This window comes from Erpetoichthys calabaricus, chromosome 1, assembly GCF_900747795.2.
Source record: "Erpetoichthys calabaricus chromosome 1, fErpCal1.3, whole genome shotgun sequence".
Taxonomy (NCBI): Eukaryota; Metazoa; Chordata; class Cladistia; order Polypteriformes; family Polypteridae; genus Erpetoichthys; species Erpetoichthys calabaricus.
In genome coordinates, this window is record NC_041394.2 from 40,271,636 (window position 1) to 40,402,038 (window position 130,403).

At 39.5% G+C, this 130,403-nt stretch overlaps 2 protein-coding genes across 5 annotated transcripts; both read left to right on the plus strand.

Moving 5' to 3' along the window:
* Nucleotides 1-1,117: 1,117 nt before the first annotated feature.
* Nucleotides 1,118-6,161, plus strand: pgam2 (phosphoglycerate mutase 2 (muscle)). The gene is made up of 3 exons (XM_028798293.2): nucleotides 1,118-1,709; nucleotides 2,242-2,422; nucleotides 5,496-6,161. The coding sequence occupies exons 1-3, from the start codon at nucleotides 1,293-1,295 to the stop codon at nucleotides 5,663-5,665; spliced, it is 768 nt and encodes a 255-aa protein (XP_028654126.1). The 5' UTR covers nucleotides 1,118-1,292; the 3' UTR covers nucleotides 5,666-6,161.
* A 4,100-nt stretch (nucleotides 6,162-10,261) lies between these two features.
* gmcl1 (germ cell-less, spermatogenesis associated) lies at nucleotides 10,262-91,316 on the plus strand. 4 transcript variants are annotated; one of them, XM_028798310.2, is made up of 17 exons: nucleotides 10,262-10,345; nucleotides 14,667-14,754; nucleotides 20,827-20,997; nucleotides 33,839-33,962; nucleotides 36,762-36,858; nucleotides 44,043-44,140; nucleotides 53,143-53,255; nucleotides 74,172-74,237; nucleotides 78,773-78,857; nucleotides 79,904-79,994; nucleotides 80,158-80,301; nucleotides 80,423-80,492; nucleotides 80,755-80,799; nucleotides 83,165-83,240; nucleotides 85,776-85,921; nucleotides 90,303-90,390; nucleotides 90,686-91,316. In XM_028798310.2, the coding sequence occupies exons 3-17, from the start codon at nucleotides 20,837-20,839 to the stop codon at nucleotides 90,818-90,820; spliced, it is 1,539 nt and encodes a 512-aa protein (XP_028654143.1). In that variant the 5' UTR covers nucleotides 10,262-10,345; nucleotides 14,667-14,754; nucleotides 20,827-20,836; the 3' UTR covers nucleotides 90,821-91,316. The 4 variants fall into 4 exon arrangements, with proteins under 4 accessions (XP_028654143.1, XP_028654161.1, XP_051784779.1 ...); XM_051928819.1 differs by lacking the exon at nucleotides 10,262-10,345 and adding an exon at nucleotides 10,358-10,381; XM_028798320.2 differs by lacking the exon at nucleotides 10,262-10,345 and adding an exon at nucleotides 10,401-10,615.
* Nucleotides 91,317-130,403: the final 39,087 nt, after the last annotated feature.

Below are 130,403 nucleotides of genomic sequence, written 5' to 3' on the forward strand. Positions count from 1 at the left end.
TCCTTGTGCTCTTCTCATTGTATTCTCAGGTATTGAATAATGATGTTTTTCACTTTTGTAGACCAGATTAACCAGACTGGCATAAGGATCATGTTGACAATTTTCTGCAGGAAGGTGAGACGATATGAGACATTGATGTCTTCAGCTGTTCCCAACACACTGCTCTGCCTTGACAGAGGGGTGTTCTCTCCAATCCTGACAACAGTAATAAGCTGTGGTTTCTTGTCAGTATTCCTGAATTTTAGTGCCACTTCCTCCATCAATGTTGACAATGTTGTTAGTACCTTGTCGAGCCTCCAGGTGTATCTCATCTCTATCAGTTCTGTATTTCAAGAGGAGAACTGTGATCCAGAATTGCTGGCTTTCCACACTGCTTGAAACCCAGGTCTTCTCTTAGCTTAAGGATGACCAGATATGTGGGGCTTGGAAGGACAGTGTACGTTGCTTAACTTGTGATGTTGGGTCATGTTATAGGTAGCTCCTAAGCTTCCAAGTTAAATTCCTGTACATTAACTACTGGCAAATTAAAGTGATTCCTTCCAGTGCCTAGGATCTGGCCACATGAATTAGATAAGCAGATAAAGAAAACGGCTTGATGGATGAATTGAACACTCAAAATTATTTTTATAAGCATTTTGCAATAGTGAATCACATTAAGCATGATTGAGTGGACATAAATATCCATTTTTACTTTCAAGTGCTACTTTGTATTTTGGGGTCAATTAACACATGACAATAATTATACATTGCCCACAAATACATATACAACATTTTATTCCCTACCTGCCACACACTTTACCCATTAAGCCAACATTGCTGGAAAAACAGCCTGATTCTAATTGAAACACAGCCATTGCTTCTGATGGGAGGTTGTAGCTTACTGAGTAGGCCCTTCATGTTTAATCTCCATCTGAGGTTACAGTTTCCCTCAATGCTAAAAGTCAAGTTGCTATTTTTGCACTTGCACACGACCCCTGCCCTTCACAGCTGAAGGAAGGCACGTCCACTGTATGAATATTGCTTTTGATTGACAGTCTCGCGCTTCCAATCTGAGTAGAAGGACTTGTGGTTGGCTGGGAGCTGGTGACAGTATTTACCATATAAAACAGAGAAACCCTACAAGCTCTGACAGCTCAGGAGACACCAAGGAGACAATAGCAGCTGTTTCTGCCATTGGTTGGTTACAGTAAAAGAGGACAGTAGAATCCCATCCTTGTGCTGTGCACAAATCATACTAGTCATTATAAGAAAACCATATCTGAAAGATTCAAGACAACACTAAATAAGACAACATGGCAGCTGCACATCGCTTAGTGATTGTACGTCATGGAGAAAGCAGCTGGAATCAGGAAAACCGTTTCTGTGGGTGGTTTGACGCTGACTTGAGTGAAAAAGGCTTACAGGAAGCAAAGAATGGAGCCAAAGCACTCAAAGATGCCGGCTTCCAGTTTGATGTGTGCTACACCTCCGTCTTGAAGAGGGCTATTAAAACTCTCTGGACTATTATGGAAGGAACTGATCAGATGTGGCTGCCCGTTATTCGGACCTGGCGCCTCAATGAACGCCACTACGGTGGGCTCACCGGACTCAACAAGGCAGAGACAGCTGCTAAACATGGAGAGGAACAAGTCAAAATCTGGAGACGATCCTTTGATATTCCACCACCTCCAATGGACAAGGACCATCCTTTCCACCAGATTATTAGCATGGTGAGATCAAATGGCATAGGAATTTGAGTGAGTGTGAATGAATGAATAAGTTCTGCTAAAGTATGATTCAAACCAAGGTACTGACAAGTCAGAATGTAGTCAGTTGACACATGTAATCTTTTCAATCAATACATGTAGATAAGTGTAATGAATAAAAGAAATTGTTTAGCACCACAGTAAAATGATTCCCTCAGTCAGTCTATCACTTTAATGAATACACTGCATTACACACACAGTATTATACTATATGTTTAGATTTAATAAATTTTGTTTTCTGATTTCACTATTCTGCATTTTCTCCATTACAAACATCATAGAATCAAAGTGTATTACTTACTGGAAATATGATATTCTGTTCCAAAGCAATTGATATCCAGATGATGCTAAACCAAATAAAAACAAATAAATGTGATCATAAATGTCATCTTTTAAAAAAAGATAAGTAAAGACTTTGGACTGTAATGTCCATGAAAGTGTCAGCACTTTGACTTCTTTATAATGCTTACATCTTCTGCTTCCTTTTCATTTTCAGGAAAGACGTTACGCAGGATTAAAGGCTGGAGAGTTACCTACTTGTGAAAGCCTCAAGGACACCATTGCCCGTGCCCTGCCTTTCTGGAATGAGGAAATTGTACCTCAAATCAAGGCTGGCAAGAGGGTTCTGATTGCTGCCCATGGAAACAGCTTGAGGGGCATTGTCAAGCATCTTGAGAGTAAGTGCCTGAAGATGAAATTGATTTAGCTAAATCTTCCATCTATCCTACTCTAGCTGATATATCTAGTTCATGCTTGCAGAGAACCAAAGCCTAACCCAGGAACCACCTCGGATAGGCAGTCTGAAACATCTACACATATGTAGATAGTGCCAAATCCTGCATTGATTAGCTTTGACATTAATTTGTCACTTCTAAACAGAGTATTCATTTATATACATGTCAGGATGGTGCAGTGGTTACTGGTGCTAGCCCATGGATTCAGCTTCATGAGTTTCAATGCCATGTCTGGCCACTGAGTGTGTGAAGTTTGCATGTTCACAATATGTTTGCATGGGTTTTTCATTCTGGTACTTCAGTTTACCTCTCATATTCCAAAGATGTGCATGGTAGGTCGACTTGCAATGCTATGTAGGCCCCAGTGTGACTGTGATTGCAGCATGTGTGGCCATTCATAGACGTGCAACCAGTATTATTTGGTTAGACTATGACCTTGGTGACCCTGAATTGGACTGAGAGGATTTAGGAATGTTATTTACAGTAGAAAGCTTTATATACTTCCATCTTCTAAGTGACTTATCCTGATCTGGGTCATGGGGAACTGGTACCTATCCACGAAGGACTAGTTGAAAGGTGAAAACCAAACCTGAATATGTGCCTATCCATCAGTAGGAAACACTCATGCAGGCCCATGTGCATTAACTGTGGGTCAATATGGAGTCATCAAATAACCTATTATACACATCTATGGGATATCCTGGGTGTGCCAGGATAAAATGCCATGTAAACATGTGAAGAACATGCAAACTCCATACAGGCACTATGCATATGTTTTTCTATGTAAATATTGCAAGGTGAATGTGTATTTAGCAATGGACTGGTGCCTTGCCAGCGATTGTTCCTGCCTTGCATCTTACACTTACTTTGAATGGGCTCCAGCTTCTGTGCAACCTTGCCATGGATAAATGAGAAAGGAAAATGGATTGATGGAATTTGTGTTTAGCATGTGCGCTTTTTTTTACATTTTACCTATACTTTATTTGTAATCCACACAACACTATATTAGGTAAAGCTGGTTTAAGAATGTTTAACAAACATATCTGGGCTTGGCACCATGTTCAGGGTTGGTTTTTGTCTTCTGGCTGCCACTAAACCTAGAATGGTTTCATCAAATCAGAAAATGATGGATGGATATGTAGCTAATAGCATATGACTCACAATGCTCACAATACTTACACAGGTTCATTTTATAAGAACAAAGGGAGTTGAATGAATTACTTTTTCAGATAATCTTACTTCAAAATAAATTTAAACCCATACCACTAGAGCTGTGAAACCACAAACAAATGACATGCAAAGCCTTTGTGTGCAAAATTGCTTACACTGTGCATTTTTCTAACTGGAACCCAAATATAATTAAATGATTTGTCTTGTGTCACCCAGTAGGCAAATGGCAGTAAAATCACCTCCAATCGTATGTTTTATACAGCACATTTGTAGCCACTATTCCACATGGTCCATCTACATTAAAAACCAATATTTGCCACTGTTCTCCTGTACATGGAGCAGATAAAGTTTTACAGTATTAGGAAACCCCCCTTCAACTCTGCTGGCACTCTGTGCAGTGTCTAAGTTATCCAGTATATGGCGATACTAGCAGCTTACATTCTTTCATTCTTTTTCTAGACAGCTCACTCTATAAATACCATTAGCCCCGTAGATAAGTGAATGGCAAAGGCATCAGATTACCTCTGCCACCTTTTTCAAGAAAGGTCAGACATTCTGAAGTCAGAAGCACTGTAGCAGAGATGTGACTTTAGAAACAGCCATACACAGATTGCACTTTGTGCTTTTCCAAAACCTGTGTTATTCTGGTAATTTGGAAGTCTTGGTTCAACCATTAGAGTTAAATATGTACTCAAAAAAAGCAGAGAGTTTTATTAATTAATAATATTTAGGATAAAAACACACTATTGGTTTACAGTAAGTCTATGTCATCAAACAGCTGCCATGGAGTCTGCTTAACACATTGTTACTCAGGCTACTGTTTTCAATCAGCAGTTGTCTGGAAAGGTTTTGCTTTGTACCAAACTCACTGATCTATTGATAGATAGATAGATAGATAGATAGATAGATAGATAGATAGATAGATAGATAGATAGATAGATAGATAGATAGATAGATAGATAGATAGATAGATAGGATTAATAAAGTATCTATCTATCTAAGGGGAAATTCACATACTCCAGCAGCAGCATACTGATACAAAAAACAATATTAAATTAAAGAGTAATAAAAATGCTGGTAAAAATGGGTGGAATTGAAGAGTCACATAGTTTGGGGGAGGAATGATCTTTTTTATAAAATGGTTTACACATGTATGCATACTGAATCTCAAAAAAACAAAAAGCAATTACTTAGACTGAGTGCTCAACAAAACTTTAACCCTTGACAAGAAAATACACAGAGGTGAATATCAAAGACTCTGGAAGAAACTAGCATTACATATTGTGCAAAATTGTACAGAGAAAAAAATGAAAAAGCATAGAAACAGAAAAAGAGCAGGCATCACAGTCTTTTCTTCCTTCATGTGAATTATGTATGTAAATATTGCTTTTGTGTGATTTAGGTGTTGTGACTGAATTCTCTTTCCTATTTTAATGGAGGACCTCTGCAATCAGACCATCTACCTTGTTTTGTACTGGTGTTAGTCTAAAACCAGCATTTGCTGATGAACTTTTATTCCTGACTCAAAGACATTGATAAAGCAGATCCAGTAGAATTCTTAATGTTAAATCACATACTTGAGGACACCAGTGGAAATTAAGAACAAGTGTACTTCTTTATGCAAAGAATTGTTGGGAATGTTGATCAAACTACAGCGACATGTAGTTCAAGCAGAAACCTTGACAACTTTTAAGAAGTATCTGGATGAGATATTGGGAAAACATAGCTATTAGCTAAACAAAGAGGCCTGCTGGACTGAATGGTCTCCTCTTGTTTGTCAAATTTCTTATGTATATTCTTAAGTATATGTGTATGAGATAGAGTAATCTTAATTTTTCTTGTGTAGGCATGTCCGATGCGGCCATCATGGACCTGAATCTGCCCACTGGAATTCCCATTGTGTATGAGCTGGACAGCAATCTCAAACCCATAAAACCCATGCAATTCCTTGGGGATGAGGAAACGGTGCGCAAAGCTATGGAAGCTGTGGCAGCTCAAGGAAAAGTTAAGAAATAAATAAGATGAAGCTGTGCACTGACAACTTAAGAATAAAAAAGCCCCAGACAAACCATGTTCCAGAACTGAAATTATATTTCCTTTTGAGAAGATAATCCCACCAAACATATTATGATGCAGTAAGAAAACCTCTGCAAGAATTAAACCCTTGTGAACCTGAAGCTTCAGCACATTAGCCCAATGTCTTCTGTTTATAGAACATTGTGACCACAGCCAGCAAGGAATTTCAACATCCGTTACTGACAGATGACCATTTTAATGTCCAAGGAAAACATCCTGTTTGAATATAATAATTGTTTGTAGCTGTCTGAATGTATATACAGTATAGTGAAACTAAGCCAACATCACTCTGATACTTTTTCTGTGCCATCTATAGCAAAACATATTTAGGCAAAATCAAATATGGAATTTTCCCCCCTCATAATCTTCATCTGTTATAATAAACCAAATTACATTTTTTTAAATAAATATTAATAAACCAACTGGGGTAACATTTGTTGGTCTCAAAATGTTTCCAGTCATTATCTCGTAGTGCCATTGTGGCCGAATCAAAGCCAGAGTTATCTGTCAGAACATAACACATTTTCTGTTCTCTTTTAAGAACTTTGCCATGCTAAATTTGTGGCTCTCTTAGTATAGAATGAAAAATTAAAGTTAAGATGACACCAGGAAAGTATATCACAAACACAAGCATTTTTCTTTGTTCCAATATGAAGATAAGAAGTTAAATTGCAAACTTTAACCTCTGCAAATTAACCAGTTACTCATAATAGATTACAAGGTTAAAGTCCTTTTTACAATATGACCTAACATTTTATTTGCCTTTATAATTGCTTCTGTACATTGCCTACATCAACAGGTCTACAACCGCCAATTGTCTAATCCCAAATCAGGCTCTGATTTTGATGCAGAAATCCAGCGTAATCTGTCAGTGACTTTAGATTAAAACCCAGGGTTTAATAATAAGATCTGGATTTCTATCTGAAGGTACAGATCACTTCTAATGGCCGAATAAACACGCACCTTGATGTGGTTAATGATCACTCAAAATCTGTGCAAAGTCTATGATCCTAAAACTGTTTTGTGCTGATAAATTTACTCTGCCAGGTTATATAGGTAAAAATAATTAGAAGTAAGGTCAAAAAATGCCTCAGTTCAAGACAAAGTTGGATTGGCCTGAAGGAAAAAAGTAACATCATTGGAAAGAAAATAAATAAATGAACCCACTACAGTAACGGTACATGCCTGTGTCAGCTAGGTCACCTTGTCATTGACAAACTGGATATGGTGCCAGTTGTGACTGGTCAAAAAAGCAAAGAGTTATGGTGCCAAATACAAAAAAGAATCTAAATAATGGAATATTGACTTCTAGCAGTGTCTATTGAATGGTGAAGCACGGTGGCGACAGCATCATATTGTGGTGATGCGCAGGCCTTGGAAAGCTCGTGAGGGTAGAGGGGGGAAATGAATGTAGCAAAATAAAGGGAAATCTTGGAGGAAATCTGGTGCCACCTGCAAGAAACCTTGTGCATTTGGAGAAGACTTGTCTTCCAGAAAGACAGTAACCCCAAGCATAAAACCAAAGCTACACAGTTATGGCTTAGAAACAACAATGCTAATGTCCTGGGGTGGCCAAGTCAGAGTCCAGATCTGAATTCAGTTGATAATTTGTGGCTGGACTTGACAAAGGCTGTTCATTCATAATTTCTGTGTAACATGACGGAGCTTAAGCAGTTTATTTTAAGGAGAATGGGAAAACTGCAGTGACCAGGTGTGCAAAGCTTATAAAGAGAGACCTGGACACACAGTCTCAAGGCTGACATGGCTGCCAAAGGTACATCTACTTAATACTGACTTAGAAGGGGTGTATCAGTTATTTTTTTTAAAAGATTTAGACTATTTTGCAGAGATCTACTTCCACAATGACATTAAAGTGTGTTTTTTTGCTGATTAATTAAAAAAAATTAATTTGCTATGATTTAATGTTGTATAATAACAAAACTTCCAAGGGGCAAGAATACTTTTTATAGGCTCTGCAGTCTTACATTTTCTTAATATGCCTACAAATGTGTTGCTTTGTTTATTAATCTACTAGCAAAAATCATACCCAGGAATTTAAAGTAATTATACTCCATCCAATAGGTGAACTATAAAATAATAAAGTTTAATTTTTGAAACATTATTTAAGGGAAAGAAAATATAAACTTATTTTGAAGTAGATGGTTTAAGTCCACAACAGTTTACCCATTGTTAAAACTCTGACAGTAGACTGCATTATAGTTAGAACAAAATGAGAATTTCCTTCTCATTCCAAATTGCACAATCATCAGCAAATACCTACTGTATATATCAACATTCAACACAGCTAGAAGTAAATAAATTAGTGTTAGGTTAAACAGACCTGGGCTGATGCTTGGTAGTATATCATATCCACGACCATTTCAGATGAAAATATATTATCTTTTCCAGTCTTTAAAGTTCTCTACAATAGAAATCTCTTAACCACATTTGGACTCTCCCTTTCAATCCTAATTCATGTAACTTAATTAACACAACCCATCTTTCCATAGCATACTTATATGCCTTTCTAATGTGATGGTGCACTTCAAACGGAGTCGTTTCAACCAGACTTTAATTATTTATTAGCTCTTCTAAATGTTGTCTATTTTTTTTATATATTTACCCACTATAATGTATTATGTACAATTACAAAAAGATGATTTAAATTTGTAGAGTGTTTCCTCTTATAATTTTGTTATACACGTCCGTGATTATAAAAATGAATAACCAAAAGCTCTCATTCATTGCTTCTTCTCACTACTACCCTACAGCCACGCAGTACTAATTGTTTGTTTTCCATGCAGTCTATACAATTTTGCTAATTATAAAACAAAACAACCTTCTACTAATACATCTATCCCTACAAGGCAAACTGAAATTCAGCCTTTAGCTAAGACTCTCGAGTGCACATAACATCTTGTGATACAGTACTGTATATCCATTGTTAATATATAGTTCTTAAAACTATATTATCTGTACATTTAAATTTCTTGAATTTTATTAGCCTATTTTACATTATGATCCTTAACTGTAAGTGTGAATTATTGATAGTATTTGTTCAGCACACCCCCTGGTATTTTCAAATATTTGACAATCACTCAAATAATTATTTTCAGGTTTTCAATTTGCCTTCTGTCTGTGCTGAGTGATCAAAAACATCCACAATAAATGCTAAAAACATAACATTGTTTCTTTCATAAATCCAAAATTATTAAGAACTCCCTGTTTATGTGTAAGTCCAGAGAGATCATTTAAGACAACACTTTGGTCATCTGAGGCCACTGATGCTAAATTTCACTAGTAATTATTCTGCTTGCTTATGACGTTTTTGCCCACCACATTTTTTTGCTCCACTCTAATTAACTGTTCTTTATTTTCTTCATTTCCATATGCCTGTGTGGGTTTCCCACAGGGCACTTTGGTTTTCCTTCCAGATCCCCAAAGACACGTAGGTTAGGCTACCAGACGATTACAAACTGGTTTAGTGGCCGTGTACTAAGTTGAACATGCCATGGATTTAGGCCATGTGCCAGCCTGATTCTTACTTTGAGCCCAATCCTGTGCGACAGAGACTCTCGACAGTGTTAACCTGATTTGGATAATTCCGTTTATGAGAACGTGAATATGCTCTCTTTTAAAGGTAATATGCGATAAACAGCAACAGCTCTGAGTTAGCAAGTGAAACTGGTCTGTCCTGGCAGACCGTTATTCAAATGAGCAGTTTCAGTGCCAGTGTATAAAGAAGCGAAACTGCTACTGCTCAACTGTCACCATCCTACTGTGGCAGATAGCGAGTAATCCAACAAAGGAATGCAAGATGTAAAGACCAACCAAACTAATCAGTCATCGCGGGCTACAAAACGTTAAGACATCTTTCTGGAATATACAGCAAGATTCGTTTACAATTTTACCTAATCATGAAAATGGTGACAGTTTTTTTTATTTAACAAAGGTTTACCAATTGTCCCTTTACTGCTTTAAACCTTCGTTTCAAACCATGCCGAGTACCTCACGGCGTACTAACTTCATCTATTTTCCTCTTTTCATCAGCTGCTTTTTAAATTACTACAAAGTCTTCTGCCTTACCACCTGCCTCCTCAGTGAACTGCGTGACTCATCCTGCTTTCCTTGTTTCGTTTTCCTTACCCCATCTGCGAATCACCATTTTACTCAAAATTTAAATCTATTTTTCGATTTCAAAAGTAAAACTTGGCCGAAATGGAAAAGTACTGTAAATGTTTATCTGCTCAGAATTAAATTTGAACAATAGCACCCCCTCTCTTCCGTATATTTAACTTCACATTCATCTCCCACGATTATACATAGCCTTCTGGCAACTTTAATTACATACTGAATCAAGACTACGTAGTATCCGAGACATTTTGTCCCAAACATTGTTCCATACTTTTCCCTAACTAAAGATTCGCCATCTCATTGGTTAGATGTTCTTGGTAGTCAAACATGATTGGACAAGACTGAATCCAAACGAAAGAAGAATCAGTCAACTATTTGATTGGCGAATGCTTTTTTTTTTTTTTAGCTTTGCCCTATGATTGGTGCATTGCTCACGTGTAATTTGTGGTGTTGTATTGGCTGTGGTGCAGTTCAACAAGGCAGTGTGTAAGTTCAGCTTTTGTTGGTTGAACCTGTTACTAAGTAAGACAGATATTACGTTTTTTTTGTTCTCTCAAAGTATTAAAGTGAAAATGGTGAAAGAAGTATGCACGTTAGATGTGAATGGATATATGTCGGTTTCGATGTGAATTTAGAAGAGACCGTTGATCGAAGAGTATTTGTTTACGTAGATAGCGGAAGCTGTTGTTTCAACGGCAGAAACATTCAGTGACTATCCAGTTTAACTAACTTCAATGAGGAGCTGTTAAAGCCTTGGTAAGATACTCTGTACAATAAAAGTAAGGTATTCACGGTATAAAATTACCTCGTGAGATGTTCAATAAACACGTTGAAAAAAGTAAAGATTGTTGCTATCGCCTGTTTTAAAGAATGGTTTGTCAACACGGTCTTTTTTGTTCTGTTTTTTTTTTTTTTTTTTTAAGATTTCATGCTATTCTAAGTTATTGCAGTCTCAAAGTGTCCCTGAGACTTTGTCTGTGTACGGGTGGTACAGCTGGACAGGCTGTAACAGCAATAGACGCTTATGAAAATGAGCGTTTTGGGGACTTCACTGCCTTGTACAAATACTATACTATCATCATAAAAAGACATTTTGTAATGTAATCTTTATTTTGTCTTTATATTGTAAGTGAGTTTAGTGTTCTTAGAGAGACACGTATAAGTGTCCACAAGTAGATATCAAATATTTCTACATTTATTTTTTTCCGTCTTATCTTGCATATGATGATAGCTGAGTAAATGCTTGTATGACACCTTGTACATAATGCTTCTGAAAGATGATGTCATCCCATTGCAGTTCCACGTCAAGCAAACATTTACCTGTGACAGATCAGTAAATTTATACTAGCGAGGTATAGTTCAGTATGGTCTCTTTTGCGTTATTATTATTTTTTGACCCATCCTTAATATAAAAATATTAACTCACATTTATGGGGTTATCATTGCTACATTTATAAACTACGGTGAAACTTGGTAAACAACAAGCAACACCTATCACCTCTCTAGGACCATAATTAATGAGAATAACGTGTTTCTTAGAACACGTCTGCCACGTAATCAAAAAAACACAGTTGCAGACCAAATAAGCAGAAAATTTCAAAATCAACCTTAGGAGCAGGACATTTAGCAGGTCTTGTCCTCACTCAACTCAACCTCAGCTTTATTTTTCCTGTTTGTACTTTCACAGTTTCTCGCAAAGTCATTGATGTCACTGTTCTTCTTTAACATCCACAATAAGAGATTTTGGCAGTTTCCAAGTGTAGCAGTGAGAGCCTGGATATTTATTGGCCTCTTTTGCTTTCAGTCTGTTGATTACAATGTCAGAGCAGAGCCTGTTTATCTGCTTTGTCTTCACCAGATTCAAATGAGAAAAGACTCTTTCAATACACTCTGAAGAGTGTGGCAACACGAGCAGCTGACATATGAAGCTAGATACAAGTTCAAATGTTTACTTATGATTACTATCTAAGGATTCTTTAAGACCTTTCCAAAAAGACATTGGTTCAAGCCAACTAAATAAGTGGCTAGCTGTTTTTGAAGCAAAGCGGAGTGTTCTTCTAATTTATCTAAAGTCTGTTCTGGTATCAATGACAGAAAGTGCATAACCACGTAAATTGTTTGGGTCACACTTAATCCAGTCTTCAAATTCATGAGCCTTTGGCCATTATCATTGAACACTTGTTTGTAGTATGGCTTCTTTATTTTTTTGTGCTGGTCCACCCATGGACAAATCTCAAAAAATCTGAATCCGATTCAGAAGTGGTAGATGTTAGAAGCATGTGCTGATAGCCATAGGGTAACTGTATAACACAGCAAGAAGCAATAAAATGTAAAATGCCAAAATCTGAAAATATCAAGAATACTGTGACTTCCACAAACTTTGACAAAATGGTGTTTGTCAAACTAGCGTGTTCATGTGCATATTGTGTAGCGTGCACTATGTCAGATGTGACATGAAGGCACTTGTTACCCAATACCATGTTAAATATAATTTGGTGTTGCTTAGACTAGTAATTATGTCATAGTGTTGCACAGAGTTGATCATTTTCTGTTAGCACGTACAAAACAAATCGATGTACACAAGAAATTATTCAAAAATTGCAAAGAAATAAATGATTGAAATAAAAAAAAACAAATTTTGGTGATAAAAACATAGCTTTATGTGGAATAATATAGGAGTGGCACCATTGGTCATTACTAATGCAAGTTCATCCCAGCAAGTAATCAAAACATCTACAGTATATAAAATACAGCTTAAAAAAGGTACACAGCATTAGCTGGGGAGACACATCTGCTTTAATGGACCAAGAAACTGGCTTCAGATCCAGGCCTGGTCACTGCCTATATGGAGTTTGCTTCCACACCCCAGCCATGTGCATGTGCCAGGTTAATTGGTGGCATTGAATCAGCCTGTTGTGAGTGAATGCCGCTAAATGTAGACTGGCGTCATATCCAGAACTGTGGTGCAGTGGTTAGCATTGCAGGGTCAAGGATCCAGTGTCCTTGGTTTGAATGCCACAGCCCATTCTTGTCTGTATGACTTTTTTGCCTGCTGGCCAGTTTAACTGGTGATTCCTAATTTGTCCTATGTGAATGTGAGATTGCATGAGCCCTGTCATTTTCTGCTTTCTGCCTTGTGTCTAGTACTTGCTGGGTTAAGCTATAACCCAAGTTACCATGACTTAGGCAAGGCAGGTTTGAGAACAGGATGTCCATTTTAACTAATTCAGGTAAAATTTGCAGATAACACTAATTCTGTGACTGAATTTTTATTTGACCAGTTGAGCTTTCAGTATTAGTGAACCTTTGTTTTTTCTTTTGAGTACAGTTTAAGAGTTTTCAGTTCAGTTTAAGAGTCACCTTTGCAGCAGTACTCAATAGAACAGATCTGGCAACAAATCATCTATATTTTAAATCAATATTTTTCTTTAAAAGCTTCTGGTAACACACAGAATGTCCTGGTAGAAGTCATACCAATTGGTGTAATTTATAAAGGAACAACTTAAACATATAAATGTTTAGGTAAAATGAAATACAACCCCTTTACCCATTTTAAATCTAGATTTATTGTTTTGAAAAGTACTTGAATAGGAATTCACAATCTACTGTGTAGTGTGCCAAAAGTTCGGTTCTCATCAGAATGTTCTTCCTATGCTCAGGCTTCATTTATCCAATATACTTGTACCACGTGTGCCCTGAAAAATCAAGCTCAAAAGAGCTTCAAACAAGTGATAACAACAATAACTACAATGGTGGTAAATATTCAGATTTTGTAGTAAACATAAATACAGTGCACACACAAAATATGTAAAACAGCAGGCTGATCTGAAAAAAGCCTACAGCTGTCTGAACATTGTATATATAGGCTGAATTAATGCACTGTTGTTAGCAGATTAAAAGGGTGTAAGGTCTTGCCATTTAGGATGGCGTGGTACCTTAGTAAAACTGAAAGCTGCGTAATTTCAATGTCTGATGAAAAAATATTTGTGGTCGGACCACGCTGAGCCACAGAAATTGTGCATTGACACTAAACTGATTTGTCCAGTTAGGATTCTCATGTAGTATAGCAATGCAAGGTAAACAGAGTTGCACTGATATTGTTACAGTTTTCAGCACTATGTATTCTGTGGTGCTTATTGCCAAATATTGACTGGAAATTTGAACTCCCAGGAAAACAATTACATTTTTAAACATCTACATATCTTCAGACTTGATGGAGTGATTAACACTGAATTTTCTAAAGAGAAGGCTTTTTGTTTTTCCACCAGATTATCAGATTTTTATTAATTCCTTATGTACACATTAGGTCAATCCTTTATGATGGCATATGCTTCTTTAATGATACGGCAGTTACTGGTGTAGCTGGTATTAGAGTCTTATCAAAACTAAATATTCAACCTTGGGTTAAGTGGGCCTGGAGAGCACCACTGGACAAAGCTGCTATGTCTGAATTTTTATTGCCTTTTTTCATAACTTACCTCTTTTCATTTAAAATTCAGAACTCAAGTAGAACACAACATGATGCCATACATCTTAAAATTAATTTTAAGATTATATATTGTGTATATGTTTTGCATATTTACATTTTTTTACTGTAAAGACAACTTGTGGGATGATTTGTGAAAGGTACTGTATGCTAGATTTACTATCATATCTATAGCGACTGTTTTAAACATTATGTCAGCATCCATATTTGATAGCCTGCAGGTATACCTTTAAGTTGTTAACTTTGGAAGTCAACTCATGGCTTTTTGAAATTACATATTAAATGTATAACTCATTTTTCTCTCTTATGAATCTGTTTTAGTTTGAAGCTGTATGTGCCCCATGGAGCTTGTAATTATGTCGTCTTGACTGGCAGAAGAACTCTGGGCACTGTATGGGCTTTAAGAGAGGCAAGTTCAGAAGCTGCTTTCTTTTATCTGTTGCTTCAGTATTGCTAAATTTGTGTAAAACCCAGCATACTGAAAAAGATCTTTGAGCTACCAGTGCATCCATCATTTTTAATTTGCATTTATGTACTTGTTCCAGTGTTGCTTTTGCTCTACTTACTTCCTTTAATGCGAAAGTGGTGCAGCCTTATAAGTGTTTACCATAAGGATTGTGAAAAATGAAAAATATAGAGATGCATATTTTTTTTAGTATACTATATGCTTGAGGTGAACATGTAATGGGAACCTCTGATTTAAAAGAGAGCTTGATTTTAGACTTTCTCATTTGATTTCCTAGTTAGTTTCAAGGCAAGAGCTTCAACCATCTTTAGGAAGTTTATCTTTAAGGAATGAAAAAGTAAACCAGTACAGATATTAATTAGATAGTCTATACAGTGAACTGAATATCCTCCCTTAGAGACAGAATTACAGAGCCTAACCATCTGAATTTAGCAACTATTTGGGGACTGTTGTAATAAAAGATAAGCAATCGCCAGTGGAATGGAATTTTGATATGTACAGTGGATTCAGAAAGTATTCAGACTCCTTCACTTTCTGCACACTTTATTGTGTTGTATATTTAATTTTAAAAGGACAAATTTGGCAATTTTGCCCACTTATAACTAGTAATAGCAAAGTGAAAAACATGTTTGTTAAAAATCAAAACCTGGAATCTCTCATCAAATACAGTATTCAGACCCTTAATTCATTACTTTGTAGAAGCCCTTTTGGCAGCAATTCCAGCTTAAGATATTCTTGAGTAAGTCTCTGCAAGCTCTGCACACATGGATTTGAGCAGTTTATGCCATTCTTCCTGGCAGATCCTTTCAAGCACAATTAGATTGGATTAGAAGAATTCTATAGATAGATAGATACTTTATTAATCCCAATGGGAAATTCACATTCTCCAGCAGCAGCATAATGATACAATAAATAATATTAAATTAAAGAAAGATAATAATGCAGGTGAAAAACAGACAATAACTTTGTATAATGTTAAATGTTAACGTTTACACCCCCGGGTGGAATTGAAGAGTCGCATAGTTTGGGGGAGGAACGATCTCCTCAATCTGTCAGTGGAGCAGGACAGTGACAGCAGTCTGTCGCTGAAGCTGCTCTTCTGTCTGGAGATGATACTATTTAGTGGATGCAGTGGATTCTCCATAATTGATAGGAGCCTGCTTAGCGCCCTTCGGTCTGCCACAGATGTTAAACTGTCCAGCTCCATGCCAACAATAGAGCCTGCCTTCCTCACCAGTTTGTCTAGGCATGAGGCGTCTTTCCTCTTAATGCTGCCTCCCCAGCACACCACCGCATAGAAGAGGGCGCTCGCCACAACTGTCTGATAGAACATCTGCAGCATCTTATTGCAGATGTTGAAGGAAGCCAGCCTTCTAAGGACGGCACATCAGTATTGGCAGTCCAGTCTAATTTATCATCCAGCTACACTCCCAGATATTTATAGGTCTGCACCATCTGCACACAGTCACCTTTGATGATCACGGGGTCTATGAGGGGCCTGGGCCTCCTAAAATCCACCACCAACTCTTTGGTTTTGCTGGTGTTCAGTTGTAGGTGGTTTGAGTTGCACCATTTAACAAAGTCATTGATTAGGTCCCTATACTCATCCTCCAGCCCATTCCTGATGCAGCCCACGATAGCAGTGTCATCAGCGAACTTTTGCACATGGCAGGACTCCGAGTTGTATTGGAAGTCCGATGTATATAGGCTGAACAGGACCGGAGAAAGTACAGTCCCTTGTGGCGCTCCTGTGTTGCTGACCACAATGTCAGACGTGCAGTTCCCAAGACGCACATACTGAGGTCTGTCTTTAAGATAGTCCACGATCCATGCCACCAGGTATGAATCTAATCCCATCTCTGTCAGCTTGTCCCTAAGGAGCAGAGGTTGGATGGTGTTGAAGGCGCTAGAGAAGTCTAGAAACATAATTCTTACAGCACCACTGCCTTTGTCCAAGTGGGAGAGGGATCGGTGTAGCATATATGATGGCATCTTCCGCTCCCACCTTCTCCTGATATGCAAACCGCAGAGGGTCAAGGACGTGTTGAACCTGTGGCCTAGGGTGGTGAAGCAGCAGCATCTCCATGGTCTTCATCACATGTGATGTCAGAGCAACAGGCCGGAAGTCATTCAGCTCACTAGGACGTGATACCTTTTGGGACTGGGGTGATGTAAGATGTTTTCCAAAGCCTCGGGACTCTGCCCTGTTCCAGGCTCAGGTTGAAGATGCGCTGTAGAGGACCCCCCAGCTCCGATGCACAGACCTTCAGCGGTCGTGGCGATACTCCATCTGGAACCGCTGCTTTGCTGGCACGAAGTCTCCTCAGCTCTTTGCTCACTTGCGCTGTTGTAATTATGGGTGGGGATGTCTCTCCTATGCTGGTATCAGCAGAAGGATGTGTGGAGGGTGCAGTACTCCGAGGTGAGAGTGAGAGTGGGTTAGGGTGGTCAAACCTGTTGAAGAAGTTGTTCATTTGGTTTGCTCTCTTCACGTCTCTCTCGATGGTGGTACCCCACTTCGAGCTGCAGCCAGTGATGATCTTCATCCCATCCCAAACTTCCTTCATGCTGTTATTCTGCAACTTCTGCTCCAGCTTTCTCCTGTACTGCTTCTTCGCCGCCCTGAGCTGGACTCGGAGTTCCTTCTGCACGCGCTTGAGCTCATGCTGATCACCGTCTTTAAAAGCCCTTTTCTTCTGGTTCAAAATGCTCTTGATGTCACTTGTAATCCATGGCTTGTTGTTAGCATAGCAGCGTACAGTTCTTACTGGAACTACAATGTCCATACAGAAGTTGGTGTAGTCAGTAATGCAGTCAACAACTTCATCAATGTTCTCACTATGAGATCCCTGCAGGTTATCCCAGTCTGTAGTTCCAAAACATTCTCTCAGAGTATTCTCAGCCTCCGGGGTCCACTTCCTGAATGATCGTGTGGTTACAGGTAGGACTCTCACTTTTGGTTTATAGTGAGGCTGAAGCAGAACCAGGTTATGATCTGCTTTCCCAAGCGCAGGCAGCGGGGTGGCGCTGTATGCGTCTTTAACGTTTGCATACAGTAAATCAATAGTCTTATTTCCCCGGGTGTTACAGTCCACATACTGGAAGAATGCAGGTAATGTTTTGTCCAGCGTCACATGGTTAAAGTCCTCAGCGATTAGCACAAGCGCCTCAGGGTGCTGCATTTGTAACTTAGCAACAGCAGCATGGATGATGTCACTTGCTGACTCCACGTCCGCCCGAGGAGGAATGTATACAATAAAAACAATGACGTGTCCAAACTCTCTGGGCAAGTAATAGGGACGTAAACTTACGGCTAACACTTCGATGTCCCTGCAGCAAGTGGAGATTTTAACATTAACATGTCCAGAGTTGCACCATCTTGTATTGACATAGAGAGCGAGTCCTCCTCCTTTGTGCTTCCCACAGGTACTTGCATCTCTGTCCGCTCTAACTGTGCTAAACCTGGGTAGTTCCACATTAGCGTCTGGGATGGTGTTAGTTAGCCACGTTTCGCTAAAACACAACAAACTGCATTCTTTGTAGGTTCTGACATTTTTCACCAGCGCAGCCAAGTATTTAAACTCATCCATCTTCACCAAATCTACTTCCTGCATCCTTACCATTCCACTGACCTTCCTCTCTTTCACACACATGTATTCTGTCTTGTTCCTACTGACCTTCATTCCTCTCCTCTCTAGAGCATATCTCCACCTCTCCTGGGTCTCCTCAACCTGCTTCTTACTCTAGCTACAGATCACAGTGTCATCAGCAAACATCATAGTCCACGGGGACTCTTGTCTAATCTCATCTGTCAACTTGTCCATCACCATTGCAAATAAGAAAGAGCTCAGAGCCAATCCCTGATGTAATCCTACCCCCACGTTGAATGCATGTACAACTCTTATATGCTTCTCTGCCACTCCCGACTTCCTCATACAATACCACAACTCCTCTCGAGGCACCCTGTCATATGCTTTCTCCAGGTCCACAAAGACACAGTGCAACTCCTTCTGGCCTTCTCTATACTTCTCCATCAACACCCTCAGAGCAAACATTGCATCGGTTGTGCTCTTTCTTGGCATGAAACCATACTGCTGCTCAATAATCACCACCTCCCTTCTTAACCCATTAAGAAGAGAAGCTTCCACTTCTCTTTCCCATAATTTAATTCTGTGGCTCATCAGTTTTATCCCTCTGTAGTTACTACAGCTCTGCACATCCCCTTTATTCTTAAAAATTGGCACCGGTACACTTCTTCTCCACTCCTCCGGCATCCTCTCACTTTACAAGATTCCATTAAACAATTTGGTTAAAAACTCCACTGACATCTTTCCTAAACACCTCCATGCTTCCACAGGTATGTCATGTGGACCCACGGCCTTTCCATTCTTCATCCTCTTCATAGCTGTCCTTACTTTCTCCTTGCTAATCTGTTGCACTTCCTTAATCACTATCTCCACATCATCCAACCTTCTCTATCTCTCTCTCTTCATTCATCAGCCTCTCAAAGTACTCTTTCCTTCTACTCAACACACCTTCCTCACTTGTGAACATGTTTCCATCTTTATTCTTTATTACCCTAACCTGCTGCACATCTTTCCCAGCGCAGTCACTCTGTCTTAGCCAATCGGTACAGGTCCTTTTCTCCCTCCTTAGTGTCCAACCTCTCATACAACTCATCATACTCCTTTTCTTTAGCCTTTGCCACCTCTCTCTTCACTTTGTGCTTTAACTCCTTGTATTCTTGTCTACTTTCTGCATCTCTCTGACTATCCCACTTCTTCTTCACCATCCTCTTCCTCTGTATACTCTCCTGTACTTCCCCATTCCACCATTCTACATTCCAAATGGACAATAATGTGAATATAATATTTTTTAAAATAGCCATAGCTAACCTGTTGCATCTACTGAATTATTGATGTGGAATTTAGCCTTCACTGTAAGTAAGACTAAACCTCAGCAATTTACCAAGTTCATTACAATCAGCTGAACTGTTGTACCTAATAATGTGATTTTTCTTTGTCAGCCTTTTACAACCCCATTTGTTTATGCATCTTTTGAAAGGTTTTAAAGTCTAGTTATATCAAGAGTAGTATGTATGCAACATATCTTGTGTTTTGAGCTTTATTGCCTCAAGCATTCTTCCTGATAACATTTTTGGAGCACCATATAACCTGGATTTTATGATGGTTCAGCCTTATTATACAGACATTTTTTCATTAAGATCAATGCAACCATTTTATAATTATGCATATTTTTTGAGTTGATGAAATATTTGAAATGCCATATATTATAATGCCTATATTTTAAATTGGATCAATGGCAACTTGCCTATAAAATGTCTCAAAAATCATTTGAGCATTTTCTGTGTGATTGGGGAACACACACATGTAAACGACAGGATGCGACCCAGTGACTGAAATTAGGTCCTTAGTGTGTAAAATAGATTAATAACATTCAACAAAGTTGGAAAATTTAAAAAACAGACAGGGGTATTATGATTTTATTGAAGTAGCAATTTCCAATGAGCAGGTGGAAAATAGTTTTGTGTTCACTTTAAGGCAACAGCAGATATTAGATAGGACTTCAATGTGTTGATTTTACTATTTGCTAATCACTGTGTATAGGTTTTTGAATGCCACATTAATAATTGCCTGCTAGTAACTGCAGTGTTGATGACAGAGGATAACTGCCAGTAAGTAAGAAGGTTAACAATTAACTATTAAAATCAATATTAGATGTACAAATTTGGTAATGTTTCATATCCATGCAACAATTTTTTTGGGGGGTTACTCTACTAAGCAAGATTATAAGTAGTTGTGTGTGTGTGTGTGTGTGTATGTATGTATGTATGTATGTATGTGTAATATATATATATATATATATATATATATATATCACAGCTAAAGAAACAGTTTACTAAATTTAAGGTAATGACTTGTTTTAAGAACTAAGGGTATGAGTTTTGGAAATGCTATATGTTACCACTGTCCCTTATGTTTTTTACTCTTATAGGTTTGGTGGAATGGGATCTTGGAGTGCCAAATTGTGTGGAACAGAACAAGCAGACACCTCTACTGTGCAAAGAAAACCATATGAATGCAGGAAAAGGAAACGTAGGTCTACCTGCCAATGTGACAGTGAGAGTGAAGAAGATCCAGATCGTCTCCTCAACACACCCCGCAGGTAAAATGGTAATTTAGTGGCATACATCAGTTTAAACCAACTCCTACGTGGTGGAGAAAGTAAACCTGAAATGCATTGGAAATAATTAATCAGTATTTATTTTCCTCATCCGTTTTACAGTCTTGTTCACTAGTGCAGTTTTATGTCATAACCAGCACTGTTACCCAGGAAATTTCGTAAGACAGTAGGCCTCAGTTATAGTGCTGTTAATCTAGTGTATCAGAAGTACTACATATGTAAGGGCAAACTAAAAGAGAGCAGGCAATTTAGCCCAACAAAGCTCGCCAGTCCTATCCACTTAATTCTAACATCAATAACATCAAGTCCAGTTTTAAAGGTCCCTGAAATACTCCAGTTTTCCACACTGTTCGGTAGCTTATTCCATGTGTCTATGATTCTCTGTGTGAAGAGAGACTTCCTAGTATTTGTGTGAAATTTACCCCTTAACAAGTTTCCTACCATGACCAGGTGTTCTTGTTGAATTCACTTTAAGGTAACATTCTCGAACCAGTGTACTAATTCCCTTCATAACTTTAAACACTTCAATCATGTTGCTGCTTAATCTTATTTTGCTTAAACTGAAAAGGCTCATCTCTTTTAATCTTTCGTCATAAGTCATCCGTGTAGCTCTGGAATCGGTCTAGTCGCTCTTCTCGGGGCTTTTTCTAGCACTGCTGTGTCTTTTTTTGTGGCCTTCACACAGTATTCCAGATGAGGTTGTGGACACTTTTTGTGACTGAAGACAGAGAAGAAAATTAAAATTAGTAAAAACCTTTTATTGATACATACCAGGCAAGGGTAAAATGACAGAGAAATACAGTCCTAGGACACCGCACTTCATCTGCCTCGAGCGCAGATGTCCTTGCTCTTTTATAGCTTTTCTAGTCTCCTGATCGTAGACCACGTAAGCAATAAAAATAGCGTCCTGACTCATTTTGTATTATTCCAATTGGTAAAGTCTTTACCCTAAAGGTACATTTTCTTGTCACACACATCATTGAAAGAAAACTTACAGAAAGTATATCTGCTTTTTGTCACGTACACAAAACACAAACAAGTTTGATCATTCTGTCCTATTTTCTGTACTTACACACATACATTTTGTTCAATTACATCATTTTATGTTTTTACAAGGTCTAACCAGTGTGTTAAGAAGCTTAAGCCTCCTTTGACTTGTACTCTACACATTGTTCTGTATTACATATCATACTGTTAGTCTTCTTAATGCTTATGAGCAATGTCTGGAAGTTGGTAGTGACTTAGTTTATATACTATAAGTAACAAGTACATGTTCTGTTTACAATATTTATAGTTTGGTATTATTGGTAGGCATTGTGGTGGTGTAGTATTTAAGACTTTGGACCAAGGACTTCAAACCCTAAGGTTGTGGTTTCAAATCCCACTATTGACACTTTGATAATGGGCAAGTCAGTTTACCTGTCTGTGTAACTCCATACATCCATCTCAACATTCTCATTTCTACCACATCTAACTTCTTCTCCAGTGCTCCCTTTACTGGCTGTGCTTCAGCTCCATACATCATTGTACTTTCTTATAGACCTAACCTTCGCCTTACTTCTTCGATCACACAATACTTCCGATACCTTCTTCCAATTCTTGCATCTACACTGTAGCTATGGATTATCTCTGCATCTGATTTTACATCTCAGGCTACCGCTGATCCTAGATATTTAAATTTATCCACTCTTTTTAATAGCTCTTCCTGCAGGCTAACTTCTTAATCCTGATTATCATTAATCCTCATGTGTTTTGTCTTCTTTCTATTTATCTTCAACTTTCTGTCTTCCAAAGATATTCATAATTTTTCCAATTTCCTGTAAGGCAACAGTGAAATAATAAGTGAAAATAATATTATTGGGTCATTAGACCTGCTTACCCCTGAACATGCAATTTTCAGTTGTCCATGAGTAAAACATTCCTTAATTAGATCAATTTCTGCTTTTCCTAGTGACTTGGTTTTTGATGTTGGCAATTGCAACACAGAATTTTACAGAAAAGTGTATTGAAACAGGTAATTGGTAGAAGTAATGTGAAATTTGAGTATGTATTATCATTATTAGATGTTTAAGATTTTCATTTGTTTACGTTGTTCACTCAATTGTGCATGGCCGGTTGATGTTTTTTTGTGGTCCCTCTTAAATGTCTGCAGATGTAAATGTATTTGCAAAGCAGTACTTGAAGTGGATATACATACAGTAAGTGCTGGTTCCCTATGTGTTACACTGATGTACAGTGGAATAAATAAGTATCAAGAGTGTCAACATTTTTTCCAGAAATTATATTTCCAATGAGGCTATTCACATGAAATTTTCACCAGACATTAGTATAACTCAGGAAATCCACAAATATAAAGAACTCACAACATTAAAGTACATAAAGGTTTGGGTAATAAAGTGGAATAGCACTGGGGGGGAGGGGGGAAGTATTGTACACACTAAGAAAAAGCAGTATAGAAAGGCAAGGAACCAGCTGAAATCCTTAGGTAGTTAGAAAGCAATTCCACTTCCTGTCTGTGGAAATTGATATTGGCTGGGTTAAGTACATATTGATGGGCTGTAAATAGGTGTTTTGCTACCAAGATGTCACACAAGAAACATCTCATGATGGGTATAAGCAAAGAGCTCTCCCAGGGTCTTCGCAACCTGATTGTTGCAAACCGTTTCAAAACTTGTGAATCTTCCAGTAAGCACCATCCATTATCCCGCAAGTGTAAGGAATACCACTCCATCAACCAGCCATGCACAAGAGCTTCTCACAAAATTTCTGACCAGGGTGTCAGAAGGATAGTCAGAAGAGTAGACCAAGAGCCAAGGACCACATGGAAGGAAGTAGCTGCAGAAAGACTTGGAGGCAGCAGGTACAATTGTTACACAGAAAACAATTGGCAGTTCACTCTACCAGCATGGCCTCTATGCGTGCTCACCCTGGAAGACTCCATTACTGAAGAAAAGTCAAGCTTGTTTAAATTTTGCTACACAACATTTGGACAAGCCTTTGAAATACTGGAAGAATGTAGTCTGGTCAGACAAGAGTTGGACTTTTTGGCAGTCATACTACAAACATTTTTAGGAGGAGAAATTGCACTGCACAACACCCGAAAAACACTATACCAACAGTAAAGATTGGAGGTGGAAGCATCATGGTGTGGGGTTGTTTCCCATCTCATGGTACTGGCAGATTTCATGTAATTGAAGGAACGAAGAATTGGGGTCATGTACCAAGAGATTCTTGAAATGAATTTACTGCCAACCACCAGGATGATGAAGATAAGATGTGGGTGGACCTTTCAGCAGTCAACAATCCAAACCATAGAGCAAAGGAAACTCTGAATTGGTTTCAGAGAAAGAACATCAGGTTGCTAGAATGTCCCAGTCAATCACCTGACTTAAATCCAATTGAACGTTTGTGAAAAGAACTAATGGTCAGGAGTCAGAAGAGAGACCCCCAAAATCTTCAAGATTTAAAGACAGTCACTTTAAAAGAATAGGTCAAAATTACACCTGAGCACTCCAGGCGATTGGTTTCTTCATACAGGAAGCATTTTGAAGCTGTCCTTACAAACACAGGTAAGTATTAAATTAGCGTGTTCAATACTTTTTCCTTGTGTCTTTCCATATTATTACAAATATCTATTTATGGCCTTTAATATTGTTAATTCTTTATATTTGTGGATTTCTTGAGTTAATAATAATGTCTATGTGAATTTCCTCATTGGAAATATATTTCCCCTGCTGTATTAATAGGAGGAACGCATTTCCGTGGTTCCCTACTAGAAATTCAAGTGCCATGGGACATTGCAAGATTTAAGCACCATGATGGTTGGGGGGTGGGGTGGCCATGGTTTCATGGAATATCATATATATGACTCCGGCGCCGTCATGAGTGGCAGCCATTCCAGCAGCTCCAAGTATGACTTTATTTTTCTTCCTTTTTCTGTATTTCACTTTTCACTCCTACCACTTTCTTTTATGTGGACTCATTCCCTGGACACTTTTTACTTTTTACTAGGGACATGGATTTTTACACACTGAGACTCGTCTATTCAAGTAGTCAACTTCAAGCGCTGAGAACAAATGCCAGCGCCAGTGTGGTTCCCTATTTACCTGACGAGGTAAGAAGGCGGTATCGTGGCAGCAGAGCTGGTGCTAAGATAAAAGCCAAGCGTTTAGCGAGAAAGTGATGCTACAAACCTTCGGTGCCTTCTGTGATCCTGGGAAATGTGAACTCACTACCAAATAAAATCACCGAACTGGCTGCGCTGGTGAAAAATGTCAGGACCTACAGAGAATGCAGTTTGTTGTGTTTTAGTGAAATGTGCTAACAACTAACATCCCAGATGCTAACGTGGAGCTACCTGGGTTTAGCACAGTTAGAGCGGACAGAGACGCAAGTACCTGCGGGAAGCACAAAGGAGGAGGACTCGCTCTCTATGTCAATACAAGATGGTGCAACTCTGGACATGTTAATGTTAAAATCTCCACTTGCTGCAGGGACATCGAACTGTTGGCCGTAAGTCTGCGTCCCTATTACTTGCCCAGAGAGTTTGGATACATCATTGTTGCTATTGTTTACATCCCTCCTCGGGCGAATGTGGAGATAGCGGATGACGTCATCCATTCCGCAGTTGCTAAATTACAAACACAGCACCCCAAGGCGCTTGTGCTAATCGCTGAAGACTTTAACCATGTAATGCTGGACAAAACATTACCTGCCTTCTCCCAGTATGTGGATTGTAACACCCGGGGAAATAGGACTGTTGACCTACTGTATGCAAACATTAAAGACGCATACAGCTCCACCCCGCTGCCTGCGCTTGGGAAAGCAGATCATAACCTGGTTCTGCTTCAGCCTCACTACAAACCAAGAGTGAGGGAGCTACCTACAACCACACGCTCATTCAGGAAGTGGTCCCCTGAGGCAGAGCAGGCTCTGAGAGACTGCATTGGGACTACGGACTGGGATATCCTGCAGGGATCATATAGTGAGAACATTGAGGAGGTTGTTGACTGCACTACTGACTATATCAACTTCTGTATGGACATTGCAGTTCCAATAAGAACAGTACGCTGCTATGCTAACAAGCCATGGATTACAAGTGACATCAAGGGCCTTCTGAACCAGAAAAAAAGGGCTTTTAAAGGTGGTGATCAGCATGAGCTCAAGCGCGTGCAGAAGGAACTCCGAGTCCAGCTCAGGGCGGCGAAGGAGCAGGACAGGAGAAAGCTGGAGCAGAAGTTGCAGAATAACCAAATGAAGGAAGTGTGGAATGGGATGAAGATCGTCACTGGCTGCAGCTCGAAGCGGGGTGCTACCATTGAGAGAGATGTGCAGAGAGCAAACCAGATGAACAACTTTTTTAACAGGTTTGACCACCCTAACCCACTCTCACCTCAGAGTACTGCACCCTCTACTCATCCTTCTGCTGATACCAGCATAAATGAGAGTTTCCCCCAACCCACAATTACAGCAGCCCAGGTAAGCAGAGAGCTGAGGAGACTTTGTGCCAGCAAAGCAGCGGGTCCAGATGGAGTATCGCCACAACTGCTGAAGGCCTGTGCGTTGGAGCTGGGGAGTCCTCTACAGCGCATCTTCAACCTGAGCCTGGAACAGGGGAGAGTCCCGAGGCTTTGGAAAGCATCTTGCATCACCCCAGTCCCAAATGTATCATGTCCAGGTGAGCTGAATGACTTCCGGCGTGTCGATCTGACGTCACATGTAATGAAGGCCATGGAGCGGCTGCTGCTTCCCCACCTGAGGCCACAGGTCCGCCACGCCCTCGACCCCCTGCAGTTCGCATACCAGGAGAAGGTGGGAGCAGAGGATGCCATCATCTATATGCTACACCAACCCCTCTTCCACTTGGACAGAGGCAGTGGTGCTGTAAGAATTATGTTCCTGGACTTCTCTAGCGCCTGCAACACCATCCAACCTGTGCTCCTTAGGGTGAAGCTGACAGAGATGGGAGTAGATTCATACCTGGTAGCATGGATTGTGGACTATCTTAAAGACAGGCCTCAGTTTATCTCTATCTATCTTATCTATCTAGTCAGGAGTACCCTTTGGAGTTGCCAGTTCTGCGTTTAGGTTCACAAGTAAAATAAGAAGGATGAATAACCATGATGACAGTTGGTATGCTACAAAGCACTGCTGGTATGCATGCCAGTAATCAAAAGCAAAAAATTCTGAAATGCTGCCCCACTTGAGGCACTTATGCAAAAATCTTTATAAAGCAACACTGTCAGATTGGCATGTCAATGTAAACAATATTGGAGGTCAGGAGTGGGATTCTTCTTTCAAAATCAGTAGATGTGAATGTATATTACAATAGGGCATTAGGGTTTTCGATCCTTTTGTGATTGTAGCTGTAGCACATGGTCTTGCATGTATAAAAATCCAATTGCTTTTCCCTTTGGGTTTTTGCACATCTTCATATAATGGTGTAATATTGATCGGGCCTATATTGTATATGAGGAACAAAAGGATCGGGGCTTATTGCTATTGTCATATATGAAATCGTGAAAAAGATAAGGTACTGGGCGTAATTGATTGGGGGCTTAATTCTCTGAAATGCTACACTCCTTCGAGCTCCTGCCTTGGTCTGAACTGGAGGACATCACTTTCCCTATTACTTCTCTTTCACTCACTTTTTGCTTTTAGTGAAATAACACCTACTCATAGCCATGTTGCCTGGCACTGGCACTGAAGGTTTATGGTGCCCCTGGTAACCATTGAATTTTGCATCTTCCTTGAGCTTTGCCGAACTTTCTTCTTTCATTTCTTATTTGACTGTAGACATTAAACATGACCCGTCTTTTTCCTGTCTAGGACACTGCCTCTTCTTCAGTCATTCATCTACCATATTAATTAGTGCTGCCTTTTGGCAGGTCATCGCTTCTGTTCTGTCCTTTGTTTGTAAAAAGCATGCTTTTTGCGCAGCACAGAGCATACAAGTTAACATGATATTAATAAATATTGACAAATGAAATATTTGTCTAAAAATAAACTTAGCTATTTTTATTTTTTCTACAACGTCAACAAATCTCAAACATTGTCAAAATGTCCTTTTTTTATTGGATAACTACTTGCCTAAATGTACCTTTCTGCCAAATGTTAGATTTTTAAGTAAGAGAAATAGCGGATGTGTTGATGAGTGAGTGATTCAGTCAGCTTTGCATAATTAATATATGTATTAATATATATGTGTATATATATATATATATATATATATATATATATATATATATATATATATATACCGTCTTTTTCCGAAAATAAGACACTGTCTTACTTTCTTTTTTGGTCCAAAATACGCACTAGGGCTTATTTTCGGGTGAGGACAAAAATAAAAGTATATTTATATATTTTTATTTAATATTTATTTATTTTACACAGAATACAGAAATTAATATTGATTCAATTACAGTCATGTCATCTTCTTCTGGAACATCGTCATAAATCAAGATTTACACCCCTGGAGTCTTCCACAATTCCCTTTTTGTACTCGACGGAATAGCTCTTTCGTTTTGTACTCATTTTAACTGCGGTTAAAAATTATTCACTTTATAAAAAATAAAATTACGTATGAGGAAATAATCAGACTTACAAGACTGAAATGAACAAAGACTGTATCTGCACTGTCGCTCAATGTAGACTGCTGCCTTAACGAACAATTATTTATAGTGTGCGCCAACGACGCGTTCCGTCGCATTCAGCATATGCATGCCCCCCTCCACCCCCTCCCCACCTCATTCGACCATACTCTGCGATACGCGCGACGCAGTACAACACAGCAGAGCAGAGCGGACACAATATTTATGTATTCATGCTGCCTTATGTTGTATTTTTAAGATAAATTCCAAGAATTAATTTGAAACGAACTGTAGAGGTAAACAATGAATTTCTCAGAATATTTTATTTCAAACATTTCTCTGAAATACGAGTATTAGGGAAGCTAAACATACTTAATAAATCAACAGCATTTTTTAACAAATTCTTTTTTTCACATTATTTTAACTAGGGCTTATTTTCGGGGGAGGGCTTATATTACAAAAAGTTCCGAAAATCTCGATAGGGCTTATTTTCGGGGGATGTCTTAATTTCGGAAAAAGACGGTATATATATATATATATATATATATATATATATATATATATATATACAGTGCATCCGGAAAGTATTCACAGCGCATTACTTTTTCCACATTTTGTTATGTTACAGCCTTATTCCAAAATGGATTAAATTCATTTTTTTCCTCAGAATTCTACACACAACACCCCATAATGACAATGTGAAAAAAGTGTACTTGAGGTTTTTGCAAATTTTTTAAAAATAAAAAAACTGAGAAATCACATGTACATAAGTATTCACAGCCTTTGCTCAATACTTTGTCGATGCACCTTTGGCAGCAATTATAGCCTCAAGTCTTTTTGAATATGATGCCACAAGCTTGGCACACCTATCCTTGGCCAGTTTTGCCCATTCCTCTTTGCAGCACCTCTCAAGCTCCATCAGGTTGGATGGGAAGCGTCGGTGCACAGCCATTTTAAGATCTCTCCAGAGATGTTCAATCGGATTCAAGTCTGGGCTCTGGCTGGGCCACTCAAAGACATTCACAGAGTTGTCCTGAAGCTACTCCTTTGATATCTTGGCTGTGTGCTTAGGGTCGTTGTCCTGTTGAAAGATGAGCCGTCGCCCCAGTCTGAGGTCAAAAGCGCTCTGGAGCAGGTTTTCATCCAGGATGTCTCTGTACATTGCTGCAGTCATCTTTTCCTTTATCCTGACTAGTCTCCCAGTCCCTGCCGCTGAAAAACATCCCCACAGCATGAAGCTGCCACCACCATGCTTCACTGTAGTGATGGTATTGGCCTGGTAATGAGTAGTGCCTGGTTTCCTCCAAACGTGACGCCTGGCATTCACACCAAAGAGTTCAATCTTTGTCTCATCAGACCAGAGAATTTTCTTTCTCATGGTCCGAGAGTCCTTCAGGTGCCTTTTGGCAAACTCCAGGCGGGCTGCCATGTGCCTTTTTACTAAGGGGTGGCTTCCGTCTGGCCACTCTACCATACAGGCCTGATTGGTGGAAAGAGTTCAATCTTTGTCTCATCAGACCAGAGAATTTTCTTTCTCATGGTCCGAGAGTCCTTCAGGTGCCTTTTGGCAAACTCCAGGCGGGCTGCCATGTGCCTTTTTACTAAGGAGTGGCTTCCGTCTGGCCACTCTACCATACAGGCCTGATTGGTGGAAAGAGTTCAATCTTTGTCTCATCAGACCAGAGAATTTTCTTTCTCATGGTCCGAGAGTCCTTCAGGTGCCTTTTGGCAAACTCCAGGCGGGCTGCCATGTGCCTTTTTACTAAGGAGTGGCTTCCGTCTGGCCACTCTACCATACAGGCCTGATTGGTGGATTGCTGCAGAGATGGTTGTCCTTCTGGAAGGTTCTCCTCTCTCCACAGAGGACCTCTGGAGCTCTGACAGAGTGACAATCGGGTTCTTGGTCACCTCCCTGACTAAGAAGGCCCTTCTCCCCTGATCGCTCAGTTTAGATGGCCGGCCAGCTCTGGGAAGAGTCCTGGTGGTTTCAAACTTCTTCCACTTAGGGATGATGGAGGCCACTGTGCTCATTGGGACCTTCAAAGCAGCAGAAATTTTTCTGTAACCTTCCCCAGATTTGTGCTTCGAGACAATCCTGTCTCGGAAGTCTACAGACACTTCATGCTTGGTTTGTGCTCTGACATGAACTGTCAACTGTGGGACCTTATATAGACAGGTGTGTGCCTTTCCAAATCATGTCCAATCAACTGAATTTACCACAGGTGGACTCCAATTAAGCTACAGAAAGATCTCAAGGATGATCAGGGGAAACAGGATGCACCTGAGCTCAGTTTTGAGCTTCATGGCAAAGGCTGTGAATACTTATGTACATGTGCTTTCTCAATTTTTTTATTTTTAATAAATTTGCAAAAACCTCAAGTAAACTTTTTTCACGTCATTATGGGGTGTTGTGTGTAGAATTCTGAGGAAAAAAATGAATTTAATCCATTTTGGAATAAGGCTGTAACATAACAAAATGTGGAAAAAGTGATGTGCTGCGAATACTTTCCGGATGCACTGTATATATATTGTGACAGATATGGGCGCTCTCGCTCCCTTGAACCCTCGGACACCACGCCAGACACCAGGTAAAAGTCCAAAATGACTTTATTATTAATAATAAATGTGCACAAAGCACTCTCCACTCCACAATACTCTAATAAACAATACACAGTAATCAATACTCAATCCTCCACTCTCCCAGACACGTTGCCACCCTTCCACCCAGCTCCACTCTTCCGTCTGGGGTTTCCCAGAGTCCTTTATAGTCCTTGACCCGGAAGTGCTTCTGAACCCTCATCCATGTGACTTCCTAGCACCTCCGGGTCAGATCAAAAACTCTTCTTTTTCATCCCGGAAGCACGTCATTTCTTCTGTCCATGTGACTGGGGTGTACTTCCGGGGTATAGGGAAAATAGTCCTTACTCCTCCCTGCAGCATCCTCTGGCGGCCCCCATGGTATCCAGCAGGGCTGTAAATTAAAAGTCCACTGTCTGTCCATAATTCCTTGCTGGCATTCGGGGCACTTCCACGCTACAGGGAGGGCTCCACCTGGCGGCCTAGGGGTACTGGCCGGGATGAATAGATAGATACTTTATTAATCCCAAGGGAAAATTCACATACTCCAGCAGCACCTTACTGATACAAAAAACAATATTAAATTAAAGATTGATAATAATGCAGGTAAAAACAGACAATAACTTTATATAATGTTAACGTTTACCCCCCCGGGTGGAATTGAAGAATCGCATAGTTTGGGGGAGGATCGATTTCCTCAGTCTGTCGGTGGAGCAGGACAGTGACAGCAGTCTGTCGCTGAAGCTGCTCTTCTGTCTAGAGATGACACTGTTTAGTGGATGCAGTGGATTTTCCATAATTGATAGGAGCCTGGTGAGCGCCCGTCGCTCTGCCACAGATGTCAAACTGTCTAGCTCCATGCCAACAATAGAGCCTGCCTTCCTCACCAGTTTGTCCAGGCGTGAGGCGTCTTTCTTCTTAATGCTGCCTCCCCAGCCTACCACCGCGTAGAAGAGGGCGCTCACCACAACCGTATGATAGAACATCTGCAGCATCTTATTGCAGATGTTGAAGGACGCCAGCCTTCTAAGGAAGTATAACCGGCTCTGTCCTTTCTTACACAGAGCATCAGTTTTGGCAGTCCAGTCTAATTTATGATCCAGCTGCACTCCCAGGTATTTATAGGTCTGCACATAGTCACCTCTGATGATCACGGGGTCCATGAGGGGTCTGGGCCTCCTAAAATCCACCACCAGCTCCTTGGTTTTGCTGGTGCTCAGGTGTAGGTGGTTTGAGTCGCACCATTTAACAAAGTCATTGATTAGGTCCCTATACCCCTCCTCCTGCCCTCTCCTGATGCAGCCCATGATAGCAGTGTCATCAGCGAACTTTTGCATGTGGCAGGACTCCGAGTTGTGTTGGAAGTCCGATGTATATAGGCTGAACAGGATCGGAGAAAGTACAGTCCCTTGTGGCACTCCTGTGTTGCTGACCACAATGTCAGACGTTCAGTTCCCAAGACGCACATACTGAGGTCTGTCTTTAAGATAGTCCACGATCCATACCACCAGGTATGAATCTACTCCCATCTCTGTCAGCTTGTCCCTAAGGAGCAGAGGTTGGATTGTGTTGAACGCGCTAGAGAAGTCTAGAAACATAATTCTTACAGCACCACTGCCTCTGTCCAAGTGAGAGAGGGATCGATGTAGCATATAGATGATGGCATCCTCCGCTCCCACCTTCTACTGATACGCAAACTGCAGAGGGTCGAGGGCGTATTGAACCTGTGGCCTCAGGTGGTGAAGCAGCAGCCTCTCCATGGACTTCATCACATGTGATGTCAGAGCAACAGGCCGGAAGTCATTCAGCTCACTAGGACGTGATACCTTTGGGACTGGGGTGATGCAAGATGTTTTCCAAAGCCTCGGGACTCTCCCCTGTTCCAGGCTCAGGTTGAAGATGCGCTGTAGAGGACCCCCCAGCTCCGATGCACAGACCTTCAGCAGTCGTGGCGATACTCCATCTGGACCCGCTGCTTTGCTGGCACGAAGTCTCCTCAGCTCTCCGCTCACCTGCGCTGTTGTAATTATGGGTGGGGACGTCTCTCCTATGCAGGTATCAGCAGAAGGATGTGTGGAGAGTGCAGTACTCCGAGGTGAGAGTGAGAGTGGGTTAGGGTGGTCAAACCTGTTAAAGAAGTTGTTCATTTGGTTTGCTGTCTTCACGTCTCTCTCGATGGTGGTACCCCGCTTCAAGCTGCAGCCAGTGATGATCTTCATCCCATCCCACACTTCCTTCATGCTGTTATTCTGCAACTTCTGCTCCAGCTTTCTCCTGTACTGCTTCTTCGCCGCCCTGAGCTGGACTCGGAGTTCCTTCTGCATGCGCTTGAGCTCATGCTGATCACCGTCTTTAAAAGCCCTTTTCTTCTGGTTCAGAAGGCCCTTAAATTTTAATTTAATTTTAAATGGCCGGCCATATCCCACAATATAATATTTATATATATATGTGTGTGTGTGTGTATGCATATAGTGTGTGTGTGTGTATATATATGTAAATATAAATAATTGCTACTATATTGGATACTTGTAATAATGTTAAAAACAATTCAGTTTTCTTGCATACAATCTGTACCATTAGCAAAAGAGAAATTCAAATGCTGGGATGTGAATTGAATAACATACTCAAGTGTTTTTATTTTTTGCTGTTTTCAGAAAAATGCTGAAAACCACATCAACTTATATTTACCAAACCTTGTTTCTAAATGGACAAAACAGTGATATTCAAATCTGTGCTCTGGGACAGGAGTGGGACTTGCACAAGGTATACCTGTGCCAGGTATGTCTCTTGGAATTTAAGATCATGATTTAAAAGTCTTCATCTACCATAATAGTACATCTCTCTTTTTGTCTAATGAAATGCTTTGGGGAAGACAAATTCATTTACTAATGTTCAAAGAGTGTAATTTTATTTAGGTATGATATATTTTCCTTACACATTTTCCTTTCTGATGATAGTAACACTATTTCGGGGTGGCTCAAGTCAATACAACTACTACAGCACATATTTTAAAAAAAACTACGCAAGATGCATTCTCAAACTATAATTTATACCAAATCTATACCAGATTGCATGTAGGTGTAGTATATGTGTCCTTCATTTCAGTCCTAAAAGGCTGTTATATGGCATGTTAGTGCTTTCATTTTGCCAAGTTATTTCTGTTATTGTAGATTTTCTTTTCCAAGAATATTCTCTAAATTATTTATGGACAGGAGAAGATAAGCAATTTATATACACTCATCATTTTCTTTTCCATTTCTTTCCAGACATTTTATTAAAGTAAATTCTTAATAATGAAATCACAAACTTGTAGCTGGGATTAAGACTTGGTGAGATGCTGGCTCTTTGTCATTTATACTGTGTATCATTAGCAGGTGATTAAGAAAACAAGAATTTGATAAAACCAGTGAATGCAGATGTTTGACTAAATGAAATAATTAAAATTAAAGATAACTAAAATGAAGGACAAATTATTATTGAGAATTCATTTTAATTTTTCTTATTAGGAAACTGTGGAACAAAAACCTGTAGCCATTGTGGCTCTCAGTGACCTTACTTGAGAACTCTGGTGTAGTATATGAATCAGGGAACTGATTTTGATCAATTTTCATTCCACATCCTTTGCCTGGTTGGGAAAAAAGAAAACAAGAGGGGGTTAGGCATACAGAGCATGTATGTGTGTGTTTTATGATGAATGAAAAAAGTGTTTGCTAGTAGTTACTGGGAGCAGCACATGGAATTGATGACATCGGAAAGAAAATAATTTAAAAAGAGAGCAAGAGGATTTCTATAGTTCTTCGTTCTTCCTATTTTACTGTTAAAGTTTTTGTGGCTGTTTTATTTACAGTGGTGTGAAAAACTATTTGCCCCCTTCCTGATTTCTAATTCTTTTGCATGTTTGTCACACAAAATGTTTCTGATCATCAAACACATTTAACCATTAGTCAAATATAACACAAGTAAACACAAAATGCAGTTTGTAAATGGTGGTTTTTATTATTTAGGGAGAAAAAAAAATCCAAACCTACATGGCCCTGTGTGAAGAAGTAATTGCCCCCTGAACCTAATAACTGGTTGGGCCACCCTTAGCAGCAATAACTGCAATCAAGCGTTTGCGATAACTTGCAATGAGTCTTTTACAGCGCTCTGGAGGAATTTTGGCCCACTCATCTTTGCAAAATTGTTGTAATTCAGCTTTATTTGAGGGTTTTCTAGCATGAACCGCCTTTTTAAGGTCATGCCATAGCATCTCAATTGGATTCAGGTCAGGACTTTGACTAGGCCACTCCAAAGTCTTCATTTTGTTTTTCTTCAGCCATTCAGAGGTGGATTTGCTGGTGTGTTTTGGGTCATTGTCCTGTTGCAGCACCCAAGATCGCTTCAGCTTGAGTTGACGAACAGATGGCGGACATTCTCCTTCAGGATTTTTTGGTAGACAGTAGAATTCATGGTTCCATCTATCACAGCAAGCCTTCCAGGTCCTGAAGCAGCAAAACAACCCCAGACCATCACACTACCACCACCATATTTTACTGTTGGTATGATGTTCTTTTTCTGAAATGCTGTGTTCCTTTTACGCCAGATGTAACGGGACATTTGCCTTCCAAAAAGTTCAACTTTTGACTCATCAGTCCATAAGGTATTTTCCCAAAAGTCTTGGCAATCATTGAGATGTTTCTTAGCAAAATTGAGACGAGCCCTAATGTTCTTTTTGCTTAACAGTGGTTTGCGTCTTGGAAATCTGCCATGCAGGCCGTTTTTGCCCAGTCTCTTTCTTATGGTGGAGTCGTGAACACTGACCTTAATTGAGGCAAGTGAGGCCTGCAGTTCTTTAGACGTTGTCCTGGGGTCTTTTGTGACCTCTCGGATGAGTCGTCTCTGCGCTCTTGGGGTAATTTTGGTCGGCCGGCCACTCCTGGGAAGGTTCACCACTGTTCCATGTTTTTGCCATTTGTGGATAATGGCTCTCACTGTGGTTCGCTGGAGTCCCAAAGCTTTAGAAATGGCTTTATAACCTTTACCAGACTGATAGATCTCAATTACTTCTGTTCTCATTTGTTCCTGAATTTCTTTGGATCTTGGCATGATGTCTAGCTTTTGAGGTGCTTTTGGTCTACTTCTCTGTGTCAGGCAGCTCCTATTTAAGTGATTTCTTGATTGAAACAGGTGTGGCAGTGATCAGGCCTGGGGGTGGCTACGGAAATTGAACTCAGGTGTGATACACCACAGTTAGGTTATTTTTTAACAAGGGGGCAATTACTTTTTCACACAGGGCCATGTAGGTTTGGATTTTTTTTTCTCCCTAAATAATAAAAACCATCATTTAAAAACTGCATTTTGTGTTTACTTGTGTTAATTTTGACTAATTGTTAAATGTGTTTGATGATCAGAAACATTTTGTGTGACAAACATGCAAAAGAATAAGAAATCAGGAAGGGGGCAAATAGTTTTTCACACCACTGTATATGGCATGGAAATATTATGGTCAATTTGGCAACACAAAACTTATTTTAAATAAATGCCACTTATTAATTATTTATCAATGTAATATTTTGTTCTTTTTTGACATTTTGGAAGTCTGGCTACTTCTCAAGCATGTTCAGTGGTTCTTGGAAGGAATCAAGCATGGCTGTCATCCAGCTAGAAATACCTGATGAGAACATCGATGTAGAAGGTGAGTTTAGTATATTAAGAGGGCAGCAATTATCATGTTGATCCCTAACCATAATTTTATATTTTTTAGAAAAGCACTGATAAAAGACTTGTGAGCTCTTATTTTTGAAAATTAGTAGTATACATATTTAGATCTAAAGGTTGAAGCCGGCAGAGTAGTCCGGACCTAAACAGTAAAAGTACTGAAAAAAAACTTTCATCCGAACTTTTTTTCTGTAGAAGTTAAAATGCAGCAGCTATTCGCCATAACTGATCATTTTCAATTATTAGAGTTGTTGGCAATGGATCACTTTCATCGATTGGTTGATTACATCATTAGGCTGTGTACGTTGTGGTTCAGTATTGCAGTACTACTTCACTCAATTGCGAACGTAGTAAGCAAGTGACACAAAAGATGGCACAACATAAATCTTCCACAGTTTGGGAGCACTTTGCTCTGAAAACGGATAAAAAGCTTGTGAGTTGCGAAATATGTAGATCTGACCTTGTATGGCACAAGAGCACAACAGTGATGCACGTACATTTGAAAAGGAGAAATACTGTTTACAGGCTCTGTAGAAGAGGAAGACTTGCCGTCATCCCATTAAATTACAGATAATTGGATGCAGTGTTTGCTAGGCTAGGCATAATGACATTCACTGTATTCCTAGAGACGCTGAAGAATATGGGACTATTTTACTCACTCTGAAATTTATGGGGAAGAACTTTAGTTTAGACCACTGTATCAGACACTTCATCCTAGCCTCTTTTAATAGGAGAGAAAAATGTTCTTTTCCCAAACATCCTGCCCCCCTGCAGGGCTCCCCTCTCTGCAGTCGAGTCAAGGAGCTGGATGAATGAATAATCCTGATTTGTCCAGTGAGGTAGGGGATGACCCCTCGCCTGGAGGTCCTGGACAATTGGAGGACTGTTCACATCAGGCACCCACACCTTCAACCTCCACAGGTCAGACAACAGCTACAAGCCCCAGAGAAACAGTGGCTGGAGAAGAGCAAGGTGCTGCATCAGGCCCAGGGGAAGTGGGGACTGATATTACGACTGAATTTGTGTGCCTGCTACAGGCCAACACCAGCTTAGACTTTGCATTAAAACAATCACATTTTACAAATGGCTTAGTGTATGGAGCGGGAAGGCCAGAATTTCAAAACAGCACACTATCTAATTAAGGATGTTTTTTTATTTTGGGTGATTTCTGATTGCATAGGGAAACAACTGAATGAGCAGTTGATGGTCCTGAGCTTGCATAGAGAGACAGTTTTACAAATTGCTTACACCTGTGTCTTGGTGGGGTTATCTCGGCACAGAGAAGACCATGGATTAACATTTTAAAACACTTCTATTGGATGAATATGGTCTGAGATGTGGAACAGTTTTTAGTAAGTCATTTTTTAATTTGTTTCCACTAGCTCTTCCCTCTCACTGATGCCTATTTGGGGTGTCTTTTTTGAGAGGGTTGTGTTAGACATTGTTGGCCCTCTTCCCAAGAGTAAGAATGGCTATCAGTACATGCTTTTGTTGATGGATTATGCAACAAGATACCCCGAAAAGGCTGCTCTGCAGAAGGCCAATGCCCAAGCTATTGCTAAGACTTGTATGATTTTTCAGTAAATTAAATGTACTGCTTCTAAACTAATTGAAATGGTCAAAAGAATGATTAAATACAAAAATAAAAATCTATAGTATTTTTATGTATTTTAAACAAATCTTTTCAAGTAGCTTATCTCTGTGAAAGTAAAGTAAGTACAATGTGCTGCCTTTCAGACTAAACAAACTTTGAAATGCCGTCCTTAACATACTAGTGAGTTTAAGTAAATATTGCTGTCATTTACTTATTTACTGTGTTGTGATCTAGACACTAAAACGTTCAAGTTTTTTTATTTATTTATTTATTTTTTAAACACTCAATCAGTGTAATTAATTTGATATCTAGTTGTGGCTAGTAATGATTAATTTAGAATATGAAAATTAGGTATTATGTAATGTTAGCTTGAAATTTCATAAAGCTGTTTGCAACTAGTAAAGGTGTCTAGCATAGCTATTGTGTTAGCCATATTCCATGGCTAACTGATGCCATGGTGCACTTCTGAAAACAAGCAAAGCTTGAGTTTATTTTGGCATGCTAGCTATACAACAGTTAAAAGGCAAGCACTTAGAGGTGATATTTTCATAAATTGGAGATGCAGGTCATATATGCTGACATTTCTGCACGTGATACACATGGTTTTTAATTTTTGCACGTGATATAACTGTTTCTTTTCCCATTTCCTTTCTAAACATTGACTGTTTTTTAGGCCGTGGATGTTCACTTGAGTTGCTTGTCGAATTGTTCATGGCTCTGACTTTTTACCTATTGTGGATATTCCAGAAAAATGGATAGCATATTTTTAGGTGCATGAAGGGCATCTGGTGTAAAATTTTGCCAGATCAATATGCGGACAATAATATAAATTTCCATACCGGATCGGTCAAGCCCCTGGGTTACCGACGACCGCCAACAGGATTCTGGCAGAAATTGGGCTACTGTTGGCCGAAGAAGGAGAAGAAGAGGGGGGAGACGAGGCAGGAGGAGAGGAGGAAGGTAAAGAGAGTGTAACTGAGGGTAGGAATTTTGATTGTTGGCAGTATGGCTGGTAAGGGGAGAGAGTTAGCTGATATGATGGAGAGAAGGAAGGCTGCTATATTATGCATGCAAGAGACTAAATGGAAGGGGAGTAAGGCCAGGTGGATCGGAGGTGGATTCAAATTGTTCTATCATGGTGTGGACAGGAGGAGATATGGAGTAGGAGTTATTCTGAAGCAACAGTATGTCAAGAATGTTTTGGAGGTGAAAAGAGTGTCAGACAGAGTAATGATTATGAAGCTGGAAATTGGAGGTGTGATGATGAATGTTGTTAGTGCATATGCCCCACAAGTTGGGTGTGCAATGGATGAGAAAGAAGATTTTTGGAGTTAGTTGGATGAAGTGATGAACAGTGTACCCAAGGGACAGAAAGTGGTGATTGGAGCGGATTCCAATGGACATGTTGGTGAAGGGAACAGAGAAGACGAGGAGGTGATGGGTAGGTATGATGTCAAGGAGAGAAATGAGGAAGGTCAGAGGATAGTGGATTTTGCCAAAAGGATGGACATGGCTGTGGTGAATACGTATTTTAAGAAGAGGGAGGAACATAGGGTTACATACAAGAGTGGAGGAAGATGCACACAGGTAGATTACATCCTATTCAGTAGAGTCAATCTGAAGGAGATTGAGGACTGCATAGTGGTGGCAGGGGAAAGTATAGTTAAGCAGCATAGGATGGTGGTCTGTAGGATGACGTTGGAGATCAAGAAGTGGAAGAGAGTAAGGGCAGAGCCAAGGATCAAATGGTGGAAGTTGAAAAAGACTGCAAGGTCTTTATAGTACTTGTAAAAGTTGCTGGGTTTTTTTTCACTTTTATTCTCTCAGTAACAATCACGATACATACTACCGCTCCCCCAGGGATCTGACGCTGTTACTTTTTATCTGAAACTGGGAATAACTGTAGATGTGAGTGGTGTTTTGAGACAATTGAACTCGAAATTCTCTGATCTGGATGGATGAAAGCTGACACACAAACACTGGCGAATCTGGCTTATTCGTATCTCGTTGTCACTTGTTTTTTTTTTAATCAATTTTATTGGGTGTTCCTGCTTACGCTGAATTAGTATGCACCTTATGGACCGTGATGTTGAAGCCACACTGACAAAAAAACAGAGACATAGGTATATATATTTAGAATTATTCATTTTATGAACTTATAGTACATTTCGGATAACATTGTGGCACGGATGCAACATTATTCATATTCATTCATGTACTTTCTTGCGGTTGTAATCGGTTAACGCATTTTTTTTTTCTCCCCCGACCTTGCCCAGTCTGCATAGGACTCCAGGACATGCAGAGGAAAGAATGTTCCTCTGCAAGGTGAGCCATGAACGCTCTTCTTTTCTCAGTGGACCCCGTACAATCCTTGCACAGTACATGTGCTTTGATTGACTCCAGGTCAGGCTTGTTATAGCACAAGCAACCGGCCACCTGTGTGCTCCTGCTAGCACTGAATAAGCTTACGCCTTCTGCTGTCAGTGCGCAGCACTGGGGAAAAAAATGAAAGAGACAAATATATGTGACATTTTGAAGAAATCATTGTATGACCTGAATGGTACCAATCAGAAAAGATCATCGCACTAATGCAATATTATTTGAAAACGAACAGATCGGGTGTAAATTTGTTACTTGTAAAAGTTCGCTTTTTTCACTTTTATTTTCTCGGTGTCGTTCACGCTCTCCCTCCCCTCCTGATCTGACCCTAACTAACTAACAGCGCCAGCATATATTCTCGAGACGGCGGCATCACAACTCCAGGATGCTTGTGTTTCAGATGCTCATGCATCACGGTTGTGCTGCTGTGAAAAGAAAGCACCACTTAGCATAATCTGCATTCAACTTTTTTTTCTTTTTCAGTGAAGTGCACCTACACTTTAGAAAGTTTCTGTCTCAATTGTTTTCCATCTCCTTCCCCCTCTTCTATCCGACTCGCCATTGCAACCACGTTTATTTTCCTCTACATTCTTCTTCTCCTCAGACGTTCTTTCTTCATTGGTAGGACTGTGTGCAGTCTTGACAAACAAAAACAAACGATACTGCCCCCAGACATTCATGTAGTGCATTGCAGTTACAAAAACCAATGTGGTTCTCTGTGACTGGAGCCTCTATAGAAGGTTGTGTTTATGACGCGTTGACAATAAAAAATCTGTGTCGATGATTTTTTGTAGTTGTCGATTACGTTGACTAATCATTGCAGCCTTAATATCCACAGATCAAGTCATTGATAATGATGAAGCTTTGCTATGGGCTATCAGTAGTAGAGTGGAAAGTGTAACTGACAGCTGAAATGACCAATGAAATTCACGGAATAAATCAGTTTACTGGGTGAAGTTGCCACTGCTTTTTACAGTTGAAAATATTTGAGGAAGTTAAATAATTAAATGTAAAACATTCCAAAGTAATGGTAACAAGGGTCACAGAGATGTAATTGTTCTTTTGTTTGCAGTTGTACTAAAGTAAAAGTAAAAAAATTATATTTCCCTAAAACTATTTTGAAACATACTTTATTTTCAGGAATTTAATAAGTAATGGAGTACCTGTAACTCATGATTACACACCTCTAGTTAGAGCTAATTTCAAAGTCAGATTCTAGAAACAAGCAAGTATTATTTTTTACACCATATACAACAGTTTTTAAAGCTTGGTGTATTTCTTTTTTTTTTCTTTTTTTTTTTTTTATTAAAAAAAAAAAAACACCTCAATTTTGTCATCTCTGCCTGATGATGCCTTTATGGCACAGTGTGTAATGTTATGTCTTCACAGTGAACTGAGATCAAATGTTAACTCTGTCAGTGTGGAGTCTGTACTTTCTTCTGCTCTATAAATGTGTATTTTAGTATCCTAATGTTGTATACAAAGGATACTAAATATTTTTATTTCATCTTTAAATATTTTTAAACATCTAAAATTTGTGTGAAAGTTTTCTTGGTTAAAAGTACACGGGAATTGGAAATAACATGTTTTTTCTCTACAGAAAGTGTTTTTAACTATATGCATGCAATCCATTTGTGAATGTGATTTATTTTACAAAGTATGTGCAGCAATTGACTGGCACTCCATTAATTCAGCATGTATTGCACAAACACAGATCACCTTTTCATATGATACTTAGTATATTGCTGCGTGGAAGTGTGCAATGCCATGTGTAAAGAAAAAGAAACTCAGGGGTAAAACATCACAGTATATCTGTTGCAGAGAGCCACTTTCATTGTGCTTGACTTATTCAAAGATTACACCTAAAACTATTTTTGGAGAATTTCCAAAAGTGACATGACTTAGTGTTATATTTATAGTCCAGGGTTTGCAGAGTAAAGAGAAAGGAACAAGGTCTGTGCTACACTGTTTCTCGCATCTGTATCAGAGGCACAATCCTCACAAACTGTTGTTTGCTGCAAAGATAGTCTTATTATCCAGGACACCATACACTCATGCACTTTTGCATATCACTGAGCTAACACGTTAACAGAAATGACCGAATGGTTCTGAAGGCACGAGAGAATTTAAAAAACATAATCCCCAGAGTGCTGGCTTTTCCAGATGGGAATAAGCCTTATGGAGTAGATAGATATTTGCATTGTCCAATCCAGTCTTTATCTGATAGGCAATTTGCAGTGTGTCTATATGGTCTTTCACAAGGGAACTCATATTGTCTGAGACTAGCTTCTCATAGGTCTTCATATTATATGGCATAAGGGCTATTGCTCTGTAGTCATTAGGTGAAGATACTTCTTCCTAATATTCCTAACGTTTACCGCCCATTCCTTAGTACAGGTGCCCAAAATATACTCCAGTACCCCATAAATCTGTGCCCTTCTGTCCTATACTGTACCAGGATTTGAGCCATGCATTAAGTCACCTGATCTCCACACTCTTATTTGGATTTTTATATGGCACAAGAAGAACTTTACAGAAGACCACTTGATCACCTTTGCTGTTAAGCTTAGATTCTAGTTGCTTAAAGCTACACAGTAATAACTTGATTCTGTTCTGGAAGTTTTCAAAATACCCAGAGTAGTCTCCTGCCTGTGTAACAAGAAGCAGCACCCCATAGAAGACTTGCTGTTACTGCTGTATGTTTTTGTGATTCGATTTCCTAACAAATGATGTCCCTTACTATCACTCCTTCCCTTTTTCTGGGTATTAATTTAGGTGTGACCTACTTGGACTCCTCGTCCTTACCTGTCACTCCAGATTTTTTTGAGCTGCTGTCCTCATGTACCATATATTTTTATTTCTATAAATATTCAATTAGTTGCAATTTTGGTGTTTGCTTTTTTCCTTTAAACCTTATTCAGTAAGCATGTTTCCTTCACAAATGTGGTCTTAGCAGTCAAATGTAAAATTGTTGGTGCCTAAGTAAATAGAAACTTGTTCCTGCTGTTAACATACAAGCAATTTCTTTCCAGCAGTAGTTGGTGTCACATGAAATTATCATACTTGTACTGTGTTCCTAGAACATTATGTATAATGTACAGCACAGGACTTACAATAGTAAAATGTTACAAATTTTAATTGCTGTAAATTTTAAAAACTTTTTGCTTTTTTCCCTTCCTGTGTCCAAGCTCTACAGGTGGCATTTGGATCTTTGTACCGTGATGATGTCCTGATCAAGCCCAGTAAAGTAGTAGCAGTTCTAGCTGCTGCATGCATGCTTCAGTTGGTGAGTATTACAGTGTCAATACTCAACTCTCATGAACAAATGCCTCCATATAAGCACAATGAAAAAAGTTGTTTGTGTCTTCAATTTATTTTTACTTAAAGGGTATGAACATCAGGGGTGTGGAAATCAATTTCTTTTCTACTTGTCCACAGACAAGTAAACTTAGAAAATCCACTTGTCCGCCAGTTAAATTCACTTGCCCATAAACAAGTAACAAAAGTGAAAAATAGTTTATTTTTTCTGATCTCTTTCATTGATACCAAAACTGCCTTCAATTTTAAAACTGAAAAAAGTTCTTTCAGAGAGTAGCATTGTACCACCTTGCTCTAGAACATTATATAAAAGATTCCCTTATCATTTTAACTCACTAATAAACAATACCTTCATTATAGCTACACTAGTTCTGTTTCACATATTACATTTACATAACAGAACACTGTCCTGATTCATTTTCTGCCATGTTCTTCAGCTTTTGTCTTGCAACATCTTCTCCCCCAAGAATCTTTACCATCTCAGACAGCATGGGCTGAATGCTGTTCATTTCTGCTTGACCTGAACTGCATGGTTCCTGGACTGATGGTCCTGCAGAAGTGGATGCTGATGACTTTTCAGGTTTTTTATGAGTGATGTGCCTGTTGCCAGATGACAGCCAGAATTCCACAGCTGGTAGTGGGTCAAACTCTTCTAAAGGTTTGCCATCAACAACAATGCACATCTGGTTTTGAAGGTTTTCCTGAGTCAGGCAGGTTCTTAGAGAACTCTTTACTAAATTCATATTGGAGAATAGTCTCTCACAAGAAGCTGTGGAAGGAGAAACTGTAAGAAACAGTGAGATCAGCACACTAACATTCTTCAGAGACACTTCCTTCCTCTGCAGAACTGAGGTACAGACAACAAGTGGATGGTACTGCTGTTGCATTGATATCTGCACTTTTAAGCGCTTGCCATTCAGATGGTGCATGTTTAACTTCCTCACCTGCCAACAAATCACTATACTGCTGACACAAGTTCTTGATTTCATAGTTTCCATAAGTGCTCAGTTCAGACAGAGTGTGTGGCCAGATTTTGAAATCAAACACCCTCATATCTGACACAGGAGGCTTATCAGGGTCAGAGAATCTGGTAAGTAGTGTATATACTGAACCATGTTTTCCAGGAGATCATGAACATCTCTGTCTTTACAAAAATCTCTGAAACCACCAGACAGCTTTAAGTATCCATCAAATGTACTAGACTCCTTGTCAAACAGGTTATAAAACTTTTCTCCTGGCTCCTTTGTCATGGCATGCAATCTGGTGTACAAGGTGTCAATGGCCTCCTTAACTTCAAATATCAGCAAGTCTTTGTTCTGGAAAAGAATTAAGGTGACTGTAATAGCAGAAAGTACATCTATCATCAGATATAGATACTTAATAAATTTTGCTTGCTTGAGGTCATGTAGGATGGCTTTAGCCTGCCCCAGTTCATCTGCCTTGTTTGATGTGGAAAGAATCTGTTCCTTGTGGGTAACAGTTACATGTAAATCTTGGCTAACAGCTTTCAGTGCTCTGGACTTTGATGATGCCCATCTGATGGCTTTATTTCTGAATGCATAAGCAAGGTTTCATTCAAAATTGACACAAGATTTTGCAGCTCACTTCGTCTCTTTGGTGAAAAAGAATAAAACTTGCAGATGCGCTTAATGGTATCTTCAAATTTTTTCAGATAGCCTACGTGTTTTACAGCATCAAGTACACCAAACTCCAGTTTATGTGCCACACAGTGTGTAACAAGAACTTTACTTACACAATCACTGAGCTTTCTAGCAACACCATTTTTAGAAACAATGAATTTTATTAGTAATATGTAAAAGTTATCGATTATAATGAAAATTCATCGTATTACATCGTAATGTCGGCATGAAAAAAAATGACCGTATCTCCCAAGCGTGTCAATAGTAAGGTAAAATACTTGTGTAAGACGGTAAGAGTGCTTCCCCTTTGAAAAATCAGCCGTCATTTTGTAAACAATATTGAAGACGTGAAGAACATGCCTAAGTAGACTGTTTCCACACGAAGTACGTACCCAAATGTTTAAAATTTGAAAGTAGTGGTAAAAATGTGCCCTGCACAGCACATGCAATTCTTTTTTCTCCAGAAAATTGCACTTGTCCGCGGACAACTGAAACCAGAAAAACACGCTTGTCCGACGGTCAATTTACCCATGTCGGACGAGTCGGGCGTTGAATTTCCGCACCCCTGAACATATATCAGAATTGTACATAAGCATATACTTAAAGCCACCTGAGGGTCTATTCACATGTAGTAATATAGCTAACATTTTTTTTGCTAAAATAACATGACAAATAGACTGCACATTTTCTGAAAATATGGGAAAAAAAAGTGTCAATATCCATATTACTAACCGAGAATGCTAAACCGGATGATGGACGCAGGCACATCCGGCAATGGGCCGTAGCTGCAAAAAGACGTACTGCGCAGGCGCAAAAAGAGTCCGCGAGAGTCGGCTGAGGAGCCGAGAAAGGCGGACAAAAGAGGGCGAGAGAGGCGGACAAGACCACAGAAAAAAGGAGTGAGCACAGGAAAAATGGAGAAATGAGGAAACGCAGGCAAAGCACGAAACACATTGCACAGGAGACTAGACCCAAAAAAAAAAAAAAAAAAAAAGAGGCTCGCGCAGAACAGCAAGGCACCCCCCCATCCTACAGGCACCGGACGGGACACACACCAAGAGGTGGATTCAACAAGCCCATGGAACACAAAAAAAAGAACACAAAACCACCCCACAGACCCTACAAGCAAGGGACGGGACACACACAAACAGGGGGATTCAACAAGACACAGGAACACAAAAAGAAAGAAGACGCTCGCGCGACAACCCCTCAACCCCACCCACACACACACACACACACACATCCATAAGAAGTGACACCCAAAGCCACATATTCTAAAGTGAACATCAACACCTTCACACTAGACAGCATAGGTGTCAGCATTGGTGGATCTCCTTACAATAAAGCACTATTAACCGTTCAACTGCAGAAAAGGAAACATATTAACAGTGACTGCGATCCTCCTTATTACTTATCCATATTTCGCATGCTGAGAAAGAAACAAGTCATGAATACACGGTCACGGGTACAAAACGAAAAGGAAAGGATAACAGGAACAAACACACGAACACGAAAGAAGCAACAAAATAGACGGCTATGCAGCATAGGTGGATCTCATTACAATAAGGCACTATTAACTGTTCAACCGCAGAAAAGGCTCCATATTAACAGTGAGTGCAATACTCCTTATTACTTATCCATATTTCTAAAAGAAAAAATGACTCGACTCCAAAAACGCAAAGCTCAACTAAAGCTTCTAACTAACGATGTACCTAAAAGTAAAAACTTTACGAACTGCATTAGATCCTACAATAGTTCATTTAATATGCACAAATCTACATCCTAGATCCACATGACGCAAACTATCAATCAAAGTGCTGCATCGCAACAGGCACGGATTCAAAACGAAACACCTCCCGTCTCAGACATACGTTAATGGCAGCGAAGGCTACAACGGGCTTCTCACACAGCACAGGCAAATCGATTACAGCTCCAAAACAACATGTCCCAAATACTACACATGCAACAACGCGCCTCTCAAACGGCACAAGCAAAACATACACCAGGAAAATTCATTCGGATTAATGAATGTCATTTGCAGTCATTGTCATTCGGTTCACTTCCCTGAAGAAACAACTGGCAATACAAGTTATACATTTACACGTTGTTGTCAAAAGGGTCAAATTAGACTGCCTTCTTTACATTCATATACTGAATATCTACAGAAGCTTATAACTGACGATGTACCTGAAAGTGAAATCTTTGTCAACTACATTAGATCGTACAAATCGGAATCCACTATGAACATTAACGGTGGCACTGCACGTGACATCCGTCTTGAAAAAATGTTGTTTATTGATGAAAGTTCAATGGCATGAACAAACGTTTATGAATAATAATATTCGATTTGGAGGAAAGGTACTTTTATGAGGAGGAGATTTTAGACAGTAATTATCTATTCTTCCAGATGCCATGCACTCAGCTATTGTTCAGTGCACCTTAAAATACGCAGACAATTGGCATTGCTTTCAAAAGATACAGTTAGTAAAAAAGATACGATGTCCAGAACCAGATCATAACAATTGCTTATTACAACTGAGAGATGGTACACTCACCAATACAGATGTACTTCAGCCACATATTATTACAATTCCTCAAGCCTTTATCTGCGACGACTTAGTTACAGAGAGATTTGGAACAGCAATCTCATTAGACCAAATGCCCCTTTTAACACAACGCACTATATTATGTCCAAAAAATATTAATGTGGAAAACATAAATACCCAAGTCATTCCATTACTTCCTGGAAAGACACAACTCTTTCTAAGCTCTGACAAACTTGACTCTGATCACAACAATAACCATCTTAAATGACCTTACAAGTTCTGAGCTGGAATTACCTTTTACACTTAAACGGCGTGTACAAAGAAATTTTCAAATAAACCTTTACACTGTGCCACACACTTTATTGTTTGCTTTCTATTTGCATCATCTACACCGTCACACTATTCTATATCTCATTCATACATCACGCTCTTTGTCATTCCCAACACCAGGGGTTGGCGAGCGAAGCGAGCAGGGGGCGGAGCCCCCTAGTATTTTCTAAACAGAAAATGAGCTGTTGTTGGTACAGCTGTTAAATTTATGCAAGTGAAAGCGTAGTCATTATTTTTGTGTTAGCAAACAAGGGAAATTATAAGTGGCATATGGTTTTGTGTATGCAGCTATTAGCTAGAAGAAATAAACCTCTACATGCTCCAGTGACCTCTACAGCAGCTTAACAGAAATTTCAAAAGATTCCGTACACACTAGCACTGCAAATTAAAACCCATACATTTTTTCAGTTTCACACTGCATTTCACACGGGCATATTGAGGCCATTGCAGTAGTTTTGAAAGAGAAAATATGTGCAGATTGCAGTAAAGGGTGTTTAACCTTCTTTTTAAGTACATTTTAATTTTATTTCTTGTGGAAATAAAGGACACAATTTTTTGCTTTGCCTTACATATTTTCTGTTAGTTAATCCATCTGAAATTGTATATTCAGATGTAGGAAGCACTGTTGATCCACCACAGTGAGTAGTAATTGCTTAACCACACAGCCATAAACTATCTTTGACATGTGCCAAGGAACAAGTGCTGCAGATTGAAAATGCAACTTCACAAATTAGTTTTTATATATTTACTACTTATACTGACTATTAATGAATTTTGTGGCTCTGAATTGGCCCTCTGTTTGTGTACATGTTATTGTACCTTGTAGTGGACTGACACCTTAGCTGGGATTGGTTTCATACTTGTGTAGATGTAGGAAGCACTGTTGATCCACCACAGTGAGTAGCAATTGCTTAACCACACAGCCATAAACTATCTTTGACATGTGCCAAGGAACAAGTGCTGCAGATTGATAATGCAACATCACAAATTAGTTTTTTATATATTTACTACTTATACTGTTAATGAATTTGTGGCTCTGAATTGACCTTCTGTTTGTGTACATGTTATTGTGCCTTGTAATGGACTGACACCTTAGCCGGGATTGATTTCAGACTTGTGTCCAAAATTGCTTGCAGAGACTCTGGCCTCATGGCCCTGAGGAGGACAAGAAGGTTATGAAATTAAAAATAAACGAATAGTTAAAATATATTGGGTATTTGTGGCCTTTCCAAGAAGAAGCAGTGTGAACTTTAGCCAGTGCCAGGGAGCTTGAGTGGAGAACCTCTAGAGAGGCCACATAAAAACAATGAAAATCCATTTCATTGGCAGTTAATAGTATCACTGTGTGAAATTTGAAACCATGGCTTATTTTGGCAGTTAGATTGAAAAGTCTGTTAGAAACTATAAAGGAGATTACTATAGTCTAATTGTAGAGCACTAAATTGTACTTCACAATGTAAATTTGCAAAACATGCAATTAACTGGCAACCAAACACCGTGGACATTTGTTATGGTCAGGTGATTCATCCTTTATCAAATTAATGAACCTGAAGCTTAGAGTTATATCATTGTTGGGTCTATTTCTTTCAGACGTTATTCACGGTAAAATGTGAGGTTATTTCTAGTCACTACTTAGTTACTCAAAGGGATCACCTTCATCCCATTTTAATATTTCTTTTCTTCACACCAAAATACGGGTCTTAAAAGTATGGCTGTGCATCTGTCATGTAGTTGTTATTTGGTTACAATGATAAGAAGATTGTTAATGTGTCATTGCCTTCACATTTGGCAGATCTGCGCTTAGTCATGTATCTAAGGTTCTGAAGCAGTCTTTCTATCAACACAAATTTGACGGTTTTGTGGAAGAAATTTCCAAATCATCTGTGTGGAGTTCAAAATGCTGTTGGATCCTTTGTTATAGTACACAGAAGAGAAGAATAATACATTGTATGCAGCAAACAAGACTGGAAAGTAGAAGTAAAACATTTAGTCTGTATGGCAGAAGGTAGTGTCAGGGGAGTAGTATTTGAAATGCTAGATTGATGTACTTGTGACTGAAGAATGGATGGACATCGTGTTTAAGATTGAGGTAAGATGTAGTCTGCAAATGAGTTACGAAAACACTCCAAGTATATACTCAAAACTTTGGTAGGGAAAACAGACAGATGGATTTTGTATGTATATACAGTTTATACAGTGCATCCGGAAAGTATTCACAGCGCATCACTTTTTCCACATTTTGTTATGTTACAGCCTTATTCCAAAGTGGATTAAATTCATTTTTTTCCTCAGAATTCTACACACAACACCCCATAATGACAACATGAAAAAAGTTTACTTGAGATTTTTGCAAATTTATTAAAAATAAAAAAATTGAGAAAGCACATGTACATAAGTATTCACAGCCATTGCCATGAAGCTCAAAATTGAGCTCAGGTGCATCCTGTTTCCCCTGATCATCCTTGAGATGTTTCTGCAGCTTAATTGGAGTCCACCTGTGGTAAATTCAGTTGATTGGACATGATTTGGAAAGGCACACACCTGTCTATATAAGGTCCCACAGTTGACAGTTCATGTCAGAGCACAAACCAAGCATGAAGTCAAAGGAATTGTCTGTAGATCTCCGAGACAGGATTGTCTCGAGGCACAAATCTGGGGAAGGTTAGAGAAAAATTTCTGCAGCTTTGAAGGTCCCAATGAGCACAGTGGCGTCCATCATCCGCAAGTGGAGAAGTTCGAAACCACCAGGACTCTTCCTAGAGCTGGCCGACCATCTAAACTGAGCGATCGGGGGAGAAGGGCCTTAGTCAGGGAGGTGACCAAGAACCCGATGGTCACTCTGTCAGAGCTCCAGAGGTCCTCTGTGGAGAGAGGAGAACCTTCCAGAAGGACAACCATCTCTGCAGCAATCCACCAATCAGGCCTGTATGGTAGAGTGGCCAGACGGAAGCCACTCCTTAGTAAAAGGCACATGGCAGCCCGCCTAGAGTTTGCCAAAAGGCACCTGAAGGACTCTCGGACCATGAGAAAGAAAATTCTCTGGTCTGATGTGACAAAGATTGAAATCTTTGGCGTGAATGCCAGGCGTCATATTTGGAGGAAACCTGGCACCATCCCTACAGCGAAGCATGGTGGTGGCAGCATCATGCTGTGGGGATGTTTTTCAGCGGCAGGAACTGGGAGACTAGTCAGGATAAAGGGAAAGATGACTGCAGCAATGTACAGAGACATCCTGGATGAAAACCTGCTCCAGAGCGCTCTTGACCTCAGACTGGGGCGACGGTTCATCTTTCAGCAGGACAACGACCCTAAGCACACAGCCAAGATATCAAAGGAGTGGCTTCAGGATAACTCTGTGAATGTCCTTGAGTGGCCCAGCCAGAGCCCAGACTTAAATCCGATTGAACATCTCTGGAGATGGCTGTGCACCGACGCTTCCCATCCAACTTGATGAAGCTTGAGAGGTGCTGCAAAGAGGAATGGGCGAAACTAGCCAAGGATAGTTGTGCCATCTTGTGGCATCATATTCAAAAAGACTTGAGTGGAATTTTTAACATTTCCATCATTATGATTTTTATTCCACTTTTCCAGGTGTTCTGGTTATTTAGCCCGTTATTTACTAGTGACCACACTAGTAAATGTGGCACTGAAGTAGCTGCAGCCTTTTGGCATTCAGTGTCATTTGCCTTAGTGTCTACTCTGTTAATTGTTAGAATAAAGATACAGTTAAAGGCGCAAGTCCCACAGACAAAGGTTAATTAATAAAATAAATAATGGCAAAAATACAAATATTTCTAATTTGTTGACAGTGTACTGTAAATCATACTACTGCTCTTTTCTAAATGCAAAATAGAGGTAAAAGGACTTGCTGGTTGATAAGCTGCTTGCAAGAAACACTACAATAAGGATACCCCAGGACTGAAGTTGGAAACCACTAGTGTAAATTTACTTGTCAGCAAAGGTTTTTTTTTTTTTTTTTTTTTTTTAAAAACAAAATGGCAAGTACTGCTGCTTAGGTGATTAGGTTAAATGTAGGTCAAAGATATATACATGGCAGTGGTAGTAAGAGGCATATGCATTGAATAATTTCATGGAGATGTTCTTTGTTGTAATTTCTCTGGAATTAAAAGGAATCGGTTGCGCCTGCTATATGAACGGTATGACACTGTGTACGAGAATGAAATGTGGCTAATAAATGCAGCACATGATCCAAGTTTTGTAGGCATGAAACAAGAGATTATTGGTATGATAAATACATTCCATGGTCTTGAGCACCCTTGGTAACAGAATTTCAACATGTGGTATCCCTGGATGAATTCAGATTATTGGCTGAATGTTACTTGAGTAACATCACTATGGTTTCAAGTGCAGAAATGTATTTCTGTTACCTTTGTATTAGCTATTTCCCTGCATGTATTTTTATTCATATTGTGTACTCATGTCCCTCCAAACAGGATGGTTTGATTCAGCAATGTGGGGAGACAATGAAAGAAACAGTCAGTGATAAGACGGTCTGTTGTTATTACATATCTGCAAGCACCTATGGCCTGGACTCTGTCAAGAAAAAGTAAGATAATTTGTTTTCAGAATTTTTAGTTTTGGGAGTTTGCTGTAATTATTATAGACAAAATATTCTTCTTGGCCATTAACCACTTCTTATGTGAAAATTAAATGAAAGTTGTACAAGTACAAAAGTGAAGAAAAAGGTTTAAATATTTAAAAAGTAGAGTTTTAACCCAGAATGACTTATTTTCTTTGTAAAATTACTTCCGTGTTAATTTTTTTCCATTTTGGATAATACAGAACATTCCTGCAAAATACAGCAAAAAAAGTAATTGAGCCAGCAGTTAGTTGATCATTAAGAAACAGGATTTGATTTGAGATAGCACCAAGTAGGGCTACTGACACATTTTAAATTTGTGAATTTGTTGTATACAGTTAGGTCCATAAATATTTGGACAGAGACAACTTTTTTCTAATTTTGGTTCTGTACATTACCACAATGAATTTTAAATGAAACAACTCAGATGCAGTTGAAGTGTAGACTTTCAGCTTTAATTCAGTGGAGTGAACAAAACGATTGCCTAAAAATGTGAGGCAACTAAAGCATTTTTTGAACACAATCCCTTCATTTCAGGGGCTCAAAAGTAATTGGACAAATTATATATATGTGTTTGTGGGTATATATTCATAGGAATGGTTACATGAGATCTTTTGCTATGAGGTCAAATCGAATGGTTTGCTGTAATGGTGCCTCCACTTTTCTTAACTTACATTAGTTTCATTTTCATCCACAAGATGGAGTAGAGAGCTATGATCCAAATAAACCACGTTAATGCTTGTATTTGTGTCACGTGAGCAGGAAACTGCCCTTAACAATATGGTGTACAGTAATCCCTCCTCCATCGCGGGGGTTGCGTTCCAGAGCCACCCGCGAAATAGGAAAATCCGCGAAGTAGAAACCATATGTTTATATGGTTAATTTTATATTGTCATGCTTGGGTCACAGATTTGCGCAGAAACACAGGAGGTTGTAGAGAGACAGGAACGTTATTCAAACACTGCAAACAAACATTTGTCTCTTTTTCAAAAGTTTAAACTGTGCTCCTTGACAAGACAGAGATGACAGTTCTGTCTCACAATTAAAAGAATGCAAACATATCTTCCTTTTCAAAGGAGTGCAAAGCAAGCAGTCAAAAAAAAAATCAATAGGGCTTTTTGGCTTTTAAGTATGCGAAGCACCGCCGGTACAAAGCTGTTGAAGGCGGCAGCTCACACCCCCTCTGTCAGGAGCAGGAAGAGAGAGAGAGAGAGCCACAGAAAATCAATACGTGCCCTTTGAGCTTTTAAGTATGCGAAGCTCCGTGCAGCCTGTCCTTCAGGAAGCAGCTGCACACAGCCCCCCTGCTCACACCCCCCTACGTCAGCGCAAGAGAGGGAGAGAGAGAGAGGAAGAGAGAAAGTAAGCTGGATAGCTTCTCAGCCATCTGCCAATGAAATCAACTGGGCAAACCAACTGAGGAAGCATGTACCAGAAATTAAAAGACCTATTGTCCGCAGAAACCCGCGAAGCAGCGAAAAATCCGCGATATATATTTAAATATGCTTACATATAAAATCCGCGATGGAGTGAAGCCGTGAAAGGCGAAGCGCGATATAGCGAGGGATCACTGTATTATGAAGAATATACCTTTTCATTAATAAATTTAATATTTTCTTTATGTGAAAATTGTCTGCATTGTCAGTTTATTAATGAGCAGGATTATAATGAAAGGTGGTGTAAAACAGCCATCAGTTTAAGAAAAAGCCTAGAAGGAATATATATTTTCAGTCAGTCAACATTAAATTTACACTAAGCTACTTTATGGTTGTTGACTGTTTAATTTGTGTACTGTGTTGTAATATTTTGCCTAACATGTGAATCAACTACAACTGCTTTGTTTATTTCTTTTGCTTGCATTGGAACAACACTAAAAAGCAAGAAAAAGGTCAAATCTAATGTCATTCCACACAGAACTCCAGAAATGGACTGGACGTAATTATTGACACCCTCAACTTAATATTCGGTAGCACTTTGGTATGGCCCTTTGGAAACAGTGACTGTGACCATGAATGTGTTTCTTACAACTCTGTACTGGAATTGTGGACCACTTTTATTTTGCTAACCACTCCAGGCCTCTCAAATTTGAAGGGGTGCCTTCTCCCCATGGCCGTTTTGAAATCTTTCCACATGGATTGTCTTAAACCAATTCTAGGTACTTTTTGAAGTATGTTTTGGGTCATTTTACTGCTGGAAGATCCATGACCTCTGACAGAGACCCAGCTTTCTATCACTGGACCCTATATTGCACTCCAAAATTCATTAATAGTTTTTAGATTTCATTATTCCACATACACATCCAAAGCATTCAGTGCCAGAGGCAGCAAAGCAAGCCCAAAATATATGTGAACCTCCTACATGTTTGACTGTTGGGAATGCATTCTTTTCCTCGAAGGCCACATTTTGTTTTTCATAAATGGTACAATGATGTACTTTACATCAAGCTCAATTTTAGCATCATCTGTCCACAGGACATTCTCCCAGAAAGATGTTGGCTTCTTCAGTTAAGTTTTGCCAAACTTCAGTCTGGACTTTTTATGTCTCTGTGTTAGCAGTGGGGTCCTACTGAGTCTCCTACCACAGTGTCCTATTTCATTCAGATGGTGACAGATAGTGTAAGCTAACATTGTTGTACTATGTGGATCAGCTTGAATTTGTTTAGAAGTTGAGTTCTTTATTTACTATTCTAACAATCCTTCCTTGCAACCTTTCATCAATTTTTCTCTTCTGTTCTTGTCCAGGGAGGTTAGCTACTTTGCCATGGGCTGTAAAATTCTTAATTGTGTTACGCACATTGGATACAGAAGCTTTAAGACTTCTGGAGATGAACTGCTAGCTATGTGATTGTCCATATATTTCCACAATTTTGGTTCTCAAATTCTGTGTTTTTTTTTCTTTTCTCCATGATCAGTGTGGTACACATACAAAGGTTGAGTAAACTTTTCTATGTTTAAACGGTATGCAAGTGTGATATCTATATTGCCAGCACCTGTCACTTGCCACACGAGAGTTAAAATACAAATTAAATGAACGTTGCACGATTGAAATCCAATTATTTCTTAAAATTTTGAAAAGGTTTTAATACTTTTTTCGAGTCCGTTTCTGGGGTTCTATGTGAAATAATGTCAGATTTTACTTTTTTTTTTGTTGATCCAATGCAAACAAAAGAAATAAACATGTAAATACCAAAGCATTAATAATTGAAACATTTTTCTTGGAGAAATGGTGCATTCTTTGAAAGAAATGCAGCAGTGGCAATATTTAAGACTGTGACTGTAGCTAACATTGATGGTAATTGCACAATATGACTATCATGTAGTCCTGCAAATTCTAGCATATATATAAATTATATTTAGAACTATGAACTAAGCTCACTATCCATATTACTAACCGAGAATGCTAAACCGGATGGACGCAGGGACATCCGGCCATGGGCTGTAGCCGCAAAAAGAGTACTGCGCAGGCGCCCCAAGAAATGAGGCGTCGCGAGAGGCGGCCGCGACCACAGAAAAGCCGCGACCACAGAAAAAAGGAGTGAGCACAGAAAAAAGGAGTCAAAGAAATGAGGCGCCGCGACCACAGAAAAAAGGAGTCAAACGCAGGCGACGCACACAGTGCCGCACAAAAGCCATTGCACACGAAACTAGCACACAAAAAAAAGAAGCCGCTCGCGCCCCACAAATCCCACACCCACCTCCAAGCACCCCCACCCCACAAGCAACGGACGGGACACACACACAAAGAGGACGATTCAACAAGCCCCTGGCACACAAAAAAAAGAACCCGCAACCCACCCACCCCCCCACCCCCCCCCACAAGCAACGGATGGGACACACACAAAGAGGAGGATTCAACAAGCTCCTACCACACCAAAAAAAAGAAGCCGTGACCGCCACACCAAGCCCATTAGAGACGAAACGGGACAGACTACGGACATAGCACACGAAACGTTCACAACAACGACGATTCAGACCCACAAACACACTAACATCAATAAGAAGTTACACCCAAAACCCCATTTCTAAGGGAACCGTCCGCAGACACCTGCTAAACGATTGCGCCACTTAGCTGACAGCGCGTTCAATAATGAGTCCACTATTGAGGAAAATTCATTGGGATTAATGAATGTCATTTGCAATCATTGTCATTCACTTCCCTGAAGAAACAACTGGCAATACAAGTAATGAATTTACACGTTGTTGTCAAAAGGGTCAGATTAGACTGCCTCCTTTACATTCATATCCTGAATATCTACAGAAGCTTCTAACTAACGATGTACCTGAAAGTAAAAACTTTATGAACTGCATTAGATCCTACAATAGTTCATTTGCTTTTGCATCTACCGGAGTAAATATCAGGCCACCAAAAGGCAATGGCCCATACTGCTTTTGCATATGTGGACAAATATTGCATCGCATTGGAACAGTACACCCTGAAACAAATCAACAACGCAAATATGCACAAATCTACACACAAAGCCCCATTTCTAAATGAACCGTCCGTATTAAACATACGTCATCTCAACACGTTCACACTATGCAGCATAGGTGGATCTCATTACAATAAGGCACTATTAACCGTTCAACCGCAGAAAAGGGTCCATATTAACAGTGAGTGCGATCCTCCTTATTACTTATCCATATTTATCACGCTCAAGAACAAACAAGTCATAAATTCACGATCACGGGTACAAATCGATATGGCTCGGATAACGGGACCAAACACAATTCACACTATGCAGCATAGGTGGATCTCATTACAATGAGGCACTATTAACCGTTCAACCGCAGAAAAGGCTCCATATTAACAGTGAGTGCGATCCTCCTTATTACTTATCCATATTTCTAACGCTGAAGAACAAACAATTCATGAATTCACGATCACGGGTACAAACCGATATGGCTCGAGTAACGGGACCAAACACACGAACCCGCATGAAAAAAAACAATACACGTCGGCTCCAACGCGCTTCTGAAACTCTGGAAGAAAAAATGTCTCGGCTCCAAAAACGCAAAGCTCAACTAACACAGTTACAGAAACGAACCCAAATGGACAGACACACTGAACGTGGACGCATGCAGCGCGCGTCTCACAGTACTGCATCGAAACAGGCACGGCTTCAAAACGAAACACCTCCCGTCTCAGACATACAGAAACGGCAGCGAGGGAAGATCAAAGACAGACACCTGCTAAACGATTGCGCCAGTTAGCTGACAACGCGTTCAATAATGAGTCCACTATTCAGGAAAATTCATTGAGATTAATGAATGTCATTTGCAATCATTGTCATTCACTTAACTTCCCTGAAGAAACAACTGGCAATACAAGTAATGAATTTACACGTTGTTATCAAAACGGTCAAATTAGACTGCCTCCTTTACATTCATATCCTGAATATCTACAGAAGCTTCTAACTAACGATGTACCTGAAAGTGAAATCTTTATGAACTGCATTAGATCCTACAAATCGATATCCACTATGAACATTAACAGTGGCACTGCACATGACATCCGTCTTGCAAAACTGTTAATTATTGATGAATGTACAATGGCATCCACTCACTTACTCCACACCATTCATAAACTTCTACAAACGTTTATGAATAATGATCTTCCCCTTGGAGGAAAGGTACTTTTATTACGAAGAGATTTTAGACAGTGCGTAGCTATTGTTCCACATTCCATGCGCTCAGCTATTGTTCAGTGCACCTTACGATACGCAGACAATTGGCATTGCTTTCAAAAGATACAGTTAGTACATAACATGCGATGTCCACATCCAGATCATAACAATTGGTTATTACAACTGGGAGATGGTACACTCACTAATACAGATAGACTTCACCCAGATATTATTACAATTCCTCAAGCTTTTATCTGCGCCGACTTAGTTACAGACAGATTTGGAACAGCAATCTCATTTGCCCAAATGCCCCTTTTAACACAACGCACTATATTATGCCCAAAAAATATTAATGTGGAAAACATAACTACCCAAGTCATTACAATACTGCATCATCTACACCTTCACACTATTCTATGTCTCATTCATACATCACGCTCTTTCTCATTCCCAACACCAGGGGTTGGCGAGCGAAGCCCCCTAGTCCTAATATAATCATAACATTAATTAAAAGTAAAGTGTAATTTTTATCTTTAGATATTTAGCCATGATTTCACTTAAGTTTTAATATAAACCTGTTTGAGAGATGCTTACACTTTTCATCGCTAAAGACTGATTTAATTCAGTCAGTCTAGAATTGCTGTGTTGATTGTTTATTTTATTTTATTTATTTTTTTGACATATCTGCATCTCCTAAGCTGTGCCAGTTAGAATTATTTGTATTTTTGTTGTTGCTCAGTTATTATCTATGTTGTAACCTATAATTTTTTGCACCAATTGTGTTTATAATGAGTTGGTTCCCTTGGTATGTAGTTGTTACACACCTGGGGCCTCATGTATAAACGGTGCATACGCCTGTTTTCACGCTCACATAGCGATGTATAAAAACTAAACTTGGCGTAAAGCCACGCACATTTTCACGCCAGTTCAATCCCTTGCGTATGCAAATTCTCCGCTCAGTTTTGGAAACTGGCAGCACCCAGCGTCAAAGCAGTGCTACTGTTCCTGTGTGATTTCCCTTTATTTTTTAGATTCACATCCCTGACACGGCTTAATCAAATACCCTGAAATTAACCGCATATCATTTTTTAGTTCAAGACATCTGATTGTAATCAACCTGTAACCATATAATGGTACACTGAATGGCCAAACTATTCCAAATACCATAGCCACTTTAGTGTTGTTACTCTTACTGCACCACTCGGAGTATTTTAACCCAGTGTATCTGAGTATGGAATCACAGCTGTACAGCAGCTGATTGGAAAGCTCTACGGCAGATTGTGTGAAGAGTGGGGAGAAATATTGGGATACAGCATCTAGCACACTTTGTACAGTCTATTTGAACTTCTCCCATTTGGCAAACACTTCAGAGCCTTTCCAGTACGAACCTCGTGGTTCAGAAACAGTTTCATCCAAAGAGCTATAAACGCACTCAATCAGTCCATCAGGTTTACAGTGAGGCAATTGTACTTATGTTACAGTTATAATATTGCACAACATGAGCCACTTACACTTTAATATTGCATATTTTTCACTATATTTATCCTATTATTATTGTTGTTGTTGTTATTTTACCATTTTATAGGAAAATAAGTTTATGGAGGATCTCATTGTACCATACAATAACAATAAAGGAAGTCAATTCAATAGAAGAGAGTGCATATTTACAGATGATGATGACTGGCTTCTAAGTCGAATTAGATTTACAGGCGGTATCTTCGTGGAGCTCTTGATATCATTTTTAAGATGAAATGCAGTAAAGTATATATATATATTACATTATACAGATACATTTTTAACTTCATTTAAATAATGTATATTGTTAATGATTAAATATGCGAGGACTTGGTGGCGCAGCGTCGGCAATGAGCTGATGCCCCGTTCATGGATTGTTCCTGCCTCGCTCTGTATGCTTGCTGGGACTGGTGCAACCCTGGATAGATAGATAGATGGATGGAATATGTAAACATATACTACGGAGATATTTCAATGTTCCTTAAAAGTTTTGAAGAATCGGGGGTTAGGTGAAACAGTATTGCTGTAATAAATTATTTTATTGAGGGTCGCGCACGGCGCAGTAAGCATCTTGTGGGAGGCAGGAACAGTCTCTGGAAGGGGCGCCAGCTTGACGCTACCACTGCGCCAGTGTGCTTCAATGTTTTATACATGCTTTAATTCCTATCATCATGATAATGATATCAAGTATACATCTTGGTATTTAAATTGTTCAGAGAGCTGTAACATCATGAATGTAATGTATTCTGTGTCCTGTCGGCATAAGAGAAAGCCCGTTTAAGAAGCACCTACTGATTCACGCACATAAGAGTACATAGAAGAACACATAGAATATGAAGCATTTAACGTGCTATTTTAGTTACGAAGGGATTTGAGAAGCTATTAAATTAAACGATTTTAAGATGAAGTTTATGACGTTCTACTTTAATGACTAAATAAACTGTGATTGAAGTGGAAATTTCAACCTTTTTTTCACACTGTGACCCAGTTTTTTTTTTTTTTATTATTATTATTTCTCTGTACCCTAATACGCTTCCACATGACACTCAGACGGTGGGCTACGACTTGCCTTTTCACAGCAACTTTGATATCAGACCACTTCTTATTTATTTCGGGCAATGTGTGACTTTCTGAACTTGAACTTTCGAGTTTCTTTGCCACTCTGTCACTCAATCAACTTCCTTTTGTTGTTTATATCACTGCTTAAACCAACAAATAGTATGTTTTTCCTTGTCTCTACTTGGTATTCGCTGAAATTCTTCTTTTTCCCAGTGCTTTTGCCATTGTCTTTTCACAGAACACAAAACATAAGGGGCATATTATATTGATTTGCATATTCAAAGAGCCGTAATTCTGGGAGGAGTCGGGGTGGAGTGGCAGGTGCGTGCACGAGTGTTACTTTTCATGCTGACAGGGATTTATGGAGCAGAAGAATGTGGAAGTTAACGTACGCACAGATTTATGCATCTGGATTTTTTTGTCCGTACGCATATTTCCGCTTTTGTCCGTACGCCATGTTTTAGTGTGAATTCTATGCACGGCATTATACATGAGGCCCCTGGTTTTTCAGTTCTAACTTCACACGAAGTCACAATGTCTTCCCTTGTTTCAGTGAAGCAGCTTGTAGTGTATATGTTTTATTAGTCCACATAATCCAGTTCAGTTTGGGATGCATCAACACGTTTACATATTCACAAAGAGCTAGTTTAAAGTTAACAGACAGGTTAGCCGTCTTATCTTTTGAATGGGGGAGCAAACTGAAGAAACCCGGCAGAGAGAATGTGTAAACTCTACACAGAAGATGCATGTATGAGTAGAGATTAAAATTCATGAATGTGTATAGATGAGGCAGCATAGTGTAGAAGAAGAATGTTCTCCTCAGCACCATGTATTTTGTGTGTTTAGTAAATTAGAATTTTTATAATAACTATTTTGTAACTTGCCAGTGAGAGAAGCTTGGCTTATGAACTAACAAAAATATGTTATTCCAGGGTTCAGGAGAAATAGTGTCCACATGAATAAAATCTAAGCTGTTTCTTGTTTTCCCTTTCTCAGAGTGAATGTTTCAGGGACAAGGTCACAAGGCTGCAGAAAGTACATGTAATTTATGCAAAGGCGTCTCTCCTGTGCTTAGCTTTGAGAACACAGATAATGCTTAGCTCAACAGACATATTGTTTAACTTTACTGTTTTGATAAGAATGTTCTTTCTGTCTTATTAATCATGAAATGCTGAATTATAAAAACCCCTCCTAATTTTTTCTCGGTGTTCAATTGAGCTTTGCGGTAATAGTTATGCTCTTTTGAATCTCTACTTACTGTGACTCCGAATGAATAAAAATAAAGAGACCTGAAGAAATATTATCTGCCTGCTTTCAGTGTGCCTTTTTCGTCCACAATAGCTAATCATATCCCAAATAAGACTATGTATACAGGTTAGGTTGATCAGCAGCTTTAAATTGGTATATTTTTTCAGATCGTTTTTTTTAAACTTATTTACCTGGAAAGAGGATAAAGTACAACTGCTGTTAAAGATTACATATCATAATAAGATTGTCAAAGATGAGATCACTGAGCTCTTTTTTCCTCACCACACTTTTATGCAAGACAAAGCATTTTCAAAATTCACTTTGGAGAGCGTTTTTGAAACAATACTTTTTCTGTGATTAAAAGGCCAAAATTCATTTTTAAAACGTGCTTTCAAATGTATCCATGTTAGTTTGCCCTTGGTCTTAGTTTGTGTTTTTAGCAGCACATTACATTCTCAACATCTTCCACCTAAAGCAGAAGGAGGAAGAGATAAGTACACGTGAGAAGCCCTCTTTTCTTTTTGTAAATATTGTAATATCATAAACAGTCAGAGGACACTGAGCCCAAGCAGACGTGGCAATATGGGATATTCAACCCACATTTTTGAGTCTGTATGTCTATAGTAAAATCCACCAGACTGACATCTGTTTTGAAAAACTATGGTGTGGTACAGTGAAGAAATGCAGGGGTCAGGGATTCTCTCTCTCTCGCGCCTGTGTGTTTGTGTGTGTGTCTCTCTCTCTCTCGCGCGCCTGTGCGTGTGTGTCTCTCTCTCGTGCGCGCCTGTGTGCTATAAGTGAATGAAAACATGGAACTCTGGAGAGAGCAACATATAATTGTCCGTGACTGAAAACTGGTTTTGGCAGATAAAGGCATATCTTTTTGGAAGTTTGTCCCTGCGCCTTATTAATTGTCATTTCTGCGTGTAAAATTAAATTGCAAATTTGAATCTGATGCGGTCAGGGAAATCCGGGGAATATGGACAGTTTGTGAGGTAGGAGCTGCGATTGTTTTACACTCCAGTATATTGCGGTGAATGCTGAGAACAGTCAGTCTAGTGCCTTTACAGAGACTTCTTGATGGCATGAGGTTTCTGAGAAGCATGACGACTGAACCAATTTTAAGTTTGACTTTATACGGAGGCATGCCAGTGGGAGTAATGGTTGCCCGGTGGGTCATGGGAATAATGCCGCCAGATCGCCAGTCGGCATCATTGATGGTTGGAACTACGACGGTATGTGATCTTCTTTGAACCTCCGACTTTCGTTCTTGATTAATGATTCTTGGCAAATGCTTTCGCTCTCGCGCGAATTGTTGGCTCTGTAGTGCGTGTGCCATGGTCGGCTGCTTAGTGAATTGTTGGTGGGCGGGGCTTGGTCTTGCTTACGATGGACTTAGTGAATTATATATATAGATAATAATAATGCATTTTATTTGACAAGCAAAAGGAAACCAATTCAGTCCATAAAGTCTGCTTGTTTAGCTATTAGCTAAGCCATCCCAATATCTCATCCAGTTACTTCAGCTACATGTCTCGGTAGTTTATTCCAAATTCCCACAACTCTTTGCATAAAGAAGTGCTTCCTGGCTTCAGTCTTAATGTGTTGTTGAGTATGTGATTCACCCTTAAATTGAAAGAATTCAGCTGGATCTACTTTATTAGTGCCTTTGAAGATTTTAAATACCTGGATTAGATCACCATGCAGTCTTCTCTGCTCGAGACTTAACAGGTTTAATTCTCAGAGTTTGTTAGAGTAGGACATGCCCTTAAGACACGGGATGTAATTGGTTGTTCTCCTCTTCACAGCATCAAGTACTGTCTTTCTTGTGCTGTGGCTGAGAGAATTTACACAATAAGATTTCCATTCATTTTAAATACTTTATAGTACTTTGACTTCTAATTTTTTTTTTACCTTTTATTATCTGATATATATAAGATTGTGTGTGTGTATTTGTCTGTGATGCAAATGCACTGTTGACCATATTTCTGCCAATTTTTGCATATAGGGGAATACTTCCACCTGGGCAGCACTGGGTACACCAGCTAATAATAACATTATGCGAAAACAGGTTTTTGAAAAGTTGTATTGGCAGTACAGTAAAAGAAAAGAAAATAATTGTTGTATCCACACATTTATTTGTAAAAGTCGGTCTTATCACAGTTGTTGCACATTATTCATGAACACAAAAGTTGTGGATTAGATTTGCTATCACTTAAGTATTTTCTTCTTTTAAGTTTGGCAAACATGTTGTGCTGAATGGCCTGTTCTCTTGAAATATTTTTACAGCAGAAATATCTTGATTTAATTAAAGGGGCTAATTGAAACAAAAGTAGCTCTGTATAACAGTTAGTCTCAAAAGTCATGACATTCCTGCATAGTAGTGAAAATGTGCAGGTACTGTTCCTCCAGGAACAACAGTAAATGAAATATCATTTTTTGAGAGAATCGGTTTCCTTAATTGGATACACATGTTTATCTATAATAATAAAAGGCAAAGCCCTCACTGACTGACTGACTCACTGACTCACTCATCACTAATTCTCCAACTTCCCGTGTAGGTGGAAGGCTGAAATTTGGCAGGCTCATTCCTTACAGCTTACTTACAAAAGTTAGGCAGGTTTCATTTCGAAATTCAAAGCGTAATGGTCATAACTGGAACATATTTTTTGTCCATACACTGTAATGGAGGAGGCGGAGTCATGTATCGCGTCATCATGCCTCCTACGTAATCACGTGAACTAAAAACAAGGAAGAGATTTACAGCACGAGTCACACGCGGGAACGAAGGTAAATGACGTTAATTTTTGACTGTCTTTTAATACTGTGTAAGCATACATATTAACACATGTGCAATTAAACGTGTGCATTTACGGGGTGATTTCTCAGGCTTAAAAGCTCACCTTTTATCAAACGCGGGAACGAAGGTAACTGACGTTGTTCACTGTCTTTTAATACTGTGTAACCATACATATTAACACATGTGCAATTAAACGTGTGCATTTACGGGCTGATTTCTCAGGCTTAAAAGCTCGCCTTTTACTAAAAAGGTAAATGCAAAACTATTTTCAATCAGTTTATTGAAAAGCTCCCGTTAAGGATTGCAATAACATATTCGCGAGATAAAAGAACGAAGTAGGGGGAAATGGAGGAACAGCCGCGAACAGCTAAGAGCAAAAAATTAATTAAACAATTGAGAACGGAGCGAGTTAAGCATACAAGCATGTTCATAAGGGAAAGAAAGCACGGTGTAAAACGTAAGTTTAAATTAAGTTTATAGAAACGCTCCCGCTGCGGATTGCAATAACATATTCGCGAGATAAAAGTTTAATGAGAACACACGAGGTATAAACGAACCACACGCCGTGGCGCAACGTTAGGGGCAACAGTTTCAACCATTCTATGATCTGCTTCTCGCAACTGAAAGACGGCACATGGCGGATGTTAGCCGACTTGCTGACCGCAACGTTAGGGGCTTCAACTATGGCGCTGACGCCATATCTCAGTGCCAACACTTTGCAGACTGTACTTAAAAGACACGCCCTCCTCACTGGACAGTTAAAAACACCAATCAAACTAACGATGACATCAAGTATTACCCAATCAAAAGTAGGAAAGGAGGCATCTTCATAAAATGCGTGTGGGATGATTTGCATGAGACGCTGCTTTAAAAAAAAAATGATAAAAAAAATACGGGATAAATCCCGTCCAGTATTGATTCAAAACGGGACGCGCAATTTCATTCTCAAACGCGGCACGGTTCCGTATTTTAAAGGACGGGTGGCAACCCTACAGTGCCAGGTAACCATCCATACAATCACATTGTGATTCAGACTAGGAATGCAATGAATGTAATTACCCCGATCTACATACAAGGCGAAAGTCTTGCAACATTCAAAGATGATGGTTTGGGATAAGTACACCATACAACATAAAAGAGCTTATGAAGCCTTGAACCGAAAAAAGCAAGATCTCAGAGATCGTAAAAAAAAAAAATAGGAGGTAATGTCGTTTTGCTCGCTGTACATTTTAGTCAAACATTACCAGTTGTTCCACGAGGAAGACCAGCAGATCAACTCAACGCGTGTTTAAAATCCATGCTTCTCCCACGCTCGGTTATATGTCGCGTGTTCTCGGGTAGGTGCACCAAAAAATGTATACATTTAAGCATGTAATGGGCAAACAAAAAATGAGGTATACCCGAAGGCACTGCAGTAGTACTTAATGTAACTTTACTTCTTAAATGTTAATGTTTTACTGTTTAATAATTTATACGCTTCTTATATGTTGTTCAAATTCTTTTATCAAAATACCACTGACAGCGCAATGCACGATAACATGGAGTGAATACACCATACGCATCTGCCCATGGCTGCCCTGCTCTGCGCAGATAGGAGTTGATTCTACAATAAAATAAAATAAACATAAAAAGAGTAAAACAATCATCACCCATAAAGCGGATAGTAGACGTGACGTACTATATGTGTACCACATTTCAAGTGTATAGGTGAAACGGTTTGCGAGCTACAGGTCATTTAAAATCCTGGACAGACACACAAATTGCCACGGTAGCAAATTACAGAAGAAGATTTTACTGTTTAATAATTTATATTTATATGAAATGTGCTTCTTATATATTACTTCATATTCTCATATGATAATGATGTTAATGTTTATATTGATTTCTGTGTTATTAAAACTGCATGTATGTGTGTATATGTGTATATATATATATATATATATATACTAGCAAAATACCCGCGCTTCGCAGCGGAGAAGTAGTGTGTTAAAGAGGTTATGAAAAAAAAAGGAAACATTTTAAAAATAACGTAACATGATTGTCAATGAAAGCCCGTTTCACTCAGTAAGTCTTATGTGTGTGTTTATGTATGTGTGTATATATATGTAGATGTGTATATGTAGATATGTATATATATGTATATGTATATAAATGTTTATGTGTGTGTGTATATTATATATATATATATATATATATATATATATATATATATATAAAAGACAGCAACAGTTATAACAATGACAACACAATTACATTGACAATCATGTTACGTTATTTTTAAAATGTTTCCTTTTTTTTTCATAACCTCTTTAACACACTACTTCTCCGCTGCGAAGCGCGGGTATTTTGCTAGTGTATGTATATATGTATATATGAAGAGGATGGATGGATGGATGGATGTATATGTGTGTGTTTATGTATATGTGTATATGCATGTGTATATATATATGTTGATATGTGTGTATATATATATATATATATATATATATATATGTTGATATGTGTGTATATATATATATATATGTATATATATGTATATGTAGATATGTGTATATATGTATATGTATATATATGTTTACATAACCTCTTTAACACGCTACTTCTCCGCTGCGAAGCGCGGGTATTTTGCTAGTATATATATATATATATAAAAAAAAAACAAAAAAAAACTCTTACTTCAGAAATAAGTCCAAAGCATCCTAACCTGAAGTAGGACTGCTGGCTCCTATTTTACAGAAGAAGGTCTGGACTCAAAAGCTCACAGTACAGCTATGTTTCAGCAGAAAGTGATGCTGATATTTTTTATGAAGTAACATACTGTAATTATCTGTCAGTATTATCCTCCTCAAAATGTATGACTTGCAAAAGAAGAGTTGCTGCCTTTGTGTGTTGGTATTTCAAAGGGTCTCAAAGGCATGCAGCTTTTTGGTTTGCTTCATCTAGAGTTCGTTAAAACTTAAGTTAACTTAATTTTAGTGTTACAAAATACAATGAAAAATAACCACTGAAATAAACATATCAAATAAAGATAGATATGTGCCTATGTGGCATATCTGTTCATTTCCAAATTTCACAGTTTGCTACTCTTTTCCACCAGCACATACTAAATGAATAGTCCAAAGTTAGTTAGTTTTTAAAAAAATATGCAGATCAAGAAAACAAAAAAATTGGAAACCACACCCCCTACAGTTATCTCATGAGTGATATTTTACACCACTGAGTGAAATACAATTATGTACTAGTAGCTGTCTGCATGGCAAAATTCATATCTACAAAGCCCCAGTGTTCAATAAGAAGCAACCTTTTCGTCCTGAATGTACAATACATTCTGGAGAGCCCCTCTTTCATTTGGAAGCATATTGTATCTAAACTCCCGTAGACAGGCATGTTTGAAGGCTGAAATATTCTTCCTGCGTAGGGAAACTTAACCCCAATTTTGAATTCTTTCTGCGCACAAGCTAACATTGTCAATACAAAAGCAGAGAAGTATACACTTTGCTATTTGCATATTGTTCAGCCTACTATGTACAGTGGTGTGGCATTAATTGTCCAATAAAAAATAAAAAAAACCTTGCAGTATTGCTTGTGATTACTGAAGCACATTAAACACATTTGCATCTTTAGGTGTTGTTAGAGGCTGGAACATTTTATGTAACCCACCATTCTTTGTATTATATTAATTGCAGCAATGTCTTTCTCTTGTGTTTTTCAGAAATTGAAGGGTTCAGTAAGCTAAATGTCATGTTGTAGTGATCACTTAGTGGTTCGTCATAATTCTTTAGTAAACATCTCTATCCATCCATCCATCCATTATCCAACCCGCTGAATCCGAACACAGGGTCACGGGGGTCTGCCGGAGCCAATCCCAGCCAACACAGGGCACAAGGCAGGGAACCAATCCTGGGCAGGGTGCCAACCCACCGCAGGACACACACAAACACACCCACACACCAAGCACACACTAGGGCCAATTTAGAATCACCAATCCACCTAACCTGCATGTCTTTGGACTGTGGGAGGAAACCGGAGCGCCCGGAGGAAACCCACGCAGACACGGGGAGAACATGCAAACTCCACGCAGGGAGGACCCGGGAGGCGAACCCAGGTCCCCAGGTCTCCCTACTGCGAGGCAGCAGCGCTACCCACTGCGCCACCGTGCCGCCCTAAACATCTCTATCCAGAATAATTTGCAAAAAATATATAATGTATATAATACATTTAAATAATTATTAAGATTAAATAATTTAGAAGTAGTGCACAATAAACTTAGAACAAAGACAAGATTCTGGCTAGTGGTCTAATTAAAATATGCCAAGTTGACTGTTAATAGTGTAGCTGTAAGAGAGCAGGAGAAGAAATGCCTATAAGGTGTCAAGATGTATTGTGAAAAGATGTGTATTTAAGGACTGCAATGTTTTAACAATGTGTAAATTGTAAACACTTCGATGACTCAGGTGCCGCCACGAGTGGCAGCCTTTCCAGCAGCTCCGTGTATGACTTTATCTTTCTACCTTTTTCTCTATTTTTCTCTGTTTCACTGATCGCTCCTACCACTTTCTTTTATGTGGACTCATTCCCTGGATATTTTTTTTTACTACTTGGACATGGATTTTTACACGCCGAGATTTGTCTATTCAGGTAGTCAACTTCATATGCTGAGAACAAAGACCCGTGCCAGTGTGGTTCCCTATTTACCCGACAAGGTAAGAAGGTTGTATCGTGGCAGCAGAGGCGGCGGTAAGCTAAAAGCCAAGCGGCTAGCGAGAAAGTGGCGATACAAGCCTTCGGTGCCTTCTGTGATCCTGGGAAATGTGAACTCACTACCAAATTAGATCGACGAACTGGCTGTGCTGGTGAAAAATGTTAGGACCTACAGAGAATGCAGTGTGTTGTGTTTTTGTGAAACGTGACTTACAACTAACATCCCAGATGCTAACGTGGAGCTACCCGGGTTTAGCACAGTTGGAGCGGACAGAGACGCAAATACCTGCGAGAAGCGGAAAGGAGGAGGACTCGCTCTCTATGTGAAGATAGATAGATATATAGATACTTTATTAATACCAAGGGGAAATTCACAAGGTTGTGCAACTCTGGACATGTAGACATGAAAATCTCCACTTGCTGCTGGGACTTCGAACTGTTGGCCGTAAGTCTATATCCCTATTACTTGTCCAGAGTTTGGACATGTCATTGTTGTTATTGTTTACATCCCTCCTCAGGTGGACGTGGAGATAGCGGGTGACATCATTCATTCCGCTGTTGCTAAACTACAAACACTGCACCCCGAGGCGCTTGTGCTAATCGCTGGAGACTTTAACCATGTGACGCTGGACAAAACATTACCTGCCTTCTCCCAGTTTGTGGATTGTAACACCAGGGATTATTGACCTACTGTATGCAAACGTTAAAGACGCATACAGCGCCACCCCGCTGCCTGCGCGGAAGCAGATCATAACCTGGTTCTGCTTCAGCCTCACTACAAACCAAGAGTGAGGGAGCTACCTACAACCACACGCTCATTCAGGAAGTGGTCCCCTGAGGTAAAGCAGGCTCTGAGAGACTGCTTTGGAACTACGGACAGGGATACCCTGCAGAGATCATAGAGTGAGAACATTGAGGAGGTTGTTGACTGCACTACTGACTACATCAACTTCTGTATGGACATTGTAGTTTCAGTAAGAACAGTATGCTGCGATGCTTACAACAAGCCATGGATTACAAGTGGCATCAAGGGCCTTTTGAACCAGAACAAAAAGGCTTTTAAAGGCGGTGATCAGCATGAGCTCAAGCGCATGCAGAAGGAACTCCAAGTTCAGCGAAGCAGCAGTACAGGAGAAAAGTGGAGCAGAAGTTGCAGAATAACAGCATGAAGGAAGTGTGGGATGGGATGAAGATCATCACTGGCTGCAGCTCGAAGCAGGGTGCCACCATCGAGAGAGACGTGGAGAGAGCAAACCAGATGAACAACATCTTTAACAGGTTTGACCACCCTAACCCACTCTCACCTCGGAGTACTGCACCCTCCACCCATCCTTCTGCTGATACCAGCATAGGAGAGAGTTTCCCCCCACCCAAAATTACAGCAGCCCAGATAAGCGGAGAGCTGAGGAGACTTTGTGCCAGCAAAGCAGTCCTCTACAGCACATCTTCAGCCTGAACCTGGAACAGGGGAGTGTCCCGAGGCTTTGGAAAACATCTTGCATCACCCTAGTCCCAAAGGTCTCACGTCTTAGTGAGCTGAATGACTTCTGGCCTGTTGCTCTGACATCACATGTGATGAAGACCATGGAGTGGCTGCTGCTTCACCACCTGAGGCCACAGGTCTGCCACGCCCTCGACCCTCTGCAGTTCACATACCAGGAGAAGGTGGGAGCGGAGAATGCCATCATCTATATGCTACACCGATCCCTCTTCCATTTGGACAGAGGCAGTGGTGCTGTAAGAATTATGTTTCTGGACTTCTGTAGCGCCTTCAACACCATCCAACCTCTGCTCCTTAGGGACAAGCTGACAGAGATGGGAGTAGATTCATACCTGGTGGCATGGATCGTGGACTATCTTGCAGACAGACCTCAGTATGTGCGTCTTGGGAATTGCAGGTCTGACATTGTGGTCAGCAACACAGGAGTGCCACAGGGGACTGTACTTTCTCCAGTCCTGTTCAGCCTATATACATCGGACTTCCAATACAACTCAGAGTCCTGCCACGTGCAAAAGTTTGCTGACGACACTGCTATCGTGGGCTGCATCAGGAGTGGGCAGGAGGAGGAGTATAGAAACCTGATCATTTGTTAAATGGTGCGACTCAAACCACCTACAACTGAACATCAGCAAAACCAAGGAGCTGGGGGTGGATTTTAGGAGGACCAGGCCCCTCATGGACCCCGTGATCATCAAAGGTGACTGTGTGCAGAGGGTGCAACTGGATGATAAATTAGACTGGACTGCCAATACTGATGCTCTGTGCAAGAAAGGACAGAGCCAACTATACTTTCTTAGAAGGCTGGCGTCTTTCAACATCTTCAATAAGATGCTGCAGATGTTCTATCAGACGGGGAGGCAGCATAAAGAAGAGGGACACCTCACGCCTGGACAAACTGGTGAGGAAAGGCAGGCTGTATTGCAGGCACAGAGCTGGACAGTTTGACATCCGTGGCAGAGCAACGGGCACTGAGCAGGCTCCTGTCAATCATGGAGAATCCGCTGCATCCACTAAACAGTATCATCTCCAGACAGAGGAGCAGCTTCAACGATAGACTGCTGTCACTGACCTGCTCCACTGACAGACTGAAGATATCGTTCCTCCCCCACACTATGCGACTCTTCAATCTTTAACATTATGCAAAGTTATTGTCTGTTATACCTGCATTTTTATCACTCTTTAATTTAATATTGTTTTTATCAATATGCTGCTGCTGGAGTATGTGAATTTCCCCTTGGAATTAATAAAGTGTCTGTCTGTCTGTCTGAGCTGTTTTGATGCAGTGGGAAGCACTGCAGCTTTTTTTAAATGAAAACAATCTCTGTCACATTAGCGTTTTCACATGATTTATAAAAGTATTTCCATCCACACTAAAACGATCAAACACACAGATGATGAAGATGTTTGCCTACCTGGGACATGCACATATTGGCAGAAAATCTTTGAATGCTGCCGGCCAAGGGATTTATCACAAAGATGTAGTAATTATTTTTCATTTGCATATGTATTCAACATTCATGCTTTACAAAACACAATTTAGATGCATACAGATAACTGCTGTATATCTGCTATGTTGAAGGAGGAGGTTTGTCTTCCGTGAAGACTGACCAATCAGGAAACAAGCAGGATCTAATCAGGGAAGGGCTACATAATAAGCATGATACATGAACATATAGAAGAGCGATTAGACTTAGCGTTTTCATAAGTCTACATTTTCACCCAGTCCACATTGCAGTGCTGAGCTACTGTTCCAAAAGTATATGGCTATGAAGAGTGTTTTAAAGAGTCTCCATTTTTGGGGGTTAGAAGCACTGGGGTAGTGTGGACAAAAGGCAAAAACTGAGACTAATGTATGCATTTTTATATGAAACTGTAGTACTTTGGACAAAGCCTGAGCTACAATAAAGCTGTGCAAACAAAACAAAAAAGTGAAAAAGTACATTTCTTCTACAACCCCACCACTCCACGTGGTTAATCAATGAAGATTTTTTCAGTTCAGAGAAGCAAATGACGTTCATGAAAGTATGACATGTATCGTTTTCAAAAACATTCATGTTATCCATATTTAATAATTTGAACTAAATTTTAAGCATTTCACAACTTATTTGTCATATTTAAAGGGACATGTTTATTATTGATATTTATTTATTTTGACATATAATATTATGTTTTAAGAGACTTGTGTGGTACTTGGGTCTTCTTTCATGGTTGCTACTGAAAAAAATCATGTAAATAATTAAGACTCCTTTTCCCTTCCTGCTTCAAGAATGACATGTCCTCTTAGTTATTTAAGAATTATTAACCTCCTTGTGATACATACTGATACCATCATAAGTATATCATATTAAAATTATTATAAATGGAATCTGTGAAATTAGAGTAAGGAAACTGTTGGAGAAATGGATATTGGTTCTTTAATGTGGTTGTGTCTTGCAGGTGCTTGGAATGGCTTCTAAATAACCTTATGACTCACCCAAGTGCTGACCTACTGAAACAGCTCAGGTAATTTATACAGAAAGGTTCTTTAATGTTGACAGGTGAGCCCTGAATTACTGGATCTTTTTTGCATAATTTTCATTCCTCCAAAAATAGTTTACAATCATTTTAAACTTTTCCGTGAACTTCAGTAGCATGCTTTTCTGTTGCTGGCTACTTTAGATTGTTTAAACTGAAACTACGTATCTATAATGCTTCTCTAATGAGTATGAATATTGTCAATAGAATCAGTGCAGCATCAACTTTAATTGGTGTGTAATGTGTGCCTTGATAAGAACATGCACAAAGAGTCTAAAATGCATGTAGCTAGTAGAATGTTTTTTGGTTCATTTAAAAATTAAGAAGGTAACAGATTTTAAAGTAAATCTTCCCTTTTTGTCAAAATGTGTTTTGACAAGTTTTGTGATTTGACATAGGGAGCCATACTATTCAATTTTTAAGAAATGACTGACTATATGTAAATATAAACATCATCAAGCAAGTCTTAAACATTTTATGCCACATGATCTCTTCCACAACCTGCTTTTTCACTGAAAGAAAAATAATTACCCCCCCGGAAGAGGTGTATGTGGATAATTTTAATTACAGTCTGTGTTCAAAAGCAAATGTGAAAGGGACTTTAGGCAGTGTATAGTAAAAGAAGAGATGTGCTGAGAAGAGAGTAATGAAAACAGAAGTAAAAACTGATAGAGAGAGCTCACTAGTCAAACTGAAATTAAATATACAAGGGTGAATTTCACACAACTGCAGTAATATCGGTGGCATGATGGCGCAGTGGTAGCATTGCTGCCTCACAGTACATAGACCAGGGTTTGCTACCCAAGACCTCCCTACATGGAGTTTGCATGTTCTCCCTGTGTCTACATGGGTTTCCTCTAGGTGCTCCGGTTTCCTTCCACAGTCTGAAGACATGTAGGTTAGGGGAACTGGCGATCCATATTGGCCCTATTGTGTGTTTGGGCTGTATGTTTGTGTGAGTTCACCCTGTAATGGACTGGCACCGTGTCCAGGGTTTGTTCCTGCCTTGCACCTTACATTACCTGGGATAGGCTCCAGCAGACCTCCGCGACCCTGTTCAGGACTAAGAAAGTTAGAAAATGACTGATTAACTATAATAATGTCAAACAGGCGTTGTTTTATATTGAGCTCTGCAACTCACTCTTAACGTGCAAGATACTTGAAAATTCATTTTCTTAGCCATTCACTATTAACTACTTTACATATTCCTACCAGTGGCTTTTTTCCTTCATTTAATTCCTAGTCAAACTTTTCTTATGCATATTCTATTAAACAGACACACATTTTTAAACTTGTGATAGTCTTTGCTGTTTAATATATTTTTATAGTTTGTCTAAATGCATATACTAGGCTGCTTCATACACTACTGTAACAACTACAAAATTTATGATTGTCACCTATTATCCCCCTACATAGCTGGAATTTTCAACTTTGTGCATCTCAGCCATCATACAATATGAAAAATATAAGAAGCAACCTGTTGAGTTAACTGTATCTACGATGAATTATGATAGTAGGCTTCTGTGTTGTTAGACACATTGTAAATGTCTCACATTTCTTTTGCAGATATACATAATATATAAAGTTGTGGCCTCTCTTGGGGTCTGTTTTTTATTCAAACCGTATATATAAGAGTAGACAATGTGATGCAACTTCCTCAGACTGTATACAAGAGTAAAGAATGTGATGTGTGTAACTTCCATGAGGACTTACACCTCACACTTTTTAGAAGAGAATTTTTCTCTCCCAAATTTATCAGAAGAGAATATGGATCAGTGTCAGTTCCTCACACTTCTAATGTAAAGCACTTTGTCTGTCAATATGTTGGGTCAGTTTAGCAAATGTCAGTTTTTTAAATACAGAAGTTACTTTTGCCCATTATTGTGCCTTTAAATTTTGGAACTAATAGCTTTTCAGACATGTCAGTAAGTGCATTCCCTTTCAGTTGATCAGCAGTCACAGTTATTGAAATAATACAAACTGTGGCTTTTTTTTAAAATAACCATAAAGTCACATCTGTTTCTTTGCTGAACTGTATAAGGCTTGCAGTGTAAAATAAGCCAGTAAGCTTCAGACCTTGGTTCAGATTATATGTCACTCATAGTCGATGGTGTTACTCTTTATCAATAATTTTAAATTAACAAATATTTAAATTCCATCTTACATTTTTAAGTGTTTGTGTAATTGTTATTATTTAGCATTTAAAGCTGTCAGATCCTAGAAGACATGTTTTAATAAATTATTTGCTAAAAAGTGTTTTGATTAAGTGGAGGTTTTGCCTTTTAAGAAAGTGAGGAGTAACTGGATTTAAAAAAATAATCTGAAAGGGATTTTGCAAAGCATAAATAAAAAAAACTAGGGCTACTGTTTTATTAAAAATTTTATCAAAGTTAACTGCATATTAATCACAATTTATCGTATTTTCTTCAAGAATATTAGTATTTTTCTAAAAAACAGAAGTAACTCCGTTGTTAATTTCTGATAAAAACAGTGTTAATAATAGCTTTAAATGATTTCAGTGAGTTTATTGAGCTACTTTCTATAACAGAAACAATGACCACCAAACACAAACTCCTAGGGGTTGCTATAATATTTGGGAATACCAATCCATATGGTTTGGACTGCTATGTTGCAAGATAGCATACGAAAAGCACTGACAGTTACACAAACAAATATTAAAAAAACAGAAATATAAAATCATGGTTCAGCTTTTGTGCACCATCAGCACTACTAAAGCTCAGGTTGTGCATAAAGTTAATGCCGCAGCTTTTACCTGGACTGGGGAAGTCAACAATTAGATTAAAATATGTATAAATTAGGCTTTTAAATAGCAAGGAATAGACTAAAAAAACATTTTTAATATGTATTTTATAGAGTTATTTATTCAGATGTTTTAATTACACGTTGTCCTAGAATGTGTCATTTATGAATTACAAAATAAGTACTTCTCTTAACCTTCACCCCAAATGGATGGAAATATTGACATTATCAATTTGCACTGATTATTGCCTAGTTTTATTGGTTTCACTATAAAATAGGCTAATGCAGGATACAGTAGGTGACATACAATTAACAACAACCTACCATGTCTGCTGTAGGGTGTTCGAGTGAGTTATAAGGAATCGAGCGATTCCACTCTGTGTCATCTTCTGATGTCACTTGATGAATCAGTATGGTACACTGTATGTCGTTTCAATACATTTTGATCCCATATTACAAGGGACATGTGACGAGTATACTGGTGTGTAGATGAAGACCATTTTCAATAAGCAATACAAGAAAAAATCAAGTGCTATTGATAGACTTGGATGCATTTGCCGCGGTTTCATTAAGCAAGGTCAAATTGAAAAGATTAAATTAAATTAACACATTTAGGGTTTACATTAAAAAATTTAGAGGCAGAAATCTTAAGCATTAATGGCAATCAGCAGCTCTAAAATAAATACAGTATAGTGTAGCTGAACCTCACTCTTAAAAAGCCTAATATCACAAATTAACGAGTGAATGACTGATTAAATGCACAAGCATTGTAACTTATTTTAAGGAGATTATCATGCAGTGGTACAAATATAGAAATAGTAAACTATCGTTTATTATTGAAGTCATTCTGTAGTTGATTTAATATTCGGCTTTATTAGTGAAATACAGCCATACTTATTTATTAGTGCTTACCATCCATATCTGCACACATATATTTATCCACTAAAACAATGTGGGGAACCACTGAATGGCACATTTTCAAGATAGCCTTTTCCAAAGATCTCTGCTTTACACCTCCAGCTGAAGCCCCCTGAATGTTGTCACAGGCTTCAGTGTCAGGAACAGCCACAGAGGGGTCTGCTACTAGAGGTCTTCACTGAGTCTCTGTTGCCAAGGAGAGAAGTCAGAAGAATAACCAGTGTAACTTCAAACAGGAGTGATGCAAATTATGAAATAGTTATTAAAATTCTAGACTAAACCATCCAAGGACTGTGCCATATAGACCAACATAATTGTTACGGATGTGTACTAAAATATCACGGTAAGTGTATCAATTTTAGAGGTGAAAATAAAGCCATTTTTAAATTATTGTAATGAGGTATCATGTTACATTCATAATGGATGGGTGAAAACCCACCCATCTATTTTTAATCCCATTTAATGCAGTTCATCTCAAGAAACCATAATTTATCCAGCAGCATTAGTTGCTAGACACAATGCAACTCTGCAGAACACATATACAAACAGTTATGCAGAGGCAAGTTAAAATCACAAGTTAACTTAGTTGAGTATTAAGCAAGAGAGAGTTGCACAGAGATGGAGAATGTGGGTCTCCTGGAGCTGTGAAGAGGCAGCACTGACTGTTTTTCCCACTATGCAGGACCAAGTAAAGTATTGTGTAATTATTTTAAGGTACAAGTTGTAATTCTTTCCTGTTTTATTGAGCAGTGTGTATATTTTGTGTCTGACTGTCTGCCATTCTTTGAATTATTTGCTGTAACACTATCTTTTTTTCACTATTTCACTTTCTCTGTCATTCGCAGTGTACGTATGATGGAGCAGTTAGTGAGGTCACCAGATCTCTTTGTAATGCAGGTGGAAATGGATGTTTACACCACCCTCAAAAAGGTATAATAGTGTCATTTGAGTTTTTTAAAAAACTAGAAAGGCATCCAGTCTGATTTTGGTAATTAGTGATCTCAAAAGATATAAATTTATTGTTTGTCTCCCTCCATATTAAGTACTTCTAAAGATATATTTTAAGCAAGTGTAAACTCTTTAATTGCACTGATTATTAAAAAATAAGAAATAAAGATTTGTTTGCTTTATTTATTTATTTATTTATACATACAAAATAGCATGTAAGTTTGTCAATTTTATACACAGAAAACGCTTGTTGCCCTTGAATATTCTTTTTGGTAATGCTAATGTTTCTTTACAAGTATTCTTGTCTAAGTTTGTTTTTATTTACACCTGGATTTTCTGAGTTTTAAAATTGTGTAATAAAGATGGAATACCTTGCATCCATTTATCCAGCTGGAGCCTATCCTAGCAATCACTGGGCCAAATGCAATAACAAAAAGTTAACAGGGCATGAGTCCATCTCAGGGTGAACACACACACAGTATGTAAATCAAATTAGTAGTGACAAAAATGGGTGTTTAATAAAAGCAGTGACAAACATTCCGGTCCCACCATCCATCTGTCTTTGAAACTTGCTCATCTAGAAGCAGGAGTATGGGGCAGCTGGAGCTGATCCAAGCATGCAGTCGATGCAGTTTTCAGACTGGATCCCAACCCAACTCTTAACAGGTTGAACACATACACATACATACTTTTTAACATCACCAGTCCACTTGATCTGCAAGTCATTGGACTGTGGAAGGAAAACCATGCAAACATGAGTAAAACATGTGAACCTGGGTCTGCTTACTGTAAAGCAGCAGTTACACTGTGCCACCTAGCACACTAACATTATTACAAAAGTAAAAGACCAGTGTAGTGAATTTTTGACTGTTCTTTTAAGACAAAAGGCTGATTGATGTCTAATTAAACAAGATGTGCAAAATATAAAATTAAAATCAGCATGGACAAATAATTCTTTTCAAGACTTTTAAGTTAGTTCTAATGAGTGAAAGATCAGTTTTTAATTTTTACAATCCTGTTTGTTTCAGTGGATGTTTTTGCAGCTGGTACCTTCATGGAATGGAAATCTGAAACATCTCCTAGTTGATGCCGACAACTGGATATCAAAGCAGCAAAAAGGTGGGATTTTCCAAGGTTTTTGGGTCTATATCAATTAGTGGTTATTTAGATGAACAAACATCAGCATCAAAATATGTCCAGATTTACTTTTCAATATTCATTCTTTGTCACAGCTTCAATACTATAATTCACCCTTTACACCTTTTCTGTCATTTGTTTTCAGAGTACCATGAGGAGGGGATTTCATTCTTAGAATCTGAGCGGGGTGCCCCGTTTACCTCTGTATTCAAGCATATTCGCTTACAGTATGTCATCAATGATTTAGCATCTGCTAGGATAGCAGAGCGTGATGCCATCATTCCTTGTGGTGAGTATTAATCCATTACTATATACTTAATAGGTGTTTTTATCAGTAATGTGTTGCTTGTTCCTACTTTTCTGTTTTTTATATAGTGTAACAAGCTCTCTATACTTGTTTTATTTTGTAGAGTGGCTATTAGCAGCATACAAACAGCAGTGGTTTGCAATGTTAAGGGCAGAGCATGACAGTGACTGGGAGTAAGTATCTAGTATAGCCAGTTTTATGTACATTGTGTTGTTGAGTAAAGAAGAAAGGCACATAAAAAAAAAACTTGATTCTTTGATGCTGTTGATATGTTAATTAAATCTTTTAGCATTTAATTAACAAAATGTGCATGTCTGAGCTAAAGTTCTGCTTTTATTAGATATTGAGTGTAATTGTATTATGTAATTCTGAGTTAATAGTGCAGCTTTTGATGCTTTAAACATAACATTTTCAAACTTGCTTAATCTAATACAGTGTTATGCAGGTACTGGCATATATCCTGGCAGCTTTGGGCACAAGGTAGGTGCCAACCCCTGGACAGGGCACTGGTATAGTGTAAACACCACTCACATGCACCAATTTAGAATTACCAATTACCTAACAAGTATGTTTTTGGGATGCAGAAATAAAACTGAAATACCCAGAGAACTTGCCAGATAGAGACTGGTCTGGCATTCAAAGTTTGTGAGGCAACAATGCTAACAAGCATGCGGTCACTGACACTGCAGTCAGATGATTCATTAAAACTTTACTTTTCTTTACTACCAAACTGATTGCAATTTTGCTAAATATATTTTATTACAATTTATTGAGCAGTAGAGAAGTACTGTAATATTTGCTGAGCTTCTTTTCAAATAAGTTCATTTTTTAAATATCTATAAATGTAGTATATTTTTTTCTCAGGAATATAGTATTGTTCAACTTGTTAAAGAGAAACTATGTGGTTGATTAGCTACTGTTTTAGACTTCCTATACAGCATTAATTTTTACTGGAAAAGAATATTATAATTATTCTATGAATGCCATAGAGAACACATACAATTAAAACATTTCCTTTGTGAATCCCCAGATTAAAAGCCTTATTCTTATTTCTCAAATCCATGTAACCAAATTAACAGGAAATGCTTTGTCAGCTTTATCAATGTTTTCTTTGGTACCTGGAATCTAGAGTGTTCATCAAAGTTCATATTCATATATATAATATCCAACGTCCGTCTGTCCACTTTTCACGACATAACTACTTAAAGGATTTAGATCAGGTTTTGTTCTATAATTTGCTTGAACCTTCCGGGTGATTTTGTGACTTCTCTCATTCTCATCATGCCAAGTGTAATAGTTCTCTTGCAGTACCAATTTATTTGCTCAAATCTGAGAGAGATGCAGCGGGGCAGGGCCCTCCTCACTCATGCGCCAGCCTCGGGGTATATCTTACATCCGCTTAGCTAGTGAATGAGAGAACTACTTAATGGATTTAGATCAGGTTTTTTTTTCTAGAATTTGCTTGAACATTCCGGTTGATTTTGCGACTTCTCTCATTGCACTAAGAATCATAGTTTGCTTATAGATGCGATATATTCTCGCTAATCCGAGACAGAGGATGTGGGACGAGGGGAAGGAGACGTGTGACGTCAGGAGTGGGGAGTCGGTCTATCTCTGTGTTCTGGAGCGTAACTTGCCTCCGCTTAGCTAGCAATACCTTTTTGTTTATTGATTTTCAAAGTTTGTCCTGTTTCACTACTACATGGGTGGAGCCACGGGGAACCGCTAGTTATTTATATATTATTTTACAGAGCATTGATTGTTAGCGCAAAGAATAGCAAAGACACAATATAAAATTATAAATAAGTTTTAAAATCACCAAAATTGAAAAAAAAAATATGATAAATCTTCAAGTTGAAGTAAATGGGGGAAATAAAGCAAAAGTTGGGAAAAGTATCTTATGTACTATGTAGACATAGCGGTAATATTATATGAAAGGTTAAGTGGAGATGACAGGAATACAAAGAATGTCACTAGAAGGGAGAGTCCATTCACACTTGATTGTAGACATGTTGGAGTTGCCTGTTTTAACCGGCCATCTTAGTGGTACCCGTAATTCTTATTAGACCCTGCCTCTGCCTCAATAAACACATATAAAGAAGGTCAGAAGCCCATGCAGTGAATAAAAGATATTTCTTCCTACTCTAGCAAAACTGCTTATAAGGTGCCAGTTTTTCTAAGAAAATATATTCGTGTTGAAAAGATACCTAATCAGGCACAGTTAGGCAGAAATGTAGTTACACTCCAAATGGAAGAAGAATTGTTAGATTTATTTATTAAACTACAAGTTTCTAGAGTCAGGTATGTTCAGGTCCTGCCAAACACACGTCTGGGGCCTTCCTGCAAAGAGAGGAGGAGCCATTGAGAGTTTTAATCCTCCTATACTGTGGTCTCCCCATCTGTTCCAGCATGTTTGGTATGAGGAGACAGGGTGGGCATTACCTAAAGGAATAGGTGTTTATTTGGAATTTAAAATTTGAGCACTTGATAAGTAATTGTATTAAAATGCACTTAGTGGTAGCTAACATTATTTAAACTAGTTAGGGCTGCTGTTTTACAATTTCAGGAAACTGGTTTTAAATCTCATTCTGGTCTCATTTTCTTGAGTTTCAGTGATGGTTTTCTAAGAAAACTCTGGTTTGCCTCCTGCATCTCAAATATGTGCAGGTTAAGTTGATAGGTGACTCTAAACTGAAAAGGGTGTGGATGTGTACCCTGTGAAGGACTGGCACTCTGGTTTTCTGCCTTGCACCTGATATTGTGGTTATCGGTGAACCTAACCTGTTTTAAGTGGGCACTTAAATAGCAGAATTCTCTTTTATCCCATGTTTAATGTCTTCTACAGCCCACGAGATGTAAACAAGGAGGAGTTCGAGTTAAATAGTATGAGATGTGGCAGGAAACTGACCAGGGATGGTGATGTGAGTATGGCATACCATTCTCAATATGAAAAGAGTCCCTAAGAAAGAAGTCTGAACTGGTTTTATTTTGGTTTATTCTAACAAGAAATCAGGTTTGTGAAATAAATCAGTTTCTCTTACTCATTGACCATTGCATTCTGAGCACTGTTTTCAACAGGTATGTCTTGTCTTGTTAATGTGTTTTATATAAAATGGTGTGTATGTATGATGCAGGAAGGGGAGTAGAATCCTATTTGAATTTTCATTTTAGTATTGTGTGATTTAGTGGAAACAAATTCTGTACTTTTCCATATATACTGCTGCTCGATATGTTTATGTACAAACTTAAAATACAGACATAGAGAAGATTTCAGATCCTGATGCTTTAGCATCTGTTGTGCCAGGGTGTAAAGGTCAGCTGGTAATGGAAGAGAGAAAAAACAAAATATGCATACATATGCAAAACATAGAGAAGGGTCTCCATGTAAAAAAGACAGTTGCTATTTTGGAGTATTTGCTGTTGAACCCTCTCTTGAATATTATACATGATGAAATGAAAAAATGAGCATTCCATAAAGATGACAGCTAAAGTCTTGCTGATCACACCCCTCTAGGTTTAGCCTGACATATTCTCTACCAAAATGGTTAGAAGAACTACAGGAGTGTCTGAGCACTTTATTTTGTTGTAGATTTAATTTTAAATGAATAAATTTGATATTTTTGCCCATCAGTGTACACTCAATAACCCTTAATGAGAAAGCAAAAAGATGTTTTCGGAAAGGTTTGCAAATTTATTAAAAATCAAAAACTATGTCACTGCAGATTGTGCTCAGGTGCATCCTGTTGACTTTAAATATCCTTGTGATGTGTCTAGATCTTGATTGGAGTCCACCTATGGCAAAGTGAATTGAATAGACATAGTTTTGAAACACACACAGATGTATATATAAGGTCCACAATTTATAGTGCATGTCAGGACATAAAACAAGCCATGAAATCCAAGGAACTCTCTATAGACCTATGTGATCAGATTATGGTGAGGCATAGATTAGGGGAATGATTTAAAACCATTTCTAAAGCTTTGAGTGTTTCCTGGAGCACAGTCACCTCAATAATTATGGAATGTAAGAGTTTAGAACAACCAGAACTATTTGTAGAGTTATCCATCTGGCCAAACTGAGAAACCAGGCACGCAGGACCTTGGTTCATGAAGTGCCCTGAAACTCTGTTAGAATGACTATTGGTTTTTGAAGTCCTCTGCTAAGATGGGAGAACCTGTCAGAAGGATGACCAAATCAACAGCCCTCCAACAGTCAGGCGTTCATGGTAGAGTGGTGAGATGGAAGCAAGTTTTAAGTAGTCTTAAGACTTCCACATGGAGTTTGCCAAATGGCCCATCATGCACCTAATACCATACCACCCCTGTAAAGCATGATTGTGGCAGCGTCATGTGATGAAGATGTTTCTTAGTGCCAGGGACAGGGAGACTGGTCAGAATTAAGAGAAGGATGACTGTACCCATATACAGAGAGTTTGTTGAAGAAAATCTGTTCAGAAGTGCATATGAGACCTCAGACTAAAGCAACGGTTTATCTTTCAGTACAACAATGACCCGAAGCATACAGCCAAGACAACGTTAGAATGGCTTCAGGAGTGTCATTGAGTGTCCCAGCCAAAGCCCAGACCTAAACCCCACAGAACATGTGTGGAAAGATCTAAAGATGGGAGTTTACAGATGCTTCCCTTCCAGATCTTGAGAGGATCTGCAATGGGAATGGGATAAATTACCCAAATCCAGGTGTGCAAAGGTTGTAGAGACTTACCCAAAATGTCTTGAAGCGGTAATTGCTGCCAAAGGGGCTTCTCCTAAGTACTGAAGTACGGGTCTGAATACTTATATGAATGAGAAATTTCAGTTTTTGATTTCTAATAAATTTGCAATCTTTTCCAAAAATATTTTTCACTTTTCATTATGGGTTATTGAGTGTAGATTGATGGACAAAAATGGCAAATGTAGCCATTTCAAATTTAATCTGCACCACAACAAAGTGTGCAGAAAGTGAAGGGGTCTAAGTATTATCTGAATCTGTTTGCAAGATAAAGAACTTTTCAGTGAATAAATAGCAATAAACTTGGACATTTTAGCATTTTCACTATAAGAGGTTTAATGTCTAATACAGTAAATTTTCTCTCTTCTTCATATTAGCAAAAGTAAACCTCTGTTGTTTACTCCACATTAAATGGTTTAGTAAGCATTTGCCTAAAATAAATAAGGTCATTGTAAGAAATAGTTCATTTCAGTGATTTTATTAAGCAGTTATGAGGTATATGGTAATATAGGCCCACAAGTTGTTATTTAGCAAAGGTACCTTTAAGTATATTTTCAGTAACTAAATAAAATCATTAAAGGTCAAATGTTTGCTTTCATTTTTTACTAGAGTATTTCCTAGGATTCTAGCAGTTTTCTTTCTATTGATGGAAGTTTATCTAAACCAAAAAATGGATATGCCTTAACCTTTCAGTGTGATGCATCAATAATGTCTTCTTTCTTAACAGTACTGCTGGAGGTGGACAGGGTTTAGCTTTGGCTTTGATCTGTTAGTGACGTACACCAACAGGTTTATTGTCTTTAAAAGAAATACACTGAGCCAGCCTTGCAGTGGTTCTGTCAGTCTACAGCCCCACAGGAATATTACATACAGGTAGGTATTGTTTGTCATGCTTTTTTTTTAATAATATTTTAAGTTGTAGTTTGTATTTAAATCAGTACAAATAAATCTCATTCAAGAGGAGGAGGCTTTGGGAAAGAAAAAGATTTCTGTACTTTGAGACAGAATAGTGCTTATAGGCACTAAAGACCTTATTTTTTTTTATCACCTAATCAATTCTTTTAAAAATACATTCAAAATATGCACTCAGTGGTAACTGTTTTAGGTACACCAATCTAGGTGCGTGAATGGACCACTTTGCCTGAACTCTTTGAGGCATGTTCTCAGCAAAGTTGGGGATATTGGTCCATTATGGATGAATAGCTTTAGTTCTACTTCCTTTCATTTGGTCATGGGTTCTGCAAATGAGACAATCACATTTCATATTTTACTTTTTATTTATAACAGTGATTTGTGAAATTAACATGTATAATGTGTAAAACATAAATTACTCTTGTATTTCTTTTATATGTTTGTGATTCAAATTTAATGTACTGTAGACCATTTAGCAAATCAAATCATCTTATAAAGTGGAATTTTGTGGAATTTATTTGAACTCAGTTCTGTTTCCTGACATTCTAATTCAATTCCAATTGCCATTTACCTTCATGCAATTCTAATTCCATTTCCAGGAAGTGAATTGGAATTTACCATGCATTGTCAATTCAATTCATGAATGGGCCCAACCCTGGTTACAGTATTTCTCGATTGCTTAGACGCATTTTTTTAAATTAAGCTCCATTTCCCAAAACTCTAAACACAATTCCATATCTGCACACTCGACTCCCTCAACTTCAAACTTTCAGGTCAAGACTAAACCCTGTACTCAAAACCATGTAATCTCACATCAAAACTAAACTTTGCCTTCAGACATCACACAGCCCTCAAAAACACATACACTACAATATACACTACAACATAACTTTACACCGTGCTGAAATCAATTCAAAACACTTCTGCAATAGCCAGATACTGCAGTTAGTAATGTTACTTATGCCCCCCGTACACAATGGACACTATATACAACAAATGTCGAAATTTTCAAAAAAATGTTTAATGTATAACACAATACATTAAGAAAATTGTATGTAGCCATAGCATCCCTTCTCTGATCAGGGTCAGGCCAGAGAATCTTATCGACATTGCATGCAATATGAACCCATGCCAGGCAGTGGAAGGAAAAAACCCTTGCATGCCTTATCCATCCCTGGCAAACCTCAATTCTGATGGGTAAACAAGATTCCTCCATGGCCTGTTGGAGGTGAACACAAATCAAGGGTTCTCTGTTGTACATCTCCCACTGCCATGCTGACAAAAAATTCCTCTATAGAGTTTAGAAAAGGAGAATATGTAGGCAGAAAGATGTTGCTGAATCTGGGGTTGTTGGTGAACCAGTCAAGAACCAGAGCTCCCCGGTCAAGACTGACATTTTTCCAAATTACAACTTAGCATGACTGCTCTGGTTGTGCAGGCTTCCTCTGGTCAAGTTGGTATAAATGATCTCGGAGACCATCTAGGAAAACCAGTAGAAGCATGGTGTTACTTAGACCAAGGATGGCATGTCAGTGAAGGACCCCTCAGTGGCTAATGGCGTCACACATTGTCACATTCCCTCTTCGCTGACCCAGGGACATTCACAGTGGCCCGTTGGGTAATTGTGTTCCTCCTCCAACTCCTCATTTTAGTAAGGTTGAAGCCTGCATTTAAAAGAAAGATGAGCTCATGAGGAGTGTGTCTTGCTTCTATTTGAAAGATTCTTTTAAAAGACTAGGGGGCTCTGCCCCCTGCTCGCTTCGCTTGCCAACCCCTGTGTTTGGTTTACCGGATATACAATACAATTTATTTTTTGTATAGCCCAAAATCACACAAGAAGTGCCGCAGTGGGCTTTAACAGGCCCTGCCTCTTGACAGCCCCCCAGCCTTGACCCTCTAAGAAGACCAGAAAAAACTCCCACAAAAACACCCTTGTAGGGAAAAAATGGAAGAAACCTAGGGAAAGGCAGTTCAAAGAGAGACCCCTTTCCAGATAGCTTGGGCGTGCAGTGGGTGTCAAAAAGAAGGGGGTCAATACAATACCGTACAATACATAGAACAGAATAAATCCTCAATACAGTATCCTCAAAACATTCATCAAGCTGCCTCCCCCATTTTGCCATTCCACATCTGAAATAGCGCTAATCTGATGAAAGGACCCCTCATTCCCACATCTCCATTCATCAGGGATGACTTTACCTTAGGCAGGCAATCTACAATTTAAAGAGATTGTTATTTTCTTGAGAATTGTTACATATGCATTATTTTCACTTTTACTTTAAAAACTTTTGTAAAAACAATACTTGTTTCTTTATTTCCTGCCCCGCGTGTGGTTACATCTCTTTTTTCCCAGACATATTATACTGCTCATGTTGTGAAGGGTGTTGCTGAACGTATGCTAAGGATATTCCTTTGGATCATTTGCTGTCTTTTTGCTGCTTGCTAGCTGCCTCTTCTGCCTGTCACTTGTCGTTGTTTTAAGAGCTCGGAGCACATGATGCTTGCCTGCCAAAAGAAATCCAACTGCTAGCTTAGAGGTCTGTTGACTTGTTTTAAATGATGGCTCACTGCCTGGTCTCGCGTGACGTTGTAAAAGCAATACCTGTCTTTAATTTCTGGCCCCGGGCGTGGTTGAATTCTTTCTTGCAGGATGTATAACGCTGCTTGCGTGCGGGAGGTTTTAGCTGCTGTTGCGCTGCCCTTCGATCTTTTTAAAGCCTGTACAGCTGCTGTCCTTTTTGCTACGGCCCTGGGACAACCTGTTGGCACCAAGTCTCATGTTTACAGTCCCCGCGAGACGCACCGTGGCAAGTCTGCTTGGTCTCGTGGGTCTTTAAAATGTCTTTCAAGATGGTCACGTATCGTAGCCTTGCATTTGCTTTCCATTCCAGGATTTTCTTTTATATATAGAGAGGTAACACAAACTACTGTAAATGGCTACCCTGAATCGCATGAAAAGAAAAGGAGGCCATAAATAGTTTGTTCTACACTGTATAGTCAGTACAGTATTGTAGTACATATTGTAACTATGCTCAAATAATTTACACAGTATGAAAAAATCATGCCTGCACGTATTGTAGGCGTTGGTTTATAAAAGGATCACAATAGGCGTGCATTTGAACCTGGCACATTAGTTTGTTTTTATTAGTAAAAAACTGATAAAAATAGTGTCTGTGTGTCCTGTGTTTGAAAGCACTTAAGTGCTGGAGCTAGAGTTGGGTAAAAATGGCTGACTCCCCAGCCCTGCATTAATACACTTAAACCTGTATACATTGACTACCACATTGCTTCCAAAAATCAATTCAGTTTGCATAAAGTTCATTGTGGACATGCACTGAAGTGAAAGTGAGACTTTATTGTAGTGAACTACTGAGTGGACACAGCTTTTAATAATAAGTACATGCATGCCGTAGGATAAGAATAGTTTATTACATAGGTGGGACGCCTGAGTGGAAAGACAGATGAATTGGCTGGCAGGGCGAGAAGATAACTTTGTGTCTGGCCAGTATAAAATAATAGACTGACCAGCAGAAGTTGGGAGCAGTTCAATCCCCCCATACATTAGGTGGCAGTGATGCTCACATGGGAACCCAGTTGGGGCACCTGCTGGGGTTCTTTCGGATATGGAGTCCGGAAGTGCAGCCCTGTTGGGCTCCCTACATTCCAGTAGAGGGGGAGGACCTCTGTACTTTCATTATGACCTGGAAGTGCTTCCCAGAAGACATAGCATGGCCCCAAAAGCATTCCTGGGTCCAGCAGTATAGGAAGCCTGCTGCCACACATTGACGAGTCAAAGTTGGGTGGCAGCACTCCATGAAGGAGGATATATTGTTCATTTATTGTATTATTGTGGTTTACATATGGAGAGGATTGTGGAAAGTGCCTTGGGAGGGAATAAAAAGCCTTTATTATCTCCTAGTAGCGTGTGGTGAATTGCTGGGTCAGTGGTTTGGGGCTCTCTGAGGCCCCCTTGTGTTCACAATGCATAGGTAAATTCTGGATCTGTAAATAAGGATTCCCTGCTGGTTTGGAGAAAAAGTGAAGACTGGCATGGATGTATTTATGAATTCTGTCTTATAAAAGTGTTCTTTAATCTCAGTAGTGTTCTTTAATCTCAGTAGCCTATCACTCCTTTTTTTTTTTTTTTTTAACACTGCTTTTCCTTTCCCCACATATTGTACGTGTAATTATGACTTTGTTACTGCATTATTCTTGGGCAGTTTGTACCTTTGGTTTTCCTTGTCTTATATTAGGGGAGAGTATATTCATATTTTATAGTCTTATTTTTCTTCTTTTGGGGGGTGGTTTAAGCCCACTGTAATTGTTATGTACTTTTTGACAGGTTGCGATTGGCTTCCTTTGATGTCAATGGTAAGGTTATCTTCAGCCGCTCTACTGGGTGCCAGGTGCTCTCACTTGAGAAGGACCAGGTGAGTAATGTAACACCACTGCGTATGATCAAGGTGGGAGTTTAGTGCCGTCATTGTCTGTGTTTCTAAATCCGCAGCTAGAACAAAGGAAGCGGTATTCTGGCTGCAAAAACCTGCATATAAATATATGTTTCAGCTGTTTAACAGTCTACACATTCAAATAAGAATATATATTATCACGCAGGGTTTCTTCTTCTTGCAAGTTTGTTGGTCTTCTGTTTTTTTGTTTCTTTTTAAAAAGGCATGCAGCATCTAGCGAATTGCTTACCATTTCTTTGACTTTTCCTCTTTACAGGAGTATGTTGTGATGAACCTGGACAGCCGACTGCTGGTGTTTCCATTGTACATTTGCTGTAACTTCCTCTTCACACAGCCTCGCAGCAGAGGACAAGAGAGCACAAGACAGCGTGGTCGAAGTAACTCCTCTTGACTGCGTGTCTTTCTCCACCCTGTCTACCATGTAGTACGATACCAGTTAAAAGCCAGTATGTGACATTTCGCCACTTTAAGAACTTTTAAAAAATACCATTGCATTTTATATAATGTGTATATATATATTTTTTATGCTTTAAAATATTAAAATGCAATATGGGCATAAGAACACAGTTGTTCCATTTTCACTGATTTACATTGGCTCATCATTTGAGGATTTGTAAATTGAAGTTGTGCGACAGTGTTGAAAGTTGTCTAAGCAGTACTTTGTTAATCTAAAGAGAATGTCATCTTTTTTTTATTTTAAAACTGGATTTGGAAGTTAAGACATTCCTTTGCATCAAAGCTCTAACATTGGCTACATTTTGTTCTTCCTTCTGTATTCTCAATTTTCTGCCTTGTTTTTGTAATTTATGAAACTTTGCTAAAACAAGGAAGCACATTTATTGCTGTGTCTCCAGGTTATTCAATAAAAACCAGACCAGTTTGCCATCTGTATTGTTGTACTGTATTACAAAAAGAAGAAAAAAAGTTTTGTGTATGCAGTTCAAAATATTTTGGAGTTTATCAGTGTACTGAAAGACAAACGGCCTACAAGACCACAGTAAGTCTACCTAAATGTTGATGAAACTATCACAAAAATATGCAAAAAAGAACCCTGTGGTTGATGTTCATAATCGTAGTTGAAATAACATGACATAAGATGAAATTATAATGGCATTCTTCAGAGTATAGCTAATTTTGCTGTGAAAAGTATGTTGATACTTAATGTATGTTACACATGACCCTGCTGATTTTGGAAGAATATTCTTTGAGCAGATGACTGTAAAGTTGATCATTTAGCCAAGATAAAACAACAACTTGTCACAAAAAGCAAATACGAGAGTCATAATAAAGGTTGGGGCAGCCACCCGTATAATATTCTCTGGCTGCAAATGGGTGAATTGGTAGCACTGATGTGCTCAGAACGGAGTCCAAAACAGAGCTGATTAGGTTAGTCAATTATGGCGGCTTTAAAGGCCAGAAAAGGAAATGAAGTCATTGAGGGCAGAAGTGGAAGGGTCCATAGGTTTAGACCTGGACATGACATCATCAAAAGGGATTGAACTGGAAGTCTCTTTGGTCATGGGTTCTTCACCCGGAAGTGATGTCACTCTGTCCAGAAACCGGAAGTGATGCCATCAGGGTCAGGCAGAATTTCAGGTGAACGGTCTGCTGGAAAGCGAGAAAAAGGTCAGTGCACTCCACCACCCCCTGGTCGGGTGTGAAATTACTCTAATTTAGACCCTTTAGCTGCCTACCATGCGCACGTGTGTGACACAACTCAGTTTTATAAAAACTTGATCGTTATTCTGACAACAGAATGGTGTCCCAGCAGATCTACTAAATTTCTGCTCAAGAGGGGACATATTTTGTGTTTTGTAGCAGACAAGCCCAAAGTCCAGATCTTGGACTGATAAAATGTGTTGTTTATGTAAGACAACCAACACCACTACAGCAGTTGAAACCATTTTGTGACATATCTATTTATTTTTTATTTTTTGTAACATATATATTTTGTATCTAGATGGAACGTTTAGTTGCTGTTGGCACTGCTCTACCCGCCTGAATTAAAACTTACACTGTTGAGCATGAGCTAGTTTTTACTTAGACTTTTCTGCTACAGACATGAAGTTACCTTAGATATAAACCTTTCCATTTAGAAAAACAGGACTAGTTTTGAATGAACAAAGATCTCAATATGAAAATATAATAAAGCTAGAAAGTCTTGACTGTGGTATGTAACTTGTGTGCACATTTTTAAATGTTGGAGACTTGTGGTAAAGACAAAAGAGGGTCTTGCAGAAAAATACGTTGTAGATATGTATGGGATGTCACAAAACAAGCAAGGAACTTAGAATAATGACTCTGTGTCTTAATGTCATTTTTGAATACTAGGGGGCTCTGCCCCCTGCTCGCTTTGCTTGCCCACCCCAGGGTTTGGTTTACCACATATACAATTTAATCATGGGAATTGTTACATATGCATTATTTTCACTTTTACTTTAAAACTTTTATAAAAACAATACTGATTGTTTATTTCCAGCTCCGGACGTGGTTTCATCTCTTTCTAGCAGGACGTATAACGCTGCTCGCTTTGTTGAGGGTGTGTGCTGAATGCACGCTAAGGAGATGCCGTCGGATCATCTGCTGTCTTTCTGCTGCTGGCGAGCTGCCTGTTCTGCTTGTCTCACTGCCCGATCATTTCAAAGCCTGTTCAGCAGCCGTCCTTTTGCCACTTCATGTCTCTGCCGCTAGTGTTGTGAAGGGGGGGCGGGGGGGGGGGGGGGGGGGTTAGGGTGGCTGAACGCATGCTAGGGAGATGCCGTCGGATCTTCTGCTGGCGAGTTGCGAGTTTTGCTTGTCATTGTTTTAAGAGCTGGGGAGCAAGTTAAAGTGTCTCTCGAGGGACTTCAAATTATCTTCGGAGAAGATCACGTCCCTCTCTCTTGCCTCCCCATCCCAAAGATTTTTTTTTTTTTAATAATAGAAAGTTCAGCCAATTAGATTGCAGGGCACAGAATGAATACCCATCCATACATTTTCTAAGCCTTTCTCCATCTCAGTCATGGGATGCTGAAGTTCGGAGCACAAGGCAGCAGCCGCCCTAAATACACCAGTCAGTCCATCACATGTAACCCTCGTACCTGACTCATACTGGGCAGATGTAAAGTCTCCGGTCATCCTTTTAGCACAATATAATCCCACAGAGTCCAATTTAAGACACAGAGCACAAAGTAATGGAAATTTAAAAAAAGAAACCAATGGAAAACGTGCTACATTTTAAAGGTCCACAAAGCTGAACCAAGCTAAGTTTCCATAAGCTGTGCTCCTCGTAACCAGCTTCCAGTACCTCACTGTCGCCAGCATTTGCCGTTTCCTTTTTCAGGTGGTAAACTGGCTATGGCAGAGCTGCATCTGGTGGTGAGTGGGTTTAACAATTTCCTCCATAGTTTGAAATAAAAGTTCTCATAAATATACGAATTTAACGGGCAATTTTCAAGGACAATTTAGAAAAATAAGTTCACTTTTTTTGTTGTTCTTTTTCCTTTGCTGATGTCTGTTATGATTGTTTCACTTGCGGAAATGTCAGCGTGTCATAAAAAGCTTTATGTGCTTTCCCTGGAATCTTTTTTTTTATTAGATAGATAGATAGATAGATAGATAGATAGATAGATACTTTATTAATCCCAAGGGGAAATTCACAATTTTTTTTACACACAAATTATTATCATTATTATTTATTATTAAATCACAAATTATTATTCCCCCCACACGTAAACCAACTGGGAAGTTCCAGATGTTGGAAATTGCTGTGTCAGCTTTTCTGTGACGCTTGATCTGGCTTTGTTTATACGTGTGCTTGAACAAGAAGTTTACTTGTAAAGTTGTGGAATAATCTGCATATCTGAGAGGGGTCTGTGGCCTGCAACCCACCTCTGCACTTCTCTTGGTCCAAGCTTAGCTTTTCTCAAGACTGCAGCGACAGATGAACTCGTCATCTTATGAGTGTTCTGTTCTTGCTGAAGTTATACACTGACCGTTTTTCTTCTAGCTGCTGAAATATATGCATGATAGTTAATTGGCAATTCTGAATTTGCTTTGCATAAAGTATTTTGGGTGTAATACAGTAGTGTGCCCTGCTCAGGGCTGGTGCGGTGCCTACTGCTGCCGTGATAAGCCCCGTCTCCTTACAGCCCTGAGCTGGACTTGAGAACCGTGATGCAGGTACAATAGCAAGTGCTTACTTGTGTTGCTTGCATCTAAAGACTGCTTCAGAATAAAAGTAGAAAGGGAAATTAAAAAGAAAAGCAAAACTTGACCCTGTAGGTTTTAAAGCAGAGTGTAGCTGCTCAAGTGACTTGCAGATTTAGGTGTCTCTCCTTACTGTTTGTTTAAAGCAGGGTTCTCCAAAACGTCGATCGCGAGCTACCGGTAGGTCGCAACCCCTTTCCAAATAGCTCACCAAAGGGTTAATGAATCCTACATAAATTTGAAAACTTGATTTGTCAAATTAGGGGTGGGCGATCTTTCCAAAAAAAATCATATAACGATCCTTTTAACACAACATCACAATCCACAATCTGAATTGCAATCTATGTTTTCAATGTGGCATACACTTAAGAGTAAATCTGCACTCAAACTCATCAAGACCTAAGTAACACTTTATTTTAAATATCAAACCAAGTTGAATTTAATTTTTATCTGTTTCGCCAGCTAAGCAGAGTTAAGGAACACGTCCCGAAACTGGCGAGTGAGTGAGAATAAACATTACAAAACATGAGTAGCTCTCGGCCATTTTCATTTTATTAAAGTAGCTCTCAGGGGAAAAAAGGTTGATGACCCCTGATCTAAAGACAGCTTCAGAATAAAAGTAGAAAGAAAAGCAAAACTGGACCCTGGACTCGGATTAAATGTTTGTATAACAATAACATGAGAAAATGTCCAAGGGGACTGAATACAGCTTGTAAGCCCTGTTGTACTTTTGCCACCAGTTATTTTGCATTTTACATTTATAATTAATTTAGAGCACTTTGCAGAGATCAGTTTTCACTTTGACATTCAGAGTCTTTTTCTGTTGATCAGGGTCAGAAAAGCCAAATTAAATCTACTCGGATTAAATGTTTGTATAACAATAACATGAGAACATGTCCAGAGTACAGTCTGTAAGCCCAGCGATGGACATGGCGCCCTCTTCTGGACCGTTTGACGCCTTACACCCTGTGACGTCAGGATTGTAGCATTTTTTTCCCTCTCGTCTTTAAGGGATTTTTCCTCTCACATCCCAGAGGTGTGTCGGTTATGTTGATTGGCAAATTTACTTTTACAAGTACATCTAAGTGTGCAGTCAGAGAAAGAGTTTTGGAACCATTGTTATTGCAATAATATAATACAACCTGTTCTTGTATCGCGCTTTTCACCGAGTTCAGGCTCAGAGCGTTGTGAACAAGTCTCAGTTAAAATACAACTACAGATTATACCAAGATGGATATTCGACTTCAAATGGAATGCAGCATTTAAACAACATTGTTCAATGGAAAACGGTCCCAAAGAGTTCTAGAGTCCTACAGAATCCATTTTATGTTTTTTTTTTTTTTTTTTTTTTTTACAAATTCCGTTTTATTTTTTTTATTTTCGGTTTTTATGGTTTTATTTTTCCTTGATTCGGATTTTTGGTGTACCTGTAGTAGCAAAACAAACAATAATGAAATGGCACTTTTTTAATGAAACCCCCTGATCTAAAGACAGCTTCAGAATAAAAGAAGAAAGGGAAAAGCAAAACTGGACGCTGTAGGTTTTGAAGCAGTGTGCAGTTTTAGGTGTCTCTCCTTACTGTTTGTTTAAAATAACCAGCAATGGTTTTATTGTCATCCCTTTTTCTGGAGGTGTTGCAGTTCAATTGAATTTAGCCTCACAGTATCATTTTTCCTTGAACTCGTCACGTATTAGATAACTGTGTCGAGGGTGGTATCATGTTGTGTTTTTTCCCCACAGGTAAAATGCTTGATGTTTCCTCTTTCTAGTCCCATTTGTGGATATTCACAGTTGGATTTTTGCTTTCTGTGGCATTTATTTAGATAAAACTCGATAAAGAGGAAATGTTTGGTATTCAAACGGCACGGCCTTGTACCGCCGCCACCCGTCATGTTTTTCTTTCCTGTAAACGCTTCTGATTTTGCTGTAATGGGATGTTTAAAACATTTCTTGTAAACCAGCCACTGTTTCCTGATGTTACAGTATGCAAATATTATCTGATCACAGGATTTGTATGTATGAATGTGTATTTGTAACTGCAAACATATAATCCACCATAATATTTAGATGTTTCTGACCTACTCTTTGTGGCCTTAAATGGAATATGTTGCTACAGTAGTGCTATTGTGCTTTAAATAGAAATAAACTATTGGCAATGTTTGTGTGTCGTTCAGCTGTTTCCCTACAGTATATTGTGGGACCCTGTCATCGTGCATATACAGTATGTGGGCATGCGTGCAGCGCCTATAGAGAGTATTCACACACCCACGGCAGTTTTCACATTTTATTACTATAGTGGATTTAATTTGTCTTTTTGGACACTGATCAAAAGACAGAGACTCTGCTAATGTCAAAGTGAAAACGGATCTCTGCAAAGTCGTCTAAATTGTTTACAGATATAAAACTTAAAAATAATTACTTAAGTAATCTCCTTCTTCAAGTCCGTAGTTAGTAGCTGCACCTTTGTCAGCCATGACAGCCTTGAGTCGGTCGGTGGGCGCAGATCTTTATCAGCTTTGCACACCTGAACGTTGCCATTTTTCGACATTCTTCTTTGCAAAACTGCCCTTCTCTGTCAGGGTCAGGGTGAGTGAACAGCCAAATTCAAAATTAGACTGAGATCTGGACTGACGGCCACTCCAGGACGTTAACCTCTTTGTTTTGAATCCACTCCATTCCTGTGTAGCTTTGGCTTTATTGTTTGAGGTCTTTGTCTTGTTGGAAAACAAATTTTCTCTCGAGGTGCCAGTTTCTTGTAGACGGCATCAGCTTTTCCTCCAGGATTTCCCTGTATGTTGATGCAGTCATTTTCCCCATCACAAGCCCTCCAGGGTCTCCTCAGAGCGCGATGCTGCTACCACCATGCTTGTGTTTCTGATGATGTGCAGTGTTTAGTTTAGTCTGACGGCCATAAAATCACCAGTTTTGGTTTCATCAGACCATAGAAACCTCTCTCAGCTGACTTCTGTTCCTTCTGGCAAACACTCTACCCGAGCTGTATCCATCCATCCGTCCATTATCCAACCCACTATATCCTAAACACAGGGTCACGGGGGTCTGCTGGAGCCAATCCCAGCCAGCACAGGGCACAAGGCAGGAAACAAACCCTGGGCAAGGCGCCAGCCCACCGCAGGGCACACACACACACCGAACACACAGTAAGGACAATTTAGGATCACCAGTGCACCTAACCTGCAAGTCTCTGGACTGTGGGAGGAAACCCACGCAGACACAGGGAGAACATGCAAACTCCACGTAGGGAGGACCTGGGAAGAGAATCTGGGTCTCCTAACTGCAAGGCAGCAGCGCTACCCACTGTGCCACCGTGCCACCCTGCACATTTATTTACTTACTTAATTTTTATACAGACATCATCTGCATTTGTTACATTGGCTTTCTCTTTGCCACTCTCCCATAAAGCTGCAACTGGTGAAGCCCCCCGGCAGCAGTTTCTGTCTGCAGAGTCTCTCCAGTCTGAGTCACTGTAGCTTGTAACTCCTTGACAGTTCTCAAAGGTCTCTTGGCGGTCTTCCTCACTAGTTGCCTTCTTGCATAATTACTCAGTTTTTGTAGATGACCTCCTATGTGCAGATTTCCAGCTCTGCTGTATTCTTTCTGTTTCTTAATGGTAGACTTCTGCATTCCAATCATCTTTTCATGGAGTCACTTGGAGGTTAGGCTGCCATACTGACTCAGCACAAGCTGGACCATTCAGATAAGGTGAATTTATAATACAATCAATTGAAACCCCAGACATTGAACGAATTCTGCGATGTCTAAAGCCAATTGGCTAACCACTGATTATTTAGGTGTGTCCTAATAAAGGGGCAAATACTTTTGCCACCAGTTATTTTGCATTTTTCATTTATAATTAATTTAGAGCACTTTGCAGAGATCAGTTTTCACTTTGACATTCAGAGTCTTTTTCTGTTGGTCAGGGTCAGAAAAGCCAAATTAAATCTACTCGGATTAAATGTTTGTATAACAATAACATGAGAACACGTCCAAGGGGCTGAGTACAGTCTGTAAGCCCAGCGATGGACATGGCACCCTCTTCTGGACCGTTTGATGCCTTACACCCTGTGACGTCAGGACTGTAGCATTTTTTTCCCCCTCGTCTTTAAGGGATTTCTCCTCTCATATCCCAGAGGTGTGCCAGTTAGGTTGATTGGCAAATTTACTTTTATAAGTACATCTAAGTGTGCAGTCAGAGAAAGAGTTTTGGAACCATTGTTATCTATACTAATTAATAAAAGGCAAAGCCCTCACTGACTGACTGACTGACTGACTCACTCATCACTAATTGTCCAACTTCCCGTGTAGGTGGAAGGCTAAAATTTCGCAGGCTGATTCCTTACAGCTTACTTACAAAAGTTAGGCAGGTTTCATTTCAAAATTCAATGCGTAATGGTCATAACTGGAACCTCTTTTTTGACAATATACTGTAATGGAGGGCAGCTCGATGGCTGTGGGAGGCGGAGTTGAGTGTCACGTCATCATGCCTCCCACGTAATCACGTGAAAAGACTGAACGCAGTACGGAGAAATGAAGGAAGAGTCGCAAACAGCGAAGAACAAAAAATTCATTAAACAATTGAGAAGGGAGCGAAACAATAAGAAGCGAGCGAGTGAAGCATACAAGCATGTTCATAAGGGAAACAAAGCACGGTGTAAAACGTAACTTTAAATTAAGTTTATAGAAACGCTCCCGCTGCGGATTGCAATAACATATTCGCAAGATAAAAGTTTAATGAGAAGACACGTAGCGCAACGTTAGGGGCAACAGTTTCAACCATTCTATGATCTGCTTCTCGCAACTGAAAGACCGCACATGGCGGATGTTAGCCGACTTGCTGACCGCAACCTTAGGGGCTTCAACTCTGGCGCTGACGATAGAGATTCGATTCCCGAGAGGGGATGCAGTGAGTGTGTATGCCTGATGAACCCAGCATTAGGGAGAAACACGTGTCGCATACTCTTTGCATTATTTGAAAGTAAACTATTAAAACCATTCTATGATCAGCTTCTGGGAACAGAAAGAGGGCATGTGGCGGATGTAAGGCGACTTCCTGACCAACCACAAGCGTAACCTGGCAGGTAACCACCCATACAGTCAGATTGTGATTCAGAAAACGAATGCCATGAATGTAATTACCACGATCTACATACTGTCAAATAAACTAAACACACGCCATAGCGCGACAGCTGTGAAAAGCAAGGTTCACAAAAAAACAGATCCTTAACAAATTGTTATTGGTATATTTTCGATCCGTTTAAAAAGGTTTTCTTTTCTTCTTAAAAAATTAAAAGCAGTACTTCGCCGCAAGGAAGCGTGAGAATTTGGCTATATATATATCTGCTTCTCGCAATTAAAAGAGGGCACGTGGCGGATTTTAGACGACTTGATGACCAAACATAAGTGTTACCTGCCAGGTAGGGTTACTACTTTTAATACAAAAAAATAAGGGACTCATACTGCAGCAGGTGCCACATCCCAGTGCCAACACTTTGCAGACTCTACTTAAAAGACTCGCCCTCCTCGCTGGACAGTTAAAAAGACCAATCAAACTAACGATGACATCAAGTATTACCCAATCAAAAGTAGGAAAGGAGGCATCTTCATAAAATGCGTGTGGGATGATTTGCATGAGACGCTGCTTTAAAAAAAATGATAAAAAAAATACAGGACAAATCCCGTCCCGTATTGATTCAAAACGAGAAGCGCAATTTCATTCTCAAATACGGGACGATTCCGTATTTTAAAGGACGGGTGGCAACCCTACAGTGCCAGGTAACCACCCATACAATCAGATTGTGTTTCAGACTAGGAATGCAATGAATGTAATTACCCCGATCTACATACAAGGCGAAAGTCTTGCAACATTCAAAGATGATGGTTTGGGATAAGTACACCATAGAACATAAAAGAGCTTATGAAGCCTTGAACCAAAAAAAGCAAGATCTCAGAGATCGTAAAAAAAAAAAATAGGAGGTAATGTCGTTTTACTCGCTGTAGATTTTAGTCAAACATTACCAGTTATTCCACGAGGGAGACCAGCAGATGAACTCAACGCGTGTTTAAAATCCATGCTTCTCCCACGCTCGGTTATATGTCGCGTGTTCTCGGGTAGGTACACCAAAAAATGTATACATTTAAGCATGTAATGGGCAAACAAAAAATGAGGTATACCTGAAGGCACTGCAGTAGTACTTAATGTAACTTTACTTCTTAAATGTTAATGTTTTACTGTTTAATAATTTATACGCTTCTTATATGTTGTTCAAATTCTTTTATCAAAATACCACTGACAGCGCAATGCACGATAACATGGAGTGAATACACCATACGCATCCGCCCACGGCCGCCCTGGTGTGCGCAGATAGGAGTTGATTCTACAATAAAATAAAAATAAAGATAAAAAGAGTAATACAATCATCACCCATAAAGCGGATAGTAGACGTGACGTACTATATGTGTACCAGATTTAAAGTCAATAGGTGAAACGGTTTGCGAGCTACAGGTGATTTAAAATCCTGGACAGACAAACGAATAGCCACGGTAGCAAATTACAGAAGAAGATTTTACTGTTTAATAATTTATATTTATATGAAATGTGCTTCTTATATATTACTTCATATTCTCATATGATAATGATGTTAATGTTGTTTATATTGATTTCTATGTTATTGAAACTGCATGTATGTGTGTATATATATATATATATATATATATATATATATATATATATATATATATATATATATATATATATGCAAAATACCCGCGCTTTGCAGCGGAGAAGTAGTGTGTTAAAGAGGTTATGAAAAAGTAAAGGAAACATTTGAAAAATAACGTAACATGATTGTCAATGTAATTGTGTTGTCATTGTTATGAGTGTTGCTGTCATATATATACATATACACATATTAAAGGAAACATTTTAAAAATAACGTAACATGATTGTCAATGTAATTGTGTTGTCATTGTTATGAGTGTTGCTGTCATATATATATGTATATGTATATATATGACAGCAACACTCATAACAATGACAACACAATTACATTGACAATCATGTTACGTTATTTTTCAAATGTTTCCTTTACTTTTTCATAACCTCTTTAACACACTACTTCTCCGCTGCGAAGCGCGGGTATTTTGCTAGTTGCAATAATATAATACAACCTGTTCTTGTATCGCGCTTTTCACCGAGTTCAGGCTCAGAGCGTTGTGAACAAGTCTCAGTTAAAATACAACTACAGATTATACCAAGCTGGATATCCGATTTGAGGGGCATTCCAGTTGGAAATTCCGAATTCCCACTTCAAATGGAATGCAGTATTTAAACAACATTGTTCAATGGAAAACGGTCCCAAAGAGTTCTCGAGTCCTACAGAATCCGTTTTATTATTTTTTTTTTACAAATTCCGTTTTATAATAACAATAATAATAATTCTTTGCATTTATATAGCGCTTTTCTCACTACTCAAAGCGCTCAGCAATTGCAGGTTAAGGGCCTTGCTCAAGGGCCCAACAGAGCAGTGTCCCTATTGGCATTTACGGGATTCGAACCGGCAACATTCCGATTGTTTTATTTTTCCTTGATTCGAATTTTTTTTTTTTACTGGAAGTAGTAACAGCTACAACAAAACAAACAATAATGAAATGGCCCTTTACATTCCTTTTAATGAAACGGCACACTCGCACAACTGAACCTTATTTCGCAGTTCCATTCACCAGGTAGGAGCCCAGATCCTGTTGTATGCTGAGATTGCAGGACATCGAGTGCCCTCCAGAACTGTAAGAGCTGTTAGTTTGATTTATCCTTCTGAGATAAAGGTTGCATTATCTGTAATCCCTTTTAAAATGTCATTAAGATTCAGTTGGTTGTTGTGAAGGAACTGAAATGTTGTCTGTGAAAAGGTGGAAAAGTTGCCGCTCTCCATATAGATGTAATTGTAATTATGTAAAGCATTTTGTAATGATTCTTAAACCTTAAGTGTTTACAGACTGAAAACGTGCATCATTACATCTGTAGCTTCATCTACTGCATATCTTTAAATCATTTGCTTTTGCTTTGTAATTAATCAATCTGCAAAACGCTAAATCCGGGAATTAAATAGACAAAAAGAAAGAGAGACCCGCTTTTAAGTGCTCGTTGTATCTGAGGAGAAGCCTGCTCTTCGGCCCAGGTTTGAAGGTGCCGAGTTTATAACAGAAGAGTCGAATGTGGTCTTTGCGTGCCTCGCCAACGCGAGATAAAACATTTATTAAATCCTGAAACGTCGTTGTTAATTTTTAAAAGGGAAATTGTTAACAACCAGTGCCGTTAACTACTAACATTTTTCTATGTTGCCAGACGTCCCTTATATACTGGACATGACCCATATTTGATCATTTTGTCCCCTGTCCTGTACTGACCTTTCAGGGACACCCATCCCGTATGTAGTTCATTTTCAAATTTCGTAATAAAAATATATTTTTACTACCTTCTTATGGTACTTAGTTGTAACTTTATAAGTAATTATACTTTCTCTTCTCAGATTGTTTTGATGAAAATAACCCAAATGTAACGAGGAAACTCGTGTTTGCTGCCTGTTTGCGGCTTGTTCAGTTGCTGTGCTTGGCTGAGGACGGCGACACTCTTACCGTCTTACTCTCCAGCCGCGCGGCTGTGCAGTTCTGGATCAGCATTGATACATACAGTGTGCTGTTATTACTGACCATGGCCCATTTTTTTTCTAACTGCCTGTATTAAATAATAATAATATTTCTGTGTTGTCTGTATTAAATAAATATTTTCAAATGATTTCACTTTTACAGAATTTTTTTATCTTGTGTTAAATAATTTTCAAATGATTTTACTTTTGTTTTCCTCATAACCCATTAAAATCCTCTCTTTATGTTTTTAACTTATGTCTCTACTTTTATATAATATATTGGTCTGGGTGTGTAGGGGGTATGTATAAATTTATATATAGTAATATAGAGAGAGATTTTAAGAGTGTCCCGTATTTCTAACTTTCTAATCTGACAACCCTACATTTTTCTACGGGAAAGACTGTTAATCCCGGTAAAATAAAGTGTCATGTACAGTTAGAACTGCCTACATTAAATAATTCTGGCAGCGCGCCTCCTTGTTCACAATGCTTAATAAAGAAGGGACTCACCTTTGTCATTTTTTTCGAGCGGTACGTCTGACTCACCAAAGTATCTTTTCGTGCCCAGTCTATGCTGGCAAAATTTGAAGAAAAGTTGATATCCAGACTCGTAAAAGTCGCCGGGATATTGTCGTGCCCTCAATTTTGCAGTTAAGCTCGTGTTTCGTATTTTTTTAAATATAGTTAGGGTATCCAATCCTACTCGCCTCGACATTTGTGGCTTGTGCAGCGAGCTAATTCGCGTTCCTTTAACGAAAAAATATACAGGAAACACGCGCAAAAACAGAAGAATTGCGTTCGATTGAAAAATAACAAACTAAAAAATAGTATCTAAATGACAAAACTACAGATTATTTAATCGTTTAATTTATTGGGAAGTTTTGTAACAGTCACCCCTTCAGTCTATAAATTCCGAACATTTCCGTTTATAAATCTAAAATCCGTTTTATTCGTTAATTCCGTGATTCTGTCCGTGTTTTCTGCATCGCGGAAATCATAGGCCCCTAGAGTTCATTTTATAGATTATTACAGTCCATCTGTGCAGCTAATATAGTGCCTGTAGTTCCAAAATAATAATTTTATCTCTCCTGGACAGGGCCGGATTTATATGAAAAGAGGCCCTAGGCTATTCCACTTATGAGGCCCTTTCACCTTCCATTTTTAAGTTTGTAAATTACATGAGAGATAATAAAATACATCATTACTGTGATTAACCAATACATTTTTATGTTTGTTTATTAGTCATATGCGTAGAATTTCTCCTTATTTTCGGTTCAGTGTTTTAGTGTTCACTGTTTTTAGAATAGTGTAATTTTAATTTTGCTAACAATTTGAATGCAGGCCCCTCTTGATCTTGAGGCCCTAGGCTGAAGCCTAGTTAGCCTATAGGAAAATCCGGCCCTGCTCCTGGACAATGTATTCACATCAAAACATATCAAAACTTCAGAACTTTATTTTTTTTATCAGAAATACAATAATTCTACTAACATCTAAAGATGGCGGCACATTACATGACCTCTAGTAAGACGGGGTGTCAATCTTAACGATTGCAGCTGCTGGATTACGTCACCTTGAGGACAAGGAGTCACATGGGATGACACATAATGTGACACTGGGATGGCTCTTTTCTTTACCACAGTTTTAAATCTCCAAAGTATTGTAAGCTTGCCACATTCTGACAGTCAAATAATAACAGTAATTGTTGTTTACTTTTATTTCATTGCATCTTGCTAGACATTCAGGGACACATCAGCTTTATTAAAAGGGTGTCTGTCAGTTTGTCTATCTGGTTGTTATGTCTCTGTCATTCCTAAAGATGGCACATCACAAATCATCTTAGTAATAAAATGCATTTCATTTGTCATTCCAACAGATGGCACATCACAGACATTAACACAGCTTTTTACAAATCCCATACCAAATGGCATATAAGAGAGACATATACATTGCAAACGTTAACGCTGAGGACTATGTTGATTATATAGACTTCAACCTGACTAGTAGCAGAGTTAGTTAAGATAAAGCCAAAAAGAGAGTACAACTATCCATCCATCCATTATCCAACCCGCTATATCCTAAATACAGGGTCACAGGGGTCTGCTGGAGCCAGTCCCAGTCAACACAGGGCACAAGGCAGGAAACAAACCCCGGGCAGGGTGCCAGCCCACCGCAGAGCATACAATTAAGTAAATCTATAAAATAATACACATTTATTAAAGAAAACAATAAAACAATAAATCAGAACAATTTAGAAGGGTAAGATCTATGGCATTGAGTAGGAAATTCTGAAGAGGTGTGTTTTAAATAAAGAAAACAGAGTCCGGGTATACAGAGGGAGGCATTGAGTTTCAGACCTGATGAGCAGCAAAACAAAAAGCCTGACCTCTCATGGAAGACAAGTGGACTAAAGCAGAAAAACGCAGTGAGAGGGTTAGTTCTTTTAAAGAAGTGGGAGCCAGATCATGGAGTGCTTTGTAAGTGAGGACAATGATCCTAAAGTCAATATGATATTTAATTGGGAGCCAATGAATTTTGTACAAAATAGATGTAATGTGACTATGCACCTGAGTTTAATTAAATAAACGTGCAGCAGAATTTTTGAACCAACTGCAGCTTCTTTGCAAGTTTAACATCATAAGAGACAACAAGGCACTACAACAGTCTAGTCTTGATGTGATGAATGCGTGAATTAGGGTCTCAGCCACAGAGTAGGGCAGTGAGGGGCGAAGTCTTGAAATGTTACAAAGGTGATAAAAGGCAGCGCAGGATACAGAGTGCATGTGAGACTGAAACGGCAGTGCTGTCAAAAACAACACCAAGACTCTCGACTTGAGGGCATTAAGGAATAGGGTTGTCCAAATTTTGAGAGGGGAAGTTCAGACTTGGTACCATTAAGTATGAGCAGATGATGCATCATCCAGATGTTAATTTCATGGAAGGCAACTAACCGAAGAGGACAAAGAAGAAATGCAAGATGGTTTGGTAGAAATTTAATGCTGGTTGTTATCAGCTTAGTAATGAAATTGCATACCAAGGGAAAGAAGCTAAGTGATAAAAAGCAAGGAGCCCCGTACTTTTAGTCGTGTATTTAGTGAGTGGTGTCATCTACAGTCATATGAAAAAGTTTGGGAACCCCTCTTAATTCTTTGGATTTTTGTTTATCATTGACAGTTTTCAAAGTAGCAACTTCCTTTTAATATATGACATGCCTTATGAAAACAGTAGTATTTCAGAAGTGACATTAGGTTTATTGTATTAACAGAAAATATGCAATATGCATCATAACAAAATTAGACCGGTGCATACATTTGGACTCCCCAACAGAGATATGACATTAATACTTATATTTGCATAAGGAGGTTCAACTAACAGCCTCTAGACGCCTCCTATAGCCTTTGATGAGTGTCTGGATTCTGGCTGGAGGTATTTTTGACCATTCTTCCATGCAAAATCTCTCCAATTCAGTTAAATTTGATGGCTGCCAAGCATGGACAGCCTGCTTCAAATCATCCCACAGATTTTCAATGATATTCAAGTCAGAGGACTGTGACGGCCATTCTAGAACATTGTACTTCTCCCTCTACACGAATGCCTTTGTAGATTTTGAACTGTGTTTTGGGTCATTGTCTTGTTGGAATATCCAACCCCTGAGTAACTTCAACTTTGTGACTGATGCTTGAACATTATCCTGAAGAATTTGTTGATATTGGGTTGAATTCATCTGACCCTCGACTGTAACAAGGGCCCCAGTCCCTGAACTAGCCACACAGCCCCACAGCATGATGGAATGTCCTCCAAATTTGACAGTAGGTAGCAGGTGTTTTTCTTGGAATGCGGTGTTCTTCTTCCGCCATGCAAAGCGCTTTTTGTTATGACCAAATAACTCAATTTTTGTCTCATCAGTCCAAAGCACTTTGTTCCAAAATGAATCTGGCTTGTCTAAATGAGTATTTGCATACAACAAGCAACTCTGTTTGTGGTGTGAGTGTAGAAAGGGCTTCTTTCTCATCATCCTGCCATCCAGATGTTCTTTGTGCAAATTGTGCTGAATTGTAGAACGATGTACAGATACACAATCTGCAGCAAGATGTTGTTGCAGGTCTTTGGAGGTGATCTGTGGGTTGTCTGTAACCATTCTCACAATCCTGCACATATGCCGCTCCTATATTTTTCTTAGCCTGACAGACCTGCTGGGTTTAACAGCAACTGTGCCTGTGGCCTTCCATTTCCTGATTCCATTCCTTACAGTTGAAACTGACAGTTTAAACCTCTGAGATAGCTTTTTGTAGCCTTCCCCTAAACCATGAGACTCAACAATCTTTGTTTTCAGATCTTTTGAGAGTTGCTTTGAGGATCCCATGCTGTCACTCTTCAGAGGAGAGTCAAAGGGAAGCACAACTTACAATTGACCACCTTAAATACCTTTTCTCATGATTGGACACACCTGTCTGTGAAGTTCAAGGCTTAACGAGCTCATCCAACCAATTTGGTGTTGTTAAGTAATCAGTATTGAGCAGTGACATGCATTCAAATCAGGAAAATTACAAGGGGACCCAAATTTTTGCACAGCCAGTTTTTCACATTTGATTTCATTTCATACAACTAAATACTGCTTCACTAAAAATCTTTGTTTGGAAAACACCTCAGTACTCAGATGTTCATAGAAAATGAAAGACATACCACTGTTATCTTTTTTGTTGAAAGTTGAGTAAATTATTATGCAGGCTGAGAGGGGTTCCCAAAGTTTTTCATATGACTGTATTCTTGCATTTCGCCTTGCAGTTTCTACTGCTGAGGTGGCAGTCATTGACTGACCACTTACCTCTGTGAAGATGATTACCTCTGTTCTGTGTTGTGTATTGTATTTACCCCATTTTTTGACACCTACTCCACGTGCAACACACAGTACCTTGAAGAGGGTCTCTCATTGAATTGCCTTTCCATTTTTTACCATACAAGGGGCTATTTTTTTTTTTTTTGAGGATTTTTTTTTTTTGTCTTCTTAGGGAGTCAAGTTTGAGGGAAATAAAAAAAAAAACAGGGCCTGTTAAAGGCCACTGAGACATTCTATGATTTTGGGCTATACAAGAAGTAAATCATCGTTCTTCTTCTTGTTACTGTGGCACACCATGGGTAACAGGTGAGTTGTGAGAAATGCAGATATTCAGTTGAATGAAATGAAATTTATTAGCTAAGTAAGACTGAAACTATGAGTGGTACCAGTTAGAGGTAAAATCAGGCGTTCCAACAATAGTGTGCAAGACATAGTGTCAAATACTGACCTAAGATCAAGATGGATAAGAATCTTTAGTAATCTGGAATCAGCAGCCCAGAGAAGATAATTTGTTACGCTAGCCAGGGCCCCTTCAGTGCAATGTTTACAACAGAAAATAGAAATAGTCCTGTAGTTGGAAAGCTAAAATATGTGCCACAATTTGGGAAAGACAGGGTATATTGGAAATGGGACGATAATTGCTGAAATCGTAGGGAATACTAGCGGTATCTTTAATAAACAGGGGTGACGGCAGCAATTTAAAGACACACCAGAGGAAAGGGGGGAATTAATAATGGCAGACGAAAAGAAGAACGTGGGGAGGTAAGCAAAGCTTTGGCTGACAGAGTGGGAATAGGATCAAGCTGACATGTAGATCAGTTAGGTTTATGAATCGTTTCTGATATCAAAAATAACTAAGAGGAAAGAAAAAAGGAAGTTGTGACATGAGGCAGGATGGAAGTGAAGGCAGCTGTGTAGTGCTGAGTTCCTGATGAATGAACTCCGATGTTCTTCAATTAGAACTTTGGGCCACACATGGCAGGCTAAGAGCAAAGCTTGCAGAAGCACTAAAGGGTTTTCTTCACGCAGACAGCAGTAGATTGAAGTGCAGAGTGGCAGTGTAGAAACCTCCAGATCTCAGCTGCATGATATTTTGTAAGCAGGACGGAGAGGCCTGTTCTCATTTAACTCGTTTTAATGATCTTACACAATGATAAACACACACACACACACACACGGTTAGGGTTCCATTGGGGAAACTCTATTTAGTAACAGAATAATTTGCTTTAGTGAAGTCCTCACGCACCTGCCATCAGTAGACAGTTTGCTTTCCTTGCTGAGTTGGCTTTAAAAGGCAGCTGTAGTGACGTCACTGAGGAGGAAAGCGGAGATGACTGGCTTGTCAAAGATCTTCCTCAGTTGATCTCTGAGCTTATGGAGAAAATGACAGATCTACATATTCTCAGGTCCAATTCTCCTAATCTTGTGGGGTCACTGATGCACTTAGGTGGTATAATATGAAGTGGGCAGCTGCCTATCATATCTGCCGTTGAGGAATTATCAGGGCGAGGACATGTAGTAAACAAGGGGCTTCTCATTCGTGTCACCTTTGAAATGACTCCTTACATAGACTGAAGCGTTATTGGGGTTGGGGGGGGGGTTGGGGAATCTGGCGACCCATTCTTTGAAATGAAGCCCAATAGAAAGAGGATTTGTATGGTTAGAAGGCCGCCTGTCACATCCTATTATTGCCTGGCTAAGGTTGCTTTAGCTACTGAGAAACAACAGTGCTTTGTATGTGCTGCATTTGGGCAAAGTGGGGGGGGGGTGGGGGGGTTAGGTGTAGGGCGGTGGAGGTTTATCTAGTAATGCTTTTCTTTTTTTTTGTTGTAACCCTGAATTGCATAAATGAAAATATGTCTTTAGGGAATGTAGTCCCAAATTGTGGGACTGAAGATAAAATACAGTGCCCTTTGTAATGTTTGGTTACAATGAGACATTTTCCTTGATTTACTCTCCTCTGCTCCACACTTTAAAATTACAAATCAAAAAATTCAGTCGTGATTCAAGTGCATATTGCAGACTTTCATTTTAGGGTACTTACATACATTTTGGTCACACCATGTAGAAGTGACAACACTTTTTCCGCATGGACCCCCCTCCCATTTTAGGGCACCATAATGTTTGGAACACAGCAATGGCAGCTCGGCTGAAGCAGTCATATTTAGGACTTTGTCGCATATCCCTTGCATGCAAAGACTGCTTGTAGTCTGTGATTTATAGACATCATCAGATGCTGAGGATCTTTGCTGGTGATGCTCATCCAAACATCTAATGCAGCCATCTTCAGGTCCTGCTTGTTTTGGGGACGTGTCTTAGGTTTTCTCTTCAGCATATGGAAGGCATGCTCAATAGGATTTAAATCAGCTAACTGGCTTGGCCATTCAAGAACTTTCCATTTTGTAGCCTGTAATGGACAGCCGGGTCCCATACCCGGCAGGGACGCCTCTGCTACATCCGTTCCGGGGGAGCAGCTATGGACAGTTCAATACCTCCCCCGGGACACTTGGTGGCCGCCTCCCTGGTGGACGATGATTCCCCAACCTAGCACATGGCTCCATGGGAGATGGAGTCTTCCACAGCCTGGTTGGGGGCTCGGATGGCCGCTAGGGGGAGCTGCATGGAATCTGCAGCCCGGCTGGTCGAATCTTCAGCCCCACCCAGAAGTGCAATTAGAACCAGGTGGTCAAGCACCTGGAATGCTTCTGGGTGGGTTATAAAAAGAGCCAGCCATCACCATTCGGAGTTTTTATACGTGTCTCGGTGTCCATCTGCGTCGGGTCGGGTGACTATATAGCGCCTTTGTTACAAGCCTTATTACAACTCCTGTGTTGCCTTAGCAGCATGTTGGGATCATTATCTTCTTATAGGATGAAGCATTGTCCAGTGAGTTTGGAGGCATTTACTGCAACTTGAGCAGATCAGATGTTTCTATTCACCTCACAATTCATTGTGCCACTGTCATCAGCAGTTACATCACCAGTGAAGCGGAGTGTGTCAGGACCTGTGGCAGCCATACATGCCCAAGCCATAACACCACCATGTTTAATAGATCAGATGGTGAGCTTTGGGTTCTCGGGCAGTTCCTCTTCAGCTCCACACTTTGTTCTTGCCATCACTCTGACGCGGGTTCATCTTTGTCTTGTCTGTCCACAAGACCTTTGTCCAGAATTCTGCAGGCTCTTTTAAGTATTTTTTCGCAAACTGTAATCTGGTCACCTTGTTTTTGTGGCTACCTATTTATTTGTATCTTGCAGTGTGGCCTCTGTATTTCTGTTCATGAAGTCTTCTGCAGATAGTAGATCCACATCTGCCTCCTGAAGACTGTTTCTGATCTGTCAGATGGGCGTTTGGGGCTTTTTCTTTACCAAAATGAGGATTCTTCTGTCGTCAGCAGTGGAGGTCTTCCTTGGCCTACCAGTCCCTTTGTGATTACTGAGCTCACTGGTGTTTTATTTCTTCTTAAATATGTAGGGGGTTCCACCCCCTGCTCGATTCGCTCGCTCACCTCTGGGTTTGGTTAAATAGATATACAATTTTAAGAGATTGTTATTTTCATGGGAATTGTTACATATGCATTATTTTCACTTTTACTTTAAAACATTAGTAAAAACAATATTTGGAATTAATTTTTTTTCAAGATCGCATTGAATTTTGATTCTGTGTTTGGACTTACATCGTGACACCACAACATATAACTGCCTGTGAGTGAATATTGTTTCTTTCTCTCTAGTAAATAAAATGACTTTCTCAAATGTTTGTCCATGCTGTTTCTTCTTCACTTTGTCGCTGACGTGTCATCTAGAACGTATAAAATTATCGTCCTGATACAATTTATAAGAGCTGAGAGCGCAGGAAGTGTTTCTGGCAAAAGCATTCACACGACTGAGGTTAGATGACCGAGGTCTTGTTTGAAAATAGTTGTAAGTTGGGTGTGACTTGAAAGAATCTCATGTTAAAAATCTCCATCTCGCGGGACTTCATAGTTTTTGGAATCTTTGAATTCCCGCTGGCAACACGAATTAGATGATCTACAAGTTTCCGACTTAAAGTTTAAATCCAAACAATATATTCGATATTTAATATATTTTTGCTGTTCCGTTATTTCACCGAGTAATAATTCCTGTTTGCTTGAGCTAATGTGATCTTTCCTATCCTTTTTTTGAGACTTTCGAGTTTTCATGCTTTCATTATCTCTAAGAGTACCGCGCCAACATTTCTGGATTCTTTACGATGTTCTACTTTGTCATCTACTCTTTGTCCTTTATTTCTGGCCCCAGGTGTGGACTCATCTCTCCAAATGTCTCTCCGAGAAAATCACGTCTTGTCTTCCAAGATTTTTTTTATAATAGAGAGATATTCCACACAGTTGATTTAGGTCATCCTAAGGTTTTTCCACTGTCTCTAATGGTTTTATTCTTGTTTTTCCCCTCCTCATAATGTCTTCTTTGACATTCATTTGAACAACTCTTGTGTTCCTGTTGAACAATGTCAACTACAGACTCCAAAGGGCAGAAGGAAAGCAAGGAATGTTGTGAAGCAATGAAACCCACCTGAGGAATCACAAACACTTGTGACATCAATTGTCCCTGAAATGGGGGGACTGTGTAGAAAAAGTGTTGTCATTTCTATGTGGTGTGGCTGAAATGAATGTAAATCCCCTTAAATGAAAGTCTGCAAAAATTCTTGAATGGCCAAGCCAGTCAGCTGATTTAAATTCAATTGAGCAGGCCTTCCATATGCTGAAAAGAAAACTTAAGGGGTCAAGTGCCCGAAGCAAGCAGGAGCTGCAGATGGAAGCATTAGATGCTTGGCAGAACATCACCAGAGAAGACCCTCAGCACCTGGTGATGTCTATGAATCGCAGACTTCAAACAGACATTTAATGCAAGGGGTATGCGACAAAGTCCTAAATATGACTGCTTCAATAAACCTGCCATTGCTGTGTCCCAAACATTATGGTGCCCTGAAGTACAGAATAGGAACCATGTAGAGAAAATGTTCTACATGGTGTTACTGAAATGTATGCAAATCCCCTTAAATCCTAGTCTGCAATGGGCACTTTAATCACATCTGAATTTTTTGATTTGTCATTTTAAACTGTGGAGAGGAGGAGTAAATCAAGGAAAAATGTGTCTTTGTCCCAAACATTATGGAGGGCACCGTAGCACCAGAGTGTTCTGCTCAGGCAAATGCAAATCTGCGTCAGTTTTCAGTTCTGCATTTTAAGAGGCTCCTCTGTGAATGTGTGCTAACTCTTGTTGACCATATGCTGGACTGCTGATTTCATAATGAAGAACTGCAGCTATAAGTCAGTCTATGCATGACAAGGTGAACAGTCAGTTCCTAGGCATACTTTCATTTCTTTTGAATTTAAGCAAGTTGCAGCACTCTGCCCCATTTAATAGATAGATAGATAGATAGATAGATAGATAGATAGATAGATAGATAGATAGATAGATAGATAGATAGATAGATAGATAGATAGAAACTTTATTAATCCCAAGGGGAAATTCACATATGCCTAACTTACCTCTACATGGATGATTTTGTTTGTCTCACAGGCTTTTTTCCTCGATTATTAAACTTCTGACAGCTAACTGTGTGAAATTTTCTATTTAGGAGCTATAAAGTAAAACAACGAGTGGCACAGATTCTCAAGACAAAGTAAAGCAGATGTTATTGAGATGATTCAGATTCTCATGAAATGTGTTATGAATTCCACAAGCTGGGTGGAGAAAATGTGAATCACTTGGTCATACTTAAGCCCCCATGACACTACACGACGTTTCCAGTAAGTTCATCCATCCATTTTCCAACCCGCTGAATCCGAACACAGGATCACGGGGGTCTGCTGGAGCCAATCCCAGCCAACACAGGGCACAAGGCAGGAACCAATCCCGGGCAGGGTGCCAACCCAACGCAGGACACACACAAACACACCAAGCACACACTAGGGCCAATTTAGAATCACCAATCCACCTAACCTGCATGTCTTTGGACTGTGGGAGGAAACCAGAGCGCCCGGAGGAAACCCACGCAGACACGGAGAGAACATGCAAACTCCACGCAGGGTGGACCAGGGAAGCGAACCCAGGTCCCCCAACTGCAAGGCAGCAGCGCTACCCACTGCGCCACTGTGCCGCCTCCAGTAAGTTTCACAAGCCAATTTTATTGACATATTCTTAGTTAGTCGGGGGTAGTTACAGCGCACAGTTGTGTAGTCGGACATCTCCATCGGCTCACTGCAACTAGTCCGCCACTCGCCCCAGCAAAATCAAGTTGGTGTCATGTTGTCTTAAGTTCTAGGGACAGGCTCACCTAGACAGCAACACAATGCATACAACGTGGCCACAAGGAAATGAGGAAAGGGGGGATTTCTAGACCATGCAAACAGTAGAGAGGCCTGGCCATCCACTTTCTCATGTTTGTCATACCCTGACAGAATGGAAAAAAGAAAAAGACCATCAGAAACTGCGGCTGAGCTCGCCACACCAGGAGGCACTGCCACTGTCGGGCAGCACATTATTTGGCTGTCAGAATGCAGCAAGCTTGCAATACTTTAGAAATTTGAAACTGTGCTAAAGAAAAGAGCCATCCCAGTGTCACATAATGTGTCATCCCATGTGATTCCTAGTCGGAAGCCGACATCCTCAAGGTGACGTAATCCAGCAACTGCAGTCGTTAATATTGACACACCGTCCTACTAGAAGTCATGTAATGTGCCGCCAGCTTTAGACATTAGTAGAATTCTTCTGTTTCTGATAAAACAACATAATTGTTCATCTTATATTTCAGAATGTCTTACACCTTACACTCCAAGTCATACCTTAGATCTTCAAATGAGTGTCTGCTTACAATTCTAAGAGCTGAACTTAAATGAAGTGCTGAGGTGGCCTTCTGCTGTTATGCACCTAAAATGTGGAATAGCTTGCCAATAGAAATTCACCAGACTAATATGGTGAAGCACTTTAAAAAACTGCTAAAACCCTGATATTCTGTATATGCATTTAATTGTCATTTTTATTATGGCTCTGTAATCCGTACTCACCCCTACTTTCTCTTCTGTTCTTTTACCGGTTTTCTGTGGTGGTGATCTGCACAACCACCACCTGATCAAAGCACCGTGATGTCCCTACATTGATGGCTTGAAGGCCAGAGGTCCACATGGCCATCATCGTCTAATTCTTCCACTTGAAGACTGATTGAGATCATTTATGTTAGGTAGAATGCCTAGTTGGGTCTGGGTGGTCTCGTGATCTTGGAACCCCTGCAGATTTTGTTTTTTTCTCCAGCCCTCTGGAGTTCTTTTTTTTTTGTTTTCTCTGTCATCCATGGCCATTGGACCTTACTTTATTCTTTGTTAATTGGTATTGCCTAATCTTATTTTTATATTTTTTTCTTTTTTCTTTCTTCATCTTGTAAAGCACTTTGAGCTACATAATTTGTATGAAAACGTGCTTTACAAATAAACCTGTAACGGCGTACTGCACGATAAAGTGCAGTGAATACACTTGACTTGAGCAATTCCTAGTTTTCATCCTCTTTTTCTGTACGTTTAGCATTCGTGTGCTCAGAGGTTGATGCGCTTGCTGCTTCCTGAGCTGCTCGTCTTTTCTCCACCCTAGCAGCCCGCTTCTTCTCTTCTTTCGTTGGCATCTTTTCACGTTAAAACTGATTAAGTCAGTGTCTGCGTTGTAATTACTTAGTACATTTTTCTTAATTTTTCACTTAAGCTGGCACTTAAGTCTTCAATGTTCCTTAAGAATGATTTAAGATATGAAGAGGTAGGGGAAGTGACAGGGAAGGTGGTAGGGATGAGAACGGCGCCCATACACATGCACCGCACGGCCGCCCTGCTGGTAGCTGCTGAGAGTTGATTCTACAATAAAATAAAATAAAAATAAAAAGTGGAATAACCTTGGAGGTCAACCATCACCCTGCAAGTGGATAGTAGACGTCACGTAGTATATGTGTACCAAATTTCAGGTCGATAGGTCAAACGGTTTGAGAACTACAGGTGATTTAAAATCCTGGACAGACTAATGAACAGCCATGGTAGCGTATGATATTAGAAGATGTTATTGTTGTTGTTGTTGTTCTGAAGTTTTGATATATTCTGATATGAATACTTTGTCCTGGAGGGATAAAATTATTATTTTCGAACTACAGGCACTATCAGATGGACTGTAATGACCAATAAAATGAACTCTTTGGGACCGCTTTACACGGGACAATGTTGTTTAAATGCTGCATTCCGTTTTAAGCGGGAATTCGGAATTTCCAAGTGGAACCCCACCCACTTTGTGATTACTGAGCTCATGAGTGTTTTCTTTCTTTTCAATGATATTCCACACGTTGATTTAGGTCATCCTAAGATTTTTCCACCGTCTCTAATGGCTTTATTCTTATTTCTCAGCCTCATAATGGCTTCTTTGATTTTCATTTCCACAGCTCTTGTGTTCATGTTGAACAATGGCAACTACACACTCCGTAGGGCAGAAGGTATCTTATGAAGTAATGAAACACACCTTAGGAATCACAAGCACTTGTGCCACCAATTGTCCTAAACATTATGGTGCCCTGAAATGGAGAGGCTGTGTAGAAGAAGTGTTATCATTTTTATATGGTAAGAGGTGTGTTTCATTTTTCCTTAAGTCGGATTTCCAACTTGGTCTGTCAAGTCTGAGTTTGTCTGACTTCAGATTATGACGTCAATCCAAAATGGTGAGGTATGCTGTGGACTTTAGTGAAAGCTGCATTGTATACTGTTTATGAGCACTTCTGTCTATTTATGTATCATTATATCAGTTGTACACACAGTACTGTCCAACTATCTGTGGACATTTGCTGCGGAGTTTGGATGTAATGCTTTGTTATCACCTGCTATTTATTTCAGTGGAGCAAGCACAGCAAAGGTTATTCCAAGACATGTCTATATTGGTTTTCTGAAATATTTCACTGGAATGTGGTCAGCTCGGGTGTGACATCATTCTGTGCTCCGACATCTGACTTCCGAGGTAAATAAAATGCAGCATTACTCTGTGCTTACTTTCTTTCATTGTTGTTTTATCTTAGTTTAGAATGACAAGACAGCTAACAAGCTAATAGCAAAGGGACCTGGAGATGGCATGATAATTGCATAGCTAAAGCACCCAAGATCAAAGCTTTTAGGCAGAGCTGTCACCATCACCAAAAAAATTAGCCGGTCTTCTGTGTGTAACATCACAAGGTCTGGAACCCCATGTGGGACATCAGAGAGCAGTACATTTAAGAAGGAGAGGCGTCACAAAGAGAAACTCCACTCACCTAGACATTGAAGATGCCGTCCATGCATCAGTTTGACTGTTGAATTTAAACAGGCCACCCAGGACACTGATGTTTCCTTTACTTCTATTCTTCAGCAACCCTCCTGACCGTAAAGCAAGAATGCATTTTAATTTTGGACCTGTAAATGCCACAGGGGTTGGACGGGCATCCAGACCAGAAAAGGGGATGGTTCCTTACCTGGATGGGAGGCTCTGAGCAGGCAGATGGGCATCCCAACCAGGAGATAGGAAGGAGCCAGACCTGGAAGTGATGGCTGGAGTGGATGGATGGATAGCCCACCAAAAGATGTCACTGGGGATAAGTTATTCCCCCAGAACACAAGATGGCAGCAGCCCTCCATATCGGCACCCATTTGGGAACCAGCAGGGAATGCTGGGAAATATAGTCTGGCAACACAGCCCTCCTGGGGACCATGGGTGCCACTAGGGGGTGCTATCAGGAGATGTGCTCCCTAATAAATGGGACTTCCATATGACACAGCAGTGCTTTTATCGGGCAGTAGCACTGACCCCAGAAATACTCTCGGATCCTTACTAATAGGGACCACACTGCCTTATCCTGGTGAGATGGAGCTGGGAGGACGTGGAGCAACACTCAACTGGAGGAGGGCAGTGTGGTGGTGAGAGGAGAGAGTGTTGTGGAGAGAAAGAGAAAGAAAACATGTGTTTGTGCTTTTGCAACTTTGTGGAAGTATCATGTGAAAAAAACCTTCCTTTATTTGAACCTGGAACTCTTTGTGTGTTCTGGGTTTGGGGTTCGCTGACGGCCCAGTTCCGTCACAGACAATATATCCAGACTTTACTACTCATTTATATTTTCTATTAAATTTTCTTCTGCTGCTATTACTCTATTCTTAAGAATGAGTGACTGAAGTAATAAAGTTGTGGGGAGATCACCCACTTTCTTTCTCCCAGGTTTAGCAGGCTGAAGGCGACATTCCCAATAGAGATCAGCACAGGTGTATGTAATGCAAGTGGAATTAACCAGAAGTGCATCAACCTTCATGGGTCCAAGTTATTGTTGCAGACCAAAGTAGTCTTTAGCGATTTGGTTATGTCCAGGGACATCTGTGTCTCTGTTACGCAGAAGTTAGTGATTCCCTGTGTGGAGTACTGAGGAGTGATGGGCATTATAGTCATAATATAAAGTGTTTATATGGATAGGATCTTTGTTTGTGTGTGTTGGTTGGTTGAATTGGGAGCATAAAGTGATTTTACAGCACATCACTGCATCCACCACGTGACAAAACACCTGTGTGTGTTAAACTTAAAGTGCATAAATAGTCCAATCCTAAAACAAACTTGATAAGTTCCACTCACCCCATGATAATATACAAATGAAGATAGGTAGAAATGGTCAAGATTCAACAAACATATTACTGGATAAAACTTAGAGAGCCTGTTTGGCAAAAAGTGCATTCAAAATAATAGGAGTAGATGGACATTTATTACATCAGAAATTCTACTGAGTAGACTTCAGTGCACATGTTATTTTGAGGGAGTGCTTGGTTTGGCAAGTGGTTTCAAGGAACAAGGCCACCATTGAACTGGCCCCTCTAGAAAAGAGACATAGGGTTAGAGCAACTAGACATACCTTGTGAGAAGGCAATGTGTCACATTTATGTACTGAATGTCTTATAAGGGTGTCTGACAGGAACAGTGTTGCAGGTGAGAGAGAGTTCTGGAACAAGAAGAAATTGTATTGTTCTGCAGGACTGTAGAAGGCACAGGTCCTAGCAGGTCCCATAACTTCAGGTTGGAGGCAAGAGATGGCTGTCAGAAAGCTGAAGATGGCAAATAACTGAAATTGGAGCTCCAGGGTGAAGACTCCAGGCTATAGATAGATATACTTGGAAACAGGTCTGAACCTGAATGTACAAGTGAACCTAACAGACGTGGAGTGTAAAGTTGTTGAAAAGTATGGGACAAAGACTCAGTTGGTGATTTGAACTTAATACGTACTGCTACAGGGAGCCAATGTAGTGACCTCAAGAGATGAATGACATGTGCCCGTCTCAGCTGGTTAAGTACAGATGGGTCACTGCATTCTGGGCCATCTGCAGCAGCTTGATAGCATATGTGGGTACTCCTGCCGGAAATGAATTGCAGTAGTTCAGACGTGACAAGACCGAAGCATTGATCAGAAGATGTGCTGCATACTCTATTTAAAAAGATCTGATCTTGCAGATGTTGTATAGCACGAACCTGCATGTATGAGAAACAGTAGAAGTGTGGTCAGAAAAAGATAGCTGCTCATCAATCACCACCCCACTGACCTGCCAGGTGTTAGTGACAGTGAGCCAAGCTGAACAGAGATGGGGAGTTGAACAGACTTGTTGGCCAGGATTACAAGAAGCTTGGTTTTGACCAGGCTGAGCTGTAGTTGGTGGTCCTCCATCCAGGTTGAGATATCAGTAAGACATGCAAAGACTCTAGCTGATACCGTATTGTCCTTCGGGGGGTGGGAAAGTACAGCTGTGTATCATCGGAATAGCACTGATAAAAGAACTCATGCATTTGGATGATTTTTTAGCCCAGCGAGGTGGTGTTCAGAGAAAAGAGTAGAGGACCCAGCACCGATCCTTGGGGTACACCAGTGCAAAACTAATGTGCCTTTTACAGATCCCCTCACCAGAACACACTGTAGGATCTGCCCAAACTTTTGAACTGGTTAAATGGGTTAACATTCAGAGTGTTCCTCTTGTTAATAGAAAATTAATAATTTTATTACTTTTTAAAAAATCCAGTTTAAATATATATATTTTTAATTTTAGATATCAATTTCCAGAGGAGGTGTGCTCTTCAGGGGGATACTCAGCCTTCCTTGGTGTTAGAAAGAAGGATCTGGTAATTGAACCTCAGATTCAGAAATAATAATGCAGATTTCTCTCCAGTTGTTAAACCAGCTCTTTACCCTCACAAGAATTATGGGGCTTCGTGGGAGTATGGCCAATCAGTCTACGTGTGTTTTGTGTACTTGGTAAAGGGCAACCATGTCAATCAGGGTGACTTTTGATAATATGGGGTACTGGTCCTGTTATTATTTGCTTTTCGGTCTTGGTTCGCATCATCAGTAGTCAAACTTGTTCCTGATTGGTGTGTGGCTCCACAAGGGTTGCCCTTTGTCAATAATCCCGTTCAACATTTTTATGGACGAGAATTTGTAGAGGAAGCCAAAAGGTAGTAGGGGTCCAGTTCAGTGACCTCTGGATCCCATCTCTGCTTTTTAGCTTCATTGGGTGGTGACCTCAGGTGCGGACTGAGACAGTTTGTGGCCGTGTCTGAAGCAGTCGAGATGAGGATCAGCACCACCAAGTCTGAGGTTCAAGATTCTCAAAAGGAAGAGGGTGGAGTGTCCTCTCCAGCTAGGGGAACAGCTGCTACCTCAAGTGGAAGAAAGTATCTCAGAGTCTTGTTTATGAGTAAAGGAAGAAAGGAGTGAGAGTTGGACAGGCAGATCAGAGCAGCATCTGTAGATGCTAGATGTAGATGTTATACTGGTCACTCATGGTGAAGAGAGAACTGAAGGCAAAGCTCTCGATGTATGAGTAAATCTATATTCATCCCCTCCTCTATGGCTTTGGTAGTGACAAGAAGAACTAGATTGCAGCTACAAGCAGTGGAATATGAGTTTCCTTTGCAGGGTGTCTGGGCTCATATTTAGAGACAGGGTGAAGAACACAGAGATCTGGAAGGACTGCAAAGTAGAGTCGATGATCCTCCTCATTGAAACAAGTCAGTTGAAGTGGTTTGGGGATCTGATAAGGATTCCTTCCAGGAATGATGTTTGTCCAACCAGAGAGAGACCTGAGAGTAGACCTAGGATAAGCTGTAGAGATTATACCTCCCAGCTAGCCAGGGGATGCCTCAGTATCTCCCCCAGCAGAATTGAAGGATATAGCAGAGAAAAGGGGCATCTTTGCTGCTCTCCCCACCACCAGGACCAGAGTAAATGGTAGAAAATGGACGGATGGATGTATATTTCCTTGTTATTCCAAGGTGTCCTTTGTAGGTTTTCTCAGGTAGAACCCTGGACACTATGACCATCCATCACAGGGCACACAGTCACACTAACTCATACAGGACCTTTAAACCTAATATTCATGAATGTTGGCAAAAGCTTGAGTATGCAAACATTGTACGGACAGTGTCTAAGATGAGGTTTGATTCCACAGTTGGGCATCTGAGAAGTAACAAAGCTGACCACTGCACTACCCTGCCCCAACTTAATTGGATGCTTTAGCAGAACAATAACACTGTTAAATATAACATCAACGTGAAATGGAATAAACAGATCAATTTATTGAGATGAACTTAACATGACTTCTTGATCCAGCGAAAAGAATCAATGAGTACACATACTCTGACGCACTGGCGGCTGCACTTGCCCTAGATAGCTGTGTGTGAAACCTTTGACCAGCAAATGAGTCAGAATTCTGGACACAGGTTCTTAGGACCTCTGACCATGAGTCACTCACTGTGACCGGAGTACAGAGCCAAAATACACCCCGTGAGATGGAATGAATACAATGGAATTTGGTGGTGTGGCAGTTCAAACCTCCTGATGTCGTATTCTGTTGTGTACCAAATACAGTCATGCATAATACATCCGATATTACGAAATTGTACATTCATAAAGAGATATTGTGACAGAAGAAATTCCTGTCTACCACATAGTCAATCATGCATGGTTTGGTAAGTAAGAGCAAAGTGATCTTTCTGACTAACATCTGTGAGGAATCCTGATTTGTTTTCATGCCAAAAGAAAAGTGGCAACAGTTTTGGTGAATGTACTGTATATACATTACTGTGTGCGTCTTTATCACATGTTTGTGATCAAACACCTATCATCTGCTATGGTAAATAAATGTAAAAATAAGGCATCTATTTATAATTATGGAACAGGCTTTTCATTAATAATTGATAGGTTCATCCATTCAAATGACTCCCAATTACATTATGCAGGTTTGGGAATGTTAAAGTAAATCCACACATTCATCCATTATGGAACAGCTTTTCTAATAATAATTGATGAGTCTTTCCATTATGCAACTAGATTATTCAGTTCATAGTCATGGATTGTATTGCTAGTCTGGGTTACATTAGGCACAAGACACGAATCAACCCAGAACAAGGCACCAGTCTATCAGTTATACTTAGTACAGTAACAAGTGTTCATTCCTTTCATTTGTGTACTAGCTGTGCTACCCGTTTAAGATGGGTTGAAATAAAAGTAATCAACGTAGACCACAGCGTTAATGATTGCAGTGTACCATCCATTGGAATGTATTTTGTAACACATGTGTAATAAAATGTGTTGCATTTGTCATTCCAACAGATGGTGCATCGCAAACATTTAATGACAAATGCAACACATTTTATTACTACAAATATTTTTAATACATCAACTGTTGGAATAACAAATGCACAAATGCAATGCATTTTATCACTACAAATGTTTGTGATGCGTCATCTGTTGGAAAGGCAGAGACGTAGCAATCAGACGGACTCACAGTACACAGACACACATACACTTTTCCTTCTATTAAGGTGGACTAATGTGATTAGTCCTTTTGTTGATAATAATAAAATAATAATACATTTTATTTATATAGCACCTTTCCCATGCTCAAGGCACTTACAGAATATAAGAAAGAACAGCAGGGTATACAGTATATAGCATACAAACCAGATAAATAAATAAAGAAGATTACGACAGTGAATTCAGAGAAAAAGCCTAACAGACAACATAATTGATGGTCTAGCACACACACACACAGGTTACATGAGCAACTTGACATAGAGGTAAACTGAGAGAAGGGTAATAAAGTCAAATAGAGCTAAAAGCCTTCCTGAACAGATAAGTTTTGAGTTGTTTCTTAAAAGAATTCATGGAGTCAGCTGACCTGATTAATTTCAGTAGATCATTCCAGAGTCTGGGCGCTATACAGCCATGGAGTGTAGATTAGTGTGGGGCACAACAAGATAGCCAGAATCAGAGGACCTCAGTGGGCGGACAGGCACATAGTAATGGAGAAGGTCACTGATGTAGTTTGGCGCGAGGTTATTTAAGGCTTTGTAGGTTATTAGTAGGATTTTATATTCGATTCTGTAAGACACAGGGAGCCAGTGAAGGCGGAACAGGATGGGTATGATGTGCTCGCTGCTGCTGGTTCGAGTAAGGACTCTTGTAGCTGAGTTTTGAATAAGCTGGAGCTGTGATATAAGATTAGAAGGGGTACCTGCCAGTAGGGAATTACAATAATCGATGCGGGATGTGATAAAAGCATGGACAAGTTTCTCAGCATTAGAGAAGGAGAGGAAGGAGCGAACACGGAATATGTTATGGAGGTGAAAGTAGGGCGGAATAAGAGAGGGAGGAATCAAAAATGACACCACGATTCTTTACAGTAGAAGCAGGTCTGATGAGATCACTGCCAAGACTGGCTGGGAAGGAACTCATTTTATTAAGTTGCACTTTAGTCCCAATTTGCAGGAGTTCAGTTTTGTTACAATTTCATTTTAAAGAGTTCTGCTCCATCCAGGTTTTAATTTCACTAAGGCAGGTTGTGAGCTGAGAAAGCTCTGATGAAGTTCCACTTTTAACATTGAAGTAGAGTTGAGTGTCATCTGCATAAAAATGAAAACCCAGTCCATAGCTATGAATAATATGGCCAAGTGGAAGCACATAAATACAGAAGAGAAGAGGGCCAAGGACAGAGCCCTAAGGAACTCCTTTTGTGACTGGTGCTGAGCTGGATCTTCTGTTGCCAAGACTATCAAACTCTTGCTTATCAGTCAGATAGGACTTGAACCACTGGAGGGCAGTGCCAGAGATACCCAGCATGTTCTCCATTCTGGACAGTAGAATGTCATGTCTGACCTGAGTGTCAAATGCTGCACTGAGGTCTAATAGAATTAAAATGCTGGTTTGTCCAGAGTCTGCTGCCATAAGCAAATCATTGGTTACCCGTAGCAGAGCAGTTTCACAGCTGTGCCGCACCCTGAAACCAGACTGAAAGGGTTCCATCAAATTATTAGAGGTTAGGTAATTGGTGAGTTGGGAAGCTACAACACGCTCAAGAACTTTTGACAGGAAAGGTAAGTGGGAAATAGGCCAGAAATTGTTAAGATTGTCAGCATCAAGACCAGACTTTTTTAACATTGGGGTTACAGAAGCAATTTTAAAAGTGAGCGGCACAGAGCCAGTGTCAAGGGATGAGTTTATTATTGTTGTAACAGTCGGGATTATGGCATGAAGGCAGGATTTAAGTAGTGTGGTGGGGATGGGGTCCAGTACACAAGTAGTCGGCCTCATCTTACAAAGCAGGTTATTAACAAACGCAGAGGTGACTGGTGAGAACTTAGAGAAGGAGCTGGATGGAGTGGGAAAACAGGGAGAGATATAAACAGATGATGTATTTATGTTAGTTGCATTATTTAGATCTTTAATTTTGTTATGGAAAAAGTGGAGGAATTCCTCACAGACTTCAGTAGAAGAGGTAGTTGGGCCAGATGCGGGTTCGAGTAGTTTATTAACTACAGAGAACAAAACCCTTGGGTTGTCGTGGCCACTTTCTATTATTCTACCATAGTGGGTGTTCTTGGCAGCAGTTAGTGCTTCTCTGTAAGCTCTTTGGTGGTCAGAGAAAGCCTGGATGTGCACGGTGAGGCCAGACTTACGTGACATTCTCTCAAGGTGTCGGCCAGCTGATTTCATAGATCGCAATTCTGAGTTATACCAAGGAGCTGAACGTTTAAAGGAAACTTCCTTATGTTTTAAAGGAGCTGTTTTATCTAATGCTGAATGAAGGGCTGTGTTATAGTGGTCAACAAGACTATCTAGTGTTGGTGGAATAGGTGCAGACAGTAAAAGATCAGAAATGGATTTTACTGATGCCAGTAAGACATAATTGTATTATCAGGCTTGAATGTGTCTCTATAGCATTTTCATTTTTTCTAAAGTATAATTTTTGGTGCTACACTTTGTATTTGTTTTTTGTGTTTTCTCATCTTCACAAGAGAAAAGCATACATGTATGGAGTGAGTGGCTGGAAAGTGGGCAGTGATCTGTGGGAACTGTGAGAGGTGTTAGTTGAATTCATGTTAGTAAGATATCATAAGGGGCAATGAGCCACTAGTTGTCTAAGAAGGACAAGATTTAATTCAGTGCAGTTAGCATTCAACCAGGAGGCCATAGGCATTTATCATTTCTTTTTTTCAATGTGTTGTTAACATTACACAAACAAGAATTGTTGTGTATTAACTGCACTGGACAGCAGCAGTTTAAAGTAAGCTGGAATTAGATTGCGCATTACAATTATCTCATTCTTAATGCTGCATGTACTCCTGTGAAAAATACTGTAACAACCCAAGGTGCAAACAAGAAGAACCAATGCTCAGACTCAAAAAGTGAGTGAACAGGCCTGAACAGGGCTGTTTACTGGAAGACACATCCTTAGTTTAAGTGCCCATGCTACTCCTGCTGCTATGACTTTGAACGGTGCCCTAAGAGAGACAACCAAACTCAGCACAAACACAACTCTGTCAAACCAGCACTTCCACGTGTGGCAGAACCCCGACACAATAGAGCCCTGCAGCTTCCGCAGCACCCCCTGGCGGCACCCATAAAACCCAAGAGGGCTGCAGCAAACTCCAACTCCCAGTGTGCCCTGTGGGAATCTGTGGTGCCCCAGTAACCCTGGGGGGGCTGCCCTATACCATTCCAGGAGAGATAATGCGCCTGAACACGCTCTCTCCCCTGGTCCTTCTATCTAGCTGACCACCTGGCTGGGCAGGACTCCTGGATGTCCGTGACAGTACACATTTAGTCCCTGTAGCATAAAGTGTCACTGAGCCATCTTTCATACTGTAGCAGTTCAACTTGTGAGAGAACAGACTGCTGGAAGTCCACAAGAGCGGATGAGACACTGCAGGAGCTTAGGAAGAGGCACAATGAACAGTGCGACAGACAAGTCAGACACAGCAGAAGGAAAGAAGACACCTAGTGTGACATGAAGGCTTGGGAAGAGAGTGATCACACTCAAGGAAGAAGAGCAGCATCTCCTCGTGGGATAACATTGGGAGTCGATTAGAGTCCTTTCTTAAAGAACCAATAAACTGTCCTTTCAAGGACCACTAAACAAACATTTGTGTCTGTGTTTTAGTTCTTCCTCTGCCACACCTTGGGCTGTTGCAATATATTTATGAGTAAGTGAAGTTTTTTATTTGTTTTTTTTTTTGTTTTTTACTTTTACAGACAGGAAGCAGGTAAGTGACACGCTGTTTGATTTCAGAAAACAGGAGAAGTGAACTGCTGTGACTGAGGATTGTGCAAGACCACCCACAGATATGAGCATGAAATGGGGCAGAGGCAGAATCCAGACTGTTAGCAGATGAGGAGACCTCTCCTTGAATTCAAATACAGTCATATGAAAAAGTTTGGGAACCCCTCTCAGCCTGCATAATAATTGACTCTACTTTCAACAAAAAAGATAACAGTGGTATGTCTTTCATTTCCTAGGAGGATCTGAGTACTGAGGTGTTTTCCGAACAAAGATTTTTAGTGAAGCAGTATTTAGTTGTATGAAATTAAATCAAATGTGAAAAACTGGCTGTGCAAAAATGTGAGTCCCCTTGTAATTTTGCTGATTTGAATGCCTGTCACTGCTCAATGCTGATTACTTACAACACTAAATCGATTGGATGAGCTCGTTAAGCCTTGAACTTCACAGACAGGTGTGTCCAATCATGAGAAAAGGTATTTAAGGTGGTCAATTACAAGTTGTGCTTCCCTTTGACTCTCCTCTGAAGAGTGACAGCGTGGGATCCTCAAAGCAACTCTCAAAAGATCTGAAATCAAAGATTGTTCAGTCTCATGGTTTAGGGGAAGGCTACAAAAAGCTATCTCAGAGGTTTAAACTGTCAGCTTTAACTGTAAGAAATGGAATCAGGAAATGGAAGGCCACAGGCACAGTTGCTGTTAGAACCAGGTCTGGCAGGCCAAGAAAAATATAGGAGCGGCATATGTGCAGGATTGTGAGAAAGGTTACAGACAACCCGCAGATCACCTCCAAAGACCTGCAAGAACATCTTGCTGCAGATGGTGTATCTGTACATCGTTCTACAATTCAGCACAATTTGCACAAAGAACATCTGTATGGCAGGGTGATGAGAAAGAAGCCCTTTCTGCACTCACGCCACAAACAGAGTTGCTTGTTGTATGGAAATGCTCATTTAGACAAGCCAGATTCATTTTGGAACAAAGTGCTTTGGACTGATGAGACAAAAATTGAGTTATTTGGTCAGGACAAAAAGTACTCTGCATGGCAGAAGAAGAACACCGCATTCCAAGAAAAACACCTGCTACCTATTGTCAAATTTGGACGACGTTCCATCATGCTGTGGGGCTGTGTGGCTAGTTCAGGAACTGGGGCCCTTGTTAAAGTCGAGGGTTGGATGAATTCAATCCAATATCAACAAATTCTTCAGGATAATGTCCAAGCATCAGTCACAAAGTTGAAGTTACTCAGGGGTTGGATATTCCAACAAGACAATGACCCAAAACACAGTTTGAAATCTACAAAGGCATTTATGCAAATGGAGAAGTACAATGTTCTGGAATGGCCGTCACAGTCCCCTGACTTGAATATCATCAAAAATCTACGGGATGATTTGAAGCAGGCTGTCCATGCTCGGCAGCCAATAAATTTAACTGAACTGGAGAGATTTTCTATGGAAGAATGGTCAAAAATACCTCCATCCAAAATCCAGACACTCATCAAAGGCTATAGGAGGCGTCTAGAGGCTGTTAGTTGAACATCCTTTTGCAAATATAAGTATTAATGTCATATCTCTGTTGGGGAGCCCAAATTTATGCACCTGTCTAATTTTGTTATGATGCATATTGCATATTTTCTGTTAATCCAATAAACTTAATGTCACTGCTGAAATACTACTGTTTCCATAAGGTATGTCATATATTAAAAGGAAGTTGTTACTTTGAAAGCTCAGCCAATGATAAACAAAAATCCAAAGAATTAAGAGGGGTTCCCAAACTTTTTCATATGACTGTATATGGACATAGGTGATATGACAGAAATGCGCCACGCCAGATGCAGATCACGCAGCACGGCAGCAGCAGCAGCAAGCCAGCAGCTGATCGAGCAAAGAGGAGGTAAAAAAAAATTTATTGTTTCCCATTGTATGATTATATCACCATTTAAGAGAGGGTTTCAGAGGAGCGAGCGGCAGAGACGCTTTGGCAGGTGAAGAGAAGAGGGGGCAAATCCCCCTATTTTTACATATAATGAGGATTATTCAAGTGCATTTTGCTGTCCTTTTTTTTATATTTTAACCCTGCTGCTCTGTCATATATATATATATATATATATATATATATATATATATATATATATATATATATATATATATATATATATATCATGTAATTTATTGCATTATAAAGGCTGCATTAATCAGAAGCAAAAGAGGCCTGAGGAACCGATGACTTAATTGTAAATTGTATGTCCACCTTGTGTTTAGAATTACTAGTCACTTTGCCCGCCTGTAAAGGTTTGCATTTTTCTGCACTAAACCTCCATTTTCCAAGTGTTCATCCTGATTTGAAAATTGCTCTGTTCTTTTATACAACTGGATAGGATTTAAAGATTGACTTCTGTGCCAAATTTTCTCTGAGGTTCTGGTGGAGGACCACAGCCTTAGACATAACTTTGAAATCTTTCAAATCCAAAATTTCAAAATTCTAATTTCAAATTCAGTAAATGATTATTTAAAGAAAGAAAATGAATACACAGGCTGAATATGAATTATGAAACTAGATTAACAGAAAAACAGCAATAACTGAAACCAAAGAACTGATAGAAGTTAATAAAACAGAGAACTGAATTTGCACTCAAGCCAAATAATCAAAGTTCAATAATCCTCATAACAAAGGTGATGGCCGTAACTCTCATGTATTAATGTGTGTTTGAGTTTCTTTTGTTTGCTTGTTTTTGAGCTGTGTGTGTGCCCTGTGGTGGGCTGACGCCCTGCCCGGGGTTTGTTTCCTTCCTTGCGCCCTGTGTTGGCTGGGATTGGCTCCAGCAGACACCCGTGATCCTGTAGTTAGGATGTAGCAGGTTGGATGATGGATGGAAATTAAAATGAAGAGAAAATAAGTCCAATAACCACAAAAAAGGTGAAATTGGTGAAATTGCCAATTACAGTCAGGGGATGATTATGGGGCCAGAATAATCAGGCCATTGTAGGCAATTTAGGTAGGACATTGGGGTACACCTTATTTCAAAAAATGCCCACTCAGAGTCAGGACCTTGGTTTTATGTCTCATCTGAACAACAGCACCATTTTTCACCACAGTGTTCCCATCACTGCACTGGGACATTGGGGTCCACGCACATACCACAGGGTAGTTGCACCCAAATAGCCTCACCATGACTTTTTCCAGCAGCAACTTATGTTTTTTCATAGATGGTCTCCCATCCAAGCACTGGTCGGGCCAAAACATGCCTAGCTTCATGTGGATGACCTGTTCTGAAGTGCAGGAGCTAATGGCTGCTGACAGTGTCAGGATTTGAAAGTCCAAAGCCTTAAACCACATCTTCTGCCATTTCAGACAATTCCTCATATGTCATCAATACGAGCACACAATAGACCAGTAAATAGTAAAGGAATTCGCTATGTTATAGATGTGCGTGTTTGCTACTGCCCACCGCAGGAGAAAAAAAATCTTATATCCATACAGGTTTCAACATAAATTCCAAAAAATGGGAAACTAAGAGAGACAACCAATCCAAGTGTATTTAATAGGGCAGCAAGCGGTAAGACCACACATCTCGGCTCAAGGACTGAGCACCTGTCCGCATGCGGATCTCACTCCAGGAGTGCACCCCTAACTGGACACCACTCTTTCACAAAATTACTGAAATTTGTTTGGCAATCACA

Excerpts from the sequence above, each read along its gene's own strand:
- pgam2 (XM_028798293.2), top strand. The coding sequence starts at position 1,293 with ATGGCAGCTGCACATCGCTTAGTGATTGTACGTCATGGAGAAAGCAGC. Across the intron at positions 1,710-2,241 it reads TCCACCAGATTATTAGCATG|GAAAGACGTTACGCAGGATT; the intron begins GTGAGATCAAAT and ends TTTCATTTTCAG. Across the intron at positions 2,423-5,495 it reads CATTGTCAAGCATCTTGAGA|GCATGTCCGATGCGGCCATC; the intron begins GTAAGTGCCTGA and ends TTTCTTGTGTAG.
- gmcl1 (XM_028798310.2), top strand. The coding sequence starts at position 20,837 with ATGGGATCTTGGAGTGCCAAATTGTGTGGAACAGAACAAGCAGACACC. Across the intron at positions 74,238-78,772 it reads GACCTACTGAAACAGCTCAG|TGTACGTATGATGGAGCAGT; the intron begins GTAATTTATACA and ends TGTCATTCGCAG. Across the intron at positions 80,493-80,754 it reads GAGCATGACAGTGACTGGGA|TGTTATGCAGGTACTGGCAT; the intron begins GTAAGTATCTAG and ends AATCTAATACAG.